This window comes from Marmota flaviventris, chromosome 2 (assembly GCF_047511675.1).
Source record: "Marmota flaviventris isolate mMarFla1 chromosome 2, mMarFla1.hap1, whole genome shotgun sequence".
NCBI classification, from domain to species: domain Eukaryota; kingdom Metazoa; phylum Chordata; class Mammalia; order Rodentia; family Sciuridae; genus Marmota; species Marmota flaviventris.
This window is the reverse complement of record NC_092499.1, coordinates 9,278,817-9,422,995: the sequence shown is the minus strand read 5'-3', so window position 1 is coordinate 9,422,995 and position 144,179 is coordinate 9,278,817. Positions and strand designations below refer to the sequence as shown.

General features: G+C 39.8%; 1 protein-coding gene across 3 annotated transcripts; it reads left to right on the top strand.

The window, feature by feature from the left end:
• The first annotated feature begins 37,221 nt into the window (after positions 1-37,221).
• Vrk1 (VRK serine/threonine kinase 1) lies at positions 37,222-116,487 on the top strand. 3 transcript variants are annotated; one of them, XM_027950923.2, is made up of 14 exons: positions 37,222-37,313; positions 52,441-52,576; positions 71,771-71,936; positions 76,947-77,002; positions 86,234-86,303; positions 87,177-87,264; positions 90,607-90,715; positions 90,860-90,952; positions 93,062-93,194; positions 93,956-94,076; positions 94,370-94,428; positions 97,696-97,874; positions 111,642-111,732; positions 116,065-116,487. In XM_027950923.2, the coding sequence occupies exons 3-14, from the start codon at positions 71,777-71,779 to the stop codon at positions 116,094-116,096; spliced, it is 1,191 nt and encodes a 396-aa protein (XP_027806724.1). In that variant the 5' UTR covers positions 37,222-37,313; positions 52,441-52,576; positions 71,771-71,776; the 3' UTR covers positions 116,097-116,487. The 3 variants fall into 3 exon arrangements, with proteins under 3 accessions (XP_027806724.1, XP_027806725.1, XP_027806723.1); XM_027950924.2 differs by lacking the exon at positions 52,441-52,576 and having other exon boundaries at positions 111,645-111,732; XM_027950922.2 differs by lacking the exon at positions 52,441-52,576.
• Positions 116,488-144,179: the final 27,692 nt, after the last annotated feature.

Here is a 144,179-nt window from a genome sequence, read left to right as displayed (position 1 = left end):
CCGAGCCCTGGAAATGTGCTTGGTCTGAAGCAAGACAAGCTGAACACATTAAATACTCAGCAGTCTTCCAAGACTTAGTATTTAAAGGAAAGTAAATAATATACAATAATATACGCACATTTATTGAATATTAGAAATATACGATAATATTATTTTAAGTAATTAATGTGGGTTACATATTGGTTAACATGTTGGGTGTGTTGAGATAAATTTAATATTATTAATTCACATTTCTTTTTACCTTGTTTTTAATGGCTACTGGAAAACTTTAGTTTACCTTTGGTTCACATTCTATTTCTTCTGGACAATGTTTGTCCGGAAGGTTCCCAGACATGTAATTAGTCCATTCCAGTTCAACAGGGGAGCTACTGTTGTTTTCCAGATCTCTGTCTTCCCAAGCCTGGAGCCTGACATGGGGAGGCCTCCCCCCAGGCAGGATGGAGAGATTGGCCAAGGCTCCAGCTTTGTGGGAGGCTCAGGATCTTGAACCTTGGGTTATGAGTCTAGAGTTGGAGCCCAAGGAGTTGAGAGTGAGCACAAACATCCTGGGATCAAATGGCAGGGTGCTGTCACCATGTAACTAACAATCACGGGACCTCAGAGACACCCACAGTGCCCTTTGTTCTTCACACCTCTGTGGGTTGGCTTGGGTTCAGCAGATCTAGACAGGACTTGTCTGGCTTGGCTTCTCTGAGGACTGAGCTCAGGTCTGCTCCTTGGGTGTCTACCCCGGGGTCCAGACTGAAGAGGCAGCAGCTAGGGGAGAGAAGCTTTGTTCCGCCGTGTAGGTGTACAGGCATGCCAGTTGCACAGGTGCTTTTAGCTGCCCGCTAACATCCCCTTAGCCAAAGCAAGTCACCCGGCTGGGACCAGGATCCCAGGGAAGCAAGTCATAATGGCCAAATTGTAGCTCTGTTGAACAGAGAAAAGTCCTCCCCGCATGGAGGTGGGCATGCGGGTGGAGTCAAGGCCTGCCCAATGGTGATCCAAGCTACCCGTGGGGCTGGAGACGTGCTTAGAGGTGGGCTAAGGCAGATCTGTTCTGAATGCTTGTCAGGACACCTACGTTCATGGGTAGGACGCCCATATAATTTACCATTCAAACCGGAGACCGCAGGGGGCCTGCGAATAACTATGTGGGACAATAGGAATAAACACTGTCCAGGAAAACCAGGACATTTAGTCACCTTCACTACGGGGCAAATCCCTAAGCCTGAAGTCTGTTGTTTCACTAGCACCAAATTTTTAAATGTTTTCTTTTCTAGTTAGAAATAAATTTGCATATTCTCCAGTAACAGCTCAGCCCAGGCTGGAAAGTCTCTCTGGTCTTCTCCATAGTCAGCTCACTTGCTGGCCTCTCATGGCACTGGGGTGGTGGCTCCTGTTGACACATCGGCAGCTTACTCTTCACATAGCTTCTGTGTGGCAGGTATGTCCCCTTACAGGGCTGCAGTACCAGGTCACTGCCCATCTGACGTCTTCAAACAACAGAAATGCACCCCACTGAGGTTATGAGGCTGCAAGTCCAAAACCAAGACCTCAGTGGAGTTGGGTCCTCCCTGGGGCTCAAGGGAGGATCTGTACCACGCCTCTCTTGTAGCCTGTGCTGCCAGCTGTTCGGGCTGTTCCTTGCCTGGCTGAAGCCACTGAACGTCCTTGAGAAGCAGTGCTGCCATTCACTGGTTCACGGGTTCACTTCCTCGCCTATGTCATGAGACACTTCCTGTGCACCCAGCCCTGAGCCAGCAGAGAAGGCACCAGGTGGCTCTCTACCTTCAAGTGGTACAGAAGGAGGAGGGTCCAGAAGGAGGCGTGGTTCTGCCCCCTGCCCAGGGGAACTCTAAGTCCCTCCTGCAGAGGAAGCACACAGCGTGGCCCCAGTGCTTTGTGCTCAGATGTTAAATAAATGTGGCAATACCTCCCATCTACGCAGCCTTGCCCTGGTGTCCCGGGTCACATGCACATGCACATGCACGCCTTGCACACGCATACAGCCCGTGGGGTCTGGCAGATGCAATTAGCCTCTGGGTCCCTCAGAATTAGATGCAGGTGGCTAATTGTCCTTGCCAGGAGGCAACTGTGGGCACAATTAGTCATGTCTTTTCCCACTCGGGGCTAGTGGTGGGTGGGGAGCCAGGGATGTGATGGGCCAGTGTCTCCTAAGCCCTGGGCTGCGGGGTGACTTCGCAGGGATTACCCATCCTGTGGGCCCGCGGAGGGCTGGGGGAGTGAGCAAGAGCAGGCAGGGTGGTGGCAGCGTTCATACGATCAGCCGCCTGCCCTCCCATCTTTGCATCGGAGGGCAACCTGACCTTTTAATGACGCTGCCCTCTGCCTGTGCCCAACCTCCTGTCTTCAAAGCCCTTCGCGGCCTCTCCTGCTTGGAGAGCCACCGCAGGGGCAGGTCGATGACATCATCCCATTTCACAGGACTGGAGGCTTACGGCCACTCGCAGTGCCTGTTGTAGAACCCAGGCCTGTCACCAAGCACGGGCTGCATTTTAATTCACCATGTCTCTTTTCGTAGTCCTGTTCTTACCTTCTTTTGGGGGCAGAGTGGTGGCTTCCCTGTGACAATGACTCAGTGCAAAGCAGGCTTCGCAAATTCCCAATGTAAAATCGGTGTCGGCCACCAGGTCTCAAAGCTGCGCCCACCTGAGCCCTAGCCAGAAATCCAGGGGGACACTAGTCCAGTCACTTGCTGAGTGACTTGGTGTGGCCCCTCTGGACCTAGGTTTCTGGAGCTGTCTCTGTGGTGACTCAGGCTCTAGCTGGTTCTTCCTGTTGGTTTCTAACTCAGAATTCAGGAAGGGAGACTTGGCCTGACTGGGGGAGGGGAAGCTGGGGAAGGGGAGCACCAAGCACTACTGGAAAGGTAGGATTGATTGCAGCAGGGGACAGAGCAGAGTGGGGCTGTGCCATGATCTGGGCTGACCTCAATCCTGCTGTGGCTGCGGGTGAGAGAACCCGGCTCCAGGGTCATCCCTGGGCACATTGTTGGCTGGCATACTGTGTGTAGCTCTTCTCCAGAGATGGCTTCCCATCTAGAAGCCAGTGAATCACGCCACCCGGAATTCATGTGCTGGTGTTGCTTGATGGACTGTGACCCACAGAGATGGCAGGGTGATGCTGCCTGGCTTCGAGGCAGACATGCTGCAGCTTCCACCCTGTCCCACTCTGGGAGAAGCCAGATCCTGGGTAAGAAGTCCTGCTATTCTGAGACCTTTGTGCTCCGAGGAGTCCAAGCCAGCCATGCACATAGGCTGCACGGAGAGAGATGCCTGGCCAGGCCCCAGCCGGTCCAGCAATGCCGCAGTCCGGCTGCAGCAAAATAACCCGGGGGGTGACGAACAACTTGTGTACGTTGATACAGCAGGAGTAGGAGCCGTTTATTGCAGGACAGGAGCGGTATTTATACATTCCACACAGCTTATCTTAATTAGCATAAACTAGATACATCAGTCAACCAATAAGGAATCTCCACACTTAATGGCTCGCTGGCGTGACTTCACAAACCACTCCCTCTGGCATTTTGCCAGGCGCCATCCAGACTTGTTTACAGACTCTAACACAGCAAGGCTAACTCAGCCAACAGACACACTAGGGAAGAGGCCATCTTCTACATCCAGTTCAGCTGACATCTGAGCACCACAGCATCAAAGACCAAGCAGGAACCACCCAGCTAAGCTCATCAACCCACAGAACCATGAAGATGATAATAGATTACTGCTTCAAGCCACTAAATTTTAAGGTGGTGTGCCATGCAGCAATATATAGCCAGAATACATATATAATGCAAAAATCCAGATAGTTTCAGGTATGGCTGGATCCAGAGCCTCAAAGAATATTGCCAGGTCTTATTTTTCTCTTTCTTGAGTCTTGTTCTCTTCTTCATTTGATCCGTTCCTAAATCACCTCTCTCCACTGATCTAGAGTCTCCAGACTTATTTCATCCCTATTCCCAGCAATACTAATGGACAGACTTGCTCTTGCACTGTGGTTTCATACAATTCCTGAAAATACACCTGGCTGGCCCTGTAACAGTGTCTTTCTTGAAACTTCCTGATGTGGCTGGAGGGGAGAGGCATAGAAGGAACATCCTGTAGCCCTGTGATGGCATTAGCAACTGCCATGCTTGGGTCAGGGCTCATGTGTGGAGGTGACATCTCCTAACAGTATATCAGGGCTGCTGTTGTTACTAAAGGGGCAGTGGACCCTGAGTCCACTCCCGTGACCCTAAGAAGGACACATAGCTTTCCTAAATCTTTGTTTCCTCTTATTTTTTAAAAATTCAGGAAGTAGTCTTGTCCTACATAGCTTATTTTAAGGCCTGAGTTTGAAAACAGATAGAGGAGCCTGTGGATGCTGTCATCAGTGTCCCCCAGAAGGGGTGGCCAGTAGCACCAGCAGCCATCTGGAGATGGCTTAAAAGCTGAGCAGAGCAACAGGCATGACTTGCCCAAACCCAAGTCTTCTCACTATGGAGAGGAACCAAACCCAAGTTTCCCCCATCAGAGTGCAGAAGGACCCGTCCTTCCAGGAGACCTTCAGTCTTTCCTAGGTACGCACACTAGCAGAGTTGAGGTCATATGAGGATTGCAGAAATGGAGGTCTCAGCTCAAAAAACTGGGAGGAGACTCTCAGAGAGTCTTGCTCTCTGGGGCAAGCAGAGGTCCTCAGTGGAAGGAGTTCCCTGAGCCTGTGCAGGAAGCTCGAGTGCACGAGTGCACGACCAGTTTTACTGGAGGGCATGTTGTTTTCTCTATTGATTGTCCTCGAAGACTTCTGAATACCTCTAAAGAAAAGGGACTTTGACTTTGGTCAAAAACACAGGGCAAAAGCACAAAGCAATATCAACAATAAGAGGAGCTGGATGCTAGAAGCCAGAAAACCAGTGTTCTTCCCACTCGGAAAGCAGCTTAGTACTTAAGCTTCTAATTCTTCAAATGTGGTGTCCACTATAAATGGTGGACCTTCATTCAACCATGTGACAAGTCCTTCGGTCCCTCCCTTCCTTCCCTGCTCCTTCATCTAGATTGTTCTATTCCCTTGGTCACCTCAGTCCTATCCACACAGGCATTACCCAGAGCAATGCTCCAATGCGTGGGGGCAGGCTAGAGAGAAATTCTCAGAGCAGGGAAATGGTTAAAATAAATCAAAATAAAATCAGAGTTGGCTGTGGTGCTTATTCTTTAATGACACACAGGAAACTATAAACCAGCCATGCTACATAATTGACCACTGAGGATTTTTTCACTCTCAGTCAGTTTGAGATGTACCGAATCCAATATCATATCAGTGATTTGATTTGTTAATAATCAAATTGCAAATACCTTTTCATTTGGCTTCAAAAAGCAAACAGCCATTCGGAATAATTTTTATGGGTCTTGGAATGCAATATAAACTTAAAATATTGTGTTTGCAAGTCCTATTGGCATGACCGTATTATAATTTATATTGGCCTATTTTGATGTACAGTGGCATAATGAAACTTTAAAAAAATATATTCTGCAAAGCTGCATCTAAGCCCAAGCCAGCAGCACAGATTAATGTAAGAACATCATGGGGATTCTTTGCATATTTTTTTAACGGAAATTTCTAGAGAATAACCGTTCACCAAAACTCAGCTCAAGCGGGGCGTACATGGTCCTCCGTTTTGCATCTTGCCACTCTCCAGGCCCTGCCTGGTGCTCCTTTTCCTGCCACTCGCCCTCCTCTTGTGCCCCACCCCCTTGCCCCACCTGCAGATCTATTTTCGATGTTGGGAACCTGTCCCGTGTGCACAGGTCCTCGTCCAGTTTCTATTTCCTCTGCTGCAATGCCTTCCCTCTCCCCTACTCTTCAGCCCCTAGCTAAAATGTCATCTCGGCTGGGATCTTTCTGACACCCCAGAAGTTGTTACCTCCATCCTTCCACAGAAATTTAAAGGGAATTCCATTATAGCTCTTGTCACAGTATGTTACTATTATTTGTTTACAGTCTGAGACTGAGTTCCTTGGCAGGCCCACCATGATATATTTAATTCAAAAGCCCCAGTGCCTACCACCATGCCTGGTGCATAACACACACCCTGCAAGTGTTTGTGTAATGGGGCTGTGGACCGATGAATGAATGGGCAGGTGGGAAAATGGATGGATGGAAGGATGGATGAGTAGTAGAGATGGGTGGAGAGATGGATGGAAGGGTAGTGAATGGATGGATGGAAAGGAAGGTGAGAGGGCAGCTGTGGATGGATGGATGGGTAGTTGGATGGAGGGAGAGGAGAGTGCATGAAGGATTGGTAGATGGACTTGAAGAACAGAGTCTCCCAGGGGATGATGTTTTCCTTGACCCTGGAAGCATTCAAGCACAGGATGTAGAGAGGCTTCAGGACAGAGGCTGGTTGTTAGACAAACCAATCTGTTAGAAGATTCCGGCATGGTGGTGTGTGCCTGTTACTGTTAGGGGCTGATTTGAATGTAAAGTCAGGCTGACCCCTCTGCTCAGACATCTCACCCTACGCAGGGGAGTTGGCCCCGCTTCCTGTAAGAGCCCACTGCACAGAAGCTGACACCCTCACCCTCTTGCCCCCTGACCACAGCTTCTATAATTCATAGAACAGACGCTGGCCTGCTTCCTGAGCACGTGCTGAGAAACTTTCTGAGAAAAGTTCACCTTTTTCTTTTTCTACGCGTGAAACATGTTCTGTAACTGTATTAGTTTCCCCTGCCCCTTTTCCTTCACATTTTTTTTTGGCTTTTAAGCAGCCCCCCACAAATGCTCTGGGTCTTGGGCTGCAGAAACGTCTGCTTTCTTCTCCCTTGGCCCTGGCCAGAATAAATCCTTGGTCTTTACTTCAAAAAGACCCAGAGTTTTGTTTGTGGTTTTGAAATAGTGACTTAACATTATCCCAGTGACTTGGGAGACTGAGGCAGGAGGGCCATAAGTTGGAGGCCTCAGCAACTTGGTGAGGCCCTGGGCAACTTAGTGAGACCTGGTCTCAAAATAAAATACAAAAAAATACCTGGGGATATGGTTTAGTAGTAAAGCATCCCTGGGTTCAATCCTTGGTACCAAAACGAAACAAAAACTAACCTATTCAATATTTCCAAATGCAAGAGGCCCACATTACTTTGAGAGGCTGTTTTAAAAAATGTATCAGGACAGGCTTCCCAAACAGGTCAACACTGACACAGAGGCTTAGAGCAAGACTGCCGTGGCCTGGGGACCAGTGAGTGCTGAGCCCTGAGGCCGAAGCCTACCTGAAATGTTCAGGACCAGCTGGGGGCCAGGTCGCGGGGCAGAGGGGGAGGTTCCGGTGTCTTTGTTTTGCATCTTGCTTAGAGAGGTTTTGCCTCTTGGCGTTCTGAAAAATGTCCTCCTCTGTTTTGTCTACACACTGTTGTCGTCTAAAATTTTACTCGTAGCTCTTTGTTTTAACTAGACTCTACTGCTGTGTATGGAATGAGGTGAGGTTGTAAAATTACTTCTGATGGACAGCCAACCATCCCAAGGTCATTTATCGAACAGACATGCTTAGAGGCCATCTTTACCACAAACAGAATTGTCATTTATACAAGGGCTTGTACTCTCATTTTATGGATCTACTTTTCTGTTTCTGTTGGTACTATATGACTTTAGCCACTGTAATGTTTAAGATGTTTGATACTTTTATTTTCCTTAGATTCTTCTGTACTTTCTTTTTTTAAGACATTAATTTTTTTAGTAATAGTTGGACACAATATCTTTATTTTATTTTTATGTGGGGCTGAGGATCAAACACAGTTTCTCATGCTTTTTTTTTAATATTTATTTTTTAGTTGTAGTTGGACACAGTACTTTTATTTTACTTGCTTATTTTATTTTTTGAATTTTTTGGTGTAGACGGACACAATATAATGCCTTTATTTTTATGGTGCTGAGGGTCGAACCCAGGGCCTCACACGTGCTAGGTGAGCGCTCTACTACTAGCCACAACCCCAGCCCCGTGTATTTTCTTATACAGATGGACTTGGGAACAAACTTACCAAATTTATAGAAAAAAGTTGGGGAACACATAACATGTAGGTTAATTTGGGGAACTCTGACATCTGTAGCAGTTGATACCACCTAAAAACAGTGTGCTCCTGACCATCCCCACCCCAGGACTTCTTATATCATTGAGAAAAGATTGAGTTGGGTTTTTTTCCCCTCAAATAATATACGTACATTTCTTCTAAAATCTATTTCTACATATTTGTCAGTTTGTTTGTTATTGTTTGGCTTCTGGTGAATAAGATTGAAATCTCTTATAATTTCTAGTACTTCTTCAGGAGGAATGTCTGCCCATAATGGAAATTTTAATTTCCTTCTTTCTAATTCTTATTTTATTTCTCACCTTATTGTTTTGGCTAGGACGGCCCATGAAATGTTGGATAGCAAAGACAATAATAACCAATATCCTTTTCCTGTTCCTGACTTGAGCGAGGGTGCTTCTAATGGGTCTCCATGGGAAACTGTATTTGCAGTGATCTCTGGTGACTATTGAATTAGAGGACTAGTTGGGATGAATAAACCTCAAAAATACCTGGGCTAAATCAAATAGGCGCTCACTTTGCTAATTTCCTTCTCAGGTGAGTGTGCTCAGCGGGAGCCTGGCAAGCAGCCCAAGGAGCTCTGCTCTTGGGGCAGCTAGAGGCCCAGGGCAACGGGCTTCCTCCTTAGAACCGTGCCACGGCCATCGTAGGCGTCACGTCCTTCACCTTCGCTCACAGACCTGGGCTTGACCTTCATCACCTGACCACACCTGGCTGCAGGAGGCCGGGGAGCTAGTCTCCAAGTCAGTGGCCACAGACCCAGCTCACCTGGGGATTCGGCCCAGCTGCACGAAGGCCGAGTGACTAGAAGATTACAGCAGTCTCTGTCGCAGCGCTCTTAATCAACTTAAATAAAGGTCCTTCTATTTCTACTTAATGAGCAGTTTATTTCTAAAGCTGGGTTAGATGCTTGGTTTTACCATATCCCACATCCCCAGCACCTTCTGAGGGGTCCAAGTGAATGATGTGCATTTCCTAAGGTGGAATCACATGAATGTTCCTGGGATTGGTCTCCACTGCAAGTGTCCTGATTCCCTTAACAGACCATTGGTCACACTTTATTCGATTTCTGAGTTGATAAATGACACTGATGTGTAGCGTTCTTTAATCTGGTTTTTAGTACCAGGGCTATACCAAGCCGAAAGGATGAACTGGGAAGCTTCTTGCCCTATTCCGTGTTCTATACTGCTTGATATATCTGAAATCATTGTTTGAAAGGCTGGGAGAAAATGCGTTTGTTCCTAAACACATCTGGCAGGGCGATTGTCTTAGGGAGAGGTCTTTGGCAATGGTGGTAGACACTGCTAACTGTGCATAATAACAATTCTCCCCTTTTTTTCTAAAATAAGAGAACCCGCAATTTGTAGCTGGATACAAATGCCTGGAACAAGACACCTTTCCTAGCTTTCCCTGTGGCTAGCTGTGGCCATCTTTCCAAGTGCAGGCTGTGAAGGCTTCAGAGCTCGGACTGGGTATGTGGGTGAGGTTCCTTTGCAGTCTATGGCGCGAGGCCTCCAAGGAGTGTTCTCCTTCTCCCCTCCGTTGCTGCTGGAAGGGGAGCCTGGGGGCCAGTCGTGGGGGACAAGCTGGGAGGGCAGATGCATGAAGCAGGAGCAGCCTCTGTCACGGGTGAAGCCACTGCACCAACCTCTGAGTGGTTTAGAGGAATTCATCTTCTCTTTGGTTTGAGCCATGGGTTTTGTCTGTTTGTTTGTTGCTCTGACAACTGAGTCTACATGTAGTTAATACAAGCCACTGCTTTATAACATCTCTGGCTATTGGTCTATGATTTTTCTGTTTCTTTTTAAGGTAATACTTTTTTGTAGAAAATTATCTGCGTCACCTGGATTTTCAAATGTATCAGAATATAAATGTAGGAGATACTGTCATTTGAAACATCTCTGTGTAGTGATGCATCTTTCTCATTCCTGTTACGGATTTCTCTCCTCCCTTCCGGCTTCTCCTCTCCCAGCATCTCTTTTCCTGACTTCTTTGCAAACACACCAGGGATGCCTCTCCATCCGGGCACCTGCACCTGCTGTTTCCTCTGCCGGGATTGCTCTTCCCAGCTGTCTTCGTGGCTCGACCCTCCAGAGTATTCAGGTTTTACCAGAATGTCCCTGCTCAGGAGCTCTTCCTGCCGGTGCTGTTGAGACCTGCAAACCGCCCCGCCTGGGCTTGTGTCTCCTCCTCTCTTGCTTTGTTCCCCTTTATGTGGTTCATCATCGTTGACACGTTTAGATTGCACTAGCTTGCTTATTAACCGTCTCCCCGCCTCTGCCACCCTATGCCCCCTTGAGGTCACAGGGGTGCTCCAGAAGTCTTCAGTGACTCGGTGGCGAAAAGAACGTCCCCTCCACGACTCCTTCAAGTGCGTGCGTTGACCGGTTGTCTGTCTGCTGTGCCCCTATTTCATTCATTTCTGCCTTATGTTCATTAATTTCTTCCTTCTACTATCTTCAGGTTCATTACTGCCGCAGTCTGGCTGGGCACAATTCAGGAGCCACTTGTCAAAAGAAACGAACTTTATTTTTAGAACCACACAGGCCAAACCACACAGCTCCTCAGGAAAAACCTTCAGAGCCCAACTGCCACCACCAGCTTCCCACCAGCCTCTCCACCTCCCCCACTCCTCCTGCTCTTGAGGCTGATTGGCTGGGTCGTGTGGGCGGAGCCAAAAAAGTCCTCCAATGAGCAGCTCCATGGTCTGAAAGGGCAGGAAACAGCCCAATGAGCATCACAGCAGAGGAGCCAATCAGTTGGCAGCTGGAAGTTTGCTGGGGCCCCTTTGGCTGTGGCTCTCAACACATAACAGTTTCTGTCTTTCCTGTTTTCAAAGAGACAATGTAGGCTACAGGTTTTCCTCTGAGTTTTATTTTGGCTGCAGACCAGGGCTCTCATTACCTAATGCTTTCATTACTGTGCACGTCTAAACAGTTTGTTGGTTTTTTTTTTTTTTGGAGGGGGGCACAGTTAGAGCAATTGAACTTAGGGGCACAGGACCACTGAGCCACATCCCCAGCCCTATTTTGTATTTTATTTAGAGACAGGGTCTCACTGAGTTGCTTAGTGCCTTACTATTGCTGAGGCTGGCTTTGAACTTACAATCCTCCTGTCCCAGCCTCCCAAGCCACTGGGATTACAGGCGAGTGCCACTGTGCCCAGCTAAATAGTTTTAAATTTTGGTTTGCTTTTCTCTTTACCTGATGAGTTATTTAGAAAGGCATGTTAATCTTTTGAGGCAGATAGAGTTTATTTAGCTATCTTCATTGTTGTTAACTCCTCAATTTAGTGAATTGTGATCAGAAAAGTGGCTTGTATAATTTCTTCTTCCTTTTTTTTAAGCCCTTCTATCTAGTCTACTTTATGATCAGATTTTATGACTATTCCATAATAAAAATATGTATGCTTTTCAAAGAATATGAATTCTCTGAATTGTATTGTGTTGGCTAATTGTGACATGTATTCTGTGTTTCTATTATATCACGCTTATTACATATGCTATTTAAGTCATCTATGTATTTCTATATATTTCTTTCTTCCTCTATTTGATTTATTTATTTTTTAATATTTAGTTTTTAGTTATAGGTGGACACAATACCTTCATTTTATTTTTATGTGGTGCTGAGGATTGAACCCAGTGCCTCACGCATGCTAAGCGAGTGCTCTCCCTCTGAGCCACAACCCTAGCCCCTGATCTACTTATTTTTGAGACATGTATATTAAAGATTTCTATTATGATTTTGAATGAGTGGATTTCCTGCTTTATTCCTGCCTTTTTTGGTAATTAAAATTTTCAAATCTTGTTATGTGCAAAAGTTTTATAGCTGACACATTTTGTAAATTATACATTCTTCCTGGGGGAAATATTACTTCTTCCTGTTTCCCATTTGATTTTAGGCAATAGAACTACTCCCTTTCCCTATAGCTGCTGCATCTTTTCTGGTGCCTTTACATTCAGTCTTTTCATGTCATATTTCAGTCCTGACTCCTATAAGTGACACGTCTATACTTAAACAAAACAAACCTCACCCAAGCCTCTGAATTTTAATATAAGAATTTAATGCATTCACGTTTATTTCCCCTCACATTCTCTTGGGCTTTCCAGCTTCTGTGGTTGGTGCTGTCCCGTCTCCCTCCACCTTTCCTGGGAAAGCCTGTTATTACTTTTCTTATCATTTACAAGTTGTACCTCGAATTCGTCTTCATTGCTGTTACCTGTCATTGTTAGCACATACCTTTAGATACATATTCCTGGCATCAGGGCCCAGCAAGCGGCACTACTCTCTTTTTTTTGTGTCCAGAATTTTATGGAGTCGTTCTCTTTTCATTGCTAAAACATCCTTTTTCCTTTAATTCTAGGGATGTTGGTGGCAGGAGGCATGGGCCATATACATGCCCGGTGAAGCCCATGGAAGAGATGGGTTGATAACTCTACCTTGTTCCAACTCTACACAGCTTAATTAGAGTGGAAAGTGCTCTCCAGATGACAGCTGTCCTCATGCTGAACAACAAGACATCCAGGACAGCGGAAGGGGTGAGTGTTAAAGGCCCACACAGAGACAACAGAGATCAGCGCTGAATCACAAAAGGACAGAGCTTCTGGGTCTTCAGACAATGAGAGCAAAGCCAAAGGAAAAGCAGGATGGATTTAACTTGATTAAAATTCATTTTTCATGTTAAAAATTATATGAAGACTAAATGTCCAATGATATAAAAAAAGTCATCTAAATTATAGGGCAGGCTTTTGCAAGCTGCCCCCTGTGATCTGGAGACCTGTTTGGTTAATGAGTTTTGAGTGGAAGGCAGCCACGCCTGCTCCCTCACACCTTGGCCCTGGCTCCTTCTCAACCCAAGAACAGAGTTGGGGACAGTCAGCCCTCCATACCTGAGGATTCCACATCCACAGTTCAACCAGGAGTGGATTGAAAACATTTGAAAAATTCAAAAATTATGTCTGCATTAAACACAGACATTGCTTTCTCATTATTCTCTAATCGTGCAGTGTAACAACTGCTTTGTGATATTTGCATTGTATCAAGTGTTATAAGAAATTTGGAGATGATTTAAAGTATATGGAGCATGTGCACTTTATAGAGAGGACTTGACTATCCCCAGATTTTGGTATCCACAAGGGTCCTGGAGAAAATCCTCTGCAGGTATCCAGGGATGACCATACTGCAACAGAGACTGTTTGTCTCACAAAGCCTGAAGTAGTTACTGTCTGTCCCTTAACAGCAAAAGTTTGCTGATCCATAGCACATACTTATGGATAATATGGCACTAATGCTGAAGAATATGAATTCAAGAATTTTTTTTTGGTCTCATGGACTGAACCCAGGGGTGCTCAACCACTGAGCCACATCCCAGTCCTTTTAATTTTTAAATTTTGAGAGAGGGTCTCACAAGGTTGCTTACAGCCTCGCTAAGTTGAGGCTTGCTTTGAAACTTCGATCCTTCTGCCTCAGCCTCCCAAGCTGCTGGGATTACAGGCGTGTGCCACCAAGGCCAGCACTGAGGAGAAGTGAGCAGAGTGGGCACGAAATTGCACATATAATATTCCATGTCAATCAGGGTCAACAGCGTCACTTCCTCCTGGGTGCCTTGGTGGGGCATTAGCTCCTGTCTGTGCGCAGGTGTGACAGCCTCCTCACCATTGTGCTTAGTGAAGGGAGGGTTCCGTGCTCTGGAAACGTCCACTGTGGATGTGCATTGAGGTGCTCTGCAGTAAGTATTAGAGAGAAAAAGAGGAAAGGAATGAAAAGGCAACACAACACAGTGGCCCTCGATCACCTCGGAAACAGGTAATTTTTGCTTTTACCTTTATACCTTTGGTGGGTATTTTCCACACTTTGTCTGCTGTAAGTGAAGTCAAATAGGTGGGTCCCTATGAAATGTATGACACCAATTTTCTCGTACACAGTGGTAATTACATATGGTTCAAGCTGAAATTTCATAATCAGAAAAAAAAGCGAACAGAACATGTAAGAAAGAGGAAAGAAACTGGTTCTGATGTAGTAGGAGCCTTGGGGCAAAAGACAAGCAAGAAGCAGCATTTTTCTTTTGATCAAAAATTGAACGGGGCTTGGTGAGGGTCTCAAGGCAGGGAAGAAGGTGAAGCAATGGAAGGCAAAGAGGTCAGGCAATGAGGCACCCTTGGGACTCGAACTTCTGTGTGGCAACATGGAGGTGGCCTAGAATGTTCCCCAGGAACAGAGGGCACCCCCAGGAAGGCACATCACAAAGGCTCATGAATGAATGAGAAGGGAGGTCGTGGAAAGGAGGCACAGGAGCCCGCAGGGCAGATGAGGTCTCCTCCCCTTCCCTTTCTTCCTCTTCCTCTTCCTCTTCCCCGGGTCCTGTCATATGAGGCTTCCCATGAGACCCCAGGTTGGTCCCGCTGGGGTGGAAGGCCCCAGGAGGGTGCCTTGTTGAGGGGCCCAGATGGCCTCTTCCAGCCTCCCAGTGGGCCAGTCTAGACTGACCAGGAATGGAGGGCAGCAGGGAGTGGTCAGTTAAGTGACCTGTTGAACCCTGGCATGCAGCCATGAGCCACATAATGACTTTTCTGTCCACAACGGACTGCGTGTGTGACGGGGTCCCATGAGACTAGAAGGGAGCTGGGAAATCCCCATCACCTAATGACATCATGGCCATGGCGACATCTTAGCAAAACCCACTCCTCACGGGTTTGTGGGGATGCTGGTGTAACCAAGCGGACGGCGCTGCTGGTTGTATCACAGTTGTGTGTGGCGTGTGACACTTGATAAGGAGGCTAAGTACTGTTACTGGTTTGCGTATTGCCTCTCCTTTGCTCTGTGTTGTCATTTTGGATATGAAGAGATGGCCATAAAACAGTGGGCAGTGAGATGCTGCCCACCGCCTCAGACACGGGTTTTCCTCATCTCCTGATTACATCAAGAGGCCACGCCAACTAGCAAGCACAAGGCCCTGTGTTCAGTCCCAGCATTGCAAGAAAGAAAAACAGGAAAAAAGAAAGACCCCACATCAAGCCATGGACTAATATCATGGAGGTCGTTATAATCGAACTCAGTCACATTTGCAAAATGATGAAATTGCCTAATGACATGTTTCTCAGAGGATGCGCTGGTTGTTAAATTGCATATGGCTTCATTAGTTCTCTGGGGCTGCTATAACAAAGAACCACGATTGGGTGGTGCAGAACAGTAGGGACTGATTCTCTCACAGTTCTGGAGGTCTGGGTTCAAAGCATCGTCAGGACCCTACTTCCCCCAAGGGCACCAGGAAAGGGTCTGCTCCAGGCCTCTTTCTGAGCTCCTGGTAGCTCCTGGCTTGTGGAGAGGAGCCCCAGCCTGCCCACAGCTTCTTCCTATGTTCTGTCTGTGTCTGAATCCCCCCTTTATCAGGACACAGTCATATTGGTTGCGGGACCACCCGACTCCAACATAACTTCGTTTTAACTAATTACATCCGCAATGACTCTATTTCCAGGTAAGGTCTCATCCATAGATGCTGAGGGTACAAATCTGGGTGGGGTGACACAATTCAATCTGTCATACTGCTTAATGTGAAAACCATTTTTGATTTTTTTTTCTCGGTACTGGGAACTGAATCCAGGGGTGCTGTACACCCCAGTACATGCCCAGTCCTTTTAATTTTATTTTGAGACCAGATCTTGCTAAGTTGCTGAGACTGGCCTCAAATTTGCAACCCTCCTGCCTCAGCATCTCAGGTGGCTGGGATCACAGGTGTGCAGTGCTCAGTGCATTTGCTTTTATTTCAGAAAATATTCCTTAACCAAGTAGCGAATCCTCCCCTACCATCGTGGCGAAGGAAGTCCTGGCGTTCTATGAGGCCCACCGTCCTGAGTCGCAGGTCTCTAACTCCCTAAGACCTGAGGATCCAGGGATTGAAGAGGTGGGAGGCAGAGCTGCAGCCCTAAAGGCTGTGGGTTGTCCTTGGGGAGCCCTATGAAGAAGTCTGACTCTAGAATCAGATGCACTAACCACACCACCTAATGGGGGCAGATGACCTCACACATTGCCAGTCAGCCTCTGGCCTCCTTGGTCACAGCTTCATGCTTCTGAAGCAGAGATGTGCCTGATAGGATTGTGTGAGGGACCTGTAATAGGCTAAAGAGGGGCCTCCAGAGACATTAAGTGCCAATTCCTGAAACCTCTGCATATTACCTTATTTGGAAAAAGGGTTTGCAGATATGATAAAATTAAGTGCCCTAAAATGGGAAGGTCATTCTCCTAGATTTCCTGGTAAGCAATCACATGAATCCTTACAAGAGAGAGGTGGGAGATTGGCACACCCCGAGAGGGGAAGGCAATGGGACCACAGCGGCTGAGGTTGGAGGGATGCAGTCACCAGCCAGGGAAAGCTGGCAGCCACCTGGCAGAGCCACCTGGAGAGTCCCAAAAGCAGATTCTCCTTGGGAGACCAAGGTTTTGCAGTGATGCTGATTTCAGAGTTCTGGTCTCCAGAACTCTGGGAGGATGAACTTCTGTTGTTTAGAGTACCCAGTTTGTGGTCATTTGTTTCAGTGGCTACAGGGGACTAATACAGAGCTAAATGGGATCACCTCTGGAGGGTGCGGTAGCGAGGGTCTTCTCAATGCTTGGGCACTGTAATCAGTCAATGCAACCTCTGTGGCACCTGTTGGTGTATGCTGGCCACCTGGATGCGGGGACACAGATGCTGGGGAGCTTAGAGGCCAGGAGAGCCACCTCAGCTAGCTTGATGAAGGCCAGCAGGACCACACCCTGACTCTCAGGAGCCTCAGGCTCTCTTGCCTTTGGGGACTTGTTCTTCTGTGCAAAATCTTAAAAAAAATTCTGCCTCACACCTGTTAGGATGACTGCTACCAAAGCAAACAGACTAAACCGAACCAAAACCCAGACAATAACAAGTGCCGAAGAGGATGTGGAGACATTGGAGTCCCTGTCTACTTCTGGTGGAAATGGAAAACAGTAGGAGGTTTCTCAACATATTTCAATAATAATTACCATATGATCTACTTCTGACTACCTACCCAAAGGAATTGCTAGCAGGAACTCAAGCAAGCATTTGTAGGCCCATGTTCATGGTGGTTTTATTCACAATAGCCAAAAGGGGGAAGCCACTCAAATGTCCATAATAGATGGATGGATAAAGAAACTGTGGTTTTTCCATACACAGGATAGGATCCAGCCTTGACGCATGTCACAGCATGGATCAGCCTTGAGGACTTCATGCTGCATGAAATGGACCAGTCACAAAGATATTGGATGCTTTCACTTACAGAAGACCCTGAGGATGGTCAAATTCATGGAGACAGGGAGTAGAATGGAAACCTCCAGGGGCCAGGAGAGGAGGAATGGGGTGTGTGTTAGTGTTTAGTGGGTGCAGTTCCCTTCTGGCAAGATTAATAAAGTTGTAGAGATTGGCTGGACCACAATGTTAATGTACTTACCATTACTGAATCGAGTACTTAAAAATGATTCAGATGGAGCATTTTATGTGTATTTTACTATATTTAAAAATCTTAGTATTAAAAATAATATTTGATGAGTGCATTGGTATAAAGACAAACTATTATTGCATATTAATACAATATCTATGACCTAAAAGCTCACTTATTTTCCTCTAATTCTGAAAGACAGCTAAACATTTTTGTGGGCCCCAGATGGTATCGCTGGCCCCGCTCTGTGCCCACCAGGCCTGTCGGTGACTTCTGCCCTGTGGGCCAGAGACAATTTGCAGGAGGCCTGGTCTTGCTAAGAGGGGGCTCTAAGGGCAGGTATTAGATCCTGTGCGGCGCCCTCTGAGGTACTGCGGCTCCAGATCCACCCTGCTGACCCCCGCCGCCCCTCTACTCCCTAGACCCTTGAGGCTTCACTTTTGAGCAGCTCCCCTCTGCTGTCCAACACCGCACCATTGGGCCCTCAGTAAGCGATGCTTCTAGAAATGAAGTTTGAGGAAGGTCATGCTCTGCTCACAGCTGAGCTTCCTCCTCTCCCTTCCACCCTCAGCACCAACTAAGTGGATGGGGGGGGGGCAGTTCTCCAAAAATAACAGAGCTCGATGTGCAAAAATAAAAGTCCTTCTTTGAACAACCTGTCGGAGGATCTGTCTGCTGCTCTTAATTCTCCCCGTTGGGAACAATGGCAAAGCTCTATCTAGAAATGAAAGACAAAGGGTGTGGGGGTGGATCGTCCTTAAAGAAAAGGGGGACAGTAAAACACTATGTCCTTGGATGCCCCCTTTCTGTTCCCCAAAATTTAGTCTAGTCAAGGGAACAACAAGAGCAAGGCTGGGGCCAGAATGTCCAGATATTGATATCCCCAAGGACAAGGGCTTCCTCGTGCACACTGGGACCTAGGGCAGGTTCGTGTCATCTGTACAAAGCTACTTTCTTGCATGTTTGCCAGAACAGTTGCTCCTTGGGACGCTGGTCACACAAACAAAGCATGCTAATGCTGATAATGTCACTGTTTCTGTAGCCCAAGACACAAAACAGCTCCCTCAGAAGGGATGGACACAGAACAGAGGGCACTGTGGAAGGGCTGTGTCACTCATCCACACTGCGAGGGAGAGGAGGTGCTGCTGGGAGAGCCCCTGAGGGGAGCAGAGGTGCTACCTGTCAGTCTGTCCCCACTGAACTCTTCTTGGAGCAGTCTCTAAACTCTTGTAAGCATTCTTCACAATCACACACAGTCTCCAGGCACTTTCTTTGGCCTGTCTGCAACCTGCCCCACTGCCCAGGCATACCTGGGTTGCTGACCTGAAGGAGGAGCAGGAGAGTTGGAGGGGGTGGTCACAGCTGACCCACCTGGAGAAGCCAAAAGTCCAAACTGTACTGTTTTTTTTTTTTTTTTGTGTGTGTGTGTGTGTGTGTGTGCATGTTTTACTTCTGAGACTAGTACACACAAATACACTGATCTACAGCAAGGAACTAATAAGTAAAATGAGGTAAATTAACATAAAAGAGCAATTCACAATCGGCCTCCATTTCACAAAACCGTATAAGTACAAAGGCCCCAGGTTATAGCATTCACTCTGAATTTGTTGCTCCATAAGAATAACCTATATGAGGCTTGAATAATTGAAAATTCCCAATTACGGTTCCGACGCGAGGTTCCCCCGCCTCCTGTGAGTGACGTTCCAGACAGTCTCCCTCACTCCGTCTCAAAGCAAGGGGGACATGCCACCCCTCCTGCCTTTCTTCCCGAACAAAAGCCGCGGTGGCTTTGTCAGGTCCCATTTGGAAACACAATATCAATCTTGCCTTATCCATATTATTGATGGGTTGTGGGTATTCTACTGTAATTATGTCAAAAATGAAATATTTCAAAATGTGATTGGCAGGCTGATTACAATAATGCGTGTGATTAGACCCAGGGCTTGCTTGTGCAACTAGAGAGAATGTCAGTGGCAATTAACTGTTTTCTTTAAAGTTTGCCAAGATTTCTCTTATTTTTCACTGTGTCGTTGTAAAATAGCCCACTGGGGCACCCGGTGGGGGCATCTTTAGTATTCTTCCTTGGAGAAGCCAATGGGATTGCAGGCAGGGATAAAAGAATCCTCAACTGCCAGGTGAACTTTCCAGCTTGAACCAGGGACAAAGGCCTTCGGGATTCTGTGTGTGTGTGTGTGTGTGTGTGTGTGTGTGTGTGAAGGGGGATCACAGCTTTCTACAGGAGCTCTGCAAACACTCAAGGCTACCTCGAGGACCCATGGCCCCAGGAATGGGCCCCAGAAGCCACAGTGGAAGTGCAAGCCCCAGTGCCCAGGATGTGTTTGCATTTGGAGATGGAGCCTTTACAGAGGCGATTGAGTTAAAATGAGGCTTTAAGTTGGGCCCTAATTCAATGTGACTGTGTCCTTGCAAGAAGAGGAGACTAGGATGTAGAATGGGCTGGGCTGGCCTCCAGTTCTGTTCTCATTTCAGTTCTGTGAGTGATTTCAGAGAACCTAGGTGCCCCTTTCCAGCTGGACCCTCCTGGGTTCAGTCAAAATGTGACCCTCCCTGCCCCCTGGAGCTCCTGAGGAACCCCGAAGCCACAGAAGGCCTCGCTGACCTGCTCCAGCACCCTCAGCCGCTCTTCTACTCATGGAAACTCTGTGTGGAGAGAGGACTCTTGGCTTGTCCTGCACTCGCAGGTTCTATTCTTAGGGAGCAAAGTGTGAGTGAGTGAGAGGCCGGGACCCCGAGGTGACCATGGCAGTGGTGCTCTTGGATTGGGGAATGGAAAACTTGTCTCTTTCAGCCCTGGGGTTCCCTGGATCTCAGCTGTCTCATCTCAGAAGCCCCCACCCCCAGGCGGGGCGAGGAGCACCCTCCCCAGGCAACATTCATCTTGAACTTGGCATGTTGGTTGGCTCGGGCTGCTGTCATAAAGAGCCAGAGATGGGGGCCTGAACAGAAATGTATTCTCCCGCACTCTGGAGCTGGAATCTGAGGTCAGGTGTCGCAGGGTGGGTTTTCTCTGAGCCACTCTCTCTAGCCTGTAGATGGCATCTCCTTGCTCTGCCTTCACAGTCATTCCTCGGCGTGTATCTGTATCCTAGCCTCCTCTCCTTATAAGGACACAGTCACATTGGATTAGAGCCCGAGCTAATGGACTCATTTTAACTTACTAACCTCTACAAAGGTCCTGTCTCCAAATGCAAATGTACATTCTGAGCGCTGGGGATAGGACTCCAACATCTGGCTTTGGGGACCCAAGTTGATAACGCTCTGTGACGAGTTCCTCTCAGGAAGGCCCTTGGGTGCAAAGACTCTTAACCACCCCTGTAGGGGGCCCAAGGAATGCATGTTTGTTAACAAATAAACCCTGTGTTAGCGTCTCATGAAACTTCGTCTCACAGGTCTGGAGGCTGGAAGTCTGAGGTCAAGGTGTGTGCCCAGCTACGCTCTGAAGGTGCCAGACAAGAGGCTGTGTTGGCTTCTCTGAGCTTCTGGTAGCTCCTTGGCTTGTGGCAGCAGAGCTCCCATCTCTACAAGGTGTCCTTGTGTGTGTGGATTTATGTGTCCAAATTTCTCCTTTTAATAAAAACACCAGTCATCTTGGGCTTGGGTGCATTTTTTCTCAGTAGGACCTCATCTAAACAAATTATACCTACAATCACTCTAATTCCCAACAAGGCAGTGAAGGTCAGGACTCTAACGTGAATTTGGGAAGGCACAATTCAATCTCTAAAAGCCCTTTAGGCTCCTTCTGCTGGAGTTGGGGACACTTTGCAAGTTAAATACCCACCTGGTCCCTTAACACCCCTCAGGACAGATGAAGCGAATCATGTTACAGAGACAGGTTCAGAGACTTTCATGAGCGCAGGTATCTGGTCACAGAGCAGGGCTTGGGCCTCTCAGAAAGTGACCTGGTGAGGACACTCATTCTAGGGCCTGCCCTGCGTCTCCTTCTCCTTCCTGCAGAAGTCCCCACTTCTAACAGAGGCAAAGGTGAGGCTGGGCTTTGCCTTTGGATACTCAAGGCAGACCTTGAACCCTGGGGGGCGATGAACGGCTTGGAGTTCCCCATGCCTTCCCCGAAGGCAGGCTTTGGCTGGCAAGGCTGTGGCGGCTTTGATTTGACTCAGGAACGTAAGAAACCACCACAGAATTGGTCCTGCCGTGGGAAGGGAACTCTGCTAATGCTTTCTTGTCATTTGGCTCCTGGAATCAGACTCGATTCTCATTAATTAACAAAGCCCATCTACTAACGAGGTTCTCCATTTTGAGTCTCTGTTTTCTCCTGGGGTGCTTCCAAGCTCTCCTCTCAGAATGGTGGCTATACAGTGACACCAGCTAGGGCAGAGGACACAGTGACAATGTACCACCTCCAGAGCTCTTCTCCCCCAAGGATGCTCTGCAGCTATTAATGCAAACTTTCTTTCACATGATGTTTTAGTCAGTTTTTGTTGTTGTTGTTGCTGAGACCAAAGACCTGGCGAGAACGATTAGAGAAGGAAAGTCTATTTGGCTCAGGGGTTCAGAGGGCTCAGTCCACAGAGGGCCAACCCCATAGCTCTGGTCCAGGGTGAGGCAGAGCATCATGGTGGAGGAAAGCAGCGCAGGACATGGCACTTAGGAAGTAGAGAGAGCTCTGCTGACCAGAGACATGCCCCTAGTGACCCTCCTCCTCCCGCCACACCCTACCTGCCTTCAGTTACCACCCTGTTAATCCACATCAGCGGATAAATCCATTGATTAGATGACAACTCTCCTCTTGTAATCTGATTATTTCACCTCTGATATTCTTGCATTGTCTCATACATGAGCTTTAGGGGGACTACTCATAACATAGGTATTTTCACTAGACTGGGTGCCTTGGGCTTGTCAAGTATTCTGTTTGTCTCTTGCAGTGTTACAAACCATCCACAGAGCCCGTGGCATAAAACAAGAGTGCCATTTTATCATAGGCACAATGCTATGGGTTAGGAATGGGGGCAGGGCCTGCAGGACAATGGTGCTCTGGGCACCATGGCTGGGCCTCGTTGGGTTTGGCCTGAAGGAGTGGAGAAGCCCGGCCTCTCCCCTGGGGCTATATTACTGGACCTGGGCTCTGGTTGCCAGCACCTCAATTCTTCTCCACGTTGTGTTCACTAACACCGCATTACCCAGACACCGACATGTCTGACAATCGGCTGGGACAGCTAGGACAGCTGGTTGGACCATGTCACCCCCTCCACCTCACACCAAGGCCTGCGAGTGCACTACACACACACGTTCACATACATTCATTTCTTCAGTGGCCTCTGGAGTCTCTCTCTCTCAACACAAGCCTCTTCATGTGGCTGGCTTGAGCCTCCTTGAGGGCAGACTCCAGAATGGGACAGCTGGCTCTCCCGGGAGACAGTGTTTAAAGAAGACCAGGTAGAAACTGCAAGGGTGTCTGACTCAGGCTTGGGAGTCACACAGGGCCTCTGCTCCACATTCTGTTGGCCTAGGAAATTACTAAGGCCAGCCCCGATAAAAGGAGATGGAGAAGAAACTTATAGGCATCTTAAACCTTTCACAGCACATCCTGCTATTAACCATGATCAGCTACTCCAGCCCGTCTCCCCAAGCCAACGCCACAGGGGCTTAGGATGCTGCTCTCAGCCACACATCTAGCCACGTCACCCCCCACCTCACACCAAGGCATGCGAGTGCACCTACACACACACACACACACACACACTGTCATTTCTCCAATGGCCTCTGAAGTCCCTTGGCATGCGTGGCTCAGGAACTTCTTCATGGCCTGGCTCCTACTTACCTTTCCCCTCCTTTCTCCTTATCCCTACTCTCCAGTCTAAATCCTTACAATTCCAGAAATGCGCCACCTTCCTATCGGTCTTTACATGTGCTGCTTTCATTGCCTCCCATCTTCCTTGTGTCCTTGGGCCAGCAACCCACCTTCAGAAGAAGCCTTCCTCCCACCCCACCTACCCTCACAAGGTGCATATTGAAATACAGACCTTTTCACGCTTGAGTCCACATGTCTGTCTTCCCTTTTGGACTCCGACTTCCTTGTAGCCAGCTGCCATATTCTTGCACGGGTTCTCTCTGCATACACGGACGTGGACTGCTTTAGATACTGTGGGTGTGTGCATGCGTGAAAGAATCATCTTGGAGCAGTGAGCGCTGTGGCCGAGGGAACGGCTTCATATTGGATTGCCCCAGTGCTAGCCTAGGAGATGTCAGCAGGAACAGCAGAGGTAAGAAATCGCTCAGAAACTCCACTTGAGCTTCTGGAATCTTGTAGCCCTGCTCTCTTAAGCACGCTCTGCCTTCCTTTAGCCCTGTGGATGGTGATGGGTGTCACCCAGGGGAAGGCTGTGCTAGGTGAAATAAGTTTGAGAAGTCTGAGGTCAATCCAGATTGATTTTCCCCTTTGACCCTCAGAGTTCAACATGTTGGTGGGGATCCCTGGCATAAGGCACAGGATGTACGTTTCCCATACTTTCTTCACTTTGGGACACTGGTGGGACCTCTGGGCCATGGCACATGCTCTGGGAATGTTGTTTAATCACTGTGGCTCCTCATTGCTGCTTTGCTCATAGACTCTTTCATGGGACACTCCTGTCTATGGCACCTACTGCCTAGGCAGTGCATCAAACATCTCTGGCCCTCAGCTATTGGCAAAGGGTGGGTCAATGACATGACCAAGAAATGCTAACCAAATCCTCTGTTCCACAGCAGGTGACTGAGCTAAAGAGTCACATGGAGTCCACACTATAGGCAGCCATTCTGGTCCATGGACAGCACAAGTGACTATGAAATCTGTGACATATTCAGATGCCCCTTTAGAAGGATGCAGTGGAGGGTTAGAGAGATCAGTGGTCTCCTGGCCCCAAATGTAGGGCTCTTCCTCCTCGACCACCGCCCTCAGAGGCACCCGAACCCCTCAGTCACTGAAGACATATGACAAGCAGGCACAAGGACCCTATGTGCACTGAGCACCCTCACTTATCAGGTCTCAGCAACGGTGATTGAGTGATCTCTCACAAGAACAACAGGCGCTGGTATTATTAAACTATTTCATACATGAGGGGGCCTGGCCGAGGATTCACACTGGAAATAGTGAAGGGCATTGGAATTAAGCTCGTGTGAGCTATCCAGGTGGCTCCAACATCTTTGCTCAGGGGGCTGTGCCTATAGAAGTCTTCTATAGTCCATCGAGAATGTTCCGATACCTGCCAATGGGTACAAAAGTGCAGCCGCCACAGGGCCTCTTCCTCGCCCACTGGAGATCCAACCCCACCAAGGATGAGCTACTGCATGGGCCGCTTCCAGAGCCGCCTTCGGGGGAAAAGGATCAATGGCAAAATTGGATGATCCAACAAGGCTTTTGCAGTAAAAGCTTTTTATGCCGCTTGTTCAAAGCGTTTAAGTGCCTTTTAGATCACAGATTGAACCATCGACATTATAAAGTGGAACCTTTTAATACCAAAATACACTTCCAGAGTAAAATTCCATTATGGGAAAGAGCATCTCGCCGCACCATCTAGATAATAATTCTCTCCCGGGTAATAGGAAGTATGAAATGTTTGATGATAAACAGAGTTTCTCAGTGTTGTAATAAGACACCTCCCACTGCTGTGTGGTGTGTGTGTGCGTGCGTGTGTGTGTGTGTGTGTGTGTTGTGTGCACACTGCAAGTCACTTCTCATCTGTGGACACCAGTGTCTTCATCTGTAAACAGTGGGAACTGTACTGGATGAGCTTTGAGGCACTTCCAGCCACCAGATTTCAGGGAAAAGCTATGTTTCCATTTTCTCATGCTCAAAATGAGGGCATTTGTATCAATCACGAAACTTTCAGCTGAAGTGATAACTTAAAGTGCTTTAAGTGAAAGGGAAAAAAACAACTATAATGGCTTAAGACTCGTGCAACTAAAATCTCAGGAGCATGTGCATTCCTAATTTAAGCCATCTTGCAAGCAGATGCTCCGGCAAGGTCAATGCTACCAGGACTTGGTTTCCTTCTGTCTTCAAAATCATGCTGCCCCATTCCTCACGTGCTGGGATTCTCACTGCTTCGCGATGTCAGCAGAAAGAGAACTTCTTTCTCCCAGTTTTTGACAAAATCCCCTGGATTGAATACCATTGGTTCAGTGGGCATCACACTGTCTATCCCTGAAGCAGTCGACATCTTCAGGTTGCAGACTGCACTGATTGGCTAGCCCTTGGTCACATGCTCACCCCAGAGCAGAAGTGGTCAGCCCCTTTCAACTGTAGGTCAAAGTCATGGGTGATGGGCCCACCTGGAAAAGTGGGGTGCTGGTAAGGAAACAACAGATGTCCGCGGGGGTGGACCTATCTCCAGCCTGGATCCCAAGGCTGATGTGAGCTCTAGAAGCACTGGAGGCACTTTTGAGGTTTTTAAATCCAACCTCTCTGCTTGAAGTTGGGGATACTGAGGCTCAGAGCCTGGAAACGACTTGCCCAAAGTCACTGGAGTCATTAGTAATGTTGGGAAAACATAACGGCGGCAGCACCCCAGGAAAAAAAAAAGAAAAAACCCCAACATGGCGTCTAACGACCCTCTTTCTCCTCTTTGTTTCTTTCACTGGCTCGAAATGTTCCCGCCGGCGCCAATGTTCAAACCCTGCTGGTGGGAAGCCTTAGCCCCAATTAGAATTAACTTCTTGGGCTCCGGAACTGACATATGGAAGAGCTTGCCAATAAACGGGCGACCTGTTATCTACCTCAGCCCTGCGACCTCTCCTTTGACCTATATAAACACACAGCCTTTTGTAATAAAGCGGAAACCTCTTCGGTGATCTGTGTCGTGTGGTGCGGCGGCTTCCAGTCTTACAAGTAACTTGTCTGCTACCAAAATTCAGGACTCTTACATCCAATTCCATGTACTTTAACTATTCTCTGAACTCTGCAGCCCTGAAGGGCTGACTGGAGGGAGTCTCTCCACAGAGTCTGGCTGAGGCTTTGCTATTTAAACTTGCTTCTGTTGATATCAGCCTCTTGGTGTGGCCAGTTTAGGATCTTTCAAGTTGGGCAGACGCTCTGAGTTTCCATATGTGGAGTCCGGACGTCCCAGTCTGATTTCTGATATGACACTGATTTGCTGTGTACTCTTGGTCAAATTACTTTACCTCTCTGTACATCAGTTTATCAGTTTGTAAATGTCCCTTCATATTAATATGCCTCCTTATTGCCCCTCCCACCTGTACACCCCTGAGTCTCTCTTGTTCTAGAAGGTGGTCTCCTAGAGTCGGGTCTCCAGGAAGGCTTAGGTAACCTCTCTCAGGCCAGTGTTTGTATTTTGACAATGCATTCAGAGAACACAGTAGCTGTAATAATGAGAGAGTTTCAGGCAGCATAAGATGGCCATGTCCTGGGTTTGGAGAAGAACTGGATTCCTACCTCAGTTCTTCTTTGTCTGACTTCCAGGGCTGATTGAACCTCTTTGGGCCTCTGATTTCCTTGGAGAGAAGAGTGGCTATGAGGACAAAGTGACGCACACTGCTGTCCTTGGGCCACAGCAGTCTCCAATTTGGGAGATCAGGAGGAAAGCTGGGCAACCCCTGGGGGCAGGGGCAGTGCCGTCTCCTAGCTCTGATTTCATGAAAGGGAATTACAGCAGCGGCATCCACCACTGCTGTGACTCAGATCGGATTTGGAGCGTCCTCTAAAAAGTCATGTCCAAGTTCTGACTTCTGTGAGTGGGATTTTATTTGAAAATAAAGTCATTGTGGATGTAACTAAGGATCTTGGGTTGGGCTCGCCCTGGAATTAGAGTGGACCCTGAATCTAATGACTGGTCTCCTTAAAAGAGAAAGGAAAGGGAGACTTGAGACCCACAGAACCAAAGACCATGTGAAGAAAGAGGCAGAACTTAGAGCCACGCAGCCCCTCACGGGGGACACCAGGGGCCCTCTGAAGCTGGGAGAGGCTGGAAGCCTCTTCCCCTGGAGCCTCTACCTTGGTTCTCCAAAGCTGTGAGAGGATTTCCGGTGTTGTAAAGCTCACGCAGTTTATGCAATTGGTTGCAGCAGCCCCAGGAAACTAATGCAACTGCCGGTTCAACTTTATGATAAGACAGAAACTTCCCAAGTTCTGCAGCATGGACTCAAACTGCCTTTGTGGCTACAGAAGAATTCTTATCTCCGTCTTTCTCTCTCCCTCTCTCCCCTCCCCACATCCACGCTCAGTGTGTGCCCTACCTTGATGTTCGGTCTGATTACCCGTGGAAATTTCCCCTACTGAGCCGATTAATCACAATACTGAGTCATTCATATCACACTTAGAAATTCCTGATCTTGCTTAAAAGTAGGGGGTTACGGATACGTGAAATAAACCCAGCTGCAAACCAGAGTGATTTTTGGTGATTTAATTCCCTCCGGGATCACAAGGAGGGGAGGGGAATCAGATGGCAGGAATGCATTTTAAATGATATATTTTTTTTTACTACTAATAATAGGAAGAATAGCATGGTATGGCTTTGGCAAGTGAGCCACACCAAAGCCTTCGTTCATTCCACGGATATTTAGTGGATGTGCGTTATGTGTTAGGCACCGGGCAAGGACTCTTCCCCGTGAATCGAATCTTCAGCCTAGTGCAGAGGACAAATGATTGCGTGGGGGATCATGTTTGGATGCTGGATTTGGTAGTGAGTGCTTCAGGGGAAGGATGCAGGGTGCTGGGAGAGGGGCTGCTGATGCAGTGGGTGAGGGGTGGGCTGGGGCTCCAGAGCCCACCCCGAAGCCTGAGGTGAGCTGCATGACATCCCGGGTCTCTGTTTCTTAGGATGTGAATGTAGCCTTTCCTCTGAGGTCATGGTCTTGATTTTGAGTTTCCAGGGAGGGTCTAAAATGCCTCTTTAGCTGGCTCTTCTCACTCACTGCAAACTCAGCACCTTGCAGCAGGCAGCAGTGGAAACCTGGGCCGGGTCCCCCCTGGGCTCCTTGAAGTCTTGCTCCTGTACATGCGATTCATTAATCAGCCCAGGATTTTATTTTTTTATTTATTTTATTTTCCTCTTTTGGCTTTTTTAAAAGAATAATTTCACAGGTTACGAAATTCTAGATCGCTTTATTATTATTTTTTTCTTTTGATGACTTAGATGCTCAGCCTTCTGACTCTGTCACAAGGTTTGGGAACAGAAGTTTGTTGTGATTCTCGTATTTGCTCGTTGACAGGTAAGGCGTGTTTTTCTTCTGGCTTCTTTCCAGAGCGTTTATTTGTCTTTGACTTTTCTGCAGGTGGACTTTGACATGCCCGTTTGGTTTTATTGTTGTTTGGTTGCTGTTCTCCGTCTCCCTTTATCCTGCTCCGTGTTCTCTCAGTTCCCTGGATCCAGTCGGATTTCTTACTCTGCGTTCACTCCTGAGCTTAGCTCATCTGTTCTTGGATGACGGTTCCAGTTTCCAGGGCACCAACTAGACGCCAAGTTTCTGTCACTATCCTCTGAACTCTGGGTAGGTTTGAACATAAAGATCCAAACACAAAGAACCTTGACAATGGAGAAATTGGAGCCAAAGAAGAAGGGTTAGCAAAAGACACTGCAAAGGGATTTTCAGAGAGGGAAAGGGAACTAGGGCAGAGTGGTGTTAGAGAGGCCAGGAGAAGAAGGAACTTTAAGGAAAGAATGGTCAACTCTGGTGACTGCTGCAGGCCAGGAAGGTGAGAACTGAGTTGTGGGAATTGTGACCAATCCGGGGACACCTGGTCATCAGGGAACTTCCCTAGAGAACTGTGGGCTGTGAAGGAGGCAGATGCTTTAGGAGAGAGGGTTAAAGTACAGCAGGAGATGAAGTGAAGACATAGATACAGTAGTCCTCTTCATTCATGGTTTGCTTTCTGAAGCTTCAGTTACTCATGGTCCACCATTTTCTGAGAATTTAGAATGGAAAATTTCAGAACCAAACAATCTGCAAGTTTTAAATTGAGGGCTGTTCTGCATGTCATAATAAAATCTGTAGCCATCCCACTCTGTCCCCCCTAGGATATGAATCATATCTTTACCACAGTATCCACACTGTATATGCTACCCATCCAATGTTGCTATGGCTCAAAGTTCTAGGATTTTATCACAGTATCCACACTGTATATATGCTACCTGTCCAATGTTGCTATGGCTTGAAGATCTAGGATCCTCCTCCTCCGGGTGTATCATCAGAAGGTCCATAGTAGATGTGTCATGAGGCCTACTACATGCACCTCCTTCCATCTCACCTTAACTCACATGACCACAAGGTGAAGACTGAGTACAGCATGCAGCCCCATGCTGGGTTCTTTCTCTTAGTTTTACCAACCCGACGAGTCACCTCTCCTTACTTGGTAGGAGTGAGTAGGAAATGTGGTGGACTTCCTTTCCAATAGCTTTCCCTGTTGTGTGGAATGGAATTTTCCTCACAGAAGCTGGAGGGTGGGAAGAGCAATGCCTCTTAACTTGACCATCTCCTGTACTATAACTGTCAGTCTATGTACATCCCCTGCTCAGAATGTGGCCTGTTCTGTATAGCAGTCTTTTCTTATTTATTCTTGTCCTAAGACCTGGCACCAAGTCTGGGGCCTAGTAGGTGCTCAGTAAATAATCATTTAATAGTAAATGAATAAACTCCAGGCCAAACCAGCAGAGGTACCCCAAACCTCTTCTGCTTAACAGATTTTCAAAACATCTGAGACTTATCTCAGTGTTAATCTAGGACCCATGACAATTGTGGGAAAGAATGACCAAGATCGCACACAATCCTTTGGTTTGTATTTAAATACCCAGTGATAAATTACCTCAGTTAAATCACGCTTTCTGCCTCTGTTGCAGGTGTTAGATCATGAAAATATCGGCTGAGCTCAGCTCCCTGGTGTGAAAAGCAAGTCCTGGGAAATCTAGACATACTTGTGAATTGCAACCTGGGTTTCTTTTATTAACGGTCACTAATGGTCTGCAATCAAGCCACACCTGTGAGAAGCAAAATAACAATTGACCTGTTTGCTTGAAGTGAGTGCAATTTATCAACTTGCTGATTATTCACTCTCTCCTGGTATCAGCCTGACACATTTGTGCAGAAAGAGAGAGAAAAATGTGCTCTTATCTGGTTTTAGTAGGCAGTGTGGAGGTACCAGGAATCCTACAGTCTTGGGTATAAAATTCCACTGTCACTAACTAGCTGTATTAACCCACTTTCTGCTACTATAACAAAATACCCGAGGCTGAGAAACTTATAAAGAAATTCATAAAGAAATGAAGTCTATTTAGCCCACAGTTTTGGAGGCTGAAATTCCAAACAGCATGGTGCTGATCAAGAGCCCCCGTGGCTGCATCACTTTGTGGCAGTCGACGTCATGATGATGGGAGCAGGAGAGGGAAGAAGAGGTCAATCACAAGACAGGAAGCCAGGGAATGGGAAGAGGCCAGGCTCCTCCTCCACACCGACTCCCTTTGAGAACTAACTCAGGGTCCCAGGAGAACTCCACCAGTCCCTTGCAGGACATGCCCCTGCTGACCTGGGGACCTACTGCCAGGCCCCGCCTCCTGGAGGTCCCACCACCTCTTCACATCACCACACTGGGGACCAAACTTCCAGCACATGAACCTTTGGGGACAAAGCCCAGCGCTGGCCAGAGCCCCAGCTGAGGTGCTGCTTCCCTCCTGCTGGCTGCTGGGGTTTGCGCCTGCCTTTCAGGGTGGATGGTGGGTGCCAGTGTCCTCCAGGCCTTCTGGGCTTCAGAGCAACATGGGTTCATCCTGCCCCTTTTTGCCATTTTCCTAGGAACTTTGTCAGTTGATTTAATACTTTTAACGGCAGTTGTCCCACATGGCTCCTTTGCTTCCTACTTTCTGCTTCATAGAAGTCTCCCTCCATCTGAGGGAAGGAGAAAAAGGATTCCTGACCTGGGTCACGAACAGGTTGCTGCAGAATGCCGGTGTGAGATAGAGATGCAGAGCCCTGGCATCAGGAGAGGAGGAGGAGCCAGTGTCAGGAGCCGGCACTGCCCAGGACAGAGCCAGGCCGCTGTGGGGCTGAGTTCTGGCGCGTGGTTTGCGAGGGCTGCCCCTGCAAAACACCCAGACGGGGACCGAAACAAGGAGATCCGTGTCCGCCCAGCGCTAGAGGCTGCAGGCCAAGATCAAGATTCAACCGGGCTGGTTTCTCTGTTCCTGTGTCTTCAGGTGGCCTGCCTCTGTGTGGGTCTGTGTCCCAGTCTCCTCTTGTCCCCTCATCCCCAGGGGTGGGAACTGAACAAGGGGCTCGTGCGTGCCAGGCAGGGGTGCGGCCACGGAGCCAGCCCCCCTCGCCTCCTGTAAAAGCACTAGTCACATTTGATTAGGGCCTACTCATGTGATGTCATTTAGTCACCTATCAAAGACTGTCACAGTCACATTCGGAGGCATTGGGACAGGACTTTCGCGTACGAATGGGGAGTGGTGAGGTGGCCCAAGTTAGCCTGGGCACCGCGGAATCAGCGCCTGTGGAAGAGCATGTCCCAGAGCCAGGAGACGGGAGGGAACCTCACAGGCTGAGTCCTGTCAGACCATCCCGTGTGGGGTCTGTCTCCAGCTCTGTCTGGGAGGCTCCTGGGGTGGGTACGCACAGGCCCTTCTTAGGGACACAAGAGCACACGAGTCACGCCCTCTTTTCTCTCTTCAAACGTGCATGTGCCATCTTTGTCCCCTTTCCTGTGTCATTTCTCCTCTGAGGCAAGGAGCTACAGTGCCTTTCTTACCTGACATGGGGGGAACCAGAGGCTCTAAGAAACTGGTGGAAGGGGGGACATGGAATTCCTCCCAAAAAAGTCTAGCTCAGAGCCCTGTCTCCCCAGAGAACCTTGGCTCCCTATGATTCTCCTGCCCCTGTGCCACTGGGTAGCTACCATTGGGCCCTCGCTCAAAGGTACCCTGTGATCAGTTGGTAGGTTTCTGCAGATCAGGGAGCACGCGTCCTCCTTTGCCACGCAATCCCATCTGCCCTGTGTTACGGAGGAGGACCCTGATCTCTGAGATCATACAGCTGATTTCAAATCCTGGCTCCACTCCTTATTAGCTGGATCTCTTTGGGTCCGTGGCCTAAGTTCTCCGAGACTCAATTTCCTCACCTGTAAAATGGGGCAGTAATGTGCCTTACCTCGAAGTGGTGCCAGAAGATCCAATGAGATACGACCCCGCACTTAGGACCACGCCTGGCACATGGTAACAGCGAAAATGTATTATCTGTTATCACTTAAAAGTATTTTGTTAGAGTTTATTGGCAGGGAAAGGACCTAGCTACAGCGTGGTAGTGGTGATGGCGATGTGTGGAAAAGAGAAAAATGCATTTTCTACGCCGTAGCTATATTTGGCAACAAGTCTCTCCGATTCTCTTGTAATAAAAGGACTTTGTTTTGCTCAGAGCCCCTTTGAGTCTCACAATAATGCTTATATATAGTGCCTTTTGTCCCGGAATCTTGGAGCAGCCCTGAAATCAAAACATGACAAGAGCTGGATAGTTGCAAAAATAAAAGCAACCATTTGCTTTTGTTTTTGAAAAAGCTCTCCTTCCTTTCCCAGTTTGCAACTTGGCAGCTGGATATGAACACGTATGTATATTAGACTTGAGTCTGTGTCTAGCCACCGACAATAAATGATGACAGCTGCTTGCAGGGTGGCTCCTGGAGATGGAGTGGTGTGAGAAGCGCACCCCGTGAAGTGCAGGAGGACAAGAAGGGAGCAGGGTGTCTTTCATGAGTGATTTCCAAGGGCCACGATTTAAAGGTGTCTCTCATTGAATCCCAACAGCTACTCTCATTCACAGATGAGAGGGGGCCTCGGCAAGGTTAATAATTTATACAGGATCACACAGCAATTAGGGTTCCAGACCCAGGTCTGCCTCATTCCCAAAACCCACGTCCCATCACGTCACCACATTGCTTCTTTCTCTAAGGACATTGTTTTCACCTTCAAAAAGTGTGAAGAAGGATAAGGGAGGCAAGGTCCCATTGGAGTTTGGGAGCACCAGATACAATGTGGGAAGTGGAAATGAAGTGGGGGCAGAGGATCTGGAGAGAGTTTCTGTTTTAGCAAGCGCCAGGTATCCTAGGACTTCATCAAATCTAAGGCTTCATCAAGTGTCAAAAGTCCCATTATTTTATGTGCTACTAATCAAGAAGCTATAAAACCACTGCCAATTATCATAGGCAATGGATTGCAAGACTTATCCTGATATTGGAGAGATTTAAATGTGAAAAGCCTGCGTCTTAGAAGTGATGAGAGATTGCATTTATCTGGGTCCGCTTCTCTCTGTATCAGACAGTCAAAGGTTACTGCAGGACACAGTAACCACACTAGGTATTTTAAACTCAAAGGGATTTAATACAGAGGGTTAATCACTGAAGGGCAGGGCTAGCCAGCAGACTCTAGCTAGAACACTGCAGCACTGCACAGAGTCCCTGGGCCTCCACTAGCTCTGACCTCGTCACATTTTCCAGCATCAGCAGTTGTGATTGACATCCAGCTGCATTTACAGCAGACAGTCGATATTCTGGTTACTAGTCGTGTGACCTTGAGCCGATCAGTTCGGCTGGGGAGCTTGGTCTCTTTCTCTGGACACCAGGGTTGTATTACCTATCTTGCAGGGTTACATGAGACAGTTTTCTAAGAATGTGATAAGTTCTCATAAAAATCTTAGTTACTAGAATTTGTGGACATACCTGGCTTTCCCACAGGATTATACGTGGGTCAGGACACCACCCTGTCACAAAGTGCTTAAAAACAATGGTCAGTACCAGCCAGGGACCCCTGAACTCATCGGTTCCTCACTCCTCTCTCATTTCCTTCCTCCCTCGGATTGTTGTTGAGCTGCGAGGACACCTTAATGCCTTCGCCCTAGATAGATCAAAGCTCTCCTCAGTTTGAGGAAGCAAATTGCTGGTTGGCCAGGATAATTGTTCCCATTCTACAGATGAAAACGAGGACAAGGACTCACGAACTGACTCGAAGGTGGAGCCCCAGCAGCTGGGCAGCCTGCCAGGGTGTGCTGCTTCCTAACCACTCTCTTGCCTGTTTCAACTTCAGGGATTGAGTTTCTGCCCGGGGGGAAGCATACCAACCTCCGGCGCTTTCCCTGCATGTCTTGTACAATGTGTACTTCTCAGTGCCGGCATGCTGGGGCTGTCAGGGTGGAGGGGCTCCCTCCCTTCTGGGCCTGACCATGTGGCAGATCCATGCAGATTCCACAGATGGATTTTAAGCTTGGTCTGCCTTTGCTGGGCAGCTGGAAGACTGTTATTTACGGTGCCTGGCCCACTTCTGAGTTGCTCTGATCATCTTTGGTGACTTCTTAACCAGGACTCCCACTATCCATCTCTGCCAGAGATCTCTACAAGTCTCCACCACTGAGACGAAATGGTTCATTTACAAGAACTGTCCTGCTGTAGCACATGAAGCTGGGTATAAAGGGGTCGTGAAGAACACACTTAGAAGGTGAAACAGAGGACCTGGAATTGTTTAAATTCTTTGAGACATTTTCTTCCTTCCAGGAATTGGGGAGATAATGTATGTGAAAAAATACAGGTAGCATGGCCTCCTTAAATACTTGTTAAACCAGTATCCCTAGGTTAGTCCAATCCCCAGCTCGCAGGAGGTGCTGAGTCTGACTGTCCAGGTATTTATGAACACATGGCAGGATTGTACTCATGACCCTTCTTCTCTGGTTCAATTCTCAATTCTAAAAGCCTAACCCACAGAGCATCCTGACTGGTCAATCTTCTGCATAACCTTGACCTTGATATGAAGCTATCAACGCGTAACAAAGTGCTGAGGGTGTTCCTGTCTGCAGCATTTCAGACACACCTCCTCTGCAACAGCAGCTCGGACTGGGGTCCTGTGGGCTCTTCCCTGATAGGAGGTCTCTGCATGTGTGGGTGGTGTTGGAGGTGTTGGCAACTGCCTTGAAATGTGCTGCGTTTAAGGAGCGTTGAGCAGTAAGCCATCCTACTGAGGTGCCAGAGCCACGAGCTCCAGAATAAATACAGTCTATTCTCACCCTGGAACACTTCACTCACTGTGGTTTATTTAATTGTGCTTTAAGGCCAGCCAATTGTTAACCCAGTGTGGAAGGAGGGACCTTTCTTCTGCAGGTCTACAGTGAGGTTCAGGGAACATGGTCACACTGTAACAGATAAATCCTATTCCAAGTCTTCTTAGCCTGTGTGTGTGTGTGTGTGTGTGTGTGTCTACGTGCACAGAGTGTCTTTCACTGAATGGATTCTAGCCACAGAGTCTTGCTGGGGGATTCCACACTCATGAGATGTGTGAATCTTGAGACCTCTTTGCTGACAAATATTCATCGAGTGCCCTCCTTCTGTATGTTTCTGTCAGGGTCTCAGTAGAAAGCAGATGACACATTTGAAATAGGATCATTTGAACAGGGTTTATTTGTAATACGACTGTTTAAAGAGGTGTGGGATGGAAACCAGGAGGATGCAGTCATGACTGGCTCAGCAAGTCATGGTGTCACCGCCTCCAGATCTGAAGCTCAAAGGGAGGGCTGATCCTGCAAACTGGAGGTGGGGCAGGCAGGGAGCAGTGACCTTTGGCTAAGACCAACTGGAGGCGCCTGGGACAGAGGAAACCAGGGGGAACCCATTAACCAACCCTTAGCTTTCCTTCCAGTCCTCTGTGGGGTTCCCCACTGGCTGAACACAACAGAAGCCAGGGAGCACAGGGATCTTGAATGGTTTGTAGGGAGTAGCCTCCGTGGGCAGAGGGCAGGATGGGGAGAATCTGGTGAGGCGAGGTATCTAGAGGGGCAAATGTTAAGACATCAGTGAGATGCTGCACTGTCCAATGGACAGTGATTACAGGTTTTGTGGGGACTGAAGCTCATGCAATTTTAAGAAAATCATACCAAAAAAATCTCCAAAGTGATGTATAAACACAGTTGAGGTTCTTCCCAGGGCTTTGAAACATACCATGAAAGAGAGGTCCTGACACTCATGCTTCATTGTAAATCTCCCTCTGCGTATGGTCTTGTGATTTTGACCTAGAACAGCACCCCAGTCTGCAAAAAGCCTGTGTGGATATGCAGACTTAGACAAGTGATTATAAATACAAGGCAAACTTGTACAAGGAAATTACAGTATACACTGAAACAGACTTTGAAAGACAGAATTTAGACACCGGGCAACAGGTGAGCAGAATAATAATACTAAGGCCCTCTCATATTTATTGAGCACCAAGTGCAAACTATTGCCTATACATTGTCTCATTTAATCCTGACAAAAACAGGAAGCCAAGGCTCACAGAGGTTAAGTAACTTCCCTTAGGTTGCAAAGCTCTAAAATGGAAGAGCTAGGATTTGAACTGCATGTGGTTTCTTCCATAGACAGGCAAAGGCAAATTCGAGTGTGCAGGGCACTCAGCCAATGGGGACATAGGTCTTCTTTTTCATCCTATGCTCTGTCAATACACTCAATAACTCTGAACACCGGCCACATGTACTTTGGTTCCTACCAGCGATGGTTCAGTATGTGTGTGTTCAGAAGGTCGGAGTCAGAAACTGTGAACCACACTTCCCAGAAGCCCTAGGGGCCGGAGGGACGGCGCCCTACTTTGCCGCCAAGACTCCAATTCCCAGCATGCAGCGGGCGCGTGGACCACAGCTCCCGGCATGCCTAGGGAGACGGGGAAAGCACCGCCCCACCCCCGTCCCGCCGCGTACCGCTCGCCCCGCCTCCTCCGTCGCCCAGACCCAATGGGAAGGCTCCGTACTGCCGAGTGTAGAGGGGCCGGCGTCGCCGCCGAGTTGCGAGTCGGCGACAGCGGCGGGAAGTTCGTACTGGGCCGAAGGCGACGGGTCTGCGGCTCGGGGTAGGGAGGCCGCGGACTGTGCGGTCCTAGGGTTCGCGCGCCGAGCTGGGGCCCGGAGGCGGGCGGCCGGACTGGGGCGGCGAGGGCATCGGCGGCCGCCTCAGCCAGCACCGGCGTTCGCGCCTTCCTGGCCTCCCTCGGGGCCGCCAGCGCCCGGGGCGCACTCAGCCCTGCACGGCCGCCGGGCCGGGCGGCGGTGAACCCGGCCCCGTGTGCGCGGTGGTGCCGCGTCCCGCCGGGCGGGCCAGGCCGCGGCCGGGTCTGGAGGGGAACGGGACGGCCGCGCAGCGCCGGCGTGCGCGTTCGTAGGGGCCTTCCCGGTCCTGGCCAGGCCGCCGCGGGCGGGGTGACTCGGACCTGGGGCCTTCCCGGTCCAGGCCGAGGCCGCCGCTTCAGCTCGGCTTCCTGCCGCGCGGGGCTGAGCCCGCGCCGGCGCCCGCGGTTTTTACGGTCGTCCTGACGCTTCCCCCTCGGGTCTCTAGTTGACAGGGCGCCACCCTTTACTGACGTTCCAGGGCCGCACGTCGTTTTCCCCACAGAGTAATTCGGGACAGACAGTCGCAGTGACAGAGACGCTAGTTTGAGGCCACCCATTTTGTTTTTTAACCCCTTTTAACATCTTTTCTTTCAAGTCACCCGTTTTTCTGGACTCTTCACCCGTGGCGGCGGTGGGGAGGGTGGTGTCCCATTTCCATTTTATGGAACAACTTGGAAATGCCAGTTTTACTCCTGGGAGAATCGTGGGGTTAAATTTAGGGGACTGTTGAAGAGCCTCATTAATCATGTGTTTCAGTTTTTTGTTTTGGACTGGATTTGTCCATCTGTTGAGTCTGAAATTAAAAAAAAAGACTGAAAAACGTTGAAGGGCAGCATTTATTTTTAAGAGTTCAGAATAAAGGCATCGTGCTGTTTATGACATGCTGAGCATATCTACAATTTTAAAATAATTTCAGAAGCAAGAGTTTTTTTAATTTTAATTTTTTGTAGTTGTAGATGGACAGAATACCTTTATTTTATTTGTTGTGCTAAGGATCGAACCTAACCGTTCTTCCACTGAGCTACCGCGCCAGCCCCAAGAGTTCTTTACATAGTCATTTTATGCGGGTTATGTTTTGCCATTCAAAATGACATGTACTAACTGGAATTAAATTTATGGGTAGATAAGATTGTGTTTGTCTGCTACCTGTGTTGTAGAAGGGAATGTAACTTAAGTACTCTGTCATTTAATAATAGCTTTCTCGGTTGTGTTGATGCTACCACAGATGGTATTTGTGCATCTTAGCATCGCTGATCAGATACAGTAGCAGAAGAAGAATTTAATAACAATAAGCTTGTGTTAGGCATTACTGTCAATTTAGTACAGTACCAGTATACAGTACGAATATCAGTTTTGTAGTGTAATGCCTTCTTGTTATGCTCAGTGCTGCAGAAATTATGAGAGGATATTTGTTAAACAAATGAGATAATGGAGTAATGTGTTAAGCATGGAGCCTGGCATATACTAAGTTAGTAAGTGCCCAGGAAATGGTTATATGGGAAGCTTATGCTAAGTTTTATTCCAGTATGCGAATGTGTATTTTAAAAATAACAGTAATGCATTCAAAATGTTGACAGACCCTAAAATTAAATTTCTTAAAGGAAACAGGCCAACTTTTTTTTTTTTTAAGTTTGAGAACTAATGTGAAATAGTAATAAAGTAACTGTCCCAGATGTCTAGGAGAGGAGAAGCAAGATTTTAATTTTGACAACTTTTTTTCCCTTTAAAGCATCCCTAATAAGATATACTATGAATAGGATTTTGATTAGAAAAATAAAACTTTAAAATGTCTTTTATTTGAAAAAATAAAAATTTGGAAATGCAGCAAAGCTTTGAAATTTACCTTACATCAAATGAAAAAGGATGACTCCTGAATTTATGCAAATGTGCAAATGCTCTTATCTGCACATATCAGGCAGTGAGCCTTATGGGAATTAAATGCTGCTTCTTTGTGTGAGTGAGGGAGACTTTCCTGAAAATTGGTCTTGATGGGTTCTGAAAATGATTGGTAACTGAATAGGACTGGAGAATATTCTTCAGACTGGTTGGATGTTTTGTATACTTGCTGAAGTTATTTTTCAGAGTGAGAAAAAAGTGGATTCATTTATTCACTAGAGATCACTTGCCTACCATTTACCGGGAATGCATTAGGTGCAAAGTCTATTCTTGTCCTGTTTTGTTGAAGCAAATTTTCTTTGTTTTAAATTAATGTAGACTGTTCTTTTTGACTTTAGTTATTTAACATCTGGCATACACACAGCTGGTGAATGTATAAAGCACATTTGAAAAACTACAGTATTGGTGAAATGTAGAAAATGTGGAATTTTTATAGGAATGCAAGATTAATTTAGAAAGGTTATAAATGCCTCACAAAGCATTTTGCTAGGTGCTAACCAATATGTATTTGTACTCTATATTTGGCCTTTTCAACCAAAGTTTCTGTGACTCTTCCTACTTGCCATTATAAGGAGGTGAAGAAGGTTATGCCATTGGATCCTGACTCACTTGACTCCTGAATGATGATCTAAGTGCTCCATATTTTGAGGTTGCTGTTTTGAAGTAATTTCATGTGCTTTCTCAATTACTCCATCTCTCCCAATGTTGCTTTAAATCTTTGTGCTCAAAACCATACACATCCTTGTTCTGGATGACATACAGGCAACATTAAAAAAAAAAATTCTATAGAGGTATGTAGTATCCTCCCCAGTCATACTAATATTAGGTTTTTAATATTCATCACTAAGTACAGATGGCAAGAAACTACTTTTACTAACATTCTTCAGTAAATTTGTTAAGAATTTTATTACCCATAGCATCTTTTTGTCAACTTTGAAAAAAAATTTTTTTTTGAACCATATATTTTATTTGGTGTTCAGGTAAGTATAGTCATGACTCACTGCACAACAGAGACATGATTTGAGAAATGAGAAATATATCGTTAAGTGATGTGTGAATATTGTAGTATTGATACAAACTGACTACTACCACGTCATTTTTAAAAAAAAAAAAATATCTATTTTTTAGTTGTACCTTTAGTTGTACACAATACCTTTATTTTATTTATTTTTATGTGGTGCTGAGGATCGAACCCAGGGCCTCACATTTGCTAGGTGAGTGCTCTACTGCTGAGCCTCAACCCCAGCCCAAGGTGATGCTTCATTTGTGTAATCCATTGACAGAAATGTCACTGTGTGGCACATGACTGTCCATGGATTTTGATGAGTCCTTGAAATAACTCCTATCTCTCAGTGGGTTTAACCCTAAAGAATGAGAACCAGTGTTTTCGGATTTCAAAATTAAGATAAACACTCTTTACACTGGCATATTTTGGGATGATCATTAAACATATTTTAGGCTGGGCCTGGTGGCACATGCCTGTAATCCCAGTGGCTCAAGAGGTCGAGGAAGGAGGATTGTGGATTCAAAGCCAGCCTCAGCAACTAGCGAGGCCCTAAGCAACTCAGTGAGACCCTGTCTCAAAATAAAATACAAAAAAAGGGCCAGGAATTTGGCTCAGTGGTTAAGTGCCCCTGGGTTCAATCCCCAGTGCCAAACAAATAAAAAAACCCCAACAAAAACATACACTAAAATGTTTACCAGTAAGTTGTACATTAAATGTGAAGATAATTGAATTGCCAAGTAATTAGTTTGAGATTCAAGAATGTTATATGTATTTAAAGTAAATATACTTAACATTGGAAGGAAACATTCATCTTATACAACTCAGTATCAGGAACACAATGGTTGCACAAAGAGCTACAAATAAGAATTGAAAAATTAGTAGGACTGAGGACAGTACCATCCTATTAATAAGACCTTTTTTGAAGTCATAATTTTTTTTTGTGCCAGTTTTCTCCTTGTGGACTGCCAGTGTACCTACTGTTTGCATGTGAGCCACTATGTCTGCTCTAGACTTAGCTCCTTGTTTTAAGAACCCAGACTGCATTATATAATTGTTAGTTTTATCTAAAATTTAAAAAGTAAACCATGAAATCTTATAGCCAAGATAACTACACTGTATTTCAGGTTTTTTTCCTCAAATTGTTTACCATGTGTCAGTGGAACTCATGTGTATCATCTTTTGATGATTAAATATTAATGCATTGGGATCACATTTCACAATACTAAGTACTAGAAAGTGCTGTTGAAGTTTTAGTCTTCATAGACTGGAAGAAGAATGTTTACTGTTTCTACTATGGGCTTAAATGTACTTCACTTTTTTTTTTTTTTTTTTGCAGTTTGCTATATGACCATAGCTATCAATGTACAGATTATTATAATTATAAATTTTATATAAATATCATAAATTGTAAATTACCTGTAGAGGTCATAAAAAGTATTTGGGAACCAGAAAAAAATTTTAAAAATTTCTGTTTTAAAAAATTTTAAGGTTATAAAATTTAGGAGACGATCTAGTTTTTTTAGTCTTATGGAAAAAATGTTAGAAATCATGACTATTATATTACCTCTCATGTGTAACATGGGAATCTAAATGTATAGGTATAGTCATTCTTGAAATTAGATTGGCAATTCCTCAAAGTTAGCCATACTATTTAACATATGACCTAGCAAGTGTACTGCTGGGTATTTATCTGGAAAAATTAAAAACTTGTGTTTATACAAAAACTTCATACTAGCCCCAAACCAGAAACAGCCCACCTGTTCTTCTCTGGGTGAATAGTTAAATAAAATGTGGCATAACCCTAATAGCAGAACAACACTCATCAACAAAAGTAAATGATTTCTTGATAGATGCACCAATTTGGATGGAGTTTATGGGCTTGCAGGAAAAAAGTGGAAAAAGTGAAATAAAAACAATCTTCAAAGGATCTATGATTATATGATTCCTCAGCAGAATGGAATGAGTGCAAAGCCAATAATCAACCAGAAGATAAAGGAGAAGAGAGGGGTTTCTTTCTTTCTTTTTTTTTTGTGGTGTTGGAGATTGGACCCAAGGCCTTGTGCATGCAAGGCAAGCACTCTACCAGCTGAACTATATCCCCAGTCTGGGTTTATTTCTTGTAGCAAGTAAGGTGAGCAGTGGAGTTTGTGTGCAAATTAATGTTCTCTCAGAACAAAGAAAGCCAGATGTTTTTATTGGGGAAACTTACTCATATAGGGAAGATTCATCCTTAAATACAGAGATAAACACATTCCTGTGCATGGTCATTTGGAGGTGGTAATCACATGTCTCTCCCCTCTGCCCCCTCCAAAAAAAAAAAGAAAGGTCATCAGGACTTTCTCTGGGCTGAGAAATTGGGAAATTGGTATTATAATGAGCAAAGTTTAGGGCACCTAAAATTGAGTCAGTGACTGGGTGAAATTGGCTTGTTCCTTGTAAGTTTCTGCAAAGAACCTTAGCTGAAACCAAAAGTAAAAGAACTTTGAAGGTGTATTAATAATCTTTAATGGGGCAGCAGCTCCCACTTCCCATAAGTATAGGAACTAGTTCCTAAAAGTGCCTGCCTCTCCTGGAGGCCAGCAATTCCATTTATATAGCATTTAATGTTATTATAAAAATGAAGAACAGGTCAATGTTTGTTGAGATGGATTTCTTTGGGATGATAGAAAAGCCCTGTATCCTGATTGTGGTGGTGGTTATATGAATGTGTACAGAAGATAAAAGGTCATAGGACTATACACACACATAAAGAATCTAAAAATGCATCTTGGATGAATAGTTTAATTACTCATACTATAGCAAGGTCAGTGTCCTAGATTTCATCACTGTTTTGATAATTGTAATAAGTCCATTATATGACTACCACATTTCTTATTGAAGGATGTGGGTTGTTTACAGTTTTGGGTGATTACAAATAAAGCATTCTTTGTAATTCTGTGAGCATTTATGTACTGGTTTTTGTGTGAATATAAGTTGTCATTTTTTTTGGGATAAATGCCCAGCTGTGCTACTGTTGGGTTGTATGGTAAGTGTATGTTTAATTTAAGGAACTTCCAGACTTCCAGCATAGCTGTGTCATTTTACAGTCCTGTTATCACTGTAATAGGAGATCCAGTTTCCCCACATCAATGCCATTGTTTGTTATTGGTTATGTTTTTTTTTTTTTTTTTTTTTTTTGTGTGTGTGTGTGTAGTAATCACCAAGACTTTCATTTGCACTTCCCTAATGACTAATTGTCATGTGTTTATTTGCTATTCATATCTTCCTTGACTGTTCTGTTTAAGTATTTTTCCCATTTTGTAATTGATTTCTTATTGCTGTGTTTAGAACTCTGTATGTTTTGTATAACCCTTTGCTAAATATTTGATTTGTAAACGTGTTCTTTCAGTCTCTGGCATGTATTTTCATTCTCTTATGGTATCTTTCATAGCACAAAAGTTTTTAAACTTTGATGAAGTTTAGTTTATCCAGTATATGGATTGTTTTTGATGCTATGCATGTCTCAAAATTTTCTGCCTAACCCTAGGTTAGGAGAATGTTCTCTTGTTTTCTTGTGTTTAATCATTTTATGTTTTATTTTTATATCTATGGTCCATTTTGAGTTAATTTTTGCATAGGATATGAGGTTTAGATCTTGTTTCTTTTAGTTTTTGTCTATAGATGTCTAGCTATTTCAGAGACATTTGTTGAAAAGAGTACCTTTTTTTCATTAAACATTTTTTTTAAACCATGATCAAAAAAATTTTTTTTAAACTATGATCAAAAAATACATTGTACACTGGAGTACCAAAGTGAACACAGGAGGAGATGAATGAGCAATTAAGTAAATGTGAATATAGATTTCTGAAGGTATGACATGACATGACTTGAATCTTGAAAAAAGTGGGAAGACATTTTAGAGAATAGCATGAGCAAAGACATGTCCTAGAGAAAATAAGTAATATCTGACTGGGGGAATCATGTGAATTAAGGGGAGTAGGGAGTTTAAGGAAGGATACTTTGTTTATGCGTAAAGGAATTGCTAGCTAGTTTGAAGAGTTTATAATCAGTTTCATTGGCTGCTACAGAGTTGACTGTTTTTGAGCAGGAAAATGATATGGTACAATTGGTATTTAAGAGAAGTTGTTTTAGGGACATGTATGGCCATAATACATTGTTAGGAAGAGTAGGATGTAACCATGACTCTTGACTTTGTGTTACAAAGGTCTACCAAAAAGCTAAAAAAATGATGTTGCTTCAGAATACTGTAAGAAACTAGTATGTCCTAGAAGACTGTGTTAGTCATTGTTTTATCACTCTGACCTGAAGTATTCAACATAAAAGGAGGAAAGGTTTATTTTGGCTTGCAGTTTCAGAGGTTTCAATTCATAGTTAACCCTGTTACTTTTGGGCCTGTGGTGAGACAGTATATATATATCATGGAGGGAGTATATGGTGGAGAAAGCTGCTCACCTCGTGGCTTTCAGGAAGCAGAGGCAGGGTACCAGTATTTCCTTCATAGGTGCAAGGAAATGACCTAACTTCCTTTTACTAGACTACTTTCTAAAGCTTCACCACATCCCAGTAGCACCACACTGTGTGATCAAAGCTCTGTATTTTAACACAAGGATCTTTGGGGTTCTTATCCAAACTTATAGCAAAGGGTAATTTAATGGTGTGTTTTAGACTTTTGCCCTGTCTTCAGTGATGGACACTGAGAATTCTGCTGGACTTCATTATCAATGCTACTTTTAGTAAGTTGTATATATGTGAAGAGTAGTAGTTTCAGCTGACTTATTGTTGATGTAGATGACATTTTTTTTTGTCAAGTCTGAAAAGGGTCCAGGAATTGAGCAGCTGAAATGATAAGAAAGAGTTGATAAATTGGTCCAATGAGAATTTTTGGAATCAGATTTATTTATCAGATTTATTTTTTATGGCAGAGAAGAAACTCAGGGGTTCTTTAATCAGTATGTCCTGATACTTTCATGAAGAACTATTCAGAGAATGATGATGACCAGCTGTTCTTCAAAAATCACTGAGGAATGAATGAATAAGAACAAATGGCTAAAATTGCAGTACTAGGGTATAAGTCTTAGGGAAGAATTTCCAGACAGGAAAGAAATTAGATACATAATGCCAGTGATCCAAAAGGGCTTTAAGATAGAATAGTAACCTAGATGTGGTTTAGGAACATTCTGCTTTCAGTGAAAGGGACCTCATAGTATTAATAGCCTTGCCCTTGAGTCTCAGTGTTTTAATTTGTGACTTAAAATACTTGGTTTTTGTTTTCTTATCATCTATTTTAGTTCTTGATTTCTTTTCCCATATAAGTTGTACTCCCATCCCCACTGCCCCCACTTCATCTGTGGAAATTTCATGTGTTTTCTGCTTTCTTTTAGGCATTTAAAAGATTACCTTGGGGCTGGGGTTGTAGCTCAGTGGTAGAGCCCTTGCTTTGCATGCATGAGGCCCTGGGTTCCATCCTCAGCGCCACATAAAAAAAAATAAAGATATATTTAAAAAAAGACATTCCATTTAAAAAATAACCAGCTAACAAATGAAACTTATATAATGTTAAACAAACTACTAGAAATGAATGCATTTTTACTTTTTTGTTTAGATCATGGAAAAATAGCATCCATTTAAAGACAGTAATTTGGTGAGCAAAGGGCTTTCCTGTGTAAAAGGTTATGATGATTTACATTCGTGAAACGGTGATATGAAAAGCTTTATTGTGACACCTCAGTTGAGTTTCAAAAATACCTTTTTGTTTAACTTCCTTAGTCTGACTCTTTTCTATTGGTCCAGATCTCTTTTCTACTTAAATATTGAGGTTGATCAAGGATATTTCGTTTGTGATTGCAGCCCTTCAGTATTATCAGACAGAGTTGTTTTTCTTTTTCTTTTTTTTTTCCCCCTATGAAGAGCAAGCTCTTACAGTGCTATGCAAGCTGCCCATTTAAAACTATCATTGCTTGGCACCTATGCCCTAGTGACAGTTTGACCAACATGTGAGCAGGCACACCGCCATCCTGACAGATGGGCGTGAGTATAGGCAGCCAAGAAACCATGTATCTGCATCTAGTGTATTTGTTAAGGGCAGGATTCCCAGTCGGGGATGTTCAAACGTCTGTCCATCCTGAGCTTTCACGCCTATGGATAAAGGGATGTCATCATTAATCCCAGCTCTGACTGAGATTCCATGGGTATATAGAGCTTCTTGGCTCTTATAGAAGTAGGCAATTGGGGACAATCAGGATAATTGTTCTCTCCTTCATCAGAGGACTACTTCAAATAATCCTATTTTTTCTAGCCAACTAGGTTTGCAATGAGTATAAACCTGTTTGACTTTGTCCGGATACTTCTGTAATATATTTTCTTTTCTTTTCTGGAGTGTGAAAGCTTTGAAAGTCACTTAATTTTTATGCCTTGTATAGTGATATATGTCATTGGAATCAGGTAGATTAGAGCTCATTTATTGACTGCTATGTGACATTAGAGTAGTCTAGCTTAACATCAAATCAAGGTAAAATAATATGTATTTTATAAAGTTGTGAGAATTAGCCATGAAGTATGTAGAGGAAGACCTTGGTGTAATGTTTGACCTACAGTAAATGTCACCATCATCATTATCACCTTAACATACCTGAAGGTGATTTTCTGTAGCTCCGGAGTTATGCAGAACAATGTCTTTTTGTGACTTGTTCTCTCCATCCTTGAAAATCATTTATTGGACATCATCTAGAGATTGGCTGGTATTATTTATATACAATAACAGAGAACTCCAGTGAAGGAAACGTACTACATGTAGGGCAGAGTTTTTCAACCCTTAAACAGTTGACATTTTAGAGGTGTTCTTTGTTGTTGGGGATTGTTTGCATTGTAGGATGATGTCTAGTGGCCAGGGGACAGAGTCATCCCTAGTTGAGAACCTTGCTCTAGAGACAGCGTATCTTTCTTTATTAAAGTTTTGATAGATTTTTGATAAAGTTCTTATCGTCAATCTTATTCTTTCTACTCTGTTCTTTTAGAAACACATACAACAAGCCGAATCCCCCTTCCATGTAACATCCTTTCAAATATGTGAAAAGTCATCAAGTGTTCTCAATCTTTCTGAGGTGAAACATCTTCAGTTCATTAGCTATTTCTTACATGGCATGGTTTTATGTTGGCTCACCACACTGGTGGCTTTCTATATTTTAAGATTCCATTTCTTTTTAAAAAGAGAGAGAGAGAGAGGGATAGAAGAGAGAGAGAATTTTTTTAAATATTTATTTTTCAGTTTTCGGTGGACACAACATATTTATTTTTTTTTAAATAAAATAAATATGCTGAGGATCGAACCCAGCGCTCCGTGCATGCCAGGCGAGTGCGTTACCATTTGAGCCACATCCCCAGCCCTAAAATTCCATTTTTAAGTTATAGTGCTTAGAATTGAGAACAGTACTCCATATTAAAAAAAAAATATATTAAAAAAATGGAGTTGCATCTCTTATTCTAGATACTGCACTTTTCTTCTGTTACTCTGGGGAAAATATTGCCTTCCTTTTTCTACATATTGTATTTTTATTAATATATAGCTACATTATTTGGATGACCATACCATATATTGAGCCTAGACTTGAATAAAACCTGACTAAGACGTCTCTTCATTCTGCTGTTTTGCATTAGTTTTAGGTCACAGGCATGGGAGCTTATATTTATGATCTTAAGTTTATTTTTAATGGATTTGGCTAATTTCAATTTTTCTTTCTTTTTATTATTATTATTATTGGTTGTTCAAAACATTACAGAGCTCTTGATAATTTCAATTTTTCTTTGGGGGAGGTTACTGGGGATTATACTCAGTGATAGTCAATCACTGAGCCACAACCCTAGCCCCATTTTGTATTTTATTTAGAGATAGTGTCTTACTGAATTGCTTAGTGCCTTGCTTTTGCTGAGGCTGGCTTTGAACTTTTAATCCTCTTGCCTCAGTCTCCTGAGCCATTGGGTTACAGGCGTACACCACCGTGCCTGGCCTAACTCAACTTGTTAAGATATTTTGGAATCCTGGTTCCTGATCAAATTAGAAATTTGTAGCTTAAAAGAACAAGTATGTGATGATGTCATCAGCTGAGACTGGAATTATGGAAGTTGTACCAGCTGAGATTGGAATTATGGGGGATAAAAGACTATCCACATGTTTAGGTGTGCAGATTGAAAAGAGAATTGAGGAGAGAAGCCTGGGTGGAAAGTCCTGAAATTAAAAAGGCAACTAGACAGAGAGGAGGCAATGTAGGTCACCAAGAAGGGGGTCATAGAGGTAGGATGAAAATGAGAGGAGTATCTTGGAATGACTTGGATTAAGGACTGGTAGATAGTGGAATACAAAATGAACAGGACATGATTGCTGCTTTTCGCTCCTGTATTTATTTGCCACAATTGCGTAACTATTGAGTTAATGACAGTACCTAGTCTCCATGCCTGGAGGCTTGGAGTCATTCTTCATTTCTTCCTCACACATTTGCATCTATTTGATTACTGGATTCTTCTGATTAAAACATTTTTTGAAGTATAACAAAAAAATGCAAACTCAACACTATAATAACCACTACCCAGATCAAGATATGGATTATTCTAGCACCCAGATACCTCTGTTGTGCTCCTTTCCAGTGAAATTTCCACCAAGGTAACCACTGTTCTGACTTCTTAACTATAGATTACTTTTGTCTGGTTCTGAACTCGTGTAAATGGGGTAATATATACTTTGTCCTAACTTTTTGCAAGATTCTTACCATTCATTGTACTGAGATTTACCCATGTTATTTTTGTAGTCTGGTCATCAATTACTGCCAAACACACTAATTTTTGTTACTGATTACTGCATGACATACCACTCCAAATTTAGTGGTGTAAAAAACATTTTGTCATGCTCATAAATTCTTGGCAGGGATGGCTTGTCACTGCTCTACAATGGTTGGGGTCTAGAATGAGTTAGAGGCTCCATCACTCCTGTTTCTAGTATCTTGACTGGGATGTCTTGAAGACCAGGATCATCCAGGCTTGTTGACTGGAGTAACGTTCATGGGGGCCATAAGGCCATGCTTTTCACAGCATGTTGGCTGAGTTCCCAGAGGTATCTTCCTGATAGTGATTTGGCTTCAGAGTCATAACGTCACTTGTGTCACACTCTTGATTGAAATAGACACAGCCTGCCGGGATTCAAGGAAAGGGAACATAGACTGCCCAGCATTAGGAAGTTGTACCAAAGAATTTGTGGCCGTTTTTTAAAGCCACCACAAATTATATACTAGAATTTATCCATTCTATTACAGATAGATATTAAATAGTTAATACTTGGATAATTATGAATAAGTAGAATTATTTTGTTTTGGTAACATTTTTAAAGTAATTATTAGTTTTGGTAACATTTTTAAAGTAATTATAGTATGTTGATGTCTTTGGTACACATATTAGTTTTAGTTGGGTGTATATCCAGGAGTAGAACAGCTGATCATAGTGTATGCTGTAATGTCTTTTGCTTTAATAGATACTGATAGATATTGCCAGTTTTCCCAAGTGGTTGTACCAGTTTATATTCCTCCCAACATAAAGAATTTCAATTGCTCTTAAGCCTCGCTTCTACTTGAAACTGTCAGCTAAGCAATTTAAAAAACCCTTTTAAAACCATATTAACAGTTGCATAGAAGATCTCAGTGTGATTTTCATTAACATTTCCTCATGATTTATGATTTGAGCACCTTGTTTCATGTATTTGTTAGCCATTTATATTTCCGCTGTTGAAAAGTATTCAGCTTTTGCCGCCCCCCACCTTTTTAAACAATTCAGGTTTTCTGTCCTTTTTCATATCAAAATGTTAGACTGTATGTAAATTCTGAATACAATCTTTTGTTGAATATTGAATTCTAAAGCCCTCTTCTATGTGGCTTACCGTTTTACTCTTGTAATGTGTTTATGATGAACTGAAATTCTATATTTTAATTAATTTCTATTAATCTTTTCCTTTATGGTTAGTGCTTTTAGTGTTCCACTTAAGTTTTTGCTACCTCATGGTTATGAAAATATTCACTTGTTTCTAGATGCTTTATATTTTGTCTTTCACTTTTAGGTCTAAGTTTCTAGGAATTCTAGAATTGACTTTGGTGTAAAGTAGGGGTCAGGATTTTTTTTTCTTTCTTTCTTTTTTTTTTAAATTTACACACTTAATCTGTACAAGTGTAGCAGGTTACATTGGGCCAGGTGGACACAGCCTGGGAGTTAGGATTTTATTTTCAGCTTTCAGTTACCTTTACTGAGCCTTCTGAATTTGGGTATGTTATTAAATCCCTCTGGCCTCAGCTTCATCTGTAAATTGAAGAATTTGGATGGAATGTTTTCTGATTTCACTCTGACTTGGATTTGCTAGATCATTGAACCTAGTTTTGCAGTATTATTGAGACTTGTTAGAATCTTGTATCTGAATTCTATTTTCTAATGTATTTATGATATTTCCCAGGTTTATATTATCTTGGTATGAATATGCATCCATATCTTAGTGGCTTATGAAGGACATGTTGACTAATCTCTGTTCAGGCATCTTCTTTTCATCTTACTGGCACACGAACTCTTGTCCTTTGTTAGGAGGAGCTCATCATTCTGTGTTAGCAATTTATGAATGAGGATACCAGTTTCATTTTTGAAAGTCATCTGTACATGCTAGTACATGCTATTCATTTTATTTTTTGTTTCCTTTAGTTTCTTATTTGAACTTATACGAATCATAGATGAAATGTGGAGTTCATGAATAAGCAGAAGTCATTCATGATCAATGAGCTCTAATCTTGACAAATTCTCTCTCCCATCTTTAATATTTGCTCCAGGAAAGTGGCATACCTTATAAATTTCTGTATCAGGTTTGCATGCTAGGTCCTTGAGAGAAGGGTAAGTCAGGAGCCAGATTTCCATGAAATGAAAATCTAGAATAACAGAAAATCTATCATTTGCTGCTGCTTTTGTGTTCTTAGCATCCTGCTTTGTGGTGACTTCTTAACTTTCAGTAGGTCTAGATTGGTTTCCACAGAATGGTACTACTTAGTGTAGCTGGTGTTCCTTCCTTTGTTATTCTTGATGTTACATTTTTCCTTTCATTGACTTAAAAAAAGTTTGAGATGTAACTCACATATCATACAATATATTTATTAAAGAGTTTCAGTTCAGTGGTTTTTAGTATATCTACAGGCTTGTGATCACTATAATGAAATTCAGAATATTTTCATCAGTGCTAAAAGAAACCCCCTACCCATTAGCAGTCACCATCCATTTATCCTACATTCCTAAGAATTCACTTTCTGATTTTTATCTATAAATTTATCCTGGAAATTTTTTATAATCGGAATTATACACTTTGTGATCCTTTATGGTTGGCTTCTTTAATTTAACATATTCTTAAGATTATTCATGTTCTACCATATATTGGGACTTAATTTCTTTTTACTGATGAATAATATTCCATTGTATGGATATACCATATTTTATTTACCCATTCGTCAAGGAATGCTGGGTTGCTTACATTTTTTTGGCTATAGTAAATAATGCTGCTATGAACTTTTGAGTACGAATTGTTGTTTAGATGTGTATTTCCATAACTCTGGGTTCAACTTTTGGGAACTAATGAAGTGTTTTTCAAAGTGGGCTGCACCATTTGACATTCTCACTAATAATGTGTAAAGGATTCCAATCTTTACAGATGCTACTAATACTTGTTATTTATTGTCTGCCTTTTTGTTTATACCTGGGTATGAAGTAGTATCTCCTGTTTTTGATTTCTATTTCCCTAATGACTCATGAGTTTGAATCTTTTTGGGTTCTTATTGGCCATTTGCTTATCTCTGTTGGGGAAATGTCTATCCAAATCCTTTTTGCCCATTTAAAAATTGAATTATTTTTATTATTGAATTCATTAACCTTTGATGTTCACTTTGATTTATCTTTAACTCAAAACATTTTTTCTTCTATTGTGTTCAGGGAGTTGTCATTCTGTAGTGAGCAGGAGGGTTAAAAGAATTCCCAGACCTTCCATTGGCAACATATGTGATTGTAGATTATCTTAGATTAGAAAATGTACATCCTTTGTGTTCCTACCGGTTCTAAAATGAACTATACCTTTCCCTACAAACCGGTAAAATGCCTGGCTTGGACTGTAATCTAAGCTTCTCATTTTACAGGTTAAGAAAAAAGACCTGGAGAAGTTGGGTCTTGTCTGAATTCATAGGAGGTGGACCTGGACCATGACTTTAATTCAGCCCATTCTTAGGAAATATCCGTTTGTTTCTCATCATGTTAGACTCAAGAGATACCAAGGTGAGTAAGACAGGATTCCCGATTTCCAGATTCTGACAAAATATGTCAAAAGAGACTGACAGATATACTGCCAGTGGCAATACAGTGTCTTTAGTGCTGTGAAATGCATACAGGGATGTGTATGCTCAGTGCTCTTAACATGCCCCAGTGCTGAGAGTTTTGTCTTGCTTCTTTTGTATGTAGGCAGATTAGATTGTTGAGTAGTTGATTTTGTCTGGACCATTTAGTAAAAAGTGTTAACAAAAATGCCATCATTCAGATGCTGATAATTCAGAAGAAACTGACTTTAGAATCTTCAGGGTTTTGCACTGGAACCAAGAAGATAGTCTCATTAAATGTACTATTTTTATATATGTAATATTTTCTAACCCCCCTCCCCCATATCCTGCAGTGGTTTATAATATCAAGTTTTTTCAAACTGATTTTGTGTACACACACACACACACACACGTATTTCAACATGGAGTGTCTGTTGCCCAGTCTGGTCTCAACTTGTGGAGTTAAGTGATCCTCCTGCCTTAGTGTTCCTAGTAGCTGGGACTATAGGTATGTGCCACCATGCCTGGCTAACCCATTTTAAAAAGCAACTTAAAACATATTTTTGAAGACTTATTTCAGTGATTTATTGCTTTTGTTCTTTTAATCTTTAAAAGCCATACTCATTTTACTTAGTAGAGTTAGGCTGTGAGATATGTGTTTATAATAATATGAAAATATTTCTGTTTTATTTTTTATACTCTATGGAAATTATAATTTTGGCTGTATTATTAGTAATTAAAGCAAATATTTTACCACCTTAAGACTTTTAGTTTTGCAAATGATCTGTTTACAATATGTGTGTTTTTTAATTAGGAAAAGGGTATTTTTGCAAAAATTATACTTTGCATACATATATTTTGAACTTTGGCCTTGCTCTTTAGTGGTTGTGAGGCCATGGACAAATTATTCAGTTTCCCTTATGGACAGTTTCCTTCTGTGTACACTCAGTATAATAAGGCCTATGTTCTATAGTTACTGTAAAAAATTGAGATAATATGTTTAAGTTAATGTACAGCCTGCTACATAGATGCCTAACAATAATGTATTACATTTCATTTATACGTAAGTGTTGTATGTTATAATTAGTGGTTAAATGATTTCTGGTATAGATTCAGTCATTCATAATTGAGCAAAAATAAATCATTGTGTTAATGTAAGAACTTCATGTCGGTGTTCATTTTCAGTTACTGGTCTTTTAGAGATGTATTATTCTTTGAAGAGTACAAGCTGTATTGTTCTTTAAAGACTGACTAGTCTTCACCATCAAAACATTCAGGCATGATCTGTCTGCAAATGAAGATACTGAGAGTTGTTTTTCTACACAGTTAATTGTAGTGTTACTTGAGGCAATTGGTAAGGCCAACTTGTACTGAACCTGATATTACAGAAGCACTGGCAGATTCCAAACTAAGAACATTGGAAAGCATTACTTTGACATTTTATTTAATCAAGTTCTTTTAATTATTTATGAAGAATTTTTTAAAAAATATCTTAATCAAAAAGTTAATACATATGTACCACAAATAATAAATTTAAAAAGTTTCATAAAAGGGTAAAAAATGAAAAGTAAGCCTCTTACCCCTAAGGCATTGCCTGTTACTAATTAATTACATAGGTTTCTAGCAGTCAGCCGTGTGTGTGTGTGTGTGTGTGTGTGTGTGTGTGTGTTTTGTGATGGTTGTGCAACTTTTCTGGGTGCCAGTTTTATATATATATAAATATATAAAAAATTATTTGTAGCATATGAATCAGAGATTTCTTTATTTTTATGTGCATAGGCATATTCAAATACATGGTTCTTTCTTACATTTTTCCCTTAGCAATATATCTTGTAGAGTATTCCATATTGATGTATGTAGATCTACTTCATTTTAAAAATTGCATGATATTCCATTCTGTGGTTATACCATCATTGATTTAATAAGTCCCCTCTTGATCTAAGTTAAGGATGTTTCTTGTCTTCTGTTACTGTATACATTGTTGCAGTAAATATCCAGGCAGGCATTCCAGCTTGTGTAGCAGGATAAACCACTAAAAGTGGACTTGGTGAGCTGAAGGGTGAATATGCGTTTTAAATTCTGATAGATAATGCCAAATTGATATGCTTTTTTTTTCTCTTTCATACTCTTACTAACCCAGTATATTTTCTTTCTTTCTTAAAGAGAGAGAGAGAGAGAGAGAGAGAGAGAGAGAGAGAGAATTTTTTTAAATATTTATTTTTTAATTTTCAGTGGACACAACATCTTTATTTTATTTTTATGCGATGCTGAGGATGGAACCCAGCGCCCTGTGCATGCTAGGCGAGCGCGCTACAGCTTGAGCCAAATCCCCAGCCCACCCAGTGCATTTTCTGACTCTTTGAATTTGGCTAATATGTGGCAGAAAAATGTCAGTTTAATAATTTTAATTTGCATTTTATTAATGGATGAAGCTGAGCCAATTTGCTATTTATTTGCAAGCTGTGTTGTTAGTGAAAGAAATCATGGTGTAGGACAAGATGTATCATATTTGACCTGTTTTCTAGGTAGTGGGGGATGTGGATAAATGTCTTTTTGATATCTATAAAGAGAAAACAGGAAGTATAAACCAAAAACTAAAAAGCAGCTACTATGGAGAAAGAGAAAGAATAAGGAGAGAAGAAATAGTAGTTGTACTTCTGACACATGTTTTGTTTTTTGTGCTTTGGAAACAAATGTTTTATAAAATTTTAAAAATTTAAAGAAAAAAATTATTATGTATTTAGATTAACATTAATAGGAACTAAGATTTTTAACAAGAGAAAAGAGTTGCAAATATGAAATCAAATTATCCAAAAATCCTGTAATCCTAAATTTGAAAAGGAAATGCCAGTATAGTGATATAGTTTTCCTGATAAAGAATTCTTGTAGCTCACTCCAGGTTGTAATGACAATCTGGGAAAAGTGACTATCTTGGGACTGGATTTTGGTTTCCAAATAGTGATTTCAATTGAAAGGAAACAAGGCCCCTTGGAGGAGTGGCTGATTTTAGGTTTGGAACAGGAAAGTGAATAGGAGTAATCTGGAACATCTTGCAGTGGAAAGCAAGGAAACATTTTTAAGACTGTTGGTCCTCTCAAAAGGAAACAGTGACAACACAAAGGGGTTCTGTTTTTAGTGAGAAAGGAAAAAAGAGAAAACCAGCCCTGCCGTTCAGAAGCTGGCCTGCATTCAGTGAGGCCATGTTTTCTCCTGGTAAACATGATGAGTCTCACAGAATACCTTGGACAAGTTTTCTTTCAGGTCATGATAAAATGAGGCAAAGCATAGACAAAACCAAAACTAAGGTCAGTGTGCTGCCTACAGAGTACTTAGCCTGAATGCGTGATTTTCTTCTTCATTAATGGCTGCTTTGTCTTTCTTTTAGTGTACCCCAGCTTAGATCAGATTAATTGAGATACTCAGTTATAGAATTGTCCCACTTTCTCACAATATCCAAAGGTTTTTCCTAAAACATTTCCCAAATTACCAAAGCAATGCCCAAATCCTGGAATAGATTCTATCATCCCCTTACTCACATGCTCCACTATTCCTCACTGTGTATATTCCTGGTGGTCTTTGGCTGAAGGACACCAGAGGTAGAACAATTTGAGCAACAATATCAATAACAAAAAATATTAAATGATTATAGAGCTACAATCAGCAAAATTCAAAATGTGGGAAATTTTACAGGCAAATGACAAGAAGAAAAATAGGGAGGTGGCATTTGCAAAGAGAGTCAAAGACAGATCAGCCATATGCAGTGACTAGTTTTTGGGTCTTGTTTGGAGATCAGCATGTAAGAAGATATATTTTGAGGTAGTTGGGGGAGATTTGAACCTTATTAGGAACTGTTAATTTTCTAAGGCAATGATGTATAATAGATATATTTTTAAAAGTAACTGTTAAAAGCATTTTTATTTGTAATGTTGTGGTGTCTGGGGCTTGCTTTAAAATAATCTTAGGAGGAACTAGTGCATTGGGATAAATGAAACAAATTGACCATGTGTTTCATTTTTGAAATAGAATGATATATATATATATGGGCGCTCATTGTATCACTTTGTAACTTGTAAGCATTTGGAAATTCCTGTAATAAGAAGCTTACTTTTAAAAACCATTTATATTTCTTTTTTTTTTCTATGAATTTGCCGGTCTGCCATTTTCCTTTTTTTTTTTGATTAGACTTTTATCTTATTTTTCTTATCATTTCAAGGATTTTTTTAAATAATAGAAAATTAGCCTTTTGTCTTATGCTCACAATATCCAATGTAGAGAAGCTCTTGCTTCTATTTTTCATTGTCTTTTGAGTTTGTTCATGGTGCATTTTTAAAAAAATCTGTGTAGAATTTCAATTTTTTTTGTCAGTTTATCAATTTTCTTTATGGCTTATGTGTTGCTTAGAAAAACTTCTCAGACTCTAAAGCTTTTTCGTGTTTTCATGCTGTAATATGATGCTTATATGCTTACGTTATTTGGTCATCATAGTTTTCTCAGTATATTTAGTAATAATCTCCCCTAGAACTCTGCCTCAAGAGTAATTCAGGAAAAATGTTATTCAGTAGGTATCATGATTTAAAAGTGAACACTTAGAGAATTAATTGTAAACAAAATTTGGTGGTTAATTTTGCCCTCCCCTCCCATAAGAGTTAATGAAAAATCTGTTATTTACAAGATTTTTGAGTACTCTCAGTGTTATGTAAAACAGTTCAAATTTTCTGGTTTTAGAGGAGTTTTAGTATTGCCTTACATAAAGAAGCATTTCTTTTAGTTTTTGCCCTGGGGTCAGGGTTAGGAGCCAGGTATCCCTTCCCTTTAAAGGTGACATCCTTAGGCTTGCTCCTATTTTAAAAAATGTCTGACTATCTTGCATCAATAGTGCAATGAGTTTCTAATCTTTTAGAAATAGTTGAATGTTACTCTGGTGTCTTCACTATTGGTTCTGGGAGATCTTTTTGAACTCAGGCATGAATCTTCTACCCACAGCATAAAAAGTCAGAATTATGTGTAGATTTTACAGAATCCATTCCTTCTGGGAGATGGGGGAATGGTGGCAGTGAGGTGGCTTGGGCTTGTGTTTGGAAATGAACATAGTGTTTGTTCTCAGTTAAAAATTTGTTCTGCAGTTGGTAAAACCTTTTTAGAACTTTAAAAAAAATCATTTAAGAAAATAAAATTTGAGTAAGCACATCTAGTACTATATTTTAAGCATTTTACTCTACTGAAAATTTTGTAGTCTAATGTTAATTACTTTCTTAATACAAGTAAAAAAATGTCACTAGGAAAATTTCTTTCTTTGATTATATTCGCTCTTTTTTTTGAGTTTGAAGCGTGAGTCTTCACCTAGCTCTTTCCAGCTTAGGTGTGAAAACATGACTAGTGTGACAATTGCTGCTAAAGATTGTGTCACAGTTTGAGTTTAGCTTAATGTTTTTTAGGAATAAATCTATAAATTTATGGGTTCATTATCTCTGGAGGTTCATTTCTGCATTTTCATGGTTTGTTGTGTTATATTTTGATAATTACATGGTTATTGTTTCAAAAGGTATCATATAGCTGTGAGTATCTGTCATATTGATAGGCATGGTTCTCTGAGTGAAACCAGGGATTGAGTTGGTATTCCAAACAGAAACCCAGAGGAAGGTCCATTACCTTTCCTCTGCCCCAGATTTTTATGTCAAATGGTATTGGTAATAAGTTATTTTTTTTAAAAAAAGCACATTTTCTATCCTTATTGGATATTCTTACAGTATTGTCACAAATGTAGAATTGTGGGAACAAAAAGAAGAAATTAGATGAAGACTTTCTGCGTTACTGGGAAGTGGCTGTATAAACTGAGAATTCTGTATTTTACTTTTCAGATGATTTCTTAGCACTAATCAAATGCATTAGTCAACCTCCGATTAGCTGACTCATTTGTGAGAGGATTGTCTTTAGATGTATTGCTTTCAAATTGTTCCTGATGTAATTTAGTGAAAGAGGTGATGAAGTTCTTTGTTGACCGATTATCTCTGTTGATTTTATTCTTTGACTTACTATAGTTTGGCTGGAAGCCATTTGCACCAAAACATGTAATTATTCTTAATCCCAAATAAGTTTGAAATACAAATGAGTCATTTTGGCCTAGGGATGGGTAAAGCCTTGTTTTGGGCTCCTCCTGAATCATTTGTTCACTAATTTATATTTTTGCCCAGATTTTATTAAAATCTTCAAATACAGTAGACATGGAGATAACAGAGTATTTACACTGCATATGAATGACTTAATGGAGAAAGGAATATGTACCCGAATATCTAGGCCAATGGTCTAGTCTGTGCTTCATTGTCCCCTGAAGCATTAAGATATACAGATGCTGGGGCTGTTGTGGGATGGGGTCATTATTATTCCAGAGTTCTACTGCTAATTGATATATAGCCAAGGCAAGATTGACAGTTATTGCCCTAGATTTAGATGATGGGTACTTATGTAAGCAACTTTATAATTTTGCTCAGAACTTCCTGACATTCATTGAAAAGAGGAACCAGCAGTTTCATGACTCTTTGATATCTTAAAAACTTGGATCATTGAAAGAGGCACTTTCCCACCTCTGTGAGCCTGATACAGTTTAATTTTTTAGATGTTTACAACTGTTCAGTGTCTTTATAGTTTTGCCAAAGCATTCAGAAACATTGTTTACCTGGAAGAGTTTTTATTGATATTTGAAGCTGGTGGAATAATTTTAAATTATAACTGTGTGAATGCATGAAGCTCAGTGCAGACCAAAGGTTGCTATTTATTCATCTTTGAATTTTCAGCCCCTCACAGATTCCTGCACATACTACGGAGGTATTTTATAAATGCCTTTGGAATAGATGGGTTCAAGTGTTTAATTTCCTGGTGAACTAAACTGTTATAAAGAGAAAGCTTAGGAAATGTAGAGTTAAGAGATGATAAGCGTGCTTCCTAGACCATCTGTCACTAAGATCAATTGTTTCTACTTGGCACTGTAGATTTATTTTATTTTATTTTTTTGGAGGGGAGGGCAGCTTGGATAAAGTTCAAAACAAAACAAAATAAAAAAAACACTCTTAAGTTATTCTGTTCCTCTCTGTTTAGTGGCTCAGTCAGTACAGTTATTTAAAAAATTGATATTTTATTACTCAGTAAAGATGAATGCATTCAGTGCTTATTGCATTAGCAATACTATTTTAACAATTGTTAGCTATTTCTGCCTTGCCGCTTTGTAGTCTATGTTTGATGCTTCAACCTTAGTGATACTTTTAAAATACAAGTCAGAGCATGGTACTTCTGTTTTCAGGACCTTTCAATGATTTCCAGTCTCACTCAGAACTGAAGTTTAAGTCCTTACAGTGGCCCATGGGTGGGACATATTCTCCACCCTGTGCCCATTTACATTAGCCATTTCTCTCTCTTGGGTAGTTCTCCAGCTGCGATGTGCCTTGTCTGAGAACAAGATGGACATGACATGTTCCTGCCTTTGCACCTGCCCCTGCCCCTGCGTATATGTGGGATGCTTTCTCCAGATCATTGACATGGCTATCTGTTCTCACTTTATTTATTTTTGCTTAAATATCACTTTCTTGTCAGGTTTGTCAGACCTTGTTTTAAATTCTATCCCCCTTCCCCACATGCCCCAACTCCTTGTCCCTGCTTCCCCCCACCCCTTTTAGCTCTTATTACACTTGGACGTTTTACATGTTTTAATTTTTAAAATTTATCTTTCTATTGTGAATAAAATATAAGCTCCACAAGGCTAGGACTTTCTGTCTGCTTCATTTGCTGTTTTATCCCTGTCTTCTAGAATAGTGCTGGACACAGTATGCTGTCAATAAATATTTATTGAGCAAATGAGTTAATGAAGCAAGCAGTATACATAGTAATAACATAGAATTTTATGGGACTTGATATTTTTATTTTAAGGTAAGTGGCATAGTATGGTAAAAATATTCATTTTTGTCAAAAAGTTTGCATCTGGGAGTGGTGGTGCATGCCTGTAATCCTAGCTACTTGGGAGGCAGGGAGAAGCAGGAGGATCAATGAAGGTTCCAAGCCAGTCTCAGCAACTTATCAAGGCCCTAAGCAACTTAATGAGAAACTGTCTCAAAATAAAAAATAAAATTTCCTAGGGTAAATTTTATGTAAATGAGAGAAGGAAGCTAGTTAGCTAGATGGTAAAGAGCCTGTGGGTTCACTCCTCAAGCCACTCCTACCTCCACCTCCACCCCCACCCCCACCCCTGCGCCAGACCAAAGATGCAAATTGTTCAGTCTAATAGAACTGCTCAGTTAATAAAATGTAAAGAAGAATAAGGCTTAGTCTATCCTCTACGTTTTTTTTTTTTTTTTTGGTGGCACTGGTGATGAACCCAGGGGTGCTCTACCACTGGGCTACATTCCCAACCCTCCCTTTCCTATTTGTTTTGAGATAGGGTCTCACCAAGTTGCAAGGGTTGGTCTGGAATGTGCTGTCCTCCTAACTCACTCTCGATTAAAGGTGTGTGCCATAGCAACCAGCTCCATCATCTACTTTTCAGGGATGAATTTGATCTATTATAAACCCTTTCCTACCCTGAGGTGACTTTTTTGACACAGATACTATGAAGTATTTAAAATTTTGGATTCAAGCTTATATAGTTCATTTTATAGATGGAATGTATTTTGAGAATGAACTTATACATGTTAGTGAAAAATATAAAAAAATGTGAAAGCTTTGGTAAGAAATAAGTCAGTGGGAAAATACTTGACTTAGATGTTCTTAATGAAACATTGCAAATTAAAATGCAAGTATAATATGTTCCAAAACCTTGTAGAAGGTAGGTTTTGCCAAAGTCTGAGTCCCATCAGTGGCCTTCAAGGCTCTGCTAGCCCCTTCATTTCACCTCTGACTCCTCTCTTTGCTCATTTCACCCTGGCCACACTGGCATCCTTCCTCTTTGTTGGCCAGGCATGCTTCTACCTTTGGTACAGTTCTGGAAAATTATATTTCACAGAGGACAGCAAGCTTTTTGAAAGAAAAAGCTGTTACTTGTGCACACAAATTATCTAGAACTGTGAATAAGCGGAGTGGAGAATGCAATCAAAGCAAAAGGAAGAGTTTGTTTCAAGAAAAGAAGAATGAAGCAACAGTGTTGAGTGCAATTGGGCAAATAAATAAGAAAGGATTGAAAATGTCATCTGGATTTTATAACGTGGTGGCCAGTCATGAACTTAGCAAGAGTTGTTAGAGTGGAGTCATGCAAATGGAGTCCAGGTGGCATGAATCGAGTATGTGAGGAAAAAGGAAATTATAGCAAGTACAGATGATTACTGAGACATTTGGCATTGAAAAGGAAAATAAAGGATGCTATTGGAGGGGGATTAAACATTTTTTTATTTTTAAATTTTTTATCAGAGAGCCTTGAGGCACTTTTCAAAACTGATGTGAAGGATGCAATTGTCGTAGACACTGATTATATGAGAGAAGGATGAATTAATAGTATAAATCTTGAGAAGGTTGGAGAGGATAGAATATGAGGTGAAGGACCTGATGTTCCATAGGAGAATAGCTTTTTTACATAGTGATAGGAGAGAAGGAAGCTAGGATTGGATGCTAAGTTGGACTTGAAGTGGGTGCAAGTGGCATGTAGATTTGATTCTTGGAAAGAAAAGGGAGGGATTACAGGTGTTTGCCACTGTGCCCAGCCTGTTTTCTTTCAAAACTAGGATTTATATCATCTGTTAAGAATTATGAGTTAGGAAGAGAATTACAGTTTTGAAGAAGAATAAATAACATAATCACAGGGAGTGATTGCTTAGCTTAAAAGCAGTGGCAGTGTCCTCTGTAGTTGGGTGATATCAGCATAAAGTTAGGCATCAGGGACTTGGATTAAAAACAGACTTAAACGTTTTGCCTCTTAGTTATAGAAAATAAATTTATGGAGTTCCTACAAAGTATAATGTATTGTGAATAAGACAATTTTTGTATCCAGGCCGCCCATAAATTTATAGTGAACCTTTCTCATATGCAAGAAGAGGTGAACCAGTACTTCAAGGAAGAGATAGGTTTTTAGGTATGGGAAAGGTTTTAATAAATGTATTTGGGTGGGGAGTGGTATAAGGAAGAAAAGGCCAAAGAGTGGAGGTAATGTGTTGGTACCATATTAGTGGAATGAGGAGTAGTCCAGCTTGTCCTAAATTATCCTTGAATCCGTGTCTTTCTGTATAGTATGAAACATCAGAGAAGTTTGAGACTTTAAAGAAAATTTCATAAAAATATATGACCCAATAAAGGAGCTTATATGCATACCTATTCTAGGGAAACTTTGAGTAGTCATGCAATGTATAATGAGCTTTATACAGCATTGTAATTTCCCAGCATGGGTATGAGGAATTCATAGAGCTCTTAGTGTCTTAGTATCATTGTTGTGATCCATTCAAGCTTCTCCCCCACCCTGCCCCTCTCAGCAGATTAAAAAAAATTCCAAATTTGAATCCAGAACTTGAAAAAATGCCAGTTGTCTAAATACAGTACCATATTATGATAAATATAGCTATTGAAATTTTAAAATCTATTCACAAAACTTTGTTTTAATATTCATAGCAGAACTTTTTTGGAATGTTATCTGAAAAACAGAGGACCATTTTATCATCAGAGCTGACTATTAATTAGGCTATTGTTTCAGATATAAAAGTTGATCTGCCACTGAAATTCTATTTGAATATGTATAGTTCCAAGCTTGCTTTGTGTATTTAATAACTTTAGTACCATAATTACTCTGTTTACAATTAAATTTTGGTGAATATGCTAATATGGAATATACCAGTGAGTGATTTCAGCAAAGGGCAGTATTGATTTGCATCTTGATGTGCTTTTCAGTTGCATCTGCATTCAAGTTAGTATCAAAGGGAAAAGAAGCAGTCAGATTATGTAATGGATTATGTGATAAAACTTTTTTCTTTCCTTCGAAACCTCTCTGTTGCATTGGCTACTATTATAGTAGATTTGAGTGAAGTTATCTGAAATTAATGCAGAAAGATTTAATTTGGTTATGGGTTGTACCCTCCAGTGTATTCTTTAATGGAAACCTTAATGAAGATATTGGTTTCATTATTAGAAGAAGTCTGGAATGTACTAATGCAATTGTTTAATTCAAATTAGTATTTTAGAACACTCGTTAACTACTAAGGCAAGGACTTGTGCTTATGTTACTTTTGAGAGCAGGGATTTGATTTTAAATAATTCCCCTTTCAGAAATTATCTGAAAAGGAACAAGGAGATTGAGATACAACAGATTTTATATTCTCAGAAACTAGTTGGCTTCTTATAATAGTCCTTAACTAGAAAATAACAGGCACTTCCAGAGCAGTGAGGTCAACCAGGAGTATGGGAGGATATTGAAAGGGACACTCAGGTGTAGACACAGATCCCAGACAAAGCTTGCAGAATCCTGTTCTCCAAAGTAAGTGCATCCCTTGAGAGGCACACTACTAAGCTTTTGTTTGGAAGAACATGAGAGTATTGACAGAAAAGGACGTTAGGCAATGTTATGATATCACAATGTCCTATGTTGTTGTTGTATTAGTGTGTATTCATATATAAAAGAATATCATTCTATACATGTGTGCAGTTATCAATTTATGGCCTCTCAACTCCAGTTTTTCCCCTTCTTTGTTCTGTTTAATACTTGAGCTAGACTCTGTAAATATTTTCTCTTTTCTGGAGTAATGTTAGGTTTTGTTGGTAGAAGGTGAGAGGGGGTCACTGCAAGACATAGCAGAGGAAGGGGCTTCTCTTGCTGTTGTTGTGTCTTTTTTCTTCATTTGTTCGTTTTTCTCTCTCTCAAGGTCCAGCTGCCAGCAGTGCTTTCTCTACTGTGAGTGTTTTTAGCACTGCAGTAGGCAGCTTATTGCTCCCACCAGTACTCTCCAATGGACCGGCTTCCAGCTTACCAGTACTCCAGAAAACTCTACCACCCAACAGGGTATTGCCACAACCACTCCAATGAAGAGTACTCTCTTGGGTACTTTCACTTAGCCTTTGAAATAGTAACAGTTTGCCTGCATTTTCTATTCCCACATTCCTTAAAATTGTTTTTTATTCCCTTTAGTGGTTGACCACCTTTTATAAATTAATAATTTTTGTATTAGATTCTGTTTAAATTACTTATATGTTTTCTGTCTTTTGAGTGAACCCTGTTATAACTCATGATTTGTGTAATTTACTATTAATTTTGCATAAATAGAGTGAAATAAATCACAAGTGTACAGTTTGATTAACTTTTAGGAAGTAAACATACAGTTTAAGTATCATCAAGACTGGCTTTAAAACATTGCCAGATCCTGAGGTACCTTCCTCATGATGCCTTCTTCCAACTCTTAAGTCATTTCCTCCTGAAAAAGTATCCGCTGTTTGATTTCTGTCACCATTGATTAGGTTTGTTTTTATTGAAATTCACATAAATGAAACCATATAGTATTTCTTCTTGTCTGGCTTTTTTTTCCCTCAACATAGTGTTTGGGAAGTTAATCCATTGTGTTATATTTGCTTTCTTGTTAATGGGTATGTGGGTTCCCGGTTTGTGGCAATTGTGATAAAAGCTGCTATTATTCTTGTACTTGTCTTTTGATGGACATATTTTCATTTGTCCTAGGTACATACATAGAAGAATTGCTAGGTCAGTTAATTAACTACTGTCAAATGGATTTTTCAGAATGGTTGAAATGGTAAAGAATGTAAGAGAGTCCCAGTTGTTCTACCTTCTACCAACACTTGGTATTGTCAGACTTTCACAGTTGATGTCTTTAAAAAAACCTTTAAGGAATAGATATTTAAATGCTGTTTTGATGTTTTAGATTGTGTTAAAAGAAGAAAAGCTTCCAGAATTTTTTTTGTGAAGTGAGCATATTATTAATACCTAAGTATGACAGAAGACAATTAATTTATAGATCAGTCTTATATGAATTTTGTTTCTAAATAAAATGTTAACAAATAGAAATAACCCAGAAGCACATTAAAGAATCATCATCACCAAGTATAATTTTTTTCCCTCTAGGAACAGTTATGTTGAAATGCCTTCTACAAGTATGTGGTATACTAACTGCATTTCTTTACGTTTTTTTTTTTTTTTTTTTTTTTATAACTCTCAACACTTTGAAGAGACAAGATGTTGAGTAAATGCTTGTTTACTAATACATTGTCCTTGAGCCTCTTGCACCCATGAGAAGCAGCCCCTGAGCACTGACATGGCCATTGGTTGCCTGAGGTCATCCTGAGATTATAGGGAGCAGCAGAAGGGAGTCGTCCACATCTTTTTTTCGTTAGGAACCACATGTAGGAGTTTCATCTAGGTACATTTTAAAGAAATATTTCTGTGTCATAGTGACTTCTTTTTGTCTGAGCCACAGAGTATATGTCAGTGATTCCTTAACATTCATGTGGAGCTAACTTAGGTGTGAGTATGCTTTTAACCCAAGGACAAAGTTAGTTTCAAATATTATTGATGTTTTTCATTCTTTGATTTTTGCAAAGAAATCAATTAGCTAGGAACTATATGTAAATACTTTTGTTCCTGTAGCAAGGCCAGGGTCCCCTAGAGGGTCTTGGGTCCAGGATCTTCACATCCTGAGCCAAGAATTGAGCAAGAACTGAGAGGTTAACAAGCAAGACAGAGGTTTATTGAAATTGAGAGAAAACGCTCTGTGAGAGTAGATGGATTGAGCTGCAGAGTAACTTGGAGTCCCATCTACACAATGGAGCTCACTTTTACTTTTGGATTTTGGATTTTATTTGGGCAGTGTTAGTTTTTCCACCTTTTCCTGGGGTGGATCTGGGGTTGATTGACTCTTGATTTGACAACAAAACCTGGCATAATTTCTTCTTTATTACCCATGCATAAGTGTCCCCTCACCCCCCCCCCCCCCCCACACACACACACATAGAGGGAAGCAAACTGCAATGCTAATGATATGCTAACTAGTAATAAGTTAACTTTAGGTCAGTTTCTGGGCTATTGCATAGACTGAAGATCTTTGGGAGACTTTCCCTTCATCTTGAATTCCTTTTGTGGTCTTCTACATTTTTCCCTTTAACCACAGGATGACCCAGTTTTCCCTTGAAGGAAGGGGCTTCAGGTAGAATGTTGAGAGAGTCCTTGGTGGAGCTGAGAGTTATAAGGGGTGGTTCCTTCCCCATGCCCTGTCTCCTGCCAGTCACTTTTATGTGAATATTTTTTGTGCTTGGTTTTCTTGGGTTGCTATGGTATATTTAAATTCCTTGAGCACTGTGGGTTCCCCTGATGTGTATGAGAAGTGAGAAAAAGAAGAACAAAATTGATTAACCATTTGGAAAAAGCTGGTTTCCTACCTCATACCAAAATAAATACAGACAGATCAAAATTTTACCAGCAAAATATATACCATAAAATAATAAAAGAAAACATGAGAGCCATTAAAAGTTTTTTTTTTTTTTTTTTTAAACAGTGGAGGTCTTTCTGAGGGTGTCATAAAATCCAAAAGCTAAAAATAAACAATGTGAAAAGATAAGTTGGGAATATTACTTGCAATACAAAGAAGTAATTTCTTTAATACGTAATATATAAGAATTGCCTATCAACAAAAAGCAAGAATAACAATCTGAAAGAAAATGAACACAGTTCACTAATAGTTCACAGGAAATGAAATACAGATTTTGCTTCGAAGTCTTTCTTCTTTTTGTTGACTGGGAATGGGATGAGCTTACTGAGTATAAAAAGGTTTCCAGTTTTGATCCCTTAGTGATTGTTAATTATAGGAGGAGTAGTTTTTTAATGTTTAAAATTATATACAATACAGAAAACTGTATCAAGCAAACAGGTTTAATGAATGTATCTTTCAAGGTGATCTCATGAGCACCATCTTAATCAAGAAATAAAACTTTGCCTGCCACATCTCCCATCCTAGTCACAATTTCCACATGCTTACCCCAAGTAAAGTCTATCTTTTATGATAACCGCTTTCCTATTTTCATTGTTAACTTGCATCCCCTAAGTACTGTGGTTTAAATTTACCTGCTTTTTCTTTTGTTTTAGATATTTTAAGTTTTTTAAAGTCCAGTTTCCTTCTTCCCTATTCTGGTTCCTCCTTCAGTTGTTGAAAATTTTATGTGCTTCAGGATTCCCACAGGAGTTTACTGATCACATTCCTGTATTAGTTTATCATGTTCTTCTTGTCGTATCTTGTAAATTAATAGGCTTGATCAGATTCAAGTTCTGTTTGGTTTTGGTTTATGTTTTGGTGTAATTGCTTTATGGGTGGTGGTGTGAATCAGGAGACACGTGGATCTCTCTCTCATTTCCATGGTAGTTGCTACCAGTGCTTATTGCCCGGATCCATTAATTCATTAGGAGATGGAATTGGGGAAAATGGTACTAATCTAAAACCATTCTTTTTTATTAGCTGAAATATTTCTTAAAGAGAAATTTCTCTTCATCTTCTATTTGCTTACCCAGTGGTACAATTCATGCATGAAAGAGAATAAAACCTTGATTTTTCTCTCTTTGCCAGTTTTTATAATGAATTGGTTTCCTGTTATTCTCTTAAAATTTATTCATTAGGATTTCTTTTGTGAACTCTTGGATATATCCATTTTATGTGTTTGAATGCATTGTGATTATTATTTTTACTGACTCAAATTTTCCCCTTAGTTGGACTATCTTTGAAACTGGCTCCTTAGACTATTTTATATAAACCCTAGTGGTTTTTGATAACTTTCTTGCCATTTAGTATTACAAGATGTCCTAAGCTTCTCTTAGAGATTTTCCGCTCCAGAACTGGAATCAATTATTAAAGAAACCTAGTTTCTTCTAATGGAAACAGTTTTCTTTACAGTTCACCACCAGGATGTTTGTTCTTTCTGGGTTGCTCATTATATCTAAACTTTTTTGTGAATAGGGATAGGGAGTACAAAGTTTCGTATACATAAGTATGTGTGTACTTTTTGTAAAAGGTGAACTGTCTTATAAATTAAATGTATTTTCTTTTTTTAGAATTTTAAAAATATTTATTTATTTATAGTTTTCGGCGGACACAACATCCTTGTTTGTATGTGGTGCTGAGGATCGAACCCGGGCCGCACACATGCCAGGCGAGCGTGCTACCACTTGAGCCATATCCCCAGCCCTAAATGTATTTTCAATACAGCATTTTTAATGTACTTCTCCTTTTTTCTCATTTATATCTCTTTTCTTCCAAATTTGAATTGTGATTTTTAAAGACACCAAGGATAATAGAATAAGAATGTTACTTATTACAGTAGTCTCCCTTTATTCACAGGGGAAATCATTCCAAGACCCCCAGTGGATACCTGAAACCGCAGATATACTGCGTATACTATGTATTATATACATACCTGTCGAAAATTTATAAATGTCTTAAAATTTAGAGTAAGAGATTAACACCAATAACTATTAATATAAAACAGTTATGAAGGGGCTGGGGTTGCGGCTCAGTGGTAGAGTGATCGCCTTGCACATGCAAGGCCCTGGGTTCAATCCTCAGCACCACATAAAAATAAATAAATAAAAAATAAATATTAAAAAACCCCCACAGTTATGGAGCTGGGACTGTGGCTCAGTGGTAGAATGCTTGCCTGGCATGTGTGAGGCACTGGGTTTGATTCTCAGCATTGCATATAAATAAATGAACAAAATAAAAGCCAATAAAAATTATAACAGTGGCAGAATTATAATTATACCTTAATAAGTTATGTGTGTCTCTTTCTCAAAACATTATTGTACTACACTTATTCTTCTTGTGGTGCCTATCTGATGAGATGAAGTGACTTGGACATTATGATGTGGTCTTAGGCTACTACTGCTCACCTTTTTTGCTTGGACAAAAGCATTGCATTATTGTGACAGTCAGTGGTGATAACCAAGATGACTGCTATGACTAATGGGAGCTGACGGTATGCAGCACGGACACAGTGGACAAAAAGATGAAACGTGTAGGTCTGAGCAGAGTGGTATGACTCAAGATTTCATCATGCTACTCAGAAAGGCATGCAGTTTAAAATGGATGAATTGTTTATTTCTGGAATTTTCAATTTAATATTTTCAAACCTTGTTCATCCTTGGATAACTGAAAGGATTAGTGAGGGGTTATTTTACTTATTTGCATCATTCCACATATATGGACACAATAGCTTTAGTTTACAAAAGCAAGTATCACTACAGTATGATTACTGGAAAGTTGCTGCTTTTATATATATATTCTCCCACTTTTTATAGTTGGAATATGTCTGCATTGTTTGGATATATGCCCATTTTATGTACTCCATTCTCTCCTTTGTAACCCTTTTTTCATTTCAGTTCTACACTTGTATATGTATGCATATTTATTAATTTAGTGTGCAGTGCTATTGATGTTTCCTTAGTGCTTTTGGATATCTGAGACTTGGTCTGTAGTAGATTCTTGTTACCTTTTTCCCTGTTAGTAACACTTCACAATATTTGTACTTTGATTTTCCCTATTATATGTATTGGTTTTCTTTGTTTTATGAATTCGTGATTTTTCACATGAAACATTTTCATTGGCTGGATATTGTGGCATACACCTGTAATTTCAGCTATTCAGGAAGCAGAAGCAGGAGCACCCCAAGTTTGAACCCAGCCTTGGCAACTTAGAGCCTGTTTCAAAACTAAAGAAACAAACAAATAAATAAATAAAGGGGCTGGAGATGTAGATGAGAGGTGGAGCACCTCTGGAGTCCATCCCCAGCACTACCCAACCAAACCAAAAAAACCACTTTCTCATCTTTTTTGCCCTTTCTGAATTTTTGTTTTTTTTTCCTTTTCACTTTCTGTTTCTCTTAAGCCTAAAGTATTTTTCTTTTCAGCCTGCTTGCCTTCTAATTTAGTCTTCATTTCTGAATCTATTTTTCTTTTTCCTTTTTTGTGTAGGGGGTCGAACCTTAGGTTCTGCCACTGAGCTGTACACCTAGTTCCTTTTATTTTTAATTACTTTTTTTCTGCCACTTAATTTATGAGTTTTTCTAATGATGATTTTTGTTAATCTTTGTATATAATTTTTATTTACCTTGTTTTGAAACATTTATAGCTTTTAATTTTCTGGGAAGAAGTGTTTTTCTGAAGGGATATTTTCTTTGTTCTTTTTTCCTCTTAATATGAATTTTGTGTGGGACTAGACCTTGATTCTTTTCAGTTGCTGAGATTTGTATACAAGTAGTTTTCTTTATGTACAGTTAGTTTTAGTTGGACTTTGAATTATTTCTAGAGGTCCCTCTCTATTTGTTTTTGTGTAGTCTTCTAAAATGTGGGGGCTAGTACCCAGATGCACTTTATTAGAACCTTGTATTATCCTTGTGATGCTACTTTGGATTGTATCCTCAGCGTTTTCTCTTTAGCTTGGGTGGAGCCTGGCTGGTTACTTTGGAGAGTTGTGTAGTCCAGCCTGGTTTGTCTTACCAGCTCAAATTCTGGGTTTTTGGAGATAGAGATATTGCCCCCCCGTTTTGTTATCCGTGGGTTTGGAGTTTTGCTTTTATGTTGTCCTGTCTGCTGTTGGGGGGAATTCAAGGAGATTAAACAGCTGTGCTGCTGCAACCACCAGGCTCAGGGTTAACCTTGAGCCTAAATTCCCTCCTCTGTTAAATGGAGGTGATATTGTGGTCTTCAGACTTTTGAGAATGAATGAGATCTACTTAAAGCATCTAATCTAGTGTCCTAAGTGCTCTCCTAAGGGCCTGTTGTATTTAATTGTATTTTGTTTTCATAATACAATAGTATTGTGTACCTGTCACATCAGTGTTAACCTTTATAAACTACTCATGGCATTGCTATAATGTGTGCATTCTATTTGGTGCACCTTTCCCCCTCAACTTCATGGAACGATTTTTTAAAAATAGCATTTTGATTGTAGATGATATGTAATTGAAACTTAAAACTAAATATTTTCCTTGAAAGTAATTTCATAGATCATTTTATTTATAATCTCCTATCCAAGCTAAGAGATAATGAAATTGAATTTGAGCCATTATAAATCAGAATTAGCAGATGTCCTTAACTTAAGTGTTGGGATAAGTAGGAATTCGAACAACCTCTTTGCACAGAAGCTTTCCTTTAGGAAAAATGTTTTGAACACTACTGAGATTATAATTATGAGTGTTGCTTTGTTCTGTCTTACAGTGAAAAATGCCTCGTGTGAAAGCAGCTCAGGCTGTAAGACAGGGCCCTGCAAAGAGACGTCTTGCAGAACAATTTGCAGCTGGAGAGATAATAACTGACATGTCAAAAAAGGAATGGAAACTAGGATTACCCATTGGCCAAGGTGGCTTTGGCTGTATATATCTTGGTAAGTGTATGACTACTTCTAATCATCAATCCAAAGATTTATGTGCTTTCTTATCAAAATGGTTTCTCATTTATGAGCTATTATTGGATGTTCCTAATAATCTGCAGTCAACTTAATATTGTATGATTAAGCAAAAATGCATCTCTGACACAGGAGTAGAAGATTGCTCATTTAATCAGTGTGGAAAAAGGATAACATATGTCATACTATCACTAGTGTGCACTATGGCTTTAGATTTTTAAGGTATTTTATACAATTTTAATGTCTTGAGACTCAAAGCTATGTACTTCTTTTCTCCCCCATTTCTACCCAACTAGAATTTATTCTCTCTTTGACAGATTGTACATGTCTTTTACAGGTGTGGATTTTTCCTCTCCTTTCTGCACAACCCAAATAATCAGTGTAATGGAATTAGGAGAATGACCTGGAAACTGCATATTGGGCTTGATCAAATGTACCACTAATTAACATACTTACGTTGAAATTTTTGGAGATACATTTAGAACTTAGAAATTCTGTAGGTTAAATTATTGATTTAAAAAATATTTTACCTGAGTATTTGTAAAGCTTTCTGCTTCACCAAGAATATTAGTAGGGGTTGTATTAACAAAGCATTTTGTATTAGCTTTTGATATTTCTCTTTAAATTTTCCAATTGTTGTTGTTATCCCACCTCATCTCAATTTAGTTATTTAACTGTTTATTAATTTCTCCATGGAAGTTTATGAAATTGTACTTTTAGCCATGGAACCTTTTTTTTTCTTTCAAGCTAATAGTGTAGCATAGATGAGAATCACCTGGAAACTTGTTAGAACTGCAAATTCTTAGGCCCTACTCCAGACCTGTGCATTCAACACTGTAGGAGAGGGCCCAGCAGTGTGTTTGAAGTTTGAGAACCACAGCACAGGTAAAATAGCAGCTGCTCTTACTCAAGAGAGGTCCTACCTTAACTTCCTCTGCCATCAGTAGGCTTCACTTAGTCAGCTGCAGTCTCTTGGCCTGTCTTCATAAAACATAGCTTCAAAATTGGTGTTTTTCTATATCTTATACATTGTATAAGACTCATATAGGCAGGGGAAACTTGTCTTTGGGAAAATAGGTATTGATTCCTTGATCTTGTTTAGAGTCATACCCATTCCACTGAATTAGGCTGTATTTGACTTCAGGGGAAAATCTTCATAAACCCTGAAAAAGTAGTAGCTATATTAGCCAAGTGGTTTAGGAGAAATGGGTAGGTTATATGTAAATTGTCTCTACTGCAGGATATGTGGATTTATGACTTGTTAATGGCAACTTGTCTCTAAACAAGTAGACCCTTTTTCTATTAACTTGCTTTAATTTATAACCTTTTGCAAATTTGAGACTTGCTCTGCATGTGTGTTAAATGTTTTGTTTGTATGTATTATTAACAGGTGCTATCTAGTGTTATTTTTTAACATCAATGGTTTTATATCACTATGTGGTAAAACTTTGCTTTTGTAAACCTGGGTTGACCAATTTAAAAAGAATGGATTTGCTTGAATATGGCTGCTTCTAGTTCATCTCTTTGTACACACTTATACATTGAAACACCATATTCAAGATCATTTTCAGTGTCTATTCATGAAATTAATAGATTGCCTTGGAAATTTCATTGATTTTTTTTTCCCCCTGTAGCATTCGATACTGTATATCTTTCTTTCTCCCCGCCCCCCCCCAAAAATGTTTCCACCATTGTCTTCATGGTACACTATACCTTCCCCCCTTGTTTTCTTCTTGTGGCTGTGCTTAGTCTTCTTTTTAAGTACTCATATGTTCTTCAGCTCTCCTTCCTTGTCTCACTTATCCCTCTGTGTATTCTCTCAGACTGATCTTATTAGATTTCATGGCTTTTGTTACTTCTCTTTATTTTTGATTTCCATATCTTTCATCTATAACCTAGGGCTTGATCTCCTATATTCAGGCCCATGGCCAGTGGCCTACAACAGGTCCCTAGATGGATGTCCCATAGACATGTCTTAAATTTATATCATATTTTATTTTCTGATCATGTCATGATTAGGAGAGGATTGTCTGAATAAATGAAACCTGTTAAGCTAGATACTGGGAAGATGTTCTTGAATATTCCCTCATTAATTTTTCTAGTACCTTATCTACTCCTATTGCTTTAACTGTGACTTCTCAAATCCATCTGTTTCTCTCCTTCTTTCCTGCCAGTACCCTAGGTTAGGCCATTATCTTGTCTGTTCTGGATTCACACTGAACCAAAGATTCTTTCTTCTCATCTAGTCCTGGCCTCCTTGCATCCCATTGTTCACAGTGTGGCCTGAGTGGCCTAATATGCCAAACAGATCATTTGATCATTCTGTTTAAATCTCTTTAGTGATCTTCAGTGCCCTCAAAGAGCCAGGCTTTTTTTTTTTTTTTAAAGAATTGTTTGTTTTCACCCCTTTTGTTTCCTCAAATCTATGCTTCAGCCATCAGTCTGCCCTTTGTCTCTCATCTGTGAATATGCTGCTGCTGCCTTTTTTTTTTAACTTACTGATTTATTTTGTTTAACCAATACATCCAACATAAATCATTTCAACATACAATTAAATAAAATTGCCAATGTGATAATGTCATGGCATGGAGCATGTGGCAGGGCCAAGCTGCTCACCTCATGATGGAAAGAAAGCAGAGAGAGGACAGGACCAGGGTCCCAATAGCTCCTTCAAGGACATGTGCTGCATAACCCATTTCCTCCACTAGGACCCACCTCCTGAAAGGTTCCACTAGCTCCTAATAAGCCCCATCAGCTAGTGACCAAGCCTTTAACAGATGAACCCTTGGGGACACTTAAAAATCCAAATCATAACACTGTTGTCTGTTATATGCCACATATTTATCTATTCTTCCCCTTGATGGACATTTAGGTTGTTTCTATGTCTTGGCAACTGTATATAATGCTTCAGAGAAACATGGAAATGCACATATCTCACTGAAAACTTTATATGATGCTCCTTGCTCCTCAGAGCTAAGTGTAGAACAGGTACTATATGTTTATGTTCCCCTTGTGTTTACCCTTGCTTAATAGTTTCCACATGCCTTGAAATTACTTTTTTAAATTCTAGAATAAACAGGTACTTCTTGACGAGGACAGCTCTTATTTTCCTTGTGCCTGGCATATTTTGCACTTCGTACTGTTTGAGTGAATTATTGAGCTTGCTTTCCTTCCCACCTTTCCTCATCTGAATTATCTAGTATTATTGGGATGCTATCTTCATTTTAATATTCTGTTAAAAAATCGGAACCTGCTTTATTACTAATTTAATATCCAAGTGACATTCCCTGGGGCTGTTCCTCAAGGAGCTCAACTTCTTCATCTGCCCATATTAGCCATTTTTGTCAGTTGGTCTTTCTTCTTTAGTCTGAAGTATTTTAGCTTCAGCCCTTCTAAACACTGTTGCTTCCCAGCTGATTTGTAGTTTCTTGGTTTCCATCGCCTGTTCCTCTTCATCTCATCAGCTTCTAATGTGAGAGTGCCTTAGGGTTCAGTCCTAGAATTCCTTCTTTCCTCTTTCTACACTCATTCCCTAGGGGATCTCTTCCAGTCTCAGAGCTTTATATAAATAGTGTATCTGTGTTGATAACTCTCAAATATATTTTCCCTACTTAGGCTGTTCTACTGAACTCAAGATTTAAATATCCAACTGCCTTTTAACATCCATCTGAACTTGGATGTATAATAAACATTTGCAGCTTAAGATACTCCAAAGAATTAGTTCCTTCTGCAGTTTTCTCCATATTAGTGACTTCCTCTTTCCAGTGCTTAGGCCAAAATCATGGAGGCATCTATACCTCAATTTTTCTCTCTTAAACCTTTACCTTCAATCCATCAATGAATCCTGTTGGCTCTCTTTTGAATGTGAGGTCAGTCTGACCAATTATCAACACCTTCCCTTGTTTTCTACACTGGTTCAAGGTCACTCTTTTCTCCCTTGGAGTACTATTACTTCTTGCTCATTGATCTGCCAGATTCTGCTTTTGCCCCCTGTTCACCAAAATGAGTCTGATCTTGCCAGTCCCCTTCTCAAAACCTTGATGTTACCTGTTAAACCCTGCTGCTTTTCTGATGTCTCCTGTCACTTTTCTCCTCCTTAACTTCTTCTCTCCCAGTTACAAACTTGTCCAGCATGCTCCCACATCTAGTCCTTTGTGCTGGTCTGCCTGGAGTTTTTTTCCCTGTGTACTCTTGGCTCACTTCCTCGATCCCTTGAGACCAGTGCTTGAGTAGTGCTGTCCACAAGGTCTCTTCCTACACTGTAACTCTGCCTCCCTTCCTTGCTGGCTTAATTTTTCCCCTGGTACCTACTGCCATCAAACATACTTATTTGTTATCTGTGTCTTTTCTAAATCCCTATTTTCTAGAAACTGGCATTTAAGAGGTATTTGGTAAATAGTGAGAATATGGGCAATGTTATATGCTTAACTCAGTATTCTAAGAAAACAGTGCTTCTTTATTTGCATGAAATAAAAAGACAGTTATGTTAAAATTATTTTGGATGGCAGTTAAAACTTCCGGTACATCCTTAAGTATTGATCTGGATGAGTTTTTCCCAAATTAGGAGTTTTTGAACTTCAGTTCCCTATTTTCATACCTTTCAGATGTTCCTTATAAACAGATTTCATAGTTTATTAAAATTTAAAAATTATATCAGTTATTCTACAGGGAATTCACAACGCATGTTAGAATGTCAAAGGCCATGAATACTTTTGAGTTAAAGAAATATTTAACGTAAACTTGGAGTTTCCTGCAATTAAATTGATCAAATTCTAGAAACCAGAGTTTGTAAGATGTGTTCTAGTTTCAGACATGTTAAAACATGGAACAGTCCTAAAATTGAGGAAATGTGCTGTGATAATATCCTGAAACACATATGGGAACTGAAACTTACTCTTTCAAGGGGTTACAGATATATAGATCTAAATATTGGTATAATATTTATAATAATGTTACTTGTTCTGATTATTATTTAATTTTCTTAAACAGCTGATAGAAATTCTTCAAAATCGGTTGGCAGTGATGCACCCTGTGTGGTGAAAGTGGTAAGAAAATGTTTCAGCTAATATTTTTCTTTGCTTAACTGAAGTTAACATAATATTTATTTTGTAAAACATCCTTTTTGATAAGTATAATTAATTAAACCATAATGTATTACATTTTAAATAATGTTTTGTAAATATTTTATGAGAAACAAAAGAAGCTTTACAATTTGAAGTAACTTGTGCTCAAGAAGTCCTTCTGGCCTGTTTTGAATTAGAGTGGTACTGGTATTTGGGGTTAAGTGAATAAAAGTGTAGAAATATGCAGCTGTGGAGTAAAAATATTCAGCTCAGTCTTTTCATTTTATCTGTTTGGATTAGGTGAGATGCATTTAATATTTACATTACTGATTTAATGTAATTTTATTATATTTTGCATTTATTTCTAGACTTCCACTTGGTTAATATTTTTTCTTTTGACTTATTCCTGATTTTCTTCCCTTCCTTGTTCAGCTCAGTAAATTAAATTATTTATGATTGTTGGCCTTTCTCTGATATGCTAATGTCAAAATTAGTGTGTAAGGATTGACAACATCTCATCTTACATAATAAGCACACTATGAATAACCAGGTCAATTTGTAAATTTATGAACTAAAAAGATGACTTTTTTTTTTTTTTTAATCAATTATCCACCTTTTTACTTACCAATGTTTGTATGTCCCCTCCCCCAGGGTGTTTTTTTTTTCCTTTGGTACCAGCAGTTGAACTCAGGGGCACTCAACCACTGAGCCACACACATCCCCATCCCTGTTTTGTATTTTATTTAGAGACAGGGTTTTACCGAGTTGCATAGGGCCTCAGCCTCTAGAGCCTCCAGGAAGCTCAGCTTCTGTGCCTGACCCCCAGAATTCTTTGATACATGTGAAAAACATGTTTTTGTTAAACATAAGAGTCAGCAGAATGTGTTATTTGGGGAAATTAATATATAACTCCCTGTTTTTCCTAAAGGCTTCACAACTCATGAGTTAGAATTACTTGAAAGTTTTTCGTTTTGTTTCACTCAGTTTTTGTTTCACCCATTTTTTTTGGAACGGAATTGTTTAAGTGATTTTTTTATATATATTTTTAATTGAGTTATAATTTTTACAGGGAAATATGTGGATATAAAATAGTTCAAAGATTTCTGGAAATGTGTGTGTAACTGTTTAACTCTTAATCCTATTAACATGTCCACCCCTGCAAAAAGATTCCTCATGTCCTTTGCCAGTTAAATCTCTGCTTCCCAAAACTCTTTGAGGCAAGGACTTGTCTGAGATTTTTTGCCATGGTTTAGTTATTCCTATTCTGAGTGTTACATAAATGGAATTATGCAATATATACCGCTTGTGCTTAGTATAATATTTTAAAGGTCACATATATTGTTGGTGTATCAGTCATTCATTCCCTTTTATTTTTTTGTTGATACACAATTGGGTTGATTCCAGCTTTGGATTACTATGAATAAGCTTCTATAAATACACTTGTACAAGTGTTTTTATAGATATAGTTTTATTTCTCTTGTATAAATTCTTAGAATTTGAATTACTGGTTTATAGGGATCACATGTTCAGATTTATAATGGTATTTGACAGATTTCCAAAGTGATTGTGCCATTTTGCACATCTATCAGTAATGCATGAGGATTCTGATTGTTCAGTCTCTCTAGTTTAGTATTGTCCTTGTCAGGTTGGCTTGGGTTTTAGCCATTATAGTGGATGTGCATCCATGTCTCATTTTGGCTTCAATTTGCATTTACTTCATGACTAATATTTTTGAGGACTTTTCATTTTACTTAATAGCCATCCATATGTATTTTTTGTGTATGGAGTGCTTTCTCCATTCTTTTCCCATGCTTCCTTTACATTTTTTTTTAGTAGCTGGGTTGTTTTTGCTTTTTTTAAATTGAATAAAAAGAAAGTTATTCTGGATATAAGTCCTGTAGAACATGTTTTGTAAATATTTTCCCCCAGTTTGCTCGTTCGTTTTCTGATTGTTTTTTTGCATCTTTTGAGATGGATCATACAATTTTCTCCTTTATTCTGTTAATATGGCAATTACATTGATGATAATTGAGTGTAGAATTAACTTTGCATTTTTAACACATACCCTGCCCAGTCAAATTGTATTATGCTTTTTACCTATTGCTGAAATTGCTTTGATAATATTTTGTTAAGGATTTTTGTGTCTTTTTTCATAAGAGATACTAGTCTTTAAATTTCCCCCCAGTATTTCTAAATTTAGAATTTTCTCTTTTTTTTTTATATATTTTTTTTACATGACAGTATATTTTGAAGTGTTATACATACAGAGAATAAGCATAACTTGTTCCAGTTAGGATCCCATTATTCTGGTTGTACATGATGTGGACTTACATTGGTCCTGTATTTATATATGAGGATAGGAAAGATATGTTCAATTCATTCTACTATCTTTCCTGTTGTCATGCCTCCTTCCTTCTCTTCATTCCTCTTTGATTGGTCCAATGAATGGCTAATCTTCCCCTCCCTTATTGTGGGTTAGCATCTACATAGCAAAGAGAACATTTGTCCTTTGGATTGGGAGGATTGGCTTATTTCACTTAGCATGATAGTCTCCAGTTCCATCCATTTACTGGCAAATGCCATCATTTCATTCTTGTTTATGGCTGAGTTATATTGCGTTGTGTATATATATTGGTTCCATAGCTTGGCTATTGTGAATTGAGCTGCTATAAACACTGATGAGGCTGCACCATTGTAGTATGTGGATTTTAAATTCTTTGGTTATATACTGAGGAGTGGAATAACTGGGTCAAATGGTGTTTCCATTCCAAGATTTCTGAGTAATTTCCAAACTGCTTTCCAGAGTGGTTGAACCAATTTGCAGTCCCATCAGCAAATTGGTATCCTTTTCCCTCCACATTCTCCCAGTGTTTATTGTTACTTGTATTCTTGATAATTGTCATTCTGACTGGGGTCAAATGGAATCTCAGTGTAGTTTTTTTTTATGTTTTGTTTTAGTTGTAGTTGGACACAATACCTTTATTTTATTTTTATGTGGTGCTGAGGATCGAACCCAGCGCCCTGCACATGCTAGGCGAGCGCTCTACTGCTGAGCCACAACCGAAGCCCTCAGTGTAGTTTTGATTTGCATTTCTCTAATTGCTAGAGATGTTGAACGTTTTTTCATATTTTTTTGACCATTTGTATTTCTTCTGTTAAGTGCCTGTTCAATTTCTTTGCTCATTTATTGATTGGGTTATTTATTTATTTATTTATTTTTTGGTGTTAAGTTTTTTGAGTTATTTGTATATCCTAGAGATTTATGCTCTGTTTGAGGTGCTAGTGGTAAAGATTTTCTCCCATTCTGTAGGCTCTCTCTTTATGTCTCTTCATGTCCTTGATTGTTTCCTTTGCTGTGCGGAACCTTTTAGTTTGATACCATCCCATTTATTGATTATTGATTTTATTTTTTGCTCTTCCATATTTAGTAGAATGAAATTGAACCTGTCTCTTACCCTGCACAAAATTCAACTCAAAGTGGATCAAGGAGTAAATTTAGAGTTCTTTAATCTCATAGCTGGGCTTGGGAATTAGGACCACGTGAGTGGGCTTTGGTCTCCTTTTTATTCTAAGTGCCTCCAAGAAAAAAAAACTAAGGTTGGCATGGAGCATACTCCACTTCTGTCTTTTAGAGGTCATGATCCTGAACTACTTTTTGTCTAATTTCTGAAACTGGTGATTTCCTGTATTTGTTTTTGTTTATAGTGGGAGGCTAATTGGGTCCTGCTTATTTCTCCCTTGTGCCCAGAAACAGGTGAAATGATTAAAGTTAAGTGTCAGTGCTTTGTTTTCCTACCATTTCCCCTTTCTTGATGCTCTTTCATTTTAGAGTTTTCTTCTTTCTCACTTTGGAATAACATTTCTTTTTGAATGATTCAGCTTGCTGCTGAGTCCAAGGAACTAAAAATTTTAACATTAAATGGGATCATTTGCATGGAATTGCAGAATATTATCTACATTTGTCTTTGACACAGCAAATTAAGATATTAAATCTATGGGCAAGATTAATTTCTTTATAGGATCTTCTAAAGGTTTTCACTGTGAGAAATAAGCCCTCTTATGACTTCTCATAGTCATGAGGTTCAAATGATCTGGTTACCTTGGACCCTCTTGGCTGGTTTATTTGTGAAATGGTCTCTGTCTCTTAGAAGGAAGTAGAATATAAACGTGGTTTTTTTTTTTTTCTTCTTCTGCAGTTACCTGAGATTTTGTTATGTTTATCTTAGAATTACATTTATTATGAATAATTTGAATTATTTCAGTAGTTGCCAGGTGTGGTAGCACATGCCCGTAATCCCAGTGGTTTGGGGGGCTGAGGCAGGAGGATTCCAAGTTCAGGGCCAGCCTCAGCAATTTAGCAGGGCCCTAAACAATTTAGTGAGACCCTATCTCAAAATAAAAATGAGGAATGTAGGGATATAACTCAGTGGTAAAACATCCCTGTGTTAAATCGCCAATTCCCTGCTCTTCAGAAAATAAATATTGTTGTTATTCAGTGTAATTTTACTTTTACTCCCTCTTAAATTTATATGGTTAAGGGGAAGAATGGATAGAGAACATATTTTCTTTGTACTGGAGGGGAACAAATTACATGTCTTTATAAGGCTGTTATCAAACCTATTTTAGTTCTTTGCGTCTCCTGTCTTCTCATTTAGTTCTGTTTCCATTGACCCTTATTGCTTTCTCTTTGTAATGAGGACAGTAATAAATATTCAGTTGATTCTTCTTTTGTATTTAATATTTTAATAACTTTTTCAGTGTTGTAGTTTGAAATCCTGAAAGAATTGATAACTGAAGCAGTGTTATTGATTTTTTTTTCCCTTTAAAAGGGAAATTTAGTAATAGCTATTTGCTTCTTTTTCTCCTGATACTCGAATTTTCAGAACTCCCTTAAACTCTTATATCACTCATTGTATTAACATTTATTTTACAATATCACCTGTGATATCCTTCTTCTTTTAAAGGTGGAAGGGGACTAGGGATTGAACTCAGGGGCACCTGACCACTGAGCCACATCCCCAGCCCTATTTTGTATTTTATTAAGAGACAGGATCTCACTGAGGTGCTTAGCACCTCGCTTTTGCTGAGGCTGGCTTTGAACGAGATCCTGTTATCTCAGCCTCCTAGCCACTGGGATCAAATCGTGTGCCACCATGCCAAGCTTGTGATATCCTTCTTATACCACTAGTTGTTTTTAGATTTTTTTATGTGTTTATTTCCCTAACTAGATTTTAAGTTATTTGCTAATGAGGGCCTTATTTTACTTTCTTTTTTTGTATACAGTCCTTAAAAGCTTATTTTATTTATTTTTAACCTTAATTTTTCTACCACCTTTTTAACTGTTCTTTCTGTTCATTTAGTCTCAACTTTTTTTTTTTTTTTTTTTTTGTACCAGGGATTGAACCCAGAGGTGCTTAACCACTGAATCCATTTCCCCAGCCCTACTCTAAACTTCTTGATGCCATTCACTTTTCTTTCAAATAGGCGCATTCATAATTGACCTTCTTGTAGCTTTATAGTATTCAAAGTTGAAATGAATCATTAAATATAGACAATATAATGAGTATCAAGTCTTTCTAGTATTAAAGTCAGAATATTTATTGAGAAATTTTCATTCTGATATTAGGGACTGTTAAAGATCATGTTTTCTGTTTGTTGTTCTTTTTTGGTAATGTTAGAGACAGAACCCAGGACTGTCATACATGCCAGGCAAGTGTTCTAATACTCAGCCACACTCTATCCCAAAGTTCATCTTTTCAGAGAATGAGTACTTAACTGGGAAAATTTAATGATTACTAAACAGTAGGATTCAAAACTCTGTTTGCATGTACTATATAATATAAAAATTGTTTTATAAAATGACTGTATATGAAGAAAATATATCAAAATGTTTTCACATTTCAAAAAAAAGCATGTATTTTGTCTTGAGAAAATTCTTACAAATGTCATTTAAGAAATAAAGGGAAATTGATTTTTATTTTGAAGTTAGACTTAATGTGATAGTATGTTAAACAGTGGTTTGCAATCCTGGTTTTACAGTATAATCAGAATCTCTGATTGGAGGGTTTGGTTATTGGTATTTTTAGTAAAGCTCCCATGTGATTCTTTTGTGCATCAAAGTTGAGAACCACTATAGAATCTGGCACACAGAACACCTGAATTATTTTAAGTGTAATCATGTTTGCACCCACATTTTTATTCTTGTTTTTTGATCATTTTCTAGGCAAGTAGGGGCTTGCAGGTAGGGTACCCTGTGCTTCTGTTGTGGGTTTCCACCTTAATGTAGAAGACTTGTTACTGCTGATGTATCTGCTCGTGAAAAGAACTCTAAGTAGTTAATGTACACATTTTTCGTATTTGTTATTGGAGTGAAGCGAAGACATATATATTTAAGGTAGATGTTTAGGCACATGCTGGAAATAATGTTCTCCCTTCTATCCAGTGAAGATCTGTTGTATTTTGGACCTTCATCCATGACTTGTGAAAACAGCTGTGACATGGTGATGTTGAATCACCAAGGATAGAAGCTTGTATTCTTTGCTTCTAGATAACGTATATTCTATTTTGTTTCAGGAAAGTAAATGGGCAGAGAGAAATGGCAGATTGATAATAAATTGGATAATGCAAAAAAAGAAATTCTCTTTTTCTTTTTTGCTAACAAAGACAACAAGAAATTAGTTTTTTGAATTGTACTCACCCTTTGTGCTCATGCCAGTAGCAGAACTGGAGGTGGAGATTAGGTTTTTGGATCATGTAACATAATAGTTCATTGTATCACAGTCTTTTACCAGTGTGAACTGATAGAAATCTGTACTTCAAAGTTGCTTAGAAAGAAGTTTGCAGACTGATGTTTGATTTTCCTTGCTGACGTTATGAGAAGTGACCTGAATTTTCAATTCATATGTCATAATTTTTTGGTAGGAAGAAGAAACTTTGTACAGCTTAATTTTTAAATGGCAGCCAGTTCATTTTAGATGGTGCCATTGAAATATATCACATTTTAATTTTTTTTCTGTTGTCATCTTCATTTTGACACTTAGAAGTCTTAAAGAAACGTTTAGTGATATTCTAGTTAAAATGTCAGTCCCAATTTCTTTTCTAAATCTTGGCTATTATAGAGTTGGCAAAGTATTTTAGATTTGAAATATGTTAATAAAATTTTAGTTATGAGTTAAGGTATTTTCTCCAACAGAAATAGCTAGCTTTGGCTAGAATGCAGTGCCAAGGAAGTAGCTCCTTTATTTTGTTATAATGGAAGCTTATTGGATTAGAAAAAAGTATGAAATGAGCTCAAAGAGCCTTCATTGTAGTGGGGCTTTCATTATAATGGCCTGATTTATATGGTTGATTCTCATTATTATAAGTTTAATAAATTATTGCCTGAAGGAAAACTTGAAAATTAAAGTTGATATGACATAGGTTGAAACTGAATAAATCAAAAATTTTATACTGATGGTAATAAGCCAGGATTTGTCTTAGGAAAACCCCTTACAAACCTGAATTATATTATTGAACAATTCCAAAATTTAACCAAAATTCCTTCTCTTTATTTCCTTTTCTTTATTTCTTACACTGATTCTGTGACTCTTACTCCGTCATTGCCTTGCAACATTCATACATGTCTCTCAGCTACCATTACTGCTAGAGAAGGGGGCACAGGTTATGGAAAAACTTGAGGTGCTGAGTAGGCAATTTAGGGATTGTATCCTCGAACTTCAATATGTTGATTGGTTCAATATGTTGATATGTTTCTAAGGAGTTGATGCCATGCCAAGCCCATGTGAACCACTCTTCCAAGGCTGGGCTGGCAAGTATACTTACCTTGACAGAAGAGGAAAGCTTATTTTTAGGTCCTGATCCAAGTGTTACACAGGTTGCCCCTTTGCTGTTATACTCATTCATAACTGGTATTGCTTGACTCTAGATTGGCAGTCTTCCTGTAAGTACTTTAACTAGGGATTTCTATTTTTTGAATTACAAAAATCCAGGATAAGACACTGTATGTATAAGTGTGGTTTTATTTAAATCTCATGGAGCAAAATGAACTTCTGTGTCAGTTGAGGGTTTTTGAGTGGGGGAAAAAAACAGTTGTATATATTTTCACAAGTTTTCTGTCAGTTAAGATGATGGGCCTCATTTATGAGGTCTCTTACTGCTCTGTTGAACCTTAAACTTCAGCTATGCAGCTATTCCATCCAAAATAATTTTCTTTATACCTCCTAAAGAAGAGCAACTCTCAAATTAATTTGGAAATGTTTACTTCCTTATTTGAAGGTTTCACTGCTTTTAAACTTTTCCCCAATTCTCAATAAATAAGATAGATAATAAATAAGAAAATATCAAACACTAAGTAAATACTAAATGAGTAAAAATTCACAATTTAAGAAGTCCATAAAATTCTGTTTTTCACCTTTCCATATTTATTTAACAAGGCAAAACTCCTTACCAGCTATTATTTCTTGTTGTTCAGAATATCTTTTTGTGAATGTATGCCTCTTTGATAGTAATTTTATTTGTTGATGTCCCTTAAAATATGAAATGAATGCAGTTCAGTAAGTTGGTGGAAAATTGTCACTAAGCCCCATTTTCTTTTAGACATTAAATTATTATATGGGAAATAAGTTGTAGGGCTCCTTGGTTTGGAAAATAATGGGAATCAGTGTCAGAAAGGAAAGTATACAGTTCAGTGGACAGTGCTCGCTTGCTTTGGAGCTCCAGAATGCTAAGGTCTGTTTCTTCTAGTTCTGATATACTGGAACAAACTGTGATGAGAAACAGCAGAAGAGTGGGAGTTTGCCATTAATTGGTTAAATCAGGTATTGAGATTTTATTAAATCTCAGAAATATCTTGTAGCCCCTTGGTGATACAGTTAACATGGTTGCTGGTCTTTGCTTAAGGGAAAGCTTAATAAAGATGAAAATTAGTTTAAACGTTTTTCTTAAACTTCTGCAAAGACCGAGCTGTGTATCTGGTTTTGTATATTTTATTGGTTTTGAAAATGGAACTTGAGAGATATATAAGTTATGGACTATTCTGAGAGTATCGAAAAGATTCTTAAATAGTTGGGCTTAATCTTTAAACAGTTATAAATCTAAGTATGAGAATTACAGTGTTTTGAAAGAAATTAATTTATTAGTCTGTGTTGAAAGTTCACTGTAAATAACTCAATAATTTTAACTAGTACTGGTACTAATTAAGTCTTATATTTTAAGGAACCTAGTGACAATGGACCTCTTTTTACTGAATTGAAATTTTACCAGCGAGCTGCTAAACCAGAGCAAAGTAAGAAATACAATATACATATATTAATACTTTTTAAATGACCAATCCCATTTTAGGTTATTTTGTGTCATCTAAGACTAGAGCATTACATCTTTTGACCCTTGATTATTTTTGCTTTATAAATAAATTTCATTTAAATGAGAGTTGTATGAAATGATTCGGATTTCTTAATAGGTTTGTTATAAGATTTTACTGATGATATATAGAATAAAGATAAAAAAATAGAATAAAGATAAAGTATGATTTAGGGAATATTGTTAAAAAATTTAGCAGTAACTCTAATCTGTGAGTTAGACTCAAGAATCTCCAAATCTTTTTGAGTATTTTTCTAAATTCTGTAGAGCATAACCTGGGGGGTTGCATAATTGATGAGATAGAACAGAGAGTGTCTGAGTCAAGAGCAGAACTTCTTCCAGCTGCTCTGCTTCCTTCTATCTTAACACCTCCCCTCTAAGAATCCAAAACTTACAATAGGAACGAAGAAAAGCTACCAAAAAGCTACCGTATCTCCTAGATTTGTGTTTGCTGATTGAGGAAGAGATCTAATGACTGAGGGAAGAAAACCAAACTTACAGATTGGGCTAGAGGGCATGTTGTCCTGTGGAAACAAGTAAACATAGCCAGAGTTGAAATGCAACTGAAGTACAGTGGCTTTTAAAAAAATGCTTTTTGCAGGTTTTTCACTTTAAAAGCAATTTAGGTAACAATTTTGTAGGCTAATAAAAATGCTTTGTACTTTTTGTTTTTGGTTATACTGTACTTTTATGAATAAAGATGAAGTCTTGTGTAAGTACATCCTACTTTTTTAGTGATTTAAAAAAAATTATTATGTTTATAGTAGTTGTAATCACAAGCCTCTGTTTTAACTTACAGTTCAGAAATGGGTTCGTACACATAAAATGAAGTACCTTGGTGTTCCTAAGTATTGGGGATCTGGCCTACATGATAAAAATGGAAAAAGGTAAAAATGCATGGTTTGTTTTTCTTTTCCCTCTTTTGAGCATTTCCTATCCATTTGGTTTAGTCAAGAATTATGTATTGAGCATCCAACAATGTCAGTAGGTAAGAGTGTGTCAGCGAATAAGAAGAATAAGCTGTTATCTCTACCTTCTGCTTTACATAGCAGCAGACTGATACTCTGTTAGAAAGGGTGTGCCTCTCTAATTTAACTACTTCTATGGAGCAATATCAATTAGCTGAAGCCTGACAAAGGGAACAAAGCCCAAAGGGCCCTGCATTTCCCTCCCTTTGAAATAAACACATGCATACCACTACATTCTTGAGGCAAAAGAGAGCCCTTAGGATTCCATTTGGTATTTCATGTTGGATATATTATCTGACCATGGGAAATTAGAGTCTTATTCTTTATGAAGGCTTTAGTTTAGTTGATGAGAGAAAACAAAATGCATGAAACATTTCAAGAACAGTTAAATGCTAAATTGTGACTTTGTCTCAAGATATTTTAGGAATTGAGAGAATAGAATGTTGTTGGAATAGTTGAGTTGGAGAAAACTCCTAATACTTTGTATAATTGGTGCCTTTTAAATATTCATATGAATGATTGGAACTGGGTATATTGGTTAGAATGCTCTTAGTTACAAGGAAAGGAAAACTTTGACTCAGCCATCTTAATCACCCAGGGCCCAGGTATCTTGTCTTCCTATTTTTCCTCATCTTGGCTGTAGTTCTCCATTGTATGGCCTCAGGGTGGATGTCCCACTTCTAGACACAGACCCAATGGCAGAAAATGATACCATCATCTCCTGAGTTTCCCTTTTCTAGAAACCTTCCCTGGAGTCCTGTGGCAGAATTCCTCTTACATTTTCTTGTCAGGCTTTTGTTAGTGCTCTCTCTCACTAGGCACTGGGAGGGGCAAGGTGGTCACAGGTATTGACTTGGTGCAACACATGGTTGTGTGGAGGAGGGCAGATGCCCAGACCAAATTGGTGCCATTAGAAAAGATAGAGCAGGGGCAGCTCTTGACAATCATCCGTTTCTGGGGAGTATGGGAACTCCCTGATATCACATGTAACATTACCTGTGGTTTTGATGGAACAAGTTTGCTTTGAGGTGACCAGAGCCAGAGAGACACGGTGGGTCATAGGCTGGTGTAAGCTGTGGCAAGGACGCCGGAAGAGAACTTCAGAAGTGCCAGAGTGTGGGGACTGGAACCAGACACATTTCTGCCTGTGTTAGCTCACTGTTCACAAGTGGTGTGTGCGGGGGTGGGGGATGGGACACCTTACCTCAGCCTGTTTGTTTTATAAACTGAGTACATGACTCGTGCCTAAAATCATGGATGAGGTTTTGATTTACTTCTTAGGTGGAAGCTCTTAAAAATAACTATTATAGGTCTATCAACAGTTTAAAAAAAATAGTAAGGTTATTCTTCTAACCACCTCTCCTGCCAAAAATCATCACTTTTCCCTGTAGCTTATTTAAGTTAATACACACACAGAGCTTAGAACAGTGTTAAGATTGTAAAAACGTAGCTGCTATCATTATGAAATCATTTATACTGATCTATATTTTCCCATTACTTGAATTGTCACATCCAACTCCCCAGAAGAAAATACATGAAAGGTTTTACTTTAAAGGAGTTCTTCAGAAATAACCTTTATTTTACTACTCTATGATAGATAGAATTGTCTTTCTAGAATCATGCTTCAGTTGATATTTATAATTTAGAAATGGTGAGATTAGGGATTGTTTGGAATAGTGATGGGGTGATCTGTGGATAAAGACAAAGACCTATTTGATATGATTTGTTAATAGATCCTATGTTGCATCAAGTAATTGTGTTTTAACCCTCTTTCAGACTGTCAGCAGAAGTTTGTATTTTTGTTATGCATATGTTATTATAATAATTACACCCATCACTTATTTGTTAAAGCAAAAATGTACATGTGTCCTGGTGTCATCTCAACTTTTCAAACCCTGTTATACAAAAGAAATCAGAAAGTCAAAATCACTGTTCCCTCTATTATTTCAGGATACCAGGAAATCTTACAGGAATGAATACCTTGTTGCCACTAATTAATTGTATGACTTTGGATGTATTACTTGACTCCCTATATTATTTTGTTTATTAAAAGATATATAGACAAGAAGATCTTTAATTCTCTTCCAGTTCAAAAATGGATAGAATCCTGATTTTTTTTTTTTTTTGTAAATTTGGTGTGTTGTCTTTTAATGTTAGTTAGCTCTTCCTTCTCTTTTAAATTCATGTTGTATTTCTAATATAGAAGCCTACAACATTTAAGTGGGATTTTTGTCTTCTAGTGCTGTTTATTTTGTACTGTGGATATAGTGGTTAACTGCTGGAGGACAGATGGGGTGATCAGAGTATCTGCCTTATGGATGAGGCCAGGCTGAAGTGCTCAGAGCAGTGCTGTGCTCACTCCAGGCATCCAGCGTATGCTTGCTCTTGGGAGGATGATGATTCGTAATCCTACCCTATTGGAAGATAGCTGGATACATTTTGAGTGTGGTCTTGGTTTTTATTGATTTATTTTTTTGAATGATTTAACTAGACAAGTTAGAAATTGGAAAGCTTCTGCAAAGCAGTAATGTTTTTCAGTACATACTGAATCTTAGAATTGGAAAGCTATAACAGACCTTAGAAAGGGTGAGTTTTCAATACTTCATTTTATGTCTGTAGAAGTTGTGGCCTAAGGAAGTAATGTTACTTGCCCAAGGTGACATGATTGGTTTCTTGCAAAACTAAAAATTGTCATATTTTTCCTGGATATTTCTTCTTCCGTAAATCTCAGCCAATAAGTTTTTAATGTATCATCCATTTATACCATTTAGACATTTTATGTATCTATTATAGCATCTGTTGATGATCATGGTATAGATTATTAGTGCTGCTGAAATGTACCTTAAAAATAGAGAAAATAGTCAAAAGAATGAAGCTATTATCTAGGAACATAAATTAATACTAACTATGAGAATAATTAGTGCTTTTATTATTTTGTTTTATTTTTGCTGTAGATGAATCTGGTGGATTCTCTTTGTGGGCATTATCTTAAATTAAATATTATCTCTTCTAACTAGTTGAGACCAGGAAGAGAGCCCTTGTACAAGTAAAGGGCAAGGTAGGAAAGCACTGACTTTTTTTGAGATTTCTGGTTGAGAGAAATATTTCAAATGTTTGTGTATATTTCTTTGTTTCATTTTTAGACTACTGTCTTACTCTATATTTCCTTGAAAAAAATTACTTTGAAAGCAGAGTTCTCAGTGCAAAGTATGGTTTTCCTGAGTTATATTTTCTTCATTGACTTTTCTTGTTTGACTTCAGTTACAGGTTTATGATAATGGATCGCTTTGGGAGTGACCTTCAGAAAATATATGAAGCAAATGCCAAAAGATTTTCTCGGAAAACGGTCTTGAAGCTAAGCTTAAGAATTGTATGTGAGCTACATTCTTCATGTTTTTTAAAAAAATCATTTTTTTAATAAAGCAAAGCCTGTATTAACTGTGTATTGAAGTTTGGTCCTCTGCTGGTTGTGTTAGGTACTGCATTAATTTATTTTGTATGATATTTTCCATAGCTGGATATTCTGGAATATATTCATGAGCATGAGTATGTACATGGAGATATTAAGGCCTCAAATCTTCTTCTGAGCTACAAGAATCCTGACCAGGTAGCTTTGGAACTTTAGTTTCTTCTGTTTCAAATGTATTATTTGAAAACAAATATGGTTGCTTTGAACTCTTGAACCCATGCAGAAGTTTTACTTTTTGAAGTTAAAAAGGTAATAATAATATTTCTTCTTGACACTTTTATCTAGTTAACATTCTACATTTTTGATGCAATTTGTTGGCACTTGATCAAGTTGGCTATTTTGCCCTAAATAATATTCAGAAGAAGTACTTGTGATACAAAATGAATTTCAAATAGCTGTTTGGGGGTGGAAGCTTAAAATTATATAGTACACCAATGAATTATGTTTGCCTGTCTGCTTTGTCACTTTTTTTATTTCCTTTGTTCAAGAAATCCATCAAATGTAAGTGTTCTGTTACTTGGAAAATTTGGTCTTTAACATGTTGATTATTCAAATCAATTGGTTTACAGAAATATCTGAGCTGTCTAAATTTGTATACCCTTAGTGTTTGGAATTCAAATGTGCGTTTTTTAGTTTATTACATTCTCTTTGTGATATTTTACTGTTTAAGGCAAGGAGAAAAGCTAATGTTATTATACCTTTTTTGGGGGATCAGTTTAGTTGGAGTAGAGGAATCTATATAATTTTCTTGTATCTTCCATAATTTTGATAAAAGTAAGCTTTAGTTGACACTCATAGTTGGGCCATAATTCTCATTTCTTAGCTTCATATACATAGAAGATTTAAACATTCTAAATATGTTGGGTACTTTGATTATTGCAATCATTTGTTAGTATTTTATGTCATTCTTTTTTTCTTTCAAACCTTGTTTTAATTCCCTCTTGCTTCATTTTGCTTTTTGCTTTGGCTCTCCTTTTTACCATTATCTTGTATGTTTGCTCCCCTCCACTCCCACATCAGTGGTGGTGGGCATAAGGGTCGCTTAACAGAAGAAAGTTGCTATAGTTTGACTCACAAATCTTAAAAGCAGTCTCAGAATTAGTCCAACTCTTTCTAGCCATCTCATTTAAGATGCTTCTCTCTTGAAAATAAAATAGCCAAGAACCAGAGCAGTAAGGATTCCATTAATTAAAGTGGTGTGGACTTGTATAATATGATAAAAATGCAACTTACATTAGTTTGCACTTGGCTAAAGCATGCTGCTTTTGTTTATGTGGAAATATTTTGTAGCTCTGTTATCTTTCAGAGATTCTTCTTTCAGTATTAGATCTATCTTTGTATTTTTTACTTCAGTTTCCTGTTTTGCCTGCATGCATATATTTGTAATAGTTACCCAGAATTAGAGATGTGATATATGGCTATAGGATAGAAGACAGCCAAATATGCAGTCTTGTGTGCTACTCAGATCCACATGTATCTGCCCCCAGATATGTGTGTATGTATTATTCAGATTTAGCTTAGATTATGAAGACTTGCTTTAATATACAGTATTTAAATGTCGATAAAGGCCTTATCTAAAAGTTCTTAATGATCTTTATTAGGATCCTTGAACCATTTTTATGAAGTAAATTCATATTTGATTATTTTATAAGTGAAGTAATAGGAATAGAAGATAACTTGTATCTGTCTGTTCTGTCAGCAGTCTTATGCTCTGTGTGCTTTTCTTTGTGGGAAGTGCTAGTTGTGTTGCCACATGTATTGATGATTGACTTTGTGCTCAATTTTGTTTTAACCTCTCTAAGATAAAGTAAGATTTATAAGAGTTGGTAAATTGAGGAGACAAGATTGGTTACAAGTTTAGTACATACTTTAAAAAGTATACAAAGTCAATTAATACTTTGGACCATGGCGACATATCATTTAACATTTTTATTAAAAAAAAAAAAAATCTTGGGCTGGATGTGTGGCTCCATGGCAGAGTAACTTGCCTAGCATGCACAAGGACCTGGGTTTGGTACTCAGAACTGCAAAAAATAAGTAAAAAAGTTTTTTTTTTTTTTTTTTGAAAGCCTTTCGGAATTGAATATTTATTATTGTGTACATTTTGCTTCTAACCTGTTTGTGGTGCTGTAGTTTGTCCTTGTAGGTGAATGCACCCTCAAATGAAGTATTTTATTTCTGTACAGCAAAGAAATATAGTTACAATGATTTTGGCTTTAATTTGTCTTGGTACTTGGAAATTTATAGGTTTACTTGGTAGATTATGGCCTTGCTTATCGGTACTGTCCAGAAGGAGTTCATAAAGAATACAAAGAGGACCCCAAAAGATGTCATGATGGCACTCTTGAATTCACCAGCATTGATGCACACAATGGCGTGGGTATGTCCTCGGTATTTGAATGAGAAATATGCTGCTAATGTTTTCAACAGAATTCCTACATGAGTCTTAATTATGCATAAATATAAACAGGGAGATAAGAATTAAAGAGGCAGAATGGGATGGGGAAAGACGGCAGAGGTTAGACTCCTACAGTTATATAACATGGCCCTCATGCATTCTCTTCCCTCTCATGTCCTGTCCTTCCAAGATGTCTGAGAATGTTGCAGTGGCAAGGTAGTTCATTTCATTCCAGTGAAGATTTCTTTTTGGTTTTAAATAGCTTTAATTGAAATATTTGTTTGTTTTCTTTTCTAATGTCTGTAAGTTTCTTATTCAGCTACAATATTAGAACAGGTAGCTTTTATTTTGTTACCGATTAAGCTTATTTCTTCTGCAGTCATTTATATTTTCTATGTCGAACACTGGAGAGTCTCAAACACCCAGTTCTTAACAGTTTTAGTATCTTCAGGCTTTCCAAAGACAATAGTAAATGTGTCATGGTTTTATAGTTTATTTCCTCCATGTATAGACTTAGTTTGAAATCCTAGGGTTTATCAGTAATACTTCTTTTACCTTATTGCACTATATGTATTATACGTATATGTATATATGTACTATATATATGTATATGTAATATATATGCTTTTATATAATACATATTATATACATATATAGTACATAATATAGGTGTATATAGACACACATATATTTGAAATAAAAGTTATTTTATTATGCTTAATTTTCTTCTTTTGTGTTTGTAGCGCCATCAAGACGTGGTGATTTGGAAATACTTGGTTATTGCATGATTCAGTGGCTTAGTGGCCAACTCCCCTGGGAGGATAATTTGAAAGATCCTAACTATGTTAGAGATTCCAAAATTAGGTAAAGAACAAATTGAGTTATTTTGGGGGGTGGAAGCATGATAGGGCAAATGTTCTTTTTGGTCAGAATCTCTCAATAGGAACTGTAGTTTTAAATGATACTAATCTGGAAGTAAGAAAGTACTTATTGAACAGGAAAGTTTCTTGGACTTCAATTTATTTTAGAAGAATGCCTGTGAGAGTATTTAGGATGTAATTCAATGTTGCTTAATGTGCTCGTTACTGTTACTAACTCTTAACAATATTCTGTGACTTCAAGCTTCAAACAATGACCCATTCTTTAATTTTTAACAGATACAGAGAAAATATTTCAGATTTGATGGAGAAATGTTTTCCTGAGAAAAACAAGCCAGGTAGGAAAAGACTTCTTAAATGTTCATAGGGGTTTTGTTTTTCTGGAAAGAAGAATGTGTGGTGTTGTGAAGTGCCTTGTATTGGAAGCGTATAGGTGTTTTAAATGGGGACATTGTACTGAGCCTGCTCGCCTAAAAAAGCACTTCCCTTTTCAGAGGTGAGCTGCAAGTGAATATTCGTGCTCCATAGAATTATTCAGTGCTTTGAGGAAAAGAAGCAATTTCACTCACTTGTTCAGCTGGTATTCATTGAGGCTTTGTTGTATGGTAGGGACTGTTCTAGGCACTGGGATATATGCATCATTGAGCAAAACAGAATAAAACCCTGCCCTCGTGAAGCTCACATTCTAGTTGGGAGTGATAGTAAACAAGTAATTGAATTTTATCATACCTCATGTCAGTACTCTGGAACAATAAGAAAACAGAGAATAGGATTAGGATATAGAGATGTGAGAGGTAATAAAGTGGGGAGGAGGATAGAAATTTTGCATAAAGAGATCAGGAACAGCCTTACTGAATGGGGGACATTTCAGCAGTTTTCAGAGGAAGTAAGGGAGTAAGCTCTGGAAGGCTGAGGAATAGTTAGTGTTCTAGGCAGAAGGGACATGATGCCAAGTGGATTTGAGAAATATGTCCTTTTTTGAGCAAGAGTGTAAGGTTTGGAGAAATAGTGATGTTGACTTTAAGGGAAATTTCTGGCTTCTGTTGTGACACACTATAGAGGGGCAGATTCTGAGGCTATAGTAATCAAAGCAAGGGAAGTGGCAGTGGAGGAGGGACAAGTGTGCTCGTTCTCTCTCTCTTTTTCTCTTTCTCTCACATCATATATACAGAAGTCTTTTCTGGCCTTTGCTCAGTTGTCCTCCTCTTCAGAGAAATGTCTGTCCTATTTATTTATGCTATTTAACATTGCAGACTACCACCCACATCAGATATAATATGGCTTTCCCAGAATTACCCTTTGTGCCTCCAACCAGTTAACCTGTCCTCATTGGCTTCACTTCTAACACCAAAGAGTTGTTTCTGAGATTTATAAAAATGGAATCATATACTGAATGAAATAGATACAAGTCCTGCCCTCATGAAATTAGCGTTTAGTTCTGTTAATATCCTTTTTCTTTCACTCAGTGCTTCATTTGTGAAATTTATCCTCATTGTTGCATGTTGAAGAGTAGTTGTTCATTTTCATTTCTGTGTAGTATTCCATTATGTTTATATACCGTTATTTATATGTTCTACTATTAGGTCATTTCTAACTTTCAACAGTTACAGATTGCCAATTGCATATACATAGAGGTATGTTGTCTACTTGCAGTTGACTTCTGTGTGTTCTATAATAGGTCACTTTTTTTTTCTCCACCTCCAAGTTGGTATGGAGTTTACCCAGCAGTCTTTCTTAAAAAGACTGCTCTTTCCCTCTGATGCCACTTTCTTATAAATCAGGTATAGATCTATTTCTGAACTTTTTCTTTCATTTGTTTTTTTGTCTGTTTTTGAGCTACACTCTTAATTATTGTAGCTTTATCTTACATCTTGGCATCTGGTGAAATCTGGTAGTTTAAATCCTCTTGCACTGTTTTTCTTTAAACTTGACTTTGCTATTCTTGGCACTTTGCATTTTAATTAATAAATTTTAGAATCACCTTGTCTATTCTACATGTGTACATCATGCACTAAGTTTGCTAGAGCTTTGGGACTGAATTGATTCTTTAGATTAGTTTGGGTAACAATGACATCTTTGTAGTAGTGGTGAGTCTTCCATTTGACTAATATGGGGAATATATTCATTAAATTTGTCCTACAGTTCTCTTGATGGGGTTTTATAGCTTTTTCCTACAAAAAAAAATCTTGCTCATATTTCATTGTATTTATGTTAGGCATTTGATGTTTTGGAATGTTATTTTAAGGGGTATGTTTTAAAATTTTTGTTTTCCAACTGATTTTTTATAGATGTACAAATAGAATGCGTTTTATAATATATTTACCTTGTCTCTGTGACTTTGCTAAGTTCACCAATTCTAGTAGTTTTTTTAGTAGTTTTTTTTTAAAATTTAGATTCTGTAGAAGATTCTTTTACATGTACTGTCATGTTGTTTGCAGCTAAAGACTTATATTTTTTATTTTGCTTATTATGCCTTCTGTTTCTTTTCTTTCCTTACTGTATTGGTTAAAAAAATGTATGATTTTTTTCAGTAATGCTAAATAGAAGTAGTAAAATTAGATCTTTTCCATTTTTCTCTCTCAGGGAAAATTTTCAGTATTTTGCTAGACCCAGTGATGTTTGTTTTAGGTGTTTTGTAGATCCCTTTTTTCAGAATGAAAAAGTGGAAGTTTGGGATTTTTTTCTTGTTGTGTCCCAAGTAGCTACACAGAGTACCTGGGCCCCGGGCGTTCCAGTATTGGAATTAGTGAGTGTGTCTGTGTACCACTGACAGAATGCCTCCATGAATTGATGTGGAATGGAAGAAGAAGAGGAGGAGATTTAAGAAAAACAGATTTTGGCCTCAACCGGGATGGAATACTCAGTAACAGGGAAAACTGCAGGGAGTAGGTTTTACGGTTAGGTTAGGAGTTTCGATTTGAATTTATTGGGATTTGAGGGGACAATTACATATCTAAGAACCAGCATGTGAGGCAGGGAATATGTGGGTCTGTGGGTCAGGGGAAAGAACTGTGTGTGTGTGGCAGTAGCCCTGGAAGGAATTTGAATGTTAAACAATGCTGATCTTCTAGGAATTATTCTTATGATAAGGTTCTGCCACATTGTGCAGAAAAACCAGAAGCTGATTTTTATGGAAAAACTGGGCTTTCTTGTTCCTTTCTTTAATTGCTTTTGGTGTGTTTTATTTTTTATTAACACAAAGAATGCTGCTCTATTTTATAGTAATATTGGTTTCCATGCCCAAAAAATGTTGGCTGTGATACTTGTTGTACTTAAGGACATTTTAGTTCCAGAATTTTATTCTAGGTTCTTTTTTTTTTTTTAAAGCTGAAAACTACAGTTATGTTATGCATATTTAAATTTTAAGTCTATGTTCTCTTTTGTTATTTCTCACAATTAAAAATATGTTTTTATTTTGCCTGACAATTCCTGAATTGAAAAACATACTTTCGCTGGACAAATGATTAACAAATTCATATCTTAACAAGGTGTCCGTATGCTTCCATTTTGATTTTACTATAACCTTGAATCATTTTCTTAGGAGTAAGAGATAAACATGTCATATTTGTGATTAAAAGTTAGAAATGGTTGTGTTATTCTTTCAGGTGAAATTGCTAAATACATGGAAACTGTGAAATTACTGGACTATACAGAAAAACCTCTTTATCAAAATTTACGTGATATACTTTTGCAAGGACTAAAAGCTATAGGAAGTAAGGATGATGGCAAGCTGGACCTCAGTGTTGTGGAGAATGGAGGTTTGAAAGCAAAAACAGCAACAAAGGTGAATTTTGTTATTAACTTATCCTTCAGGCTTCTTCTGATTATAATTGCAATGAATACTGATTTTTAGGAAAGTAAAACAGTAGCTAAATGAAGAAAATAACAGATTGCTTGGCAATTAAATGTTTATCACCACTATGCAAAGGAAAACTCTTTTTATGACAACATAACAGTATGTACAGGATTGTAGAAAAATAAATATTTATATATTTCTCATGTCCAGTAGCAAATTATTAAATATCTAAAATGATTTTAACTTGAGATACTGGTGTCTGGCAGTGCGATATTGATGGAGCACTAAATTAATGATTTATGTGTTATTTTCTCTCAAGTCTTCCCTTAGGGTTGATCTTATTTATGGGTAGAGGAAAAGTGTTTACCATTTGAAAGTTGGCATAACTTCCCTTTTTTTAAATTTCCCTTCCTACCTTTCTTCTTTTTTTGTAACAGGGATTGAACTCAGGGGCACTTGCCACTGAGCCACATCCCCAGCCCTGTTTTGTATTTTATTTAGAGACAGGGTCTCACCGAGTTGCTTAGTGCCTTGCTTTTGCTCGGATTAGCCACTGGGATTATAGGTGTGTGCCACCACACCTGGATGAAAACTTCCTTTTTTTTTTTTTTTTTTTTTTAGAGAGAGAATTTTTAAATATTTATTGTTTAGTTTTTGGCGGACATAGCATCTTTATTTTATTTTTATGTGGTGCTGAGGATCAAATCCAGGGCCGTGCGCATGTCAGGCAAGCTTGCTACCGCTTGAGCCACATCCCCAGCCCAAAAACTTCCTTTTTTTTTAGTTTTGGTATTTTAACATTGTTTTGCTCTTTAAAGAAATGTCGAGTGTATCTGCATATTTTGGAAATATGAAGAAATAATAACTTGCTATCATGGAATTATTACATAAGCATGTAAAGAGCTCTTGGTATCACTTAAAAATTTAGATTTATAGGTGTGCATTGTTATTAATTTACTGTTGGTTATTTTTTGATACTGTTGGTTATTTATTGATAACCTTACTTTCTTCATTATCTGAAATTATTTAGTAAAATCAATTAGCTTTTTTTTTTTTTTTTAAATAAGGAAATGGAAACTACATTTAGAAGAAAAATATTTTTTCAAATTATTGGCTGTTTTTACTCTTGTTAATTCTATAAATCCCAATACATTTCTCTGGTAATTTCAGACTCCAAACTATTAGAAAAAAGCTTGAAAAAATTTTCCTCTCTTTTAAAATCAGAAACAGCCTATTAAAAGGTTTTCCTAAGCCTTTAACTTAAAAAGGAAATAGGGATTTCAAAATTGGTTCATGAATTTTACTTTCTTTGGCGAATAGCTGGTCTCTTTTTTCGTAATTTTATTATAGAGTCTGGAATTATATGCATGTGTGTTGTCATATGTGTAATTTTTTTCTTCTTCCTTCATAAGTTTGTCTTAATTGCATTTACTGCATATTTGTGGTCTACAAATGGCCTGAAAGCCAGATTCAGGATTGAAATGAAGAGGGTAAAGTGGAAATCTTGAGTGAAATTTTTCATTAAGATAGTAAACTCATTGTTGCACACATGTTTAAACATACAGCATGCATTTTATTGATTAGGACAGATTTCTTTGCGTTAATATTTATTTATAGCTAGCTCCTATAGTGTTGCTTTCTAAACTGCTGCTGATTGAGAAGATCTCTCCTACAGTGAGACTTGTCTAGAGTAACTCCTCCTTCCTTTGCAAATCCCTGTTGTTTGAATCTACATGCTGGATAAAATTTGTTTTCTGTGACCTTATAATTCTCTTGTGTCGTTGGGTGGTTCACAGGTCTGGAAATTTCCTGTTGGACCATCTCCTACATGTTTAAAGCTTCATTTAAGGCAGGAAAAAAAAAGTATGCCAAATTGAACTATGAGGAGTTTACTTCATTAGTTTACTGTTTCCCTCCCTGCCCCACCCCTTTCAATACCTATTGCTGACCCAGGGCTATTCTATATAGCAAAAAGATATTATTACAGGTTAAGATTAGTTTAGATAAGATCATGAAACTGCTTGATATCCATGCAACTGAAGTGAGTTAACTAGTTCTCACTTTTTCTCTTTTCATTTGTGAGATGAAATGGTCTGATGATACCACTTTCTAAAAAGCCAGCCTGCCTGCCTGCCTGCCCCGACACCCTCCCTCCTTTCTTTTTTTCTTTCTTTCCGAAAACATTTTCTTATAATAAATTGTAAATGCCTCCACTAAAACAAATGAAAGCAGTGTTCCACTGATGGAAAAGTTGGCATCTCCCTGGGGTGGTGGTGGCGGGGGGGAGCTTTCTCTGAGAAACTAGTACTCTGTCTCTTTTTTGTAAGGCCTATAATTCAGTTGTCTTTTTTTGCTCTGGTTTCCAGGAGACTCAAAACTAAAAATGGTGCTTTATACTAGAAACACTATTAATTCTTATAATTAGTATATTTGCTCCCTCTTTTCCTTTGTCATAATTGTTGGAAGTAAAAAGTATATATACTTTGTGTTTATCAGAAGTCTCTCTTTGAAAGGGGTAAGTTTAAAGAAGTCAATATATATTTCTTGTAGGGTTACTAGAGATATCTTTTATGGTACAATTTTTAGGAATAAATTAATAGTGGAATAAAGCAAAGTTTCTTTTGAATCTTGCAACCATGTTCTTTTATGGTGAAATGTATGTGCAAACTGCAGTTAAATAAGAAATTTGTCTACTTGGGAAAATATGTTCTTCCCAATAGCTAAAGAGTTTTATTTAAAGCCCAGAACTTTGGAATGGTGCAAGGCTGAAAAAGAAAGAGGCCAAGTATAAATATGCCCTTAAAAAGTACAAAGCCCAAAGATTTTCATTGTTGATTAGAACTAAACACTTTCATTAGAATGTACATTGCAGTAGTCATTGGAGTTAGTGTGCACTCTTAAATGAACATTCGCTAGTCATTGTAGATTGCCTAAATTATGTACCTGATCTGAGCTAAGTCTCTAGGCCTGCCCAGGTCAATAATGTGTGGTCCATCCTTAAAGAATAGCTTAATTTACTGGACTCTCTCTCCCATCTGGACTAAGAATGGCTTAATTTACTGGGAAGAACTCAGCAAGTTAAAAGAATGCTAATAACTCCATTAGCTGTTTTCTTCTAGGGTTTTGACTAAGATGCTTACCCAACTCAAAAGAAAGTGCTGGCTGTTGATTGGACTCACTTGACTTTTATCCCTAGGGAATTTTTTAGTAGATCTAGAGTATGGCCCTGAAATTTGTGTTTTATTTTTTCAATTTCTGACAGTATATATTATCCCTATGAATGATCTACACATATCTTCTTTCCTGTCCCTCATTTTACCTCCCATTTTTAAATTTTTTTTCAATTGTATTGTACTAGTTGTCCTTTTTTTCAGTTTCTCTTAAAACTTATCAACTATTGTCAATTAAACCCCTGCTGGTGCTCAGCCTGGAGCAGGGTACAAAGATTTGAATAGAGCAGCAGCCTTCCACTGAAAGTGTGCATCTTTCCTGCCCACCTGCCTATGTGCCTCGTCCCTGCTTTCTGACTCTACTATGAGCTGAGCAGCTTTCCTCATCTGGGTCCTTTTCTCATGATGTGCTGCCTCACCTTGGGCCCAGAGCAGTGGAGTCAGCTGTCTGTGGACTGAGACCTCTGAAACCATGAGCCCAAAATAAACTTTTCCTCCCCTAAGCTGTTCTTATTGGATATTTTGGTCACAGTCACACAAAAGCCAACTTAAAACAAACATTATTATAATTTATTTTGGGAAACATATGTATGTATTTCACATTGGGTATATATGTAGTGGATTACTGAGGCATAGGGTTTATTTATGTTCAGTTTTTTTTAGTGGATACTGCCAAGTAGTTTTTCCAAAGATGCTCTCAGTTTATACTACCATCAGAAATCTATGAGAGTTCCAGTTGCTCACTGACACTAGCTATAGCATTATACTTCAGTTTACCTATTTTAACGTGTGAACTGACTTTTATGTAGTTTTAAGTTAATTTCATTGAAGAATATTGATTTTTGAGCACCTTTTCATATGCTCACTGGCCTTTATTATCCCTTTTTTGGTGACGTGCATTGTGATTCTTTTCCCCTTTAAAAATTTTTTCTTTTAATTTGTCAAAGTCAGGCACTTGGTATGTATGTACTACATGTACAACACTATCTTTTAGTATGTGGTTTATCTCTTCATTCTTTTAATATGGTGCCTTTTGATAAATAAGTTTTTCGTTTTAATGAAGCCCAGTTAATCAGTCTTTTTGTTTAGTGCTTTTTGTATTCTACTTAGTGAAATTATGTCTACCTCAAGATCATGAAGATAATTTTACTCATCACATTTAGGTCTATAATTTAACAGAAATAGATTTTTGTGCATGGTATGAGTTAGTATGTGTGTCTCCCAACCCCCAGCATGAACCACTTATCCAGAAGACCACTGCAGTGGGCACTCAGGTGGCTGTAGGTTTGGGGCTTATTTCTGGATACCCCCTTCTGCACATGGGCTTGTTCTTTGTGCTAGTGTCATTACTTGTTTGAACTACTGGCTTCATGATTATATCTGCTGGCGTAAATCCTCTAACTTTGTCGTTCTTTAAGATTGTCTTTGCCATTCTTGGTCCCTTTACATTTACAGATGAATTTTAGAATCAGATTATGACTACAGATCTATTTGGTAAGAACTGTCTCCTTTATAGTATTCTTTTGGGTGTGCATGTATGAAACTGTGTGTGTATGTGGGCACACGCACGTAGAACTGGAGATGAAACCTAGGGCATTCTACCGCTGAGCCACATCCTCAGCCCCTTTTATTTTTTTGAGACAGGGCCTCGCTAAGTTGCCTGGACTGGTCTTGAAATTGTGGTCCTCCTGCCTCAGTCTCCTGAGTCAGTAGTATCACATGTGTGTACTGACTCGTCCAGCAGCAGTGCTCTCTTCTGTGAACATGGCTGACCCTATCTTTATTTTTCTTTCATTTATCTCAGTTGTGTTTGTGGTTTTTCTATGTCTGGAGGCATCCTACACATCATCCATCTCTATCTTCTTCTAACAGCTTAATTATTATTTCTTCTGAGTTTCTGGGATTAATTCAAGCCTTTCCTTTGTGTCGTTCAGGCATCCGCTGGTTCTGCTGTTTTTCCTGTTTCTAACATGTGAGTACTGTGATGATGACTGTTTTTTGTTCGACTCTACAGTTTCCTCCTTATGCCTTTGTTCTCCTGTTTTAAAAAGTCATTTCTTCCATCTTTTTAGCTTTTGATGCATTTTATAAACTATCCTTCCTTTTGGAGGGTGACATTTTCTTTCAGGGTGGAGCCTTCAGTAGTTGTTTGCATGCTAGAGAGTTCTTTTTGTGCTCTGATGTCATTGGCATGCTTTTTCTTTTGATCTTATTCATATTGAACAGGGAGTTTTATCTGGATTTGCCAGATTGTTGAATTTGTTAATCTTGGACTTTCCCATCTTATGAGACTGTTTTTCTTTTTTCCTAACAGTTTTGATTTGAGGACTCAGTATTGTTAGTTTGTTTTATTTGTCTAAGGGTGTGTGTTTGAGGAGAACCTGGTGAGCCATAGCCAAACTGTTTGGTCAGCCCACCCTTAGTTGCTTCCATTCTCTTCCTAGTTAAGAGGCAAAATTTTGAGTCATTAACTTGGGTCATTTTTAGTAACCCATATTACCATATCGCCTCATGGCTTTAGTTCTTTATGTTTTCTTTCTTTTTCTTTTTGTTATCTGATGATTCCCTGATTATTGTTGAAGATAATTAGTCTATAATGATTTCTATTATTTTGCTTTCTTTATCCAGACTTTTTTTTTCTGGTGAGGGAGGAAAGCAGAATCTATGGTCTTGCTCTTGGTGGGTCTGTGGGAGTAGGGAGTATCTCCTTTTTTCAGGGTCTTTTCAAAGTCTTGTTTTCCAAGCTGGCTAACTTTTTGCCTTCTAATTGAGAGGCACTGGTGGACAACTTGAGAATGGTGTTCACTCATATTTTGTTCCCTGAAGCTTCCTGGAAGGCTCTGGCAAACTGCTTGGTCATCACCTTCAGAGGTTGAGCTGTGAAGTTCTTCCACTTCTGCTTGTAGCTGAAATATTTCTGAAATATTTAGTGGTTATTTTGGGTACATTTCTTCAGGTTTTAGGTGGGAGGAAGCTGTGAAATGCCCCCAAATGTCCCCAGTCATTTCTTTTTTAAAACATTTTAACTTTTGTGTGATCATTTAGAGTCTGAGTCTTTTTTCCACGAGAATGAATTCTCTTAACTCCTCACAACTATCTCTCATATTAGAGTTGTCTGAGATTTTAGTTGTAGTTTTTGTTTTTTTGTATGCTGTGTATCATTAAGTTGATGAGTCTTACTGATATTTTTGTTACCAACTTTTTTTCTTGTTTTGTCCCTTCCCTTGGAATCAGTTTTCAGAGTATATGTTCAAGTAAGTTTTTTTAAAAAATATTTATATTTAGTTATAGGTGGACACAGTATCTTTTTTACTTTTATGTGGTGCTGAGGATCAAACCCAGTGCCTAATGCATGGTAGGCAAGCAGTCTACCTCTGAGCCACAACCCCAGCCCTCAAGTAAGTTTTTTAAAAGAACTTTTGAGTGGTAACTTTTCAAATCCTGTCTGTATTTGTTGTACTTGAGTTATTTGGCCATGTATAGAGTTCTTATTTTTGAAGAAATTGCTTTGTTATCTTCTAGCATCCAGTTTTGTTGGTTCCGTTTCTTGTTGGATTCCTGTTTTTTTCTAGTACTGAATCTCTCATTTTCTCTCTGTCCTGGCATTCTGAATTTCACAACAGTGTGTATTTCATCTTTCCTGATACCTGGTGGCCCCTTCGTGTCTAAACACTTAATACCCATCTTTAAACTCTTGCAAACTTGACCTTGGCATGTATGTACTTGCTTTCTTTTATCTCCCTTCCAAGGACCTCCTGCTGGAGGAGCTTGGGAACTGTGGAAGCTAGCTCTCTACTCTGCATCTCCTGACTCTTCTTCAGATTTTTCTTTTCTGTCCTTAACATTGTTCTGGGTGGGTCTGTGGCTTCCTCTAGCTCACTCATTTCATCCATCCTTGTTTTCAGTCATATATATTTTTTTCTTTGGGGTATTGAAATTCCATCCCCTGTCCTGGAGCATGCTCTACCACTGAGCTACGTTCCCAACTTCCCTTCCAGTCATATTTTAAGGAAACTGTTACTTTCTTTGCACCTCATCTTATTGTTTTACTATTGTAATGGTCTAAGTCTCTTGGAGAATAGCAATTATAAAAAAGCTTTTTATATTGACTCTTGGCATAGAGATTAGTTCTCTGTTAGAGTTTAGTATCTTTTTTGACTCTTTGATTTCCCAGATATTTGTCAGTCTATTATTTGATCATATTTTTTGTTGATTGACTAGTTTTAGTACTGCATTCTAGAGCCCAATTTGGAATGCCTGTGAACCTGTTAATGTAGTTTTCATTAACAGCCTCATTGACCATTTTTTCTGTGTAAGCAATGATACACACATGCCCTGTTTTGATGTTTGTGTATAATAAGTACCTTGCTATAAGAGATTATAGAAAGAAATTTTGTATCATACAAATGCCTTAAATGTTTCACGGGATGGAGGATTTATTTGTTGAAGTAATGAAGGGAATGCATTTATAAGATATGCTCAATATAAAATGAATCCATGTTTCTTTGATACTAGGCAAGTTCTTAGGGAATGTTAAACATTTCTGTGTCTTTAATGAGGGATGATTTTAAAGATTTTTTTTTGTGTGTATGTGTGGAGATTTTCTGTTTTGCCTTTAAGATTGTTATGAGGATTAGAAGAGGTGTACTAAGTGCTTAGAGCCGCAGCAGGCACTTACTAGGTGTGCAGCAAATGTTAACTACATTATTACTGTGGTAATAATTATTTTACCGACATTTAAATTTTCTCATCTTTCTGGTTTCTTGATGATAAGAAAATAACACATGGAATTTTTTTATTTGAATCTCTTTTAACACCATCTTTAGAACTAAGATTGTGTATTCTTAAATGTCCAGTTTATGAAGTAGGTATCAGATACATATGAATGAAGCTCAGCTTACCTTTTGCTTGGTGAGCATATGTGCTGTAGATCATTTTAGATAGTAAATGACTATGAATTGGTAAAGGTTGATTTTGCAATGAAAGAGAAAAAGGTGATTACTGTGAAATAAAGACTCCAGAGTGTAGCTCCATCTTACTTAAGTTAAAAGCATGTGTCAAATTAATGGAGTTCCTCCTGAAGGTGTTGATTGGTAAAGGATACTAGCAGTTGACACAAGGCAAATTTTCTGTCTGCTGTCTTCTGCCTGTGTGTTTAAGGACTAGGTGTTTGAGAGACATGGATTTATTGAAGGAAGATCAGTCAGTCTCTTTAAAAATAGTAATTCTACCATAACCCTATGTTTTCTAAGAATCTTGTTCACAAATGACTTGAGATCATTTAAATTCCCACTACCATATACTGTTAGGTTTTCATTGAAGTATTTTTCCATATAAATATTAGCTTCCTTGGTTTAGCTTTCAACACCTTATTTTTATTAATTCTTATTTTGGGTATTCTCCAGAGGAATTGGTACTGGTAATAGGACATCAACACTTTAAACTTTAGGTTGTTGCTGAGCATTTGTGTAGTACTCTATGTTCTGTCAGGACTTAAATTACTCTATGCTTTCTTAAAATATATGTAGGTAGTTATGTGTCAAACACTATTTTAAACTCAGCAAGGGTTATGTGTACTTTGTAACTTTCACATGAGACACACCCATTCAGAATGATGAAGCTAAGTCTCAGAAGAGGCCAAGTGACTTGCCCTGGGTCATGCAATATTACTATACATTCATATATATTCATAGAGCATTATTTTGGGGGGTCATAGAAACTCAAGGTACTTAAAAATCTACCCTACCCCCATCTCTTTTAAAGTACTTGGTTTTAAGCATAATCCTAAAGGTAATGAAGACATGCTAGCTACCCATTTGCCTTTCTCCATAAATTGTCCTTAAAACATCTTAATTTCACTCAAAGTTTTTGTCATCAGTGGTGTGACGAATAGATGTCCTGTTGATTCTGACAAATTAGTCTTCTAGAGCTTGATTCATTGAATCTCTGGAAACATCTTTTAGCTTGTTAAACTACCATAAGTTTGCTCATGTTGAAGTTGCATGGTCCTTGTGATGTGAAAAGGCCATTGTTGCCAATAAGTTGGATTTACTGGTTTCAGAAGTGCTGCTGTAAGATCTTTCTAGGTTGTGGTTGCTGTTATATGAAATTTTGATGAGAGTACATTCTGCTGCCTGGCACTCTTCCGTAGGTCATGCAATCGAGGCATGGTATTTTCTCAGCTTTTGTGCTCCTTAACACCAGAACAAGTGCCGGAGGCTCTGAAGCAGCTTTCTCTATCAGTTGGCCAAACTAAAGGAATACAGTAGGCCTTAAGAGAAGAGGTAGGCAAGTTATGACTGCGTGTGAAAACAGTCTCCTGCTAACCAGTGTTTCATCCATGGAGGGACCAGGCGGAGGGACCAGGCAGTGCGACAGCCACCCACGTGTCTTCTCATTTACTTGTTCTGACAGACTTTACAAATGCATCTGTATTTTTAGCTGCTCTCATATGGATTAGTGGTAATTTTGGGTGTACAATTTTCAGATAATTATAGTAAATTCTTCATGGTATTAAAGAGTGAGATAGTGTGAACTAATAAAGAAAGTTGATATTCTAAACTTATAACAAAGTTTAGAATATCAACTTTCTTTATTAGTTCAAGTACTAAACTCTTTTCCCCAGAACTGCTAATAGTTAGCACATTACTTGAGTTACATTTTCTTTTCCCACCTCCAGAGTAGATAACTAAAAGTGTTGACAGGAAAAAGATCTAAATGTAAACAAACAACAAATGAAACAAACAAAATCAAGGGTTGACTATGAAGCCATGTATGGGTCCATTTACACATGGATCAATACTCACAGAATGAAATTTTATGTAAGTGGGATTACATTGTACTCTTTGCCTGTGTTCAGAAGGAGATCAGTACTATTTTGGAAGAAAATTTTTAATATTTCAGTCTTCATCACTGAGCTCATTTAAAAGAGCAAAGCACTTCAATGTTTTCTAGCAAAATATGTTTAGATTATTCTTCAAATTCACATGTTCTTCTTTATAAGTCACTTATTTCCTAACCTGCTTAGCATCTTTTTATATCTTATATTTAATCTTTCCATGCATTTCTTACAACATATCTGTAATTATTTAATGTTCATTCAAATAATAACAGTTTTTGTGAGATTCAGGGTAAGATATTGAAATCATCTCTTTATTAAAACACTAGTTGACTAGTTGCTCTGTGGGTAAACATCCATGGATATTTATGTATGAAACCTGTGCTAAGTTCAGCAAGGATTAGAAAAATGAGCAAAACAGTCCTTTCCCAAGAAGAGCCATACATAGGAGGAAGATTCTACAGAGGGGTGTGAAGATCATCAAGAAGTACACACATCTGTGCACTGTACCTGTTTGGAAAAAATGCATCGAAGTCACAACAATGGGAAACTGCTGCTCCATACTAAAAAGTCACATAGGGAGGCAGCATAGCTCTGTGGAAAGGATAGGGAGCTCTGAGTTCTAGTCTTTTTGCCACCGCCAACTGAGAAACTCTGAGCAAATTTCCTCTGGCTTTCTTCTTTCCCCAGTTTTTCCTGTCTGTCCCGTGGATTTTAACTAAATCTTCTAGTTTGTAAATATTGTGTTTTAAATCATGGATTTGCTTTCCCTTTCATTGTTTTCAGATACTTTTGGGCAATGAATATCCTATTTTTAGTTATTATTAAGGAATATAGTAATAATTTGTAAATTGTCTATATTTGCATGATGACTTCAAATGGACTTAATCAAATAAGATTAAATAATTAGAGCAGTCACATAATTTATATTCAGAGTTCTTTAACACATGTGCAATACCAAACATTTATAAATATTAGGTTGTCAATTCTGTTATAAAAATAAATATGTATGATTTTGGAATAAGGGGAGGGGAATCCCAATAACACTGCCAGGGCACTCAAGTCTCCTTTGGATGTTGCTGTGCGTCTGATAGACTTTTCCTAGAGACTACCAAGAGCATTTGGAGGTAATCTTTTGGTGCTTGACTTGGGAAGCAGAGAATTGGTCTGGGGGTTTGTTTTTGAAGATTTTTGTTCTTTTTTCCATTGAAACAGATTTATTGGTCTCCAGTCAGTGTTGAGACCATCAGTACATTATCAGTCTAAATTTATTTAGCTGGTTTCTCTTCCTTTTTCTAAATGGGAAGTGAGAAGCTCCTAATTAACTAAATTTTAACCTAGAATATTTGTATACTCAGGAATGTAATGTGTAATATGTATATTAATGCCCTTTGAAATAAACCTAATTTTAACGATATGATATTCCCAAAATACCCTATTCTGAGTGTATTTTATAAGTGATTCTGGAAACCTAAGCATGGTGACACATCATGAAAGGAGGCATTTGGAGATACTCGGAAGAAAGCCTACAGCAAGTTTTTGGAATTTTACTCATTGCCTTATAAAATGAATAACATACTTAAATACTATTAAACTTGAAGAACTTTGGCCTTTTCCGTTGGTCTTTGACCATTGGTCCTTGCTATCACAGTTACATATGTTATCAGAAAAGTTGGGCAGGCGATACCTGGCCAAAATGTAGATCCAGTCTTGAAGCACAGGTATTTCTTTTGTTAGTTGAATACTGTCTGATTTTCATTCCTATGTAATTTACCTGCATGGAGATTAAGAAAGCTCCTTTTTATTAAATAAGCTTGAAAATAAGATGAATGCTCTAGGTTCTTGGGTAGAAAATATTGGATAGCTCCCTTTATAATGAGTATTTAAAAATCTGCCCTCCCCAAACTGGAAAATGCATTCTCTCTTGTGTGGAAAGCAATATAGTACTGAAATATTCCTCCTTAATTTTGGTCTGAACGAACAAAAGTGTCTGTGTTTATTCCTGCCTAATGCATCACAAATCTGCTGACATGCTAACCTTGGAGTCTTGGCTGGCGTTAATCAGGCCTGTGCACCGGCAGGCAGGATGCACCTAATGCACTCCATCAGTGCAGCTTGCATATGGAAGTTCTCACGGGGGAGCTGCCCTGTGCCAGCCGAGGGTTACCTGCCCACTGCAGTTATTGTATGTAATTATCGAACCAATCTGTTCAGCCCAGCAGGGTTTAGATGGTAATCATGAAGCAACACTTTGGAAAAGAAAGATGTAAGGCACTCTCTCCTTCTCTCATCAGTTATGTGAAGTTATAGCCACTCTTAGAGCTATTTTTGAGAAACAATACCTCCATATACAAATCGGCTAAATGAATGCCTTTTAAAGTTTAAGATTAGTCAAGTTGTTGTTTTTGTATCTGTGAAGAATTTTCTTTAGGGACATGGTGGGTGTCTCTGAGTTCTGATCTTTTTCCACAGCCACCTTAAGCATGTTTTGAAACAGTGGGATTAATTGTAATACCTAGATAATAACAGTTCTGACCATTTGTGGGGTTTAAGATGATGTAGCTTGAATAGAGTTCAGCTTTCTCATGTAGTTCTCTGTGGAAAAGAACCCACTGTTGCCATTAGGAGACAGAACAATGTGCTGTCAGCAGGTATTATCTTGTTTTATAGCGATATACAAAATGGCCCGCAGCAAGGAAAGCTCTGAGATGGAGTCTAACTTCATATTAATTGTTAGGAAATATAAGTGAGGACATTCTGGTGCATCGTGATTCTCTGAAATTTGGGACATATCAGATAATTTCCTAAATGGTACAAACTTATTTTAAGTAACCTACAGAAGCTCTGAATTAAAATTTGGATTTTTACCCATTTAAATTTGAAACTACATGGGACAAAGTTATAAAAAATACATTTTATACTCATGACAAATGTCCCTTGTTAATTATATAGAGAGATATTAAGTAACTTAAAAACTTGACATAGGACTGGATTAGCTAAAAATGTTTTAATGATAGAATGTAATAAGAGGAAATTGGATGAATATTTGGGAAGAATGGATGGTAACACCCAACCTGGAAGATGAATAGTGGTTTTTGAAAGTTTAGGAAAGCTTCATACTTTTAAGGTTGTTCATTCACAGTAAAGGTTAGGACCTTCATATTTAAACTTTTATTAAAAAAGTATTCTAAAAAAGAGAATTTATTAGAAGTTTGTCATTATTGATTCATGAGTATGATTTTATCACCAGTATTGGTGTTGTGTAACCACTGACACAATATGTGAGGTAAGGTGTGTATTCTTCCATTTTTCAAGTAGCTACCCTTCCCCTTCCAGCCCCCACCCCTGCCACATCTGAAAGTGAGAAGCATGACTATCATTGGCCTGAGTGGTGACAGCAAATTTGTAAAACGTTTCATTTTGAAAGTGAGTTTCTTTGATCATCCTGATGGTCAAACATAGCTTTCAACGGTGAACTATATTAAATATGAAAACTTTGAGGTGGATAGAACAAATATGCCCATCATCCAGACTGTGTAGCCGGAAGTTCTCTTACTCCCCTTTTGTTCCACTTCCCATTCCTTCTCTTAAGTAATAACTACCCTGAAATTATAAAGATTCTTCCCATATGTTTTGACACAGCCACACTGATATACATTCATGTAAATACTAATTACTAATTTATGATAGGTTTGTATATTTACTAGTTAGTTAATCAGACTGCATCTCTCTATTTTTATATGTAAGAAGAGAAAGAAAGAAATAGAGGAAAGCACCGAATCTAGTGTTGAAGATATGGAATGCTCAAATATACAGACAGAGGAGGCCACACAAACCCGTAAGTTGAACAGTTTTGCATACCTTCTATATTAGGCACAAAGATGCGTTATTTGGGTTATATAACATTTTGATTTTATTACAAAATATATGAATCTTATATTTGCATAGCACGTATCACAATGTCTTCTATGCACACATTATCTTATTTATTCTTAACATTGGTCATAAAGTTGGGACTGGGAGTTGGCACCAAGCAATTAAATGGCAGAACTGTTGTGAAATGGCAGGAGGTAGAGGCCAGAACTCTTAACTCTCTGACCAGTAACTTCCACTCCCTCCCACTGATCCACATACCTGGAGAGAAAAGTGAAGGTCAGGAGTCAGTACGGCTTAGCACACTTGCAAACTTCTTGCTGAGTTGCCTGGTTAGTCCCCATGAAGCCTGCCAATTCTCTCTCAAGTTAGGAGGCAAGGAAGAAGCATTACATTGTCAGCTTTCAAAGCCCTTGAGGCGAAAGGCAAGGTCTGAAGTCATTTCTTAGGTGGCTGATAAACTGGGCTGAAGGCACTTCTGATAATGGAGTACCTCCAGAAATGACATTAGCAGAGCAGCATATGCAAGGGCAGGACTCAGTGGACTTTGTCTCACATGTGCAGTCAGTGTGCTCCAGGTTTCAGGAGAGATGTTTGCCTGAGTAAGGGAGGAAGAGAGTCAGTTCTGCCCAGAAAAACTTTTTTTTCAAGATTTCTCTCCTATCTCATTACCTTTTTATTATTTGTTGATTCTGGACTGTTTCTTGATTTCTAATGCAAAGGCTTATTTTTGGTAAAAAATTCATTATAGTATAAATGTCCCATTGACTTAAGGCAGTGATGGATTTTACTTTTCCCTTTGATAGTTTCCCTGGTGTCTGTGTATGGAAAGCAAAATATTCAACTTTCAGAGAGAGTCATCTTTGTCCTGATTGACTTTTTTTTTTTAACATTTTCTTTATTATATGTTGTGCTTAGAGCCTATCTGCATATCTGCATTAACTGAGAACCATGAGGTATCTGAGGAGGCAGTCTATAACTTTACTCTGGAGACTAAAGGTTTTGAAGTAGTCCCCCTTTTTTCTGTTATTTGCTGTTTTCCCTCCCTCCTCCCCTGTCTTGTTCATTTTGTTGTTAGGAAGTGAGGCGCCCCAAGGAGCAACTTATGGAAGCCTGTCTCAGCTAGAGGCTAGCAGCAGCCCCTGTGACAGTGAGTGGGAACCAAGTTAAGGAGCACTGATAAAGATAGGGTGATATGCTTACTTTTCAAAATCCCTTACATTTAAAGACTGGTGTTTTTGGTTTAGGAAGGGTGCATTTTTCTAGTTAAGGCTGCTGCCCAGTAAGACTTAGGCTTGCAAGCGGAGTCACAGCTGTGTGTGGGAAGACTCAGGCTTCTCTTAACCGCCTGCAGGCCATTGTTACCTGAACTTGGCTTAATGAGCACCAGAGGTATTTGTTTTGATAGATAAGTGATTTTAAATTCTAGTAAAATATGAAAAATGTTTTTAGTGCCTGAAATTTTAATGTAAGGTCCTCACATTGATAGTTTTTCCTGTAAGAAAATATATTAATATTTTTATTTTATTAATGAGAAAAGAGACTAGACTCATAGATAATTTAAGGAGAACAGTTCAGATTTTTTGATATAACTTAAGATGATAAAAAATGATCAAATTTCCCCTTATTCATATAAACTCTGAATTGCTTTATTTAATTTTTAAAAAAGTTTTCCCATTGTGATTCATTTTTCGCCTAAAGTGCAAGTCAAGGTATTTTACTTTAAAAATACTCATTTAAGAGAAATATTATTTGGAATGGTAAAATGTGATTGCTTTTGAGCAAAAAGAAGGAAAAAAAAAGTTATAGGCTCATATAAATAAACATGCATGTGTGTGTATTCTCAGTTTAATGTAACTTGAAGGAGTAAGTCTGTTTGATTTTTAAAAAAAAATTTAAAGAAATATATAATACAATTCAGTGAATTTTGTGTTTTAGGGCTTTTAAGATTTTGTGTCATAATCATGTTTCAAGAATAGGTACCTCTAACAGCAGCTTTAGAAATGTCAGTTTCTTCATTAACAATTTTATTTTCAAACACAATTTATGGTTTACAATATGGTAAGAGATTTTTCTCACTGTGTGATCTTTCAGAATGCTGTGCCTAGCAAAATGGGAGCAACTTTCCTTTAATATCTATTTAGACCATTTTAAAAACATGTATAATTTTCTTGATACACCTAAGCTCATTTTGAATAGCTGGGGGTCCATTGTGTGAGAACGTACTCTGAAAGCTTTCTGCACGGGCATTGTGGGGGCTTTCTCAGAAAAAGAGAGGGGTGATGGGGTGGTTTTCAAGAAGAACAGAGGCCTCTAATCCTTTTATTTTTATGCAAGGCATAATTTTTACCAATTGAGAAAATTTGGTTATTTGCTGCAAGTAATTTTCCCCATTTACAGAATGATAAACCTTAAAAAAAAAAGTGCATATTCTGGCATTTCAAAACCATGCCAATATTTTAGAATTGTACTAAAAATTAGTTAATGTAACCATGATATTTATGGCTAGTATACCATGTCCCTCCTGTTCATAAAATGGAGATTACTCTTGGTGTTATTTTTGAATTATCATGGATTTTTATCCATTCCTGAGATTTTTTCAGGAAGGAATGACTGGTCAAGAAATACATGTTTTTAAAGGCACCCTACAAAGAAGTTTCCCACTTGTTTTTTTACTGTCTTCATTATACAATTATAGAAGAGTATTCTAAACTAATATATGTTATTTTTCAAATACCAGATTTTACACAGATCTTATGACCTATCGTCATTAATAGTGTATTATGAAAACAATTATGTTTTAACTTAAAGAGAAAAGAAAACAGACTATTCTATAACAATCAGAATTGAGTATTAGGGAAAATGTTGAATTAATAATACAACAGAGTCTCCAAGGTGCTTCATACTAATTACATAATAAATTCAGGTTAGCAATAGCATTTTGATTTTTTTTTTGCTGGGAGAAACTTTAGACCGAAGCTGGTAAGCAGTAATAGTTAAGAGCAAAATGTCAAATTAGGACATTAATGAGAATAGTGCTATTTGGATATAGCTGTATTGTTCTTTGTAATATGCCCATAAATTCAAAATTTATGGAAATTTTTTTATTGATTTGTATTGATTAATCAATTGACCTTGATTTTTGTGATACATCATTTTGTCAATCTCACAACCAGAATACTTCCAATTTTTGATGTAAAATTAATTTAAAAATTCTTGAAATACAAACCTAAAAATCTGCTGTGGTGTAATTTTAATAGAAGGCTATATCACAAAAACTTAAGAAAAAAATCTCAAGTTTTTAATTCAAACACTGTGTATTTTAAGTGACAAGGAAAAGGGTAATTTATATAAATTTAAAGTTTGCTGTAATTGAAATGTATGGTAATTGAATAAACTGTAACTTGCAGAAATAACATGTTACTTTTTAAATTGATCTTCCAGTTAAGTAAGTAAATAAACCCACAGTAAGAAAATCTTTAATAGTAAGAGACTATTATTATATACATGGTAGAAATTTTGTCCCAGACTAGAACATGTTGTGTCCTTTTCAGAAAAGAAATGTAGATCTCTTTGCTGTTCAAAGTGTTCACTGATAAATCAGGAATTGCAAGGCTGTGCCTCGCTCTGGTGCCATTGCTCTGTTTAGGGAGAAGTAGGAGGCCTGGGAAGGAAATGGCAGCACTAGGCAGTGTGGCCTGGCTGCAGCAAGCCTCCAGCAGCCCTGTTTCTTTCAGCTGGGGTGGAGGGCCAGGGATTGTCACTGGAGACTTTGAACAGCATCAAACATGATGCTTGTCTAGGAGACCACTTGGTGGGAGCCGTGTGATTCCCACTTGATTCCCAGTGGGAAAGGTTTTTATTCTAACCTAGTCTGGTACTTAAAGAGCACAGGTGAAACTTTAAACCCCAAATCCCTGGCATGCTTCGCCTTCTCACTTACCCCTAGGAAGTGGGTGTTTGTTGCTGTAGTTTATTTACATTTGGGGTCAGTATTTTAAATTTGGGGGAGAACTATTTTAGTACCAATGTAAGTTGGATGTGTTTTTACCAGTAGAAGAGTTCTTAATGCAGATAGACTTTGCTAGCATATTTTTTGACATATTAAAAGAATTAACATAATTTTCTAAGATTTTTATGATGTTGAGTTGTACCTTCTGTGGAGATTTCATCCACAAACTGATCATCAGAGTCGATTAGATTTTAAAGTATTAATAGCTATAGATAGAAGTATTTGTACGTTTGTTCTTTTGCTTATATAAATTAATGATTTAAATTTCTTTGATTTCTCTTCAAGGTTCAAGAACCAGAAAGAAAGTCCAGAAGTAAATCAAATGCAGTAAACCAACTTTTTTTTCCTTTTCATTTGACTTTTTTTTCTCCTTTTCTGTTTTAAGTTTTATTTTCATGGGAGTGTTGAGGGGTGGGAATAATAATTAAATACCTATGTCTTTGAAAAACAAACTTTTTTTAATTAAAATGAACCCTTGTACAGTTTATTAAAGATTAGTTTATGAAATTCCAAATTCTTCAGGTTTGCTCTTTAAGCTATCTCAGTCTGTGTGTGCATGAAGTTTTAGAGTACATAAAAGAAAAATTACTATGAAAATACACTTTTCTAATCATTGTGCATTTCTCAGAGTGGACAGAAATGTTTGGTGGAGTCTTCATTTTTAAGGAAAATTGAAAAATAAAGGTCTCATTATTTGCTTGGTATAAATATGTTTTTTGTTTTTTTTTTGTAGTGGTAAGGTTTGGTTTGTATTGATTTTTGTTGTTGTTGTTCTCCATAATGTTTATTGAGCACCTGCTGTATGAGACATGAGGTGCACACAAGGGCAAGGGCTATAAAAACATGCAGTAGGCACAGTGTATTTATGAGAGAGAAAACACACATATTTGAAAATTAGATTATAGAAGAATGGTATGAGTATGTAAGCCTTCTGACAAGAAAATGGGATAAATGATCACATGGGACACTGTCACAGATTGTGTAGAGCCTGGTTGCCTTTAAGGAACTCCTGTCTACCGGATATATTCATTCACAGGAGATGATTTTCTTACAAGTTTTATTTGTGTAGCAAATAAAACTTTTATTTGTACATCAAACCAAGCACTATAAAATTTCAGTTTCAGTGATTAGAGATTTTAAGGTGTCTTGGGAACAAAACCTCAGAATTTTAATATTTATGAATAATTCCAAGATATATTTCTCAAAGTTTACTTTGTTAGAAAATTGGGATCAGACATTTTCCAGTGGGTAGAACACCTTATCACCTGTAGCATATTCGGTGTTTTAAAGTAGTGTGTGGACACAGTCTTATTTAAATGTTAAAGTATTTTAACAAGTATTCAAAATATTACTGGCACATTAAGGTGTTGATTTCTCTACAGCTTAGGACAAGCCTAAAATAGATATTTGGGTTTTTAAAAAGTGAGTTGATATAGAAACATAATAAGTTTGTAATAATACAGGTGGGGTATGGCATACCAAAAATTTTCAAGGTTGTACCAAGTTTGAGAAACTGAACCAACCCAAAGACAATAACTTTTGGTTCTCCAGTGTAGAACTGTCATGTGAAGTATTTGTCCCTATAATGGGCAGATATTTTTCAATGCAAAACAGATCTGTACAGTTTTTTAAAATCAATTTTTTAATGCCTCCCAAAGGTATCGAGTTATGTGTCTTTATAGAAGAGAGAATAAAATTTTGGGCAGGGAGTCCTGCTTCCTGTAGAATGTTGGATTTTAGTACTGTTCAGTGTTATGGGCCCAAGTTTATTTGTAACACCTAAATCAACTCTCAAGTTCTGTTTTAAACACATTGATGCTTAAAATAGGATAAAATGTGTGTGATGTGTTTTTGTATATATGCTGTAGCCCTTTTTATTTTTCAAAACACAAAAACATAGCAAAACGTGTTGGTTAAACATTAAGAAAACAAATATTTCATCACATATTGTTTTAAACAAGTGCTGACATTTTCTCGAATGTTACTGTATTGGCAGGGCTACAGAAGTTAATGCAAAACTACTATCCATGCTAGCCAGTTTGATGTATCAGCCACAGCCCCTGTTCTGATATTCTTTTATTCCCTACTGTGCACTGGATTTTCCTCCACCCTTTATTTTTAAGAAGTGGCTAAGCAACTTACTTGGCATTCAGTGGTAAGCTTTTTTCCTTGCCCTTTGCAGTTCTTTAGTTCTCCCCCCTCCCCCAGTATTCTGCATTATTTTTATTTTCTTTCCAATCCGAAAGAAGTGGATTTCTATTTTTGTTCCCCCCCACAGTCCAGCCTCCATATTCTAACCTGTCATAACACCACTGTGTCCTGCTTTCTCTGCCATTTTCTTGGGTCCTTAGTGAGCTGAGGTTTTCTAGTCTGTTGAGGATCAGCACCTGTTCCAAACTCTTGTCCCACATGATAGAATTTATGTGTGCTGTATGTTTTCTAGATAGCAGCTGATAAGTCTTAGATAACTAACTAAAGCCCAGTGTAAAGTAGCTTCTTGGTGTTCTTCAACAGTTCTTCTTTGTGTTTCTGAAGACAAAATGCCAGTACAGCAGAGCTATAAAACCCTGATCATTTCTTTGAATTAATTAAGTGTGCATCTAAAGACCTAAGTTCCATAACAGTAAATTAGTGTTGAAATATAAATAATTTATGTGTTGGTGTGTAATCTATCTATATGCCATTGAGCGTTCTTATTCTTTAAAATCCTATTTTCATTGTTCTGTATTCTTCTGATTATCATGGTGTGTTAACAATCTGTGGTTGTCGTAGAACGTTGAAAACATATAGACAAGTGTCAAAAGGCAAAACAGCTTTACTACCACCCACAGGCAACCACTGTTAGTGTTGTCAGTATTTTGACACATTTTCTTCTAAACTTTTCTATACACTTTATCTAGTCTAAATACTTTATGTAAAGCTAATATTCTGCTTTTTAAAACTAACATGAAATACTTTTCATGTAGTTACAGATGCTTTATGAATATAACTTCTGTGTTTTAATTTTTTTTCTCATGGGTGTATGATGCTTTCATGACTGTTTCCCTAATATTTAACATTGAAGTTATTTTCATTTTTGATACATTATAAATAATTCTTGAACAAAATTGGGTAGAAATCTTTGTCAACATGTATGAATATTTCCTTAGATTTAAAAAAGTGAACCGCTGGGTCAAAGACTGAAATGGATACATGTTCTCAAATTATTTTATAAAAGTCTATTCGTTAATGCCTTGACCAGTAAATTGGAGAGCCTAAAACTTACGGTTTTATCCTAAGTGCTGTGGACTGAATGTTTGTGTCCTCCCCAAATTCATGTTGAAGGCTGATTCCCAAGTGATGGTTATAGGAGGTGGAGCCTATTAAGTCTTGAGGGCAGGGCCCCTCTAGGGATTAGTGCCCACAAAAGACAGATGATCTCTCTTCAACACATGGCCATCTGCAAAAACCAGGATATGGCCCTCCTCAAGAGTAAATCTGCTGGTACTTTGAACTTGGATTTCCCGGTGTCTAGAACTGTGAGAAAGGAATGTCTGTTGTTTAAATCATCAAATCTGATATTTTGTTATACCAGATCGAACTAAGACATTGTTATTTTTATTTGATAAGGTAAATTTTGTTAGATTGCTAGTGAACCTGAACGATTCTTTATTTATATACTAGACATTCTGTTTTTTTCCTTTTTTATAGGTTTTCTTTTTTTTAACTTTTATTTTTAGTTGTATATGGACACAATACCTTTATTTTATTTATTTATTTTTATGTGGTGCTGAGAATCGAACCCAGTGCCTCACACCTATGTGCTAGGCAAGTGCTCTTCCACTGAGCTACACTCCCAGCCCCATCATTCTATTTTTTTTCCTTGTTGTGTTAGTATACTGTTTATATGATAATGACCTTAATTAACCCTTTGTCCTATTTGTTGCTGACTTATTTTTTCCTATTTATTTCCTCTTGGATATGGTTTTAGTTTTTATAAAGATTAGTATTTATTTATTTATTTGGTGCCAGGGATTGAACCCAAGGGCACTTGGACCCTGAGCTCCATCCCCAGACCTATTTTGTATTTTTATTTAGGGATAGGGTCTCACTGAATTGCTTAGTGCCTCGCCATTGCTGAGGCTGGCTTTGAACTTGTGATTCTCCTGTCTCAGCCTCCTGAGACCCTGGGATTACAGGCATGCACCACTGCACCCAGCATGAAGATTAGTTTTATGGCTTTAATCTATTGATCTTTTCATCATAATTTTGCCACCATTTTAAAATATTTTCTATCCTGAAATCAGAAATATTTGTTAGAGTCTGTAAACAAGTCAAAGTAACACCTGGCATTTAGCCAGGGGAATGTTAGAGTTCGTAAACAAGTCTGGATGGTGCCTGGCAAAATGCCAGAGGGAGTGGTTTGAGAAGTAACAAAAGCGAGCCATTAAGTGTGGAGGTTCCTGATTGGTTGACTGATGTATCTAGTTTATGCTAATTAGATAAGCTGTGTGGAATGTATAAATACTGCTCCTGTCCTGCAATAAACGGCTCCTACTCCTGCTGTATCAACGTACACAAGTTGTTCGTCACCCCCCGGTTATTTTGCTGCAGCAGGACTGCGGCAATATTTACTGTGACTTTTTTTAGACTTTTTGTTTTAACAATTCTAATTTTGCAGCCTGTGTGGAATTTATTTTGGTGTGTCTATGCCATGAGGTAAGGCTCACACGGAAAGGAGCAAACCAGTACTTCAGGAATAAACCATCTGCCCCACCCTCCTGCATACTGGCTCGTGGTGCCTGCTGTGTTCATCCTGAGTTCTACCAGGGTTTGTTTTTGGACTGTTTCATTTCATTAGGCCAGTACCACACTGATTTAACTAAGGCTATTTACTTTATTATTTATTATCCAAACTGCATTAACAGAAATCACAATGAAGAAATTCATTTATGGCCTCACCAGTACTACAAAAATCACACTCTTGCCCTTTGGCATGGTTATTCCTACCTTAGTTTCTAGCTTTATAAGTTTTCATAGTATAGTAGTTGTATGGATAAAATTTTTGTAAATTTTTTTTAAAGATCCGTGGGTTATTCTGAGCCCCCTCATTCATTGAGCTCTATGATACAGAGATGTACAAGGCACACTAAAGAAGAAATGCTGTAAAAAGGTCTTTATAAATACAGCCCTTACACCAGGTGCTATGGCGCACACCTATGAGCCCAGTGACTTGGGTGGCCGACACAGGAGGATTAGAAGTTTGAGGCCAGCCTCAGCAATTTAGCAAGGCCCTAAGCAACTTAGACCCTGACTCAAATTTTAATAATAATAATAAGGCTGGAGACGTGTCTTAGTGGTTAAGTGCCCGAGTTCAGTCCCCAGTACCAAAAAAAATTAAATAAAAAAAAATAGAGCCTCACAACTTATCTAAGTTTGATCTTAGTTAGAATGGTATTCTGAAATATCAGAAATATGAGTTGGGGTGATCTGTAAGATAATGCTTGTGCTTATCGTACAAAAACAGGAAGTTGAGGAGTGAATCCAGAGTAGAGGGGGTGGTAAGGTGAACAGTAGTGAAAGGTGATTACAAGTGAGTAAAACAAGCAGCTTTTAACACTTGGGCAATGGTTTCTTTAAAATGGGAAAATTGCTGTGCTTAATATTCTCTCTGACCTCCACTTGACCAAAAATGAGTACGGAAGTTCATGATAGTAGTCCATGGTATAATTCTCAGATCCAAGAGGCCCAGCATACTTCCTCAGGCTTTCCCTATAAGGGACCCATTTATTATCCAAACTGCATTAACAGAAATCACAAAAGAAGAAATTCACTTACGGTTTCACCACTACTACAAAAATCACACCCATATGGGCTAGTGCTTAAGAGTATATCAACTGAAGGGCCCCTTAACCCTGAGGACTGGGAAGTCCTAGGACAGTGACTGCAGGGGAAGTTACAATTGGGAAGTACATCCTGATTCTATTAAGTTGCCTGTAAAGAAAGTAGAGAGTAATAGTTTATTTCTTGATCTTTTCTGGAGGTAACTGGGCCCTAGCACCAGCACAGAAAGCTCTTCATCCACAGTATCCATTGCACACTTAGGGCTGGCTGTAGATTAATGTCCCTGGAGGTGTTTGAAAGGTGAAGGAGATGCCAGAGAGAGGGATGACACACAAGAGATGTGTCTTGAAGATCTCTTCAAAGACTTCTCGTGTTCTAGACATGCAGCTCCCACAAAAGCCCACGCAAACTCCGTTCTCTTGTCTTCATTTATTACATTATTATTATTACTTTTATTATTACATTAACTGGTGTAGGATATTTTGGTGCTAACAGGAGTCAGCTCAACTGGGGAAATGTCCCCATCTTGGTCTGCTTGACATTGAGTTGCAAAGGTATATATCTGGGCTCTGTGTCACCCCCCACCCCCCTGGCAGCCCAAGTTTCAGGTACAATCCTTGGCAGATATCTAAAAGCTTGTGACAAAATACATAATTTACCCAACCATTTATAATCTGCAGAAGGGTCCTTTAGACATTTCTTATACACAGTTGTGGTGAGTTTTCCCCTTTTTCTGAGTTCCGAAGCAGGCTTTTGAATGAAGCTATGTTCTGGATGCTGCACTCTCAAGGTAAGTCTTAGATATGTCAGGCAAAATGTTCAGCAAACACAGGTGGCTGAAAAGACATCAAAATGGTTTCCAAGACCCTGTCTTGTTCCTGTAGAGGTCAGAGAAACCACAGCCTACAAAAACACAATTTGAGGTCAAGAATCCCAAACACCTGCTGTTCCCAATGAACTGTGTGATGCACATAGAAAGTGTTTGGAAGGGAGGGTCAAGCTAAGTGAACAGTCATGATAATACCTGGTTGGTCTTTTAGTGACAAAATTGAGGGGAAATATGAAACTTTAAAATAGGAGGTTTTTTTTTTTTTTTTTTTTTTTTTTTTTGGTATTGTTGATATCCCTATTTGAATGTAAAGTCCCTAACACAAAAGAATCGAGCTGCCTTTAGACTGCATTTACTGCTCTTGATGACTCCAGTTGTGTGTAAATATTAGAAAACAGCAGGGTCCTGCATTCCAAGAATCACTTGAGTAGTGCCAGGAAGACAAGTGTCCTTACTGGTATTGTAGTCATGCTCCCCGCTCTCCTGCTGTTTCTAATCTGTGCGCACAGCCGTGAAAAAACTGGACTGACATTTACAGGCACAGCAGGGAGACACTTGACGAGGGAATGTTAAAAGACTCCAGTACCTCGATTCAAAGTGGCCACCAAGCACGCTAAATCTTCACAGGAGAGCTTGGCTGCACTCGCCATGCCATGATGAGGGCATCTGTAACGAAGCAAAGGAGCAGAACATTTTCCCTTTAAGCTCAACTTTTTAGCAGTCAGATATTTATTGTTGCCTCTTTTAGACCTAAATATCCCAAGGGAGAATGGGACTCTGCCAGGTGAAGCCTCCTTCAGCAGTGTGCGTCCTGGAAGGTCTGTTTCCTCCCTCCTTGTCCCTTCCTCCCCACTAGGCTTTTATAGGAATGTTCCTCAGTAAAAGAGCATTTGCCCATCAACTCAGTAAAAAGAAAATATTCTGAAATCTGCTCTAACCGCTATGTAAAAGAGGGTCAGTTGCTTTCTGACTTGAGTTTGACAGACTTTCCTCCCTGTTTTGTCCCAGCGAGCTGCCAGATTTGTATGCCATAATACCAGTAATGCAATTAGGTTCGTTGCACATTGTCTGGTTGACTTCTCAGTTAAGAGTTTCTTTCCCTATGGGAATAAGACTAGACAGACTGTCATTTGCTATTACTAATTCTGCTCAGCATTATCACTGGAGCTTTTTTTGTAATTAGCTATCTTAGTTGGCTCTTAAATTTTAATAGCCAATTGAAGCTACGTTTTAGCCAAGTTCCATATCTAAATTGCATTCAGTCCATTAACAAAGTTGGTTAAAAGGCTATTAAAACAAAAGCCAATATATGGTGGCTCACACTTGCATCTCTGCAGCAGTAGCAGTGCCAGCCTCCCCCGAGTTCCTAAAGGAACCTACTTACTTTCCATCCACAAGTTACACATAGGCGGAACCCACCTTCACAGTGGTGAGAAATGCAGGTGAACAAGATTTTTAGCATGCTGCCATATTCAAAAATGTCACTGCCCGCCCCTTTTTCCTTTCTCTGAGGGTGCTTTTGGGTTTCCATTTACTTGGTTGATGGTGATAAAGGGAGGAAGAAAGAGGCCTTTAATATTCCAAATTAAAATTGACGGTTGTTGAAAAGTGAATAATTGAAATGATGTTTTTCTCCATTTCAGCTGATCAAAATTATTAGCAAAACCATCTGAGGCACCTTCTGGTAGGATTGTAGTCTTGCTGGGTTCAGTTTGTAAAACATTCTGCCAGACATTAAAAAAAAAAAAAAAAAATTGTAGCAGAGCCAGCACATGGGCTCAGAGCGCTCATTGCCTAATTGATAGTCCCCATTGTTACAGCTGAATCCAGAAGCCCATTTTGACATGCCTATGATGGCGAGTCGGTTTACCAGGAGTTCAGTATCTGTGCTGAGTCCTCCTCTCTCCAAGTTAGAACACTGGGTCAGGTTTCCACTTTTTAAAAAAGACTCAATTTCACACATTTTTATGGTTTATGATACAGACTGTCAGATGAGAGGGGCACAGGGTGTGTGCCGTTTACATTTCATCTTCGAACTGAGAGAACCCTGGGAATGAAGATGTTGAGCAAAACTTAAGGCAAAGACATCCCCTCACCTGGCTCAGCTGAGTCCGAACAGGCTCCTTCCACAGAGGGCTCCATTTTGCCACCAGCCAGCTTTGAAATGAATCATTCTTCTGCTTCAAAATGTACAGAAGAAAACAACCACTTTAAATCATGTCCTTTTCTGGCCCATCCAGAAGACAACCAGGAATTGTAATTAAACCCTACAGTTTCTAAAGTGCCACGCTGGTCTGCGTGATTTTAATCTCCCTGTATTTGACCATTCTTCCCGTTAGCTGCCCCTCATCCCCAGAGCCACCTCAGCTTTACCTGAAGTGTCTTCCCTACAGAAGGCCACTGGGCAGACAGCACCTGAGTGGAAGTAATTCTAGAGAAACCCAAACATTCATTACGTTGTATTTCCGTTTAAAACAGATGTAGTTGCCCACAGTGACACAGGATCTTTCATCCCATTTGCTTCTGCAGCTTTCGCCAGAGGGCTGAGGCACTGCCAGCCAGAATGTGGCTTTCCTGACACAGGTAGAGAAAGGGCTTCATGTGTCTTAACAAAGGACCAAAAATGCTGGAAGGTCTCTGGTGATATTTGTTCTATACCAGAAGCTGATGGAAAAGGGCAAAAGAGGCCATTTAATTCACTGTTAGATTATATGAAGTGAAATTAATACATTATTAAAAATGTATGTGTAGCTAATTGGCCTTTGATAAAAATAGAACTGACTTTGGAAATCAGGTTGCAGACTCTCTGAGAGGTCAGGCTTGATGGCTTCTCTGCAGACTGAAGCAGCAACCACTTTGCTGGGTTTTTAAAAGGCCCCTCTAGTTGATAAGGGTTGTGGGCTCCAAGTGCAGTTAACCCTCATCTACCCCTGCCTCATTTTTAACTGATCTTTAGGAAAGTTTTGTTTTCTCATTACAGGACACAAAAATCAAAAGGGACAAAGGTAAATAGTGAAAGATCTTATACTGAAGATCATGGACCTCCAAGAAATCTGGGTAGAAAATAAGACCATATTGTGTTAAAAAACTAAAATCTTGGGAAAAATTAAATTCTAATCTAGTTCACTCCCCAAAGAGCTCACGTGTCAGGCAATGCAGAAATGTTCGGAGGGGAAAAGATTGGACTAGGAGAGCTGTGACCTCATCAGTGGATTAGTCCATTTGATGAATTAATAATTTGAATGGACTATTGGATGGCAATTGTAGGCAGTGGGGTCCCCTACTCCCTATCTCAGTCTCTCTCTGTCTCCCACATCTCTCTTCATCACACCCTTCTCCCATGGTGTTTCTGACTTGGAGCCAGCCAAGCATGGGCAGAACCTCTGCAACAAGGAGCCCAAAATAATGGCCTGAGAGAGAGGGAATTAATGTCCCTATAGCTTCTATGTTGCAATTTATTGAGATAAAGTCTCTGTGATGGCTAATCTGAATTGTCAATTGGATTAAGAGATGGGGGGGGGGGGTAAGATTAAGAAGATTCTGGGTATGTCAGTGAGGGTGTTTTTAGGAATGATTGGCACGTGGGACAGCAAACTGAGGGGGAGACCCACCTACATACGGGCAGCACAGTCCACTTGGTGGGGGCCTGGTTGAAACAAAAGGTGGCAGAATGAGGAAGTAGCAGCAGACCCAGCTCCATTCTTAAGTGGTGCTTCAGTCACTTCTGTGATCTTCTGAGGTCTTCAGACTCCAACTCCTTCACTCTTCCAAACTGGACTCTGACCAGAGACTCCAGGGAGCTTCCAGCCTTTCTTCCTAGTCTGGGATCATTGGTCCTTCCAGTTCTGAGGCTCCAGCTTCTTAGAGCTACTGGTTTCTCCTGCTCTGCAGCCTATTGGTTCTGTTCTAGAGAACACCGACTAATAGAGCTTCTCACCAAGCTATGGGTTCAAACGCCAGATGTGAACGTTAACTCATAAAGGGAGGGAATATATTTGGTCTCAATTGTACATTACCTTTGAAGATTTCTTAATTACTTCCATCAGTGGAAGATACTTTGGCTTCACCTCTAAGTGGAATCCAGAGGGAAGTGACCGACTCAAGCCTACGCAGGCAGGCACCGGTCTCCCAAGCCCTGCTGGCCTGCAGTGGTTGCCTGCTGCACATCTGCATGGTGGTCTTCATGGGACGCCCCTACTCTTGCCCCTGGCCTTGTGCTTCTCTCATGCTGGGTTACTTGCTTCCTGATCTGGTGTGCACCTGTTGCTTTACCCTCTTCATCTGGGAGCACATCCACCATTACTTGCTTAAGGAAAAGTTGTGTGGGAGATACAATTTTTTTGAAATCTTGTTTATATGAAAATGTCTTTGTCCCTCCTTTCCTCTTGATTGATAGTTTGACTTGTATAGAATTATCAATTTGGAAATAATTTCACTTAAGAATTTTGATGGCATTGCTTACTATCTCTGGTTCCATTACTGCTGTTGAGCAGACTTGGAACTATTCTGATTTCTGGTCTTTGCGTATGGCTTATTTTTTTTTTTTCCTGATGTTTGAAGGGCTTTCTTTCTTTCCCGAATGACCTCAGTTTTGCAAAGATATGTTGATGTGGGTCTGTTTTCTGGGAACATCCTATTAATCAGAAAACATGTCCTGGGAATTTTTGTCAGAAGATTTTGTTGATTTCTTCCCTTTTCTTTGTTCTCTCTGGAACTTCTATACATTTTCTCTTTTGTCTTATTTGCACTACTTCCTGGGAAGTTTCCTTAATGTCCTCTTCTAGATCTTTGGACTGAAGACTTTTTTTCCCTGACATCATGTTTTTAATTTCTAGGAGCTCTTTGTTTTTTTTTTGTTTTGTTTTGTTTTTTGTTTTTTAATGGTGCTGGGAATTGAACCCAGGGCCTTGTGCATGTGAGGCAAGCACTCTACCAACTGAGCTATATCCCCACCCCTTTTAATTTTTCTTTTTTTTAAATTTTCTATCTGGTATGGTAGTGCACACCTGTAATCCCAGCTACTTGGGAGGCTAAGGCAGGAGGATTGCAAGTAGACCAGCCTCTGCAACTTAGAGAGACCCTGTCTCAAAATAAAAATTAAAAAGGGCTGGGGATGTAGCTTGGTGGTGAAGCACTTTTGGTTCAATCCCCATTATTTAAAAAAAAAAAAAAATCATCCTGATCTTAGTTCACAGATGCAGGTTCTTCTTATATCTCTTAAGAATTTTTGTTATAATTTTTAAAGCCTCATTGTCCCTCATAGTTTCTATTTTTCCAAGTTATGCTATTTGTTTTGGTCTTTGTTTTGTTGTTGTTGTTTGTTTTGTCTATTTATTTTGTAATACTGGGGTTTGAACATTCTATAACTGAGTTATATCTCCTGACCTTTTTATTGTTTTTGATTTTAAGGCAGGGTCTTGGTAAGTTGCTGAAAACTTGTAATCTTATTGCTTCAGGCTTCAGGGTCTCTGGGATTGCAGGTGTGTGCTATGGTGGCTGGTCCTGTTTTGGTCTTGACTTCAATTTTAGTTGGTTTTCTCAAATGCCTGGTAATCTTTGGCTATCTTGATATGAAAAAGTAAAACTTTAACCAGTTGATGGGGAGTTCTGAGTCTGTGTGTGTGAGGGGAGGTCACTTGGAGCTGTCATTTATTTATTTTTTTCCCAACTCCTTGGGTGGCTATTTATTTCTAGAAGAATGTCATCTTTTAATCCAGGAACTTCTGAAAACTGAGCCTGAGACAAAGGCATGTATGTAGTTTACTTGTGAATGTAGTCCCCCCCGGAAGAAGTGAGAGACAGGGTGGAATAGCAGGGAAGAAGGGAGAATCACTTGGTGCATCACTAAGCTGGCCAGAGCTCAGGGTGACTGGCACTCTTTATTATGCGGGCTCTTCCTAAGAGCATGTGAAATGCACCTAAGGACCCGTCTTTGGGTGCTAACTTTTCACATTTCTAAGTTGAGCCTGTGGAGTGCCCACTGTTCCTGGCAGGCAGTGCAACCTGCAGACAAGGAAGGGCGAGGGCTAATGGGTTGCACTGGGGAAGCTATGGGTTTGGGCTTTGCCAGTGGGCTGGAATGAGAGCCAATTTGAATCAGTGCACAAGAGGTAACCTGCTCCCTGCCATGTGGTTGTCTTAGATAGAGTCTTTCATCCTGAACTGGTCGACTTCCTTACAAAAGATTTTTATCTCTTGTTAAGTCAAAGTTTAGTTTCCTACCTATGGGTGTTCAGTTCTTGCAGGACAATGTTCTGAAAAGCTTTTCTTTCTCTGTTGAATTGATTTTGCACCTTTATAAAAAAATTACTTAGAAATATTTATAAATGAGTCTGTTTTGGGGATTTCCATTCTCTTCTATGTGTGCACCTTTCTGTCAATTTCACACTTTTAAAATATCAATATAGTAAGTCTTCACATTAGACTGATTCTTTCCACTTTTGAGTTTTAAGTTTGTTTTAGCTGTTCTAGAACTTTTGTCTTTCTGTGTGAAATTTAGAATAAGCTTATTTATATCTACTAAAAACAAAACAAAACAACCTTGGTGGTATTTTGATAGAAATAGCATTAAAATGACAAATCAATTATGGGAGAATTGATATCTTTACCATGTTGACTCTTCTAATCCTTGAACATATATGTGACAATTTATTTGGCTTTTAATTGATGTCTTTCATCAGTATTCTGTTAAGTTTCAATATGCCAATCTTGTACTTATTTTTATTAAGTGTATATCTAAGTATTTAATTTTCTTTGAAGTAATTGTAAATATATTGTGTGTTTAATTTTTGTTTTCCACAGGTTCATTGTTAGCTTAAAAATATGCGATTAAGTTATATGCCTTGACCTTGCATCCCAGGACATTGACGAATTCACTGTCATTTTTTTTGCATGCATATATGCATTTATAAAGAGGATTATAATATATGTATTTTCTGATATTATTTTTAACTTTACATAGCTTGGAATTTTTCTACATCATTAAATAGCTTTCTACAAAATTACTTTTTTTTTTTCCACTATCAATTTAGTATTGAGGTCTTGCTATGTAGATAGGAATTTGGCTCTCTTTATACTCTGTTTTCCACAATTATGTACTGAAATTTTTTAGATAAATCAATAATCTGGAGTTAAATTATTTTGACCTAGTAGATCCTATTTATTTTAGTGCACTGTGATATCTTTTCCATTTTTTTTTGTAAAGTCCTCTTCTGGAATTAAAAATTGTCTCACTCATTTTTTATTACTTCTAACTTTTCTGCACATATTTTATTATTTGCAATTATTCTACCAGATCCATTAGAATACCACCAGTAGCTTTCAGTTTCATTTTTCTTCTCTTTTAATTGGGGGACACTCTTCTGGAACCTTCTTCCTTGTTCCCTCCAAAGTCAAAAATTTTCTGGGTTCAGCACACGTCATTACCTAACATTCCTCCTTGACATGATTCTGAACTTTCTTGACCACCCTGCAGTGTCATATCTCCTGTTCCTGGTTATCAAAGCTCCCTCCTTCTTGATTTCTTTCCTGCTCTGCACCAGAACAACCTCAAAATCTTCTTTAAAGCCGTGAATGGGAAGAATTTTGTTGTTGTTTTTGTTTTTTAGTCTTAATATGTTTGAAGATATCTTTGATCCACCTTTACATCTGGGTAGATAGTTTGGCTAGGTATAGAACCATATGTTGGAAGTTATCTTCTTCAGATTTTCTAAGGTGTCAAACACTCATTGTCTTCTAGCCTTTAATGTTGCTGAGGGAAAAATCTCATCCATTCTGATTCTGTTTTTGTTCTGAGACTCTTAGGAGCCTTTTGTTATATTTGGCGCTATAATATTTCATGGTGATGTGATTTGGTGAGACTTCTTGTCATTTGTTGTCCTGGGAACTCAATAGTTTTATCAAATAATGAAGACTTACTTTGTCCCAGGCTCTGCTCTAAACTCTAGAGATACTGTAGTGAATATGAAAGATAAGATTTGTACTCTATGGAACTTATAATCTGGTAAGGGAAAAAAGATAAGAAATATATAAATACAATTTCAGACAGTGACAAGTACAAAGAATATAAAACAGAAAGATGAAGCTGAAGATGGTCTTTTGGATGGTAGACACTCTGTTAGTGTGCCCAGGGGACATCTCTCCCAGGAGGTGAGGTTACAGCTGAGGCCTGGAGGAGGGAGGAGGAAAGCAGTCTGGATAGAGGCAAAAGCAAGTGGGAAGCCTGAGCTTGGTGTGTTGGAGGAACATGGAGAATGGTGTGGCTGGAGCGAGACAGACAAAGGATAGAGCGAGGAAATGAAGGGTGAGCTCTGGAAGCCGTATCACGTAGGACTGCCAACAGGAGGGAGGTGGCTTGGAGAGTGAGACTCAAGGGAGCAATGGGGCTTCATTGTTCACTTTCCAGAATCTCCCCTGCAGCCCTGGACAAGAGGCTCCAGAGTGCCAAGAGTGGTGGCAGGCTGACCCATGAGGAAGGAGGTCATTCAGATTGTCACACCATGTGGTGTTGACTCAGTGGCCCTCAAAGACCAGAGTGCTGTGCTTGTTGGTGTGAGGAGCTGCTCCTGGGTTTCTTCCTTTTTTCTAGTTTCTCTGCTTCATATTAGTACGAAGCCTAGTAGAACTTTTGGCGCCATGTTTTGAAACCCTCACCTATTTTTATTTTTAATTTTTGAGCTATTCATCTTTATCCTTCACCATTTATATTTATTTATTTATTTATTTATGCTCTAAAGTATATAAGTATATTTATGCTGAGTAGTAGAGGGGCCTCCTCATCTTCAACCCTCCACCTCCTTCCCAGCTCCCAGAGGAAAGTGGAATCCTGAGCTGCTCAGGGTAGGGGGTGCTTCAAGGACTTCCTCTGCTTTGTAGGTCAGTTGCCTACGTCCTCTCTACTTTTGCAGAAAATTTTCTCATTTAACATACTGATTGGATTCGTACTCTGCCAGGCTCTGTGTTCATGCTGCAGATGAAAGAACAGGCAGGACTATTTCCGTGTTTGTTTCAGTTCTCCTAATAAGGAAAATTCTTCCTTAAGGCATGCTCAAGGCTCAAGAGAAGTGTGGAGTTCAGAGGAACAATCTCACACTTCAAAAATCCAAGTGTCCAAGCATTGACCAGTGCACGCCAGGGGACAGCTAGAATGTGCTAGTGGGTGGTGGCAGAGGCACTGTTGGGGAATTCTGAATGATTGTGGAAAATTCCAGAGACCTGAAATGGTCAAGTGTTGTACTCCTCTTCAAATGACAGTGTTCCACCATAGCATGAAATTATTTCAGTAGATAATGCTCTGCTCAATCTTTTTATTCTTTCTTCACTTTTTAAGTTTTCTTTCTTTTCTCTTTCTCCCTCCCCCACCCCACCCCGCCCCGCCATATGTTTACTTTGCTAGTACTAAGGAGGACTAAAGAGAGTGTGACTTTATTTCAACAAGGCAAAGGGGCCTGGGGAAAGTGGAAGCGCATGGACACAGTGCCCCTGGGTGGAGTCAGCCGGCTGGTGCAGCTCACCCAGAGGAGTCACCAATGGCCTGCCGTCTCAGCAGCCCTCAGATCTCTTGTCTAGATCTTTTTAGCCTTAGTATGAAGCACAGTGTCAGCCCCATGGTTGGAGTCAGAGAAATGCTTGTGGAATGAATGAATGGTTAGAATATGATGGAAACTAGCAAATTAAATCAATATATTTTAATGGAAAAAGGTCAGTTGCCCACGAACAGGCAGGAGACAAGCAAAACAGCAAAGTGGGGAAGGAGCAGGAGGCTGGAGTTGGACGCCCTCCTAGGCCAGGTCAACTGAGGGCAGTGGCACTAGAGGCCACCCAGCAGACTCACTCCTTTTGGCACCCACAGACCTCTCATATTGGTGCCCCATTTACATGGGCCTGGAAAAACTGAGGCGCTTCCAAATGAGGGGGTCAGCATGGAGCATAGTTAAGAACCGTGTTACATGAGGAAATAGAAAATGGATTATTTAATCTGGAAAGGAGGGCAGAGGTGATCATGGGGAGCACGATGGAGAAGGTCAGTGTCTTTGAGTATTTGAAAATCTGTCAAGTGAAACAAGAATAAGACTTTTCTGAGTCAATGGAGAAGGCAGAACTAGGCCCAATGAAGTGGAAGTTAAAGGGAGATGGCCCAACACAAGCAATGACTGATAGCAATTTAAGTCCAAATGAAACCAGCAGACCCCAAGGCTATAAACTCCTCACCTCTGGAAACTTCAAGTGGAGATTGCTAAATGCATTGTGGGAATTCTTAGTTAGAACCACCATCTTATTAATAATAAAATAAAATTATTAATATTAACTTGTTGAGTGCTCACTGTGCCTAGCTGCTGTGCTATTTGGTAGGTATTGTCTCATTTAATCTTCATAACAAGAGAGCTGTGACTTCCCAGGAATCTCATGCTTAAAGAGGTCAAGTGGCTTGCCCAGAATCATAGTTAAAGAGCTGTACAATAGCATCAGAGCCCAACCCTGGTTCTGGAGCCTACAGAGTTGCCTACAGCCACTGCCCTGTAACTATATACACAGTCTCTCCATCCTCAATATTCCCTACCAAAGTGACACATTTGTTACAACTTATAAGGCTACATTGACAGATCATTATCATTCAAAATCCACAGTTTTACAATTCTCTGCAGCTGTAATCCTTGTGAGTAACATGATAGTTGCACACTCTGGGCCCTGCACCAACCACCCAAATATTTCAGCATTGATTGCATTAGTTAGCATGGGCTAAGTCATGCTGCAGTAACAGGGTCCTGAAATCTCAGTAGCATAAAAATCACAAGGATGATAATATAATGGTGGAAATAAGTCACCCATTTGTTCAAACCTATGGAATGCATAACACCAATAATAAACCCTACTCTATACCTTTCTCTCAGTTCTGCTACAAACCCAAAACTGTTCTTAAAAAAATAAAATCTTACCAAACAAAAAAACAGAGATTTGCTTCTCTTCAGTGTTCTGTGACCCTGGCTGCAGCAGGAGAACCAGAGCGACTTGGTGGCCAATGCGAGTGACTTCTCACCTCTGCAATAGGAAGTCAGAAACCACAGTCAAGTGTTGACGTCAGATCATGGCCTAAATGGCACGAATGTTCAGTATGAGACTTGAATTCCCTTGTAGCTTGTGGAAGGGTTGTTTGATGACTAGTGGACTTTCTCATTCAGTAACCCCCCTGGCTGTAAGTCTTGGTGGACAGGTGAGCTGTGATCCCATTGTACTACAGTCAACAGAAATAGAGCCTTTTGGATGGGCCCTGCTTTTGTGCTCTTGCCTTTGGTCCAGGAATGCAGGAATCCATTGGGATCTCGGTCTACAGCTGCAGGGCAAGTCCTGGGCCATACGAGGGGTTTGGGTCTCCTTCATTAGCATGTTCCCATATTCCTCTCAACTGTGACCTTCTACTAGAGAGGCTAGAGTTGACAAGAGGAGATGACTTGCAGTGATGCCCTCAGAACACAGAATAAGAAATGGCTGAAGCTGCTTCAATTGGAACTTCACCAATTTTTCTTACGTTTTTTTGATTTCCGGAAGTCCATAAAGTTAGGATTGCCAGATAAAATATAGGATGCTGTCTTAGTCCATTTCTGCTGCTATAAGAAAATACCTTAGACTGGGTAAGTTTTAAGTACTGGAAGTCTGTTTCTCATGGTTTTGGAGGCTGGGAATACAAGATCAGGGTGCTAGCCGATTCCACATGGGGTGAGGGCTAGTTCTGTGCTACCAAGATGTTGCCTTCTTGTTGCAGATGTACCCCTCCTAAAGCCACCAATTGTCCTCCTATGGCAGGAAGGCAAAAGGGTAGGATCTCTCTCTCTCTCTTTTAAAATATTTTTAATTTGTCAATGGACCTTTATTTTATTTATTTATATGTGGTGCTGAGAATCAAACCCAGTGCCTCTCACAGACTGGACAACCCCAAAAGGACAGGGGCTTTCTGAAGCCGCTTTTGAATGGACATTCAATCCCTTTCACTAGGGTGAATCCCTCAAGACATAATCACTTCCCAAAAGACAGCACCTCTGAATACCACCACAGTGGGGATTATGTTTCAACATGAATTTTGAAAGGACACAAACATTGTAACCATAGCAGATGTCCAGTTAAATTTGAATTTTAGCAAAAATATGCTCCAAATATTGCCAAGGATATGTTTATACTAAAATCATTATCCTTATTTATCTGAAATTCAAATTCAGCTGGGCATCCTGCATTTCTACTTGCTAAGCCCCACCTGAGACACAGCAGCTGCTAATTTTCAGATACTATGAGACAGAGCTCAGGAACTACACTGCCGAGCAGCCACGCAGTAGCAACGTCTCAGATTATATTCCTGAACACGTAGTTTGGGAATCAGGGAGGATCGCGACAGAATGTCAAAGACAGTGGCTTTCATCTGCTTCCAGGGGAGGCATGATGCTGTGTCTTGTGTTACCAGACGTCCTCTCCATTGCCCTCTGCTAGGGAGAAGCGCGGCCGCAACCACTCCACGGTAACAATTAGCCTCAACTGTGGCTGGACAAAGGGAGGTAGGGCACCGTGATCTCCGCTGTGAAGACCAGGGCCCTGCACAGTCCCAAGGCAGACGCTTTCCTAGGCACTAGCAGGTAGCCTAGTGGCGGAAGCAAAATGCAGTTCTAAAGACGTGGCTCCAACAGACCATTTGGCCATTGAAAACCTCTCCTAGAATTCTCCAACTGTCTTCTGTTTATGGCGCTAACAGAGAAGAAGAAATTGGAGTGAAGATCTTGGGTTTGGATTGGTCGGTGATTGTCTCCATGCTGTGTTCTGCGATCTCGGCTGTTTCCTGTCATCGCCTGACACGTGTTTGAGGTCCTAGGTTGTGGGTGAGTGATGACTGCTTTCCTGGGACCCTGTCCAGGAGCACTGTCCAACCTGACATTCCTTTGCGGAGCTTCCTGTAGGCTGGTGTTGCTAGGAGCTCTCTGGTCAGTGGTCTTGGATGTCTCACAACCTGAGACTGTCCCCATTTTGTAGATGAGGCTCTAGTACTTAGGTCTCAGACCTCTCAGGGATCTGACGTCCTTTTCCTGATCTTAAGATACCCTGGGCCTTCAAGAGCTCCATGTAGCACAGCCCCAAACTCAAAGGTCTAGACCAAGCGCTTCATTTTATGATGAGGAAACAGGCTAGGTGAGATTAGGTGAAATGCCCAAAGTCAGTGGCCTGGCTGGTTTGCAGATGTACCCCTCCTAAAGTCACCAATTGTCTTGAGTTCAGTCCCTGAGAAATAGATTCTGGGACACAAAGGAGTCTTGTGACCAGGAGGTTTCCTGAGAAGGCTTTGCAATTGACAGCCATGGTGTGGGGGTTGGGGGGGCTCCTGGTTCCTGGTGTAAATTCTCCCATGAGCTTTATGTCAGCAGGTGCAGAGTGGGGCAAGGGGCATGGCGTCCACTTCTACCGGCTGGGCTGCCAGCTCCAGCACCCCATTGCAGGTGGGGGTGAGGCAAGCAGGACCAGGCAGGGAAGAAGTTCAACTCTGCAGCCGTCACAAAAAAAGCCTCAGGCAGTCCTAGGAAGCACTGGAGACACCTGGCTGAAGTTTCTCCCCTCACTCCCCGTGGACCATAAGATACAGGCTGCCCCAGGGTCAGGCGGCTGTTTCTCACTGTGGGTAGATCTCTGCAGCTACCAGCCACTGGTGCTGGGAACAGCTGGGAGGAGGGTCCCCCAGTCCTGCAGGAGCATCTGGGTGGTCATTGTCATTTCTAGGTCACTAAGCCAATAGCAGATCTGGAATCCAGCTAAGGTCCACCACAGCGAGTCCATGGCTCTTCTCAGCACAAGCAGCTCCCATACATTTTGAAGTCTGCAGGTCTTCTGTGGGTGACTCCAGTGCTAAGGTGGCACAAGAGCATAACCATCTAGACTGGGGGCACATGAGAGTCCCAGACTCTCCCCTGAGAATTGGAGGTGCATGCAATTCCTCCCTGTCTTTCCAGGTCTGGATAAAATGCTCCACCTGCTCTAAGCCTGCCCAGTGGGCCCCATGGCCTTCTTAGGGAAGGGCAGGTGGTACCACTCTTCCTCTCCATCCTGCACGGTGCAGGTGTAGCCCTCTGAGGCTGAGCCCCCACACTGCAGTCATGTCTTCACAGCTTGCTCTTCAGTGGCAAGAAACATACTTCTTTCTCTCCCTGGAATCCCCATGGCTGCTGGCACCTGCAAGGTGCTTGGTAGACGTAGGATATTGGATAGAAGGGTGAGCCAGTGATTAAACGCTCAGTAAAGTTCTGGAGACTGGGTCTCCCATTCTGCACGGGTGTCTCAGGCTGTTGGCTTCCTTCTGGTGTATGCTGTTACATCCTAAGCGAATCGAATTTTTCCAACTAGGGCCATAATTTCATCGGCATTGGGCCCATGCCCTCCATGTCTGTGGTCACAGAAGCTATTGCACCAATGGAAAGACTGATTAAGTGGGAACCTCTGTGTTGGCATGATCAGTGCATTTGATAAGGAATTTCTCTTGTGTGATTGACTTTTGGGAAGAGTTCTGGTTGATATATTTCTGTTATCTTTGGGGAAATGGGAGTATTGGAAATTTAGAAAACAGTGCAAGGAAACTACAAGCTTAAGGAACTCCAGTGAAGGGAACGTACTGGGTGATATTTGCATTATACATTTGGTGGGTGAGGTTCACGAGGAAGCAATATTTTTGCAAGACCTCAAGAGATCAAAGTGGTTCCCTCCACACCATAGTTATAGACATTTCCTTCCTATGAACAGGTAGGATCTTGGGGGTATTCTTGCTTTTGTGACCAGCATCCAGGCAATTCCTGGGATATACACAACTCAGTGTCTGCTTTGCAATTATTATTCCTTTTTGATGAAGTAGCTCGTTTCTGAGGTTTTCTTCCTAAGTCTTGTAATCACTGTCACTAGTCAACCCTCTACCTCAATAAACGACCCAAGAGCTATCCCAGATGTCCCCTAGGGTACACACACACACACACACACACAAACACACACACACACACACTCACTCAGAGACATGGTCTCGTTGCTCTCTCAGTCGTCCCCTAACTTTCCTCTGTGTCTCTAGGAACCTGTTACCTTGGCTTATGTGTTCTCTCTAATATTGCCTATTACCTAAAACAAAGGTATAAACTTAATGACCTGGATTTACAATCATACCCTGAGGGTTTCCATAAAAAGAAGGAAGATTCAGGAATGTCCCACATCCATTGCCCAGAAAACCAACTGGAAGCAATGGTCTTGCCGCTCAGAATGCCTGTCCGGCATGCACATTCCAGAGCTGCTTGCCCCTCTGCAGATGAGCTGCCGCCGCTGTCAAGCCCCATGTCCTCACCATGTGGCACCCCCTCTACCCGGCAGCCTCTCCTCTTTCCACCTTGCTAACTCCTATTGATGTAGGAGTCTTGCACGGCCCTCTCTGGGAAGCCTCCCCTGATGCCACTGTCCTGCTTAGCTGTCCTTCCCATTCTCTCCCTGTTTCATATCTACAAATGGCTATTTTTACAACTATATATCTGTCCTTGTATTTTTCAACAAGCTCATAGAAATATTGGGTCCAACTTGGTCCTTGATACCCACAATATAATGAAAACTCAGCCAAAAAAAAAAGTGAATTTTTAATGAACTATGTTGCTTTCAAAGGGATTTGGGGGAGTAATAACCGCATTTGTAGATTTGGGGGCACAGAGATTAGATACCAAGCAAAATAAGCAGATGATGGCCGATGCGAGGTTTGCCCACGTTATTTCAGAATCTGGCTGAGCAGAAAGACGTCAACAAAATTTAATTCATTCAAATAACATACTATGTATGCTCCCAAACCTAATAGATGAAATTTATACCTTTTGAATCTTCATAATGAAAATCCAAGGACAAAGGGTAAAAAAACAATGATTAGTCACATTACTTAAGTATGAAATGAATACAAAGATTCAAATACATATGATGCTTTCATGCTGTTTTTACAGATTGCTTTCTACGTAACAATGCGGCAGGGCTGGGGGCATACAGAATTTTGGCATTTTCTCGGCAGCTAAGCCAGCCTGAGAGCTGATGGGTTAAGCTGCTCCAAGACGTGGCCCCATCGAAGCCAGCCGGAGGGTTAGCTGCTCACAGAGTGCTAGATCCTCTTCCGTATCTTCCAGTAATTAGGCAATTTTTATGTACGAAGTGGTTTATAACACGCACGCCGACATCATTCTGACCTTTCTTCCATTTACCTGCAGCATATGGTATTTTGGGAAGTGACTTTTCTTAGTGAGTGACAGTGTCACAGTGCTCGCCAGTACCCGTGGAAAGCAGGGCAGCCAGTTGCCCTGATTGCCCTCAGGAGCAGGAACCCCCAACCTCCCCCCGTGGAGCCTCTGTCTGCAATTCCCAGCTAGAAATGCCAGTCCTCCTCTCGGGTGCCCTGTGTGGCCCTGGGGGTTTGTTTCCAATAGTTCACAGCATGTGATTTTGAGCGCTGGCTGGGCAGCATAGCCCATCTCCTCCCGGGGCCAGGCCTCTGGGTGGTGGCTTCACACCAGTCTCCGGTGGGGGAGGCTCCCCTGTGTGAGGACAGGTGCACAGAGCCTGGAAGAGAAGCTGCGGCTGGCACGCTGGGCATGAAATGGCTCTTTGTCCCTAGTCCCCATCTGGGTTCAGATCATGATCCTTTCAAGGAAAGGATTTTGTAATCACTTTTAACAGGAATATACCTTTCTGGTGTTGACTGGATATAAGGTGAGTCTTTTTTTTTTTTTTTAAGTCTTATGATTTTAAAAGTTTATTCTTTCTTTCTTCTGATCAGTTATACATGACAGCAGAATGAATGCTCTTTGTTTTATTGTACACAAATGGAGCACAATTTTTCACTTCTGGTTGTACACAAAGTAGGCTCACACCATTCGTGCAATCATACATGTCTGTCTCATTCCACCGACTTTCCTATCCTCATGCCCCCTCCCCTCCCCACCCTCCCTTTGGCCCATCGGAAGTTCCTCCACTTATCCCATGCCCCCCCCCACTTTATGGATTATCATCCTCTTATCAGAGAAAACATTCGGCCTTTGCTTTTTTCATAAGGTGTGTCTTTTAATTAATGGTCAGATATTTTAAGACAAGCATTCCATGTTGTTTGTATCTTTCTTTTTAAGCACACACATATATTTTTTTAGTTGTAGATGAACACAATATCTTTATTTTATTTATTTATTTTTATGTGGTGCTGAGGATCGAACCCAGTGCCTCACACATGCTAGGCAAGCACTCTGCCCTGAGCCCCAGCCCCAGCCTCTCTTGTTTGTGTCTTAATAAATACATTGTCTACCAACGTAAGCAGACCCTCCTCCTCACCGTAATCCAAACCTTAGGGTTTCAGGCTCCTCTGGCTGGCCTGGTGCAACACCAGTTTGAAGTGTAGACATGTTGGGATGAGAGGGGAAAAATTGGCTGAACGTTCAAGGCAGACATAGGGACAGAGCCAATTTAATAGTCCCACTGGATGGAGGGAAAGTGTTACCCGTGGACACACAGGTTGTTGGCCTTCTAGCCAGTTGCCTGCCCAGAGTAGTCCAGTGTGTCCTGGCAGCTGACCTGTCTGATAGAGGTGACTTTTCCCTGGCCAGGGGTGAGAAAGGCAGCAGGTTGAGGTGTCTCCTCCTTCTACAAGAGCGCATTTCTTTGTACATGCTCAGTGAAGTGGCCATCATCAACCTTTGAGGGTATATTTAATGCTTGGAATAGTTCCAAATTCTTTGGAGCCAAATCTAGCAACAAAGTGGGTATTTGTGCTGAGGAATATAGCACTTGGGATCAAAAACAATGCATTGCTATAAAAACAAAACCATTCTATGGCTTACAAATGGACTCCAGTGGCAATTCTAAAAATAAGAATCCAAATGAGGTTGGAGCAGTGACAGCCCCAGGAAAATGAGTGTGCGGCTTTCCAAGCGGCATCAGGAAAGCTCCACGGAGCCCAGGAGTGGGGCACGGCCACTCCCTTGCAGAGTTCCTGCCACTGTGTGCTGCTGTCATGTCACGTGGGGGCTGAGGTCGGTCTCAGCTCTGCCATGGCCTTGCCAGAGCGTCTCCCAAGAGCTTCCCTCCCGGCAGGAGGCAGCCTTGCTGTTTTGCCTGGGCTGTCTAGATCCCTCTCCACCAGGTTGGTTCCTTGCTGTCCTTCAAGTTTTAACTTGGACCCCCCTCCTCCAGGACCCACAGAGTTACTCTCCTCTCTGCCCTGTTTTGCATGTGTATAAACATTAGGTACACTCACCTGCAGCATTGTTATAATTTATTGGCCTTTTGTTTCCCCTCACCACTCCCCTGTGTTGTGCCATCTTGAAGTCTGGGGCTGCCTTGTTCACGTCTGTTCCCAGGGCTTGGCATGAGCGGATGTGCATGCTGGCAAGCCGTGAGAATGAGTGCCCCAACTCTGATGAACTTCAGTTTCCCATTGACCACCTGTCCTCCTAAACTCACTGGGTAGCATAAAATGAGAGAGGAAAAAAAAGAGAATTCTCTGATCATGTGCCCGGTCGCCATACATGCACACAGATGGGTCCGTGATTCCTGCACACTGAGGACGCAGTGGACATGTCTCACGGGCTCACCTTTCCTGAGCATCAGCATGTGGCCAGCACTGTGGAGGGGCCTCCGATCTGCAGAGCAGGTTCCCCTAATGAAATCCACTTCGAGATCCATTGGGCAGCTCAATTCTGCCAGAACTTCTCCTGTTTAAGTGTGATATGTAACAAGTAGTATTTGAAAGTCAATTACCAAAGGATACCACTGCAGAATAAAAAGGAACTGACTGTGGAAATTAGAAAGCTGCGCAGAGCAGTCTTTAGTCTCAATTAGCTGCATTTCCCTGTCTTCTGGCAGCTGAACTCAGAGTGTCATTGACGGGGAGCTTGGGCCTGGCCACGAGCGGCACCGCGTTGCTTCTGATGTCCGCAATTATGCAATGATGGTAATCACTGGTGGAGGCTCTGAGGAGAGATGCCTGTTTCCCTGTCTCCAACTCCGTAATCACGGGGGAGGAGGATGGTGGAGTGGAGCTCGTTGATTTCAAATGATTGTTTGAGAAGGAGATAAGTGAGATCAGGCTTCTCCCCACTGGGTTGTGGAGGCTGAGGCTCCAAGTGCCATCCTCAGAATGATGCCTCACGCAGAGGGCTGTGGCTGTCCCTGAGAAGGCGTGCTCCAAGATTGCGCTTCAGCCATTGCCCCCAAAGGGGAAGGGCCCTTTGAAACAGAGCCAAACCTATTTCTGCCATTAGCTATTCTGCCACTCAAAATACCTGGCTTTTATCACAGAGAGCTGGGAAGTAGGGAGAGAGGTGAGACATTCGCATACCCAGTGGGACTCCCAGGCTTCCGTTGAATCTGACTGTTGACAAAGACTTCCTAAGTTCTTTTTTAGACACCTGTGACATTTCTGAAATAATGGCAATGACAGATTGTGAAAATGGCCACAATTCTTCTTTTCCATCAACAGATAGAGTCCATTTCTCCTCTCTTTGGCCATGTGACATGTGTTAGCCAATTGAATATCAGCAAAGGGATGTAACATCATCATTATCCCTCTTGTGTCCCGTGTTCAACTTGTACAGATGATTACAAATGACTAGGGGTTTGCCTGGTCATTCTTCCACCATGTGGACAAGGCAGAGATGGTCCGTTGGAAGATGAGCGAGATGCGTGGCCCAGGTACCCTTGTAATCTGGCTGCCATCAGATGATTATCCAACACATGGGTGAGCTTCCACTTAACCAGCACAAGTGTCTGAGCTGACGGGCCAGCAAGAGATCCTCTCAGCGGAGGTCCACCCAAATTGCTAACCAACTGAATTATGAGTTAAATTATTGATGGGTTTGAGGAAATTTCATCTTTTATTATGTTTATATTTATAGTTGTAATATTTATAGGGCAAACAATGAGGTTATAATTTATGAACACAATGAGGAATAATCAAATTAACATATTATCACCTCAAACACTTAACGTTTTCTGTGGTGAAAACATTTGAAATTTACTTTCTTTTGTACAATTTTGAAACGTGTAATACTCTATTATAAACCCTATTCACCACACTGTGCTATAGATCTAAAAAGCCGCCATATTCTTTCTGTCTGGGACTCTGTACCCTGGACCATCGTCCCCTGTTCCTCCAGCCCCCGGCCCCTGTCATCACCCTTCCTCCCTCTGCTTCCCTGAAGTCAGCTGTTTTGAATTTGGCATTGGGTGAGAACGGTGGTGCCGGTCTTTCTGTGCCTGGCTTCTTTCACTTGGCATGATGTTCTGAAATTTGATCCATATTGTGGCAAAGGACAGAATTTCATTCTTTTTTTTTTTTAATTCAGAATTCTAAAAATTTGAATCTACTTTTTAACTGATGTATAAGCACATGAGATTGTACATCGTTATAGGGTAATGGGGTGTTTTGATACATGTATACATTGTATAATGTTTAAATCAGATTGAACGTATCTGTCACCTCGAACAGCACTCCTGTGTGGTGAAGACGTCGATCTTTTTATGGATGAGTAGTGTTCCGTTGTGTATATGCACCACATTTTCTTTGCCTATTCATCTGCCAACTGAGGCAGGTAGATTCTACAGCTTGGCTGTTGAGATTGACGTGACTATGGTGTGGTGGTCTCTCTTCAAGAGACGGATTTCAAATATTTTGGGTAAATACCCAGAAGTAGGATTGCTGGGTCACCTGGTAATTCCATTTTCAGTTTTATTTACTTATTTCTTTGAGGAACCTCTCCACAGTTTTCTATGATGACGTACTAACCTACATTCCCATCAACAGCGTGCAAAGCCTTCCTTTTCTCCACACCTTCATCCAGTACTTGTAATCTTTCATCTTTTGGGTAACAGTCATTCTGACAGGTGTGGGATGATGTGTCACTGTGGCTTTACTGAACATTTCTCCAGTGATTAGTAATGTTGAGCATTTTTTCACAATTGTTGGCCATTTGGATGTTTTCTATTGAGAAATGTCGAATCAGGTCTCCTGCTTTTAATTGGGTTTTTGCTTTGTTTTGTTTTCTTTCTACTGAGTTGTTTGAGCTCCTTATGTATTTTGGATATTAACCACTTATCAGATGTATGACAAGCAGATATTTCCTCCTAATCCATAGGTTGTCGCTGTGTGTTGTTGATTGTTTTCTGTGTGTTTCTAGCTCCCTGTAATCCCATTTGTCTATTTTTGCTTTCTGTTCCCTGTTCCAAAAAAGTCATTGCCCATATCAATGCTTTATAGTTCCTTCTGGTAGATTTATAGTTTCTTGTCTTGTGTCTAAGTCTTTAATACATTTTGAGTTGATTTTTTAATGTTGTATGTGATAAGGCTTCACTTTCACCCTTCTGCATGTAGGTATCCAGTTTTCCCACCAGCATTTTTTTAAGAAGCCTGGTCTTTCCCCATTTTATAATCTTGGCACCTTTGTCAAAAAGCAGTTGGCCTGGGGCTGGGATTGTGGCTCAGCGGTAGAGCGCTCGCTTAGCCCGGGAAGGACCTGGGTTCGATTCTTAGCACCACATAAAAAAAATAAAATAAAAAAGGCATTGTGTTGTGTCCATCTATACCTAAAAAATGAATATTAAAAAAAAATTTTAAAAAAGCAGTTGGACTTACCTTTGTGGGTTTGTTTCTGGGCTTTATATTTAGTTCCATTGAGGTGTGTATGTGTGTGTGTGTGTATTTTTTGCCAGTACGATGATGCTTTAGTTATTATAGCTT

Coding starts and splice junctions, on each gene's coding strand:
- Vrk1 (XM_027950922.2), top strand. CDS start 71,777: ATGCCTCGTGTGAAAGCAGCTCAGGCTGTAAGACAGGGCCCTGCAAAG. Junction 86,304..87,176: donor AGCTGCTAAACCAGAGCAAA/GTAAGAAATACA, acceptor TTTAACTTACAG/TTCAGAAATGGGTTCGTACA. Junction 87,265..90,606: donor CATGATAAAAATGGAAAAAG/GTAAAAATGCAT, acceptor GTTTGACTTCAG/TTACAGGTTTATGATAATGG.